This window comes from Macrotis lagotis, chromosome 1 (genome assembly GCF_037893015.1).
Source record: "Macrotis lagotis isolate mMagLag1 chromosome 1, bilby.v1.9.chrom.fasta, whole genome shotgun sequence".
Lineage (NCBI taxonomy): Eukaryota > Metazoa > Chordata > Mammalia > Peramelemorphia > Peramelidae > Macrotis > Macrotis lagotis.
This window is the reverse complement of record NC_133658.1, coordinates 314,187,968-314,332,146: the sequence shown is the minus strand read 5'-3', so window position 1 is coordinate 314,332,146 and position 144,179 is coordinate 314,187,968. Positions and strand designations below refer to the sequence as shown.

Here is a 144,179-nt window from a genome sequence, read left to right as displayed (position 1 = left end):
GTTTTTATTCTTAATTCGAAGTTTTAATGATGACTGTTTTCCCCCATGGAATCACTTCCCCAATGACTCTCTATTTATCTCTCTCCTACTTTATCTCTCTCCAAAACAGTTCCTTCCCTTTTTAACAAGAATTACTTAGCAATTTGGTCACGAGTTATAAAATATGCCTCACTCCGCACTTATAGCCTACCAACCCTTTGTTTCCCCAATAATCTGAAACTCTAACTGGTCACTGCAGGCAATAACCTCTTAATAGATGTTTCTAACTCCTTCCCCTCTTCTCCACCTTCAATTTTCTCTTTATACTGCTGCCAAAATAGTATTTTCTTCAGATAAATCACTCCCCAAATCCTGTCTATTGTCAGGTCCTTTCCAGCCTACCTTCACAACATTTATCATATATGCTCCCTCCTCTTCTTCACTGCCACCCCCCCCAGGACAGACCCTCATCACCTCACACCTACTGCAATAACTTACTGGTTAGTATTCCTGCCTAAAGTCCCTCCTTGCTTCAATCCATCTTGCACTTAGCTGTTAAAATGGTCTTCTTAAAATGTAAGTCTATAGTTATATCTTCACCTTACATAATAAACTCCAATGACTACCTGTTACTTTGGGAATCAAATATACAATCCTGTTTGGCTTTTAAAATTGTTCACAACAAGACCCTTTCCTACTTTTCCAGTTTTCTTTCCCCTTATTCTTCTTTAGTTACTCTATGATCCAGTGTCAACATATGCAACTTCTCTTGGTTAGTAAAGGCATTCCCCCTCAGATATCACATAATTTTCCTTTAAAAACATGTTTATTGGGGGGAGAGACTAGATGACAGCATGAAGACAAGAATTCCTGGAAACTCGTTCCCCAAAAAACTCCAAAAGCTGTCAAATTATGACTCTAGCCAAAATTTAGAGAGGCAGAAGCCATAGAAAGACTGAGTGATACAATTTCCCAGTCCAAGACAACTTAGAAGTTCCACGGGGATCAGAGGTTGGAAAAAGCCACAGTGCAGCCACAGCCACAGCCACAGCCACAGCACAGCACAGCTGGGCCAGGTGCCTGGGTCTGTGGCAGAGGGGGTGGTTTCCAGATCTCTTGGCCCAGGGATCATTGGGGACAGCCAGAGGTGGTGAGAGAACTCTGCCACACCAGAGGGAGTGTGCAGTAGAGCCCTAACCTCAGAGCAGCCCTGCAGTGGGAGTCGGCAGAGTCACCCAGCATGTCCAGAACTCTCAGAGCATAGATGGTAAGGGGGTCAGAGGAGACTGCAGAGGTCTCTCTGCTCTCCCTGGGGCAAGACTCAGCTGTTTGCCTACACTCAGATCCAGGTTGCAGTCTGGGCCCCCACAACACCACCACAGTCAAGCTAGGACCAACCTCACAGCTCCAGGGCAGAGGGGAGGACCTGTGGTCATTCATATACCAGAGCTTCTCATAAGACCTTGAAAGCCTTGGAAGTGTGGTAAATTAGTCACAGGCTGAGGAAATGAGCAAACAACAGAAAAAGAAGAATCAGACCATAGAAAATTAATTTGGTCCCAAGGAGGATCAAAATACATGCCCAGATGATGACAAAATTGAAGCTTCTGTATCCAAAACCTCCAAGAGAAATAGAAAATGGGTTCAGGCTATGGATGAGCTCAAAAAAGACTTTGAAAAGCAATTAAGGGAGGTGGAGGAAAAATTGGGAGGAGAAATGAGAGCGATGCAGATAAATCATGAAAACCAAATCAACAGCTCAGTGAAAGAAATACAAAAAAAATACTGAAAAGAACATATTAAAAACCAGTTTAGGAATGGGAAAAGCCACACAAAAGGCAAATGAGGAGAAGAATGCCTTAAAAGACAGAATTGGCCAGTTGGAAAAGGAGATAAAAAAGCTCTGAAGAAAATAATTCCTTCAAATGCAGAATGGAACTAAAGGAAGCTGATGACTTTGTGAGAACTCAGAAAGAAATAAATCTATACCAAAAAAAACCAAAAACAAATTAGAAGAAAATGTGAAATTGGAAAAATAACTGACCTTGAAAACAGATCCAGGAGAGATAATTTAAAAATTATTGGTCTATCTGAAAGTCATGACCAGGAAAAGAGCCTAGATGTCATTTTTCAAGAAATTACACTGCAAAATTACTCTAAGATCCTAAGCAGAGGATAAAATAGAAATTGAAGCAATTCACCGATCATCTCCTGAAAGAGATCCCAAAAGAAAAACTTCCAGGAATATTATAGTCAAACTCCAAAACTCCCAAGTCAAAGAGAAAATACTAAAAAGCTGCCCTAAACAAACAATTGAACTACCGTGGCTCTATAGTCAGAATTACACAGGATCTGGCAGCATCTACATTGAGGGCTCAAAGGGCTTGGAATATGATATTCTGGAAGGCAAAAAGATCTTGTTTTACAACAGACAATTAACTACCCAGCAAAATTGAATATCCCCTTTCAGGGGAAAAGATGGACTTTCAATGAAAAAGGGGACTTTCAAACTTTCTTATTTAAACAACCAGAGCTGAACAGAAAGTTTGATCTCCAAGTACAGGACTTGGGGGAACAATAGAGGGGGTGGATGAGGACTAACTATGAGGAATTTGATGATGTTGAACTGCTTAAGTCCTGCATGGGAAGAAGATACAGATAACTCATATGAACTTTCTTATTTATAAGAGAAGTTAGAAGGAGCTGAATATAATGGTATAATATAGTAAAAAAGTTGGAGTCAGTGGGTGATAAATGAAAGTACTTGGAGGAAGAGAGAGGAGAGGAAGAAAGGTTTAAGATATTTCACATAAGAGTCAAGAAGAAACTGTTCCAATGGAGTGGAATGGGGGAAGGCGAGGGGGAAATGAGTGAGCCTTCATTCTCATCAGAAATGGCTCAGAGAGGAAATAGCATTCCCACTTAATAGGGTATAGAACTCTATCTTACCCTACAGAAAAATGAGAGGAAAGGGATGGGATAAGGGGAAATGGGAGAGGGAAGGGGGGGAGTCGGTGATAGAAGAGGCAAGATTATGGGAGAGGGTAGTCAGATACAATACACTTCTGAACAGGGAAAGGATGAAAGGAGAGAGAGAATGGAATAGATGAGAGTGGGGAGGAATAGAATGGAAGAAAATGCTGCTAGTGATAGTAACTGTGATCAAAATATTGAAGCAACTTCTCTGGTGACTATGATGGGGAAGGCAACTCATCCCAGAGACAGAGCCATTGGAATCTGAACGTAGACTGAAGTACACTTTTTTCCTTTCCCACTATTCTTTTTTTTAATTGAAGATTTTATTTGAGTTTTACAATTCTCCCCATCTTACTTCCCTCCCCCCACCCCACAGAAAGATTTACATTGTCAGTCTTTACATTGTTTCCATGTTGTACATTGATCCAAATTGAGTGTGATGAGTCTCTCTCACTTCTCACAAGATTATTCTAATATTATAAAAGAAATAAACAAAAAATCCCCACAATTATCTATTATACACAAATTCATCTAAACTTTTTTTTTGGAATCCATTCTCACTTGAGGATCAGTGTGGCCTCTTCATTTCTATTCCCAAGTACTTAATGTCAACAAATGTCAGAGAGACTTAAATCAGTTGCCAATTTACGTCTGTCATGAAAAAGTTTTGCCACAAAGAATGGCCCTGTAAACCTCTATCCTGCTTGACAAAAAGAACTCTAGACAACACAGACAAGAATCCCATCTAGTTTTCAACAGAAAACAAAATACTTCGATGTATACAGTGTCCTTAAAGTACCCTCCTCTGATGCTTCACTATGATCTGGGAGAGACTTGGGTGTTCTGGGGGAAATTTTGGCAAAACTAACCAAACTGGACAGTCTCTGAGTTCAGAACTGGCTAGCCTTGCCATGTGAACAAAGGTTTATCTCTGGATGGTGGTAAACTTTCTGACATCACTCCTGAAGGCTACCTGTGAAGTTTAGAGAGGTAGAGAGAATGTTAACTCTCATACCAATGAAATAAAAAGGTCTTTAAATACAAGCAAACATGGCTTGAGATACATGTGGGCATTAATCTACCTAGATGAACAAAGTCCATTCTAAGGCTACAAGGGGATTTATCTGTAATATAAGGGAAAGTATTAAAGATGGTTGTTCCAAAGAGAGTTAAGATTTGTGTTGGGTCACTGTATTGTGCAAAGTGGCATGTTGACCACCAAGGAAAAATCCGACACCATTTTCCCAAATCCCTTATTTCTGTTTTTTTTTTTGGGGGGGGGGGCTTTTTGCAAGGTAATGTTATTAAGGGACTTGCCCAAGGTCAACAGCTAGATAATTATTAAGTGTTTGAGGTCACATTTGAACTCAGGTCCTCTTGACTCCAGGGCTGGTGCTCTATCCTCTGCGCCACCTAGCTGCTCCAGGCCCTTACCTCTTTTTTTTTAGGGGTTTTTTTTTTTGCAAGGCAATGGGGTTAAGTGGCTTGCCCAAGGTCACACAGCTATGTAATTATTAAGTGTCTGAGACCGGATTTGAACCCAGGTACTCCTGACTCCAGGGCCAGTGCTTTATCCACTGCGCCACCTAGCCACCCCTAGGCCCTTACTTCTTAAAAGCAGTCTTGGAAGTGGAAGGATTTCCTAGGCACATCTCCCTTCTCTTTTGAAAGAGAGTTTGAAAAAAAAAAAACACCTCACCACATGCTCTCAAGTCAGAATTCAACTAGTCATATCTACAAAAAACCATGGCATAATCTGATAACTTCAACTCCTTCTATTATCTGCTTCCTCAGAACTCCTACCACACACATACACACACACACACACAGAGCTTTTTAGATTGGGTGACCCTGGGCAAGTCACTTAACTGTTTTCCTTATCTGTAAAATGAGCTGGTACTCCAGTAACTCTGCCAAGAAAAAACTCCAACACTGAAGAATTGGATATGACTGTGGTTGAACAGCAACAAAAAATTTTTTTAAAAGCTAAGGATATGAAGTCAAAACAGAAATAAAGTTCTTTCTTTTTACTCTTTCTCTCCTTCTAATTCCCAATTACTAACCCAAGAACTTAGATTTTAAAAAGATATGGTAGATATAGCACAAAAACACATTTATGTGTAAACAATTTGACAATCAAAGAAAAGAAAGAGGATAGCTGTGGCAGCATCTATGACACTGTTATAGTTTATTTTCAATTCTTTTCATCTTTCTTCTTCTTTCCCTCTCAAAAATAGAAAAAGTGACACACTATTACTTCTAAAGACTAGCATATCACACAATAAACATTGTACCTGAACATCAAGTTCTTTGGATTCTTCTTGAGAGAAAGCTCGGTAAATCAAGCCTGGAAAACAAACCAAAAAGGATATCATCTTGGGGCCTCCATCTAAATACTGTCCCAATATTTAATAAAATATCTAATCAGTAAAATTGTAAAGATGGCTATTTAATATGGACAGAAGGGAGAAGGAGGGGTTCCAGGCAGTTTCTCATTTTGCTTCAAGATCATTTTCATCTCAGGGATTAAGAGGTAGGGAATGTCAGAGAACTTGGAGATATGAAAATTGCAGAAAGTAATCTTAATGAAGTTCTACATAATACAACTACAGTTCAATTTATATACATTCCACACTGAATTTTTCAAGGGTTCAGATTATTTTGTAATCTCTCTGGGATCAGAAATAACTCCACTTTAGTTAATGTGGCAGGACACTTAACTGGCCAATAAAAAACACAACCTGTTTTAATTCAGACCTAGTCACCTTTGTTGACTCTCTGCATGTGAGAGATGGTAGGAGTATTCAAAGTCAGAAGACCAGATTTTGAGTTCTGGCTCTTTCATTTATTAGCTAAGTGATCTTAGGTAAATCACTTAGTAACAATAATTTAAAGTTCATTGGACAGGACTTTCTTTTTTTTGTATCCCCAGTATTTAGTATAGTGAATATCACACTTAATATTTATTGATTGCTATCACTTATAAATTCAAGTTTCGGAATGCTTTATAAAGATCCTTAGAAGAACCCTAGGATATAGGTGCTATTATTATTCAAATTTTACTGATGAGATAACCAAGACTAAGCAAGATTTACTCGTCCAGTCACACCATCATTAAGAGGCATAATTTGAACTCAAATCTTGACTGGATCCAAGTCCAGCATTCTGTTCACTGAAACACCTAGATGATTCTAACTGAAGTCTGCCTTCTGATTTGTAAAATGAAGATAATTATTCTAATTAATAATATAATTATTCATGTACCTTCTAATCCCATGCGTTGTTGTGAGGAAAGTGCTTTATTAACTTGAAAGTACTACAGAAATATAGGTTATCACTAACACATAGCAGCTGGATGGTGAAGTTGAGAGGACCTGGATTCAAATTCAGCCTCAGATACTTACTAGTGGTGTGACCTTAGATAAGTCACTTAACCCTGATTGTCTTGCATCCAAGGCCATTCCAGTTGTCCTGATTCATATCTAGCCATTGGACCTAGATGGCTCTGGAGGAAAAAGTGAGGTTGGTGACTTAGCACAGCATCCCCTCACTCAAATACAATCCACGAGCTTGTCATGGCATCACCTCCCTGTCATAGTCTTCTTGAAGAACAAAGGACAAATATCATTATCATCATCAGAAACATAGTTTATCTGCAGAGACCATAAATGCCAGATTTCTTAAGACACTCTCAATTTTAATAATTTTTTGAAAAGTGAAACAGCATAATGAATACCCTTTAAGTAAGTCTGTGTTTGGAAAACATATACTACAATTATACTGTAGGGTCATGTGTCTGTTTATTCTTTACTAGAAAAAAGGAGGGTGAAGGGATAGGATAGGTTGGGATGGAAAACATCAGCCAAGGCCAGAGTCTACTGTTCAATAGACTAGTGTTGTAGGAGATAAGCCTGTGATGGTGCATGCTCCACTGAGATTACCCAGTCTTTGCCAAGTGTAGCTCTGCACTGCTCCTTTAAAAAGAGGATATAATTTCTAATTTGACCCAGTTCTCTACTACGACTTCCTTGTGTGAACTTTTACTACAAAGTGCTTTGCGGTTTACAGAACACTTTGCCCCTCACCCTATCCCCACCTCCAACAACTTCCCGAGGTAAGGAGTAAGAATATACTATTTCCATGTTATAGATGGAGGGAACTGAAGCTCAGAGTGGTTAAATGCCTTGTCTGCAGTTAAAAAGCTGGAGATTTGGGGACAAGAATTCAAAACCAGGTCTCTTGGATTCCTCAAGTTAATGTTCTTTCCCTTTTCTTTGTGACCCTTATTATCCCCTTCATATACAACTTGTGTTCTTAACTCCTAAGATGGAAGATTCTGAGCTGAAATGAATTTGGAGATCATCTAGTTTAATTCCCAGCGTTTACAGATCTGGAAATAGTGGTTTCCCACTACTTGTGTGCTCTACCTGAAACTAGCACGGTACAGTGAAAAATGAACTAAATTTGGAATTAGAAGACTTTGGTTCGACCCAGCTCTACCTCATCCTATCTACCTGACTTCCCATCTGTCTCTGCTCCTCTCTGAATTCGAATAAGTGAGGTGGAACTGGATGTTCTCTTAGGTCCCCTACCTGGATCTAACGTTTTACAATCTATGAACCTTGAACTGCAGAACAAGTTATCGGTCAACAAACAGGCTGCTTCCTCTCTTCATCTATACTCACAGGGCCTGGATCTCCTTCATGCTTGTTCCCTGGCATTTGCACACACAGGTACTGGAAGAGACATCCAGCAGGCTACAACAATGACAAGCCCTAGCTACAGGAGCTGATGAACGCCAGAGATACGTAAAACTTTTGGCAAAGGATCAAAAAGTCCTTCAACAACATTCCTAAAAAAGGGGCCGTCCAATTTCTACCTGGACACCTCCAGGAAGGTTGGGACCCGCCGCCTTCTGGACACTCCATTTCTGGACAGTTCCAATTGAAAGGGCACCTGCTTCCACTGTACCCACAGAGTCTCTGAACCCTCTCCCTTTCTGTCCTCGAGCTAAAAACAAGCTTAATTCCTCTTCCACGCGAGGCCTGGAGATGTCCCAGACTCGCGCCACATCCCTCTCTGCGTGTCCTCTCCCTCCCCCTGGCCGGCTTCTCTCCTGCCTCTGCCAGCTGCTCCTTTGTGGCTCAGGACAGCTGGGGTGGGGCGGAGAAAGGCGCTTGGCGAGGCCTCCCTCTGCAGAAGCTGGAGCCGAGGGCGGGGAGGCCGGCTGCCAACCTTCCCGTCCCCGGTGCCCACTCACGCTCCATTCCCGCGCCGCTTCCGGCTCTGTCTGATGACTCGGCCATGCCCGCGCCGCGCTCGCCACGCCGTCTCTCCGGCCTCTCCTGCCGCCTTTCTTCTCCCTTACAGCCAGCACCAGGCGGCGCCGCCTCGGCAGCCGCGGCGTGAGGTGCGGGATGAGGCCGCAAGCTGAAGACCAAGGAGAGAGAGAGAGAGGAAGGGAGGCAGCCGGGATCACTGACCACCATCCAGGGAGCAGGCGGGCGCCCGGAGATGACGCAAGTGGAACAACGTCATGCGAGTGCGCGGCGCGGCGCGAGAGCGCATGCGCCTCTCTGCGCTTCCGGGGCGCCACAGTTCAAACTATGGAAGGAGCCTCGTCGTCCTTTGCTCGGGTTCTGCCGGAGGGCGCCTCGGACCCGAGGGGCGGAGGGCGGGCTAGGGACCCAGACAAGGCCCGAGGGGGATGGAAATCGGTGACCGAAAACTGCCTGACCTCCTCAGCATCGCCTGCCGAGGGTGAACGAGGGGGCCGGGCCCGAGGCAGCAGCCAGCCCGCCGAGGGGCTCCTCCCAACTGGGCCCTCGCACGAGGTTTTGTTTCGGTTGGGTTTCCTTTGGGATCCTCTATTTTATTTTATGCATTTGGAAGCATTTCTCCCGAGTAAGGGCCCTTAGGCTTGATCAGGCTGCCAAAGGCAGAGCTTGTTACCTGTGACTATAGTCATGTAGTTCGGGATGGAGTCGGATCCAAGATCTTCTTGGTGTGGGGAGTCCCTCCTCCACCAGGGCATGTCATTGGCACAACTCCAGGTGTCAGGAGCCGTTTGTTTGTGGGGTTTTTTTTTTAACCTGAATTTCGTTGCTTTTGGTTGCAATGGTCTTTCGTTTTACAACTTGGGAGATTCATGGGGTGCTGAAAGATTGAGGGACTTGTCCTAAATCATAGAGCAATGGATAAGGGCAGGATTTGAATCCAGGACTCGTTGATCCCCTAGGATCAACCTAGGGGTTCTGAAAGTAAATATTTTCCAGTTATTGTTGTGAACAGAAAAAGAAGCTAGAAAAGTAATGTGAAATTCTTGGAAAGAGCAAAACCAGATTTTAAGGATTTTACCAAGCAAGAGTGTGCCTTGGGGTGGCTAGGTGGCGTAATGGATAAAGCACCGGCCTTGGAGTCAGGAGTACCTGGGTTCAAATCCGGTCTCAGACACTTAATAATTACCTAGCTGTGTGGCCTTGGGCAAGCCACTTAACCCCATTTGCCTTGCAAAAAACCTAAAAAAAAAGAGTGTGCCTTTTTTCTAAGAAGTACTGGAGAATCACTAAACTTCTTGAGCAGACAAAGAATATGGTCAGACTTATGCTTTAGAACTACCAGTTTGGTAGCTATGTGGAGTTTGGATTGGAGAGAGGAAGCATTGATGGTTCTGTTTGGTGTTGGTCCTTAATCCTTTTAAGATTAAAACAAACAAACAAACCTAGGAGGCTACCACTGCCATTCTCTAGCTTTTAGGCCTTACCCTCACTGCCATTGGTCTAATTCCTTTCCTGTTCAAATCAGTTCTTGATGATGCCCTATGCCACATAGAGTCCATGTGATAAAGCCCAATAAATGTCGAGGGAGAGGTCAATTAGCAAGCACCTTTGATGTACCAAACTCTACTTGGTGCTGGTGATATAAAGACAAGAATAAACAGGTACCTGCCAATGAGCTTGCATTCTATTTGGAGAAACAAATATATGCCTATAATTAGAAATAAAATACATAAACAGGCAACTGCGGCAATCAGAAAGGACGTCATCTAGGAGGTGAAACTTGAGCTGAATTTGAAAGAAGGTAGTGATTCTAAGGCAGAAGTAAGGAGAAAGAGCATTCTAGGCATGGGATACACTCCACAAAGTCACAGAGATGGGTAATGAATTGTGTCTAAGGATAGATGAACTTGGTTGTTACATACATGAGTAAAGAGAAGAAAGATTAAAAAGGTAGATAGATCAGTATAGGATTGTAAGGAACTTTAAATGCCAAGGAGAGGAGTTTGTGTTTTGTCCATAGAGGTAATAGGTATAGATTTGGGGAAAAACAGTTACCTCAGAGCCACACATACTTCTTAAGTGCCAGGATTTGCCAATATTTTCAAAATTTTGCTTATTGTAATCTGCTTCCATCTAGGATCAAAACCTATGTACTAGATTGTTTTTATTTTTTCCTCTATCGAAAAAGAACCCTTTAGTGCCAGCCTTTTGGTCCTGAGCTTCATTCATGTCCTGAGCTAAGTATATCCTCAATGGACAATCAATTAACAAGTGTTTCTTAAGTGTCTATTATGTACTGCTTTGGTGCTACTCACGCAATTAATTAGACAAAGGCCTCTGCTGGCCTCATACTGCTTTTTTTTTTTTTTTTTTCAGCTTGAGCCCCACTTACATAGGAGGGTTAGCCTCATAATTGGTCTCCCTGATTCCTGTCTCTTTAGTCTCCAATCCATCCTCAAGCTACCAAAATATTTTTTCCAAAGTACGAATCTGATCATATTACTTCCATGTTTGTGAACCATCAGTGGCTTCCTATAGTCCCTGATAAAACACAAACTACATGTTAACCATAAAGTTCTGTGTATCCTGACTCTTCTATATTTCTTATTGCTCCCCCTCACTTATGCTGTATTCCATCAAAGCTATCTTATTTGCTACTCTCAAATTATTTTAACTCTCTAAATGACTATACACAGCCTTTCCCATGCTTGGAATATACTACCATCATCTTCACATCTTAGAATCCCCAGCTTTTTTAAGGTTCATTTTAGGTCTTCTGGGTCCCTCTCTACATAGTATTTTTCCCTTCCTAGAATGACTTTATCCTCATGTATTACTGTTCCCTCTTTATACCAAGAGAAGTTAAACTTGGGAGCAAGACAATTCCATTTTTTTTTTTTTTTTTGCTTTTGTTTCTTCACCTTCTAAAACAGTGCCTTGCATGGTATGGAATTTAATAATGCTTGTTGAAATGATTTGAATATTCCTTTAGTCTGAGTGAATGTTCAAGCCTTCTAGGTGGATTTTACTTGTTGCTATGACTTTAGAGCTCAGATCTAAATTTCTGTAAATTCTGTTATATCAAACTCTACCTTATCCATTAGAAGATGAATACCACTGAAAAATGAAAGCATTGCTGACTACAAAAGCAATGTTTTTGATAAAAGTCAGTATTATTCTGGTGGTCTCTGAGAAGGAGAAATAGCAAAAATAAATTGAAAACTCAACTGTTTGGAATATTCAAGTGAAGTGACTTGCAGTACTATTTGTTCACATGGTTCATGAATCCGAATTTCTCCAAGATTTTAAACCTTGAAAGTCACTATTGAATTCTATCTTGGTACCCAATATATGCTCCACAACAGACTTAACTTTGTCTCCTAAAGGAGATTTTACTCACTGAGTTGTCTTCATTAAGAAAAGCTCAGTTCTTGTGAATGGAGCATTTGGATGAGCACTACAGCTCTTTAGGGCCACATGAGTGTTCCTTCATTGGATTTATGGGGTAATTCCTGAGGTACTTAAGGGATTCATAGTGAAATCACTGTTGGCTGTGCCAGTGCTGTAAATCCAACCATCTAGGTGGAATAGGTACCTGGGGAGTCAAGTCCACACTTTTCTTGCCTTGTCCTTCCTGTTCTCAACTTTGTTGTTAGTATGAAAAACAAGGGAATTTTTTGGGTAACTTTGTGTATAGCATTTCTTATTCTGATAGAGAATTTTTATAAGGGATAGGTGGGACAACCTATGCATTGATAGGAAACTTCAAAAATATCAGCATTGAAGAGGGATGGGAAAAGGCAGTCATGAGTACCAGAAGTTTAGCAGGGAGAGAAATTATGAAGATTCAAAAGATGAAAAGTTACATTTTTCTCAATTAACCTGAGTACAGAAATTGATGAATAGGTGAGGAAGGATTTCAAAAGATATGCTACAGAATTTTAATGACCTTTATATAGCACAATGCTTTAAAATCACTTTGTATCCATTAGCTCACTTGAATTTTACTGTGATCTGTGAAGTACTATAGACATTTTTTACAACTCACTTGCCTCAGGTCAAAACAGAAGTACTTTAAATGTCAGAACTATTATTTGAATTTGGGGTTAGCACAATTGTCTCAATAATGCATTGTCTCTCAATAATACCTCTCTTTACCAGCATAGTTTGGATACTATTTCTGAGTTTTTTCTCACTACTTCTCTCTCTGACCATCAGTAGCACTTTGTATCACTCATTTGGTGTGTATTTACTCTCTTGGTTTTTTTTAAAATTTTTTTCATATTTATGACTTGTGTTTTCATCTTCTCAGGACAATACCACTTTCTTTGTTGTCTAGTACAGTTCTCTTCCTATAGTATGCTTTTTTAGTTGAGAAAACATATCTTCACACTTTTATATTTTTCCTCCAATGCCTAGCATAGACCATTGCACATGGTAAAATCTATTTAATTGTAGGAGTTGGAAGGGATGTTAGAGATCATTATTATCAGCCTTGTATTTCAGATGAGAAAACTAAGTCACAGAGAGATTAACAATATTTATTAAATACTTGTTATGGTGATTAACCCACTAGATTCAATAACCCCAGACCAGCTTTAATGACAAACAGGACTTCCTTATCCTGTAACCAGCAAAACTATGATAGAGGTGCTAATTTGGTCTGAAACACACAGGTAACCTGAAAGGGAAAACAAATCTCCTGGATAATACTCATACCAAATGATTGGCCTACAGATAACAACAGTGACATCATTCAAAGTTAGAAATGGAGTAGGAAAAAAAATTGTTCAGGCACTAGGGAATTGTCCACTTTTAACTATAATGTTCTGTGTGTTTTGGTTAGGACCTTTTCACTTCTATACCACCCTCCTTCCTCTAGTCTCTTAGCAAACCTGGCTTTTAAAGCAATTGAGAACCAAAACCGATTGCTGGAGAGGAATTTGGTGTGATGTCTATTTAGTTCTTGAAAATTTTTTTCCAGCTTCCCAGAGGAAGCGTCAATCCATATTAACACTGTTTCATCCCTTTACAGTTAGTGGGAAATAAAAAGAGAAAGAACCATGCCTAATTCCATATTTGGTACAGATCAGCAGAGCAGTTCATGAACATGTGATGATGATGGAAAAGTCCTCTTTATGAACAGGACTTAGAAACTTCCCTCTGGGTATTGTCCTTTTTCTCAGCTCTGTAGTCTTGGCTAGGATCCCCAGATTTGAGAAGGAATTATGGATGTGCATCGAAGGGAGGTTAAGTCCTTCACTACCGTACCTGGAGTCCTATTATCCTGTCACTTCTAGCCCATTGATCACACCTTTCAGAGGAGGTTGACTGGTAGAAGAACACAGTGCAGCTCTGTCATTAATGCACTGTAGGCATTTTTCCCGGCAGAGAGCCCTTTGCATCCTGAAGCTGAGCTAGAGGATAGAACTGAAGTCCTTTCTAACACAGGGGCCAGCATATTACCTGCTTTAATTGGGAAGGTGTCAGCTGATGATTCCAAAGCAATTGACATTCAGCATGTGATGGAAAAACCAAATCTCTTTATACCCTTTCCTTGAATGTGTCCAGCACCAAACCCAGCTCTTGAAAAAAGTACAGAAAAAATTAAATATTCAAAGAAAAAGACTGGGATGGGGAAGATTTCCTGCTCCAAAACAAAATTTAAAAAAAATGTCCCAATGGGGGAGGGCTAGGTGGCACAGTGAATAGAGCACCGGCCTTGGAGTCAGGGATACCTGGGTTCAAATCCAACCTCAGACACTTAATAATAATTACCTAGCCGTGTGGCCTTGGGCAAGCCACTTAACCCCATTGCCTTGAAAAATCTAAAAAAAAAAATGTCCCAATGCCCATTTGTTTGATGATGTCTCATTGAATATTAAGTTTTTTTGTCCTATATGAAAGTCAAATCCTTTTGAGGGGAGGAACTTATTAAACTTACCTTGTTGGAGGATGTGGAGTGACCAAAAAACAATTGTTCTTTAGAACTAGTTTTGATTTAGGGGAAGGGAATTGAGAAAAGAGATAAATGAGGGTACTGGAGCCTCAAAGTGGTAGAGATGGCATGCCTATTTTAAAAGAGGTAAATCTTTTCCAAAACTTCTGCCTCACTGAGCTTAGTCCTGTTTGGCAAGGATCTTTGAACTCTAGAGAAGAACCATCTTTATCCCTATTGTGGAATTTTTTCCCTGTGAAAAATTATACCAAGATAAATTATATTTTCTTGCTTCCTATGAAGTTTTAGAACAAAAAATATGAATAGTGAATAGTAATGTTGGAGGGCAACTATCATCTCTGTCCAAATGTAGATGTTATGGATTCCACTAGAGGGCAGCCTAATACAAGAATTAAAATCAAAAGCCTGTAGCCACCTTGTTGCCTCTCTTCCAAGCCTGTCAGAGGTAACTCAACTCTCATTTCACAAAATCATAACCTCCTCTACTTGAAATCTCCAATAGCCATGAACCAGGGCAAATTCCTTTATAGTTGTAGTACAGTGCAGATTGATTTTGATAAGTCCCTTCCCACCAAGAACAGATGTCATGGAGTTTAAATAGTTTAGAATAAAATGAATGTTAAAAGAAGAGATGGAATTATGAGGCCCTAGAGAAGAGTCTTATTTTCCATTAACATTTAGAAATTTGTGATATGTCTAGGAGAGGAGCAAGCTCTTCCAGATGCTAGGGTTTGTATTTACTATTGTTGGTCCAAGTTTATTGTAAGATTAAAAGGTAGGTTTCCAGGACCAGCTTACACCTTCTAAGGTTGTGGAGCTACAATGTATTTATTCTATAATGATTTTCTCTATACTGACCTTGATGTGAAAACAGTTCCTTTTGCCTCCAAAGTCAATAATGTAAAACTTTACAATGATATATAGCAATGAGCTTATGAATCTCCCATGACAAGGTACTTATATAGATGTGGAAGAAACTGAGACAAAAAAGAATCAAAGTTATTTAACTACATAACTACCAGATTAGTATCATACATTAAACCATATGGCCATCTGGTGACATTTATTGGTCTTTTCTGAATTAAAAAGATATGATTCCAGCTTTTCTTTCTTTCTTAGTAAGATTTTGTAGAGAAGAGACAAAATGTTACAAATAGTGACAGGACAGAGAAGTCCTTTACTACTTATGTGAAAGGAATAGAGACAGGCACAACCTTAAATAATTTGATCTACTATGAGGTATGACATGGCTCATGTCAGAACTCTTCCATGAAGCCCTTTCCATGATTCCAGTTGGATGTGATTTCTTTGGGTTTCATTTTGCCTATCTGGAAAATAAGAGGTTTGGAGAGACCTCTAAGGTCTTTTCTAATTTCAGATCCTTTGATTTCTCTGACTCCTATGACCATTTTTACTGAAAAGAAAAACAAAGGTGGAGAAAGGTGTTACCAAGGATAACTTCAATAATTTTTCTTTTTTTGTTTAGACTTGGCCTTTAACATAGACTCTGATCTGGATTAGATAGTCTCAAGAGAAAGACTGGTTTTTCACTGTAGTAGCTGGGGGAAAAATTATTTGACAGTGTGTTATAATGAAAGAAACTGGGGAGTTAGGAATAGTAGCTTTATTTTAGACTAGCTCTGCCATTAACTAGCCATAGTTGACAAATTGCTTCCCTTCACTGGACTCCAGATTCCTTATCTATAAAATGGAGGCACTGAATTTAGATCATCCTCCTTTCTAGATTATCATGTATGTAATATACTTACTGTTTAATAAATGTTGCATTTAGATTGGAATAAGCATTCAAGGGGGCAGCTGGGTGGTACAGTGGATAGAGCACTGGCCCTGGAGTCTGGAGGACCTGGGTTCAAATATGACCTGAGACACTTAATAATTACCTAGCTGTGTGACCTTGGGCAAGTCACTGAACCCCATTGCCTTGCAAAACTCAAAATAAATAAACACTTGAGTATTCACTATGTATAGAGTATTGTGCCAGGAATTGGAGATATTAATACTTTGGTGATCTCTAAGACCCTTTCCAGCTTTAAATGGGCAAGTGGTGAGAAGACTCACAATCTGAGAAGGTATGAAATCTCCTTTTGCCTTTTTTACCTCCTACCAAGACTGATCAAAATCCCTCTGGTCTGCTTGATTGATCACATGGCTTATATGACATGATAGTCAGAAACTCCATCCCTTTAAATAAAATGGAGGAACACCAGGCCAGGAACACCATCTGCTAGGCATCTAGCCCTGAGGACCCCACTATCATCAAACTTACTGATAAAAAACTCTTGACTTTACCATCTGTCATTCTGCTCGACTCTTAAGCCTTCTAGATTTTTCTATTCATCCTTTAGCATAACTTTCATTAATATATTACTTTTCCTATTAGAATGTGAGCTCCTTGAGAGTAGACTGTCTGGTTTTTTCCTCTATGTACCAGCATTTATTCATTTATCCGTCCATGATTCTGTAATTTTTCTCTATCACCATTCTTCTACTTGAAGGTAGAAAAACTGCAATGTTAGATCCCATTTTGTATTTGAGTGGTGGTGAGGAAACTAATGATACCCTTGGATTTTGTAAAAATGTCAAATTTGCCATTGGTGGAATGGATATATGCTATGTCTTGTCCAGCCCCTACATCAGCTTTTGTTTGATGATATCACTGCCTCTGACTGGTAACTCACACAGACTTTTCTTGAGAGTACTAAAGAGCACATTTCTCATTTGGACCTGAAATGTTTCCTGTTATTAATATGGGATCACTGAGTGGAGACACAGTTACTGGGAGTATGAATGCTTCCCTGTAGTAACATAAATCTATCCTGTGGCACAGCAAGAGTGCTTACTTATTTTTTATTAGGTAATTGATTGGCAACATTGATTGGAAAAAAATAGGTCTTGTTGACCATTTTCTTTGATGTCGGTCAATGATATTAATTTACAGCACATCATTTCCTGTAGCTGGCACTAATTATTGCAGATAAAGTAATGTGTATATCATTGGGGGAGTATATGACAGCTGTACCTGGAAGGGGGGGGGATTTAACTCTACAAACTATTCTTCCTCCCCCAATAGATATTTTTGGGGGCAGAAACTTAAGCTTCTTAGCCTAATCTTCAAAATGCTATCTTCACAATCTGACTCAATCATCTAACCTTCTCTCCCACTCCTATACCAGATGGATCCCTCTAGTAAAACCAGTCCATCTTATTTAATACATTTGCATCTCCATGTCCTTAATTATGCTTTCCTATTTTTTAAAATTTTTATTATGAGGCCATCATAGTTAGGTGACTTGCCCAGAGTCACACAAGTGTCAAATGTCTTGTGCTGGATTTGAACTCAGATCCTCTTAAATTCCAGGACCAGTGCTCTAACCACTGTACCACCTTACTATCCATAATTTTTGAAATATCCTTCTTCAACACCTCTATTTTGTGCTTATCTTTATTCTAGTTATTTTTAAAGGCCTCAACACCTTAGACCTCTAGAAACCTCTTAAAGCCTACCCTACCCACTATAGTCTATAGCATTCTCTCCCTTCTTTGAATTCATATAGTACTTTCTGTCTTTATCACTCACTACTTATATATTGTCTTGTGGTTTTGGTTGACTTTAGTTTTGTCTGGGCTCCTCAACTAGATTGTATGCTCCTTGAGGGCAAAAGTTGTACTAACTCATCTTTTTATCACCCATGGTGACTTATAGGCAAAAGATAAATGTTAAAAAATTGTTAATCTTGCAAAGATTGCTCACTGAATAAAAAGACCCATTTACCTCTGGGATTAGATTACTCCAGCCAGGGAGATGTGTGTAAGGAATACACGCAGCCTGTCAGCTGTTCTTAGTACACTCAGGAACCTCTTGGAGTCCTAGTAGAAATGTGTGTGGAGTTCTGAATTCATTTATATTCTACTGACTAAGGAGCAATGCTATTCATTTTGCATAATGGAAAGCATTTTCTAGAAGGAGAGAAGACAATGTTATTAGCCAGATTTTGCTTCACTCACCTAATGGGAAGAAGAAACCTTTTGTTTAAAATAGATTCCTTCTCCCAACTCTCAATTCAATCCAAATGTCACCTTCTCCATGAAGTTTCCCTTGGTACCCTCAGGTGAAAATGATTTGCCCCTCTTCATATTTCTCCTCATGCTTTGCCTGGCTCTCTTTGACTCTATCATATATAATGATAGTAGTTAGCCTTTAAACAGTGCTTTAAGGTTTACAAAGTGTTTTATGTATATTATTTCATCTGATCCTCATAATAATCTTGTGAGGCAGGGTGAAATATTATCCTTTTTTTTTAACAGAAGAAATTGAATCTGAAAGCAAATAAAAGATTTGTTTTAGGGATACCTAGTAGTAGAGATCTGAGGCAAGATTCACACTTAGATCTTCCTGACTCTAGATTTAGCACTCTCACCACTTGGCAACATGATTTTCTTATACAGTAAATTCTGGAATCAGGGCACCTGAATTCAAATTCTACCTTTGAGGCTTGCTACTTATATGACTTTGGTCTCAGTTTTTTTTTCTTTGTAAATTGAGGGGATTTAATTAGATGACTTCTGAGGTCCCTTCCTACACTGAATTGATAATCTGTTTTTGTCTACCCCCATTAGACCAGAAGCACCTTGAAACAAGCGACTGCCATTTTTCATTGTTTTATCACTTGTGGTAGAGGCTTAATGAAGATTTGTTGAATTGAAAATAATCTATTACATTTTCTGTAAGGAAACTTGAACTCACAAACTTTAGGGTTTTAGTTGTCTAAATAGAAGGTGCTAGGTTCCAACTCCTTTTATCTGGTTTTCTTATTCTATGTATTCCTGTAAGCAGTGTGGCATGGCAAAAAAACAAAAACAAAAACCCTGTGTAGGGACTTGGGGATGGATCAATTAAACACTTACTGGGAATGCAGAGAAAAAAATCAGTCCATCCTTCTCTTGGTCCTAGTAGTTAACTTGCTCTGTAATCTTGGGAAGAAGACTTACACCTATATATACAGCTCATTTGATCCTTATTGCAACCCCATGAAGTAGGAGTTTTCATTACTCTCATCTTAAAAATAGGGAAACTGAGGTTCAGGGAAATTAAGAGGCTTGTCCATTGAGGTCACAAAGCTAGTAAATGATTTATTCTCATGTCTTACTGACTTCAAATCAGTGCTCTAGCCAGCAGCTACTAGATATCCCAGATTGGCCTAAATTCCTCCTAGGATCTTTCTGACTCTGACTTGTGATTCTTGCCATCTCTATCTGCCAAAGAGGGGATTCCAGTTCAGACATGATCTGGACTTGTTCTAGAAAGTTCCATCCAGCTCTGACATTCTGTGAAAGGGCATAAACTATATTGAGTGCTGAAAGGATCATTTAAAGTAATGATTTCTCTTTCCCAAAGTGTTATCATATTGCATGTGCAATGAAACCTTACTATTTTGTGATTCTGGAGGTCAATCTGTCTAAAGTCATATTGTTCACTGAAATTTCTGATTATAGCTTTATAACTGGAAGGGATCATAGACTCCAACCCTCTAACTTTATATATGAAGAAACTGAGGCCTAGAGAAGTGATATACCCAGGGTCATACTGCTAAAAGTATCTAAGGCAGGCTTCTTGATGCCAAATTCATGAAACTGCTAGACAAACATAGAAACAAGGAAGATAGCACCTAGTTAATGCTGTTGTTTTTACCACCACTAGAAGCAGAGTTGTCTTGGAATAAATCTAGGGGTTAGGGAAGAATTGGGTTTGGAATCAAGTATTGATTGAGTAGTTGGTTGAGGGTGGATGGATTTAGTCCATCTGCTCTGGTTTAGTCTTACAATGCTGAATATAGTTGCATTCTGAACTCAATAGAGAGCCCTGTGACTGAGCACAGATGAATGAGCATAATTTTATCAGAAAGCAGAAAGAACACTGAATCATCCAAGGAGGTCTATTTTATATTCACTTCTTAAGAAAAGGAATATCTTAAGATTCCTTAGGAAGAGGATGACAAATCCCCTCTTTCCACCTTCCCAGTTGCATATTAGGGAACTGTTGTTCACCTTCAAAGTTAAAATCCCCATGTGCCCTTCAATTTAATTGTGGGTCAGGGAGTGAACTCTTCCCTTTGAATTTCTAAACTAGATTTCCCATAGTGAAAGCAGGAATCATTTCCTTGTGGTGCACAAGGAAGCCAACCCCTAAATAAAGTTTATTTAATAAAGCAATTAGTTCCAGCTGAGTTCATGAAGGTGGAATTATGGGTCCATTTGAAGGAAAATGAAAGGGGTGTCAAGCTAGAAGGTCAAAAGAGGAGCTAATGAAATCTCACCAAGTGTACATGATGCAATGTCCAAAAACCACAAATGTTTCAAGAAGGACGTTCTCATTTCCAGAGCACACTCAAAACCAACTGCACCAGAGAGTAAATTAGCACGACACGAAAGGTTAGTTAGTATAGTAGAAAAAATGTTAGACTTGGAATCAGAAGGATCTGGGCTTAAAATATTTATTACTTATATATCCTTGGGCAAATCTTTGGACCTCAGTTGTCTCATTTGGAAAATAAGGATACCAGACTAAAACTCCCTCCATCTTATAAATCTGTTATGATCTTGTATGAAAATGTACATGATATAAATAATACTTTATCTGAAATGTTTAATATTTTGGTATAACTATCCTGAAGAGTAGAAGGGCAAAGAAAAGAATTCACTTTAATCCATGCTTTCTATTTGGCAAATAGAGCTAGAGGTACAGGTCTTAGAATCATTTGATATCATTACTGTCTCATATATACCTGAAACCTACTTATCCTCTCATTTCTGTCTCCTTTCTCCTCATTCCCATTCCATCTGGGCTGCCTTAACAACAAATCACCACACAGTAATCATAGAATTATAGAATTTATGAGTGAAAAAAAACCCTTGAGGATCATAAAGATCCTCTTTTTGAGCATCATAAAGTTCATAAAAGATCTCATTTTACATTTGAGGAAACTGAGACCCATGATTATCTCCACAATCTACCTCTCCCCAGCAACTTATCAAATAAAAGAGTAGTTCTTTGATATAGGATATTCCTAACTTAGCTATTCACTTCCCTTGGCACTGTAAGCAAACCATTTAACCTTTCTGTGACTCAGTTTCTTACTCTGTAAAGTAGAAATAAGAATACATAGTGTATAAATCTTCCAGAGCTACTGTCATGAAAGTAAAATGGATTTGAGTGTGACTTGAAAAGTATGAAATAGTGTATGTTTGTGGGATGATTATTTCATTAGTCCTCTTGTAGATGGGGAAAGCTGTATAAGTCTTCAGACAAAAAGGGCGACTTCTTGAGATAGAGAAAGGTAAATGGAAAATTTGATGCAGAGTCACAGAATGGAGAATTTGACAGAACCCTCAGCAGAATGCATATCAGGAATAGTTCCTGTAGCTTTATGAACTAATTTTGGGTCCTGTTTAGCTCCATTTTGGAGTCTCTCCATGGAAAGTTAAACTCCTCCTTAGATCACCTTTTCTCCCTCTCCTCTTCCCACACCCCAGTTCCATAGCATTGGAATTATTCACTTCATTGCCCAGTAATTAAGTAGTGATGTACAGTGAAATGGTTATCAATGGGGCTCATTCATGAAAATGAATCATTTTTATATTTAGCTTGATATACTGAGAGAGAAAAAACAAATATTTTTAAAGGACTTTCTAAGCAAAGAGGAATTGGTCTCTAAACAGTTGTAGATTTTATGACTCATCAAATCTGCTAGGATTCAATCACTATCTTTCATATACCTCTTTTCAGATGTGCTTAAAAAGTCTATATATCTATTATATTCTATTCATTTATTTTAATAACACAACTGAATTAATTCCATATGAAGAGTCCCTCCTCCCTCCTCTACTACCTTCAATAACCAGTGCCATACTTTATAGGGGTACCAAATGAAAAGCCTCCTGCTGCTTTTCCCTGACTTCCCTTCCCTAAATTTAATTAGCCTTTCAGTGATAGACAAGGGCCTGGGCTGCTATGTTTTCTCCAGCTCTATAAATGCTAGCAGTAATGTAGGCATGCTCTTAACAAAAGGAAACATTCCATAGACCACATGGTGTTTTCATGGCTGTGATCAACAGCTAGTGGTTTTTTTTTCTGGAAAACTTTCCCTAGGATGGAGAATGTTAGCACTGAAGAGGTAACAAGGTCAACTTTCTTGGGTTAGTCTCTTTGACTAGGCTTTGCAAACAAAGAAGAATCAAAAAAATCAAAAAGCCTTATATTTCCTCTTTATCCCCTTAATGGGGAGAAGAGCTACATTTAGAATTCTAGAGATGGGGCAAATAGATCTGTTGAGTTCATTATTGTAGACATTACAGAAGTCAGCCTCATTTTCTCTGTGTCTATCAGAACTTTGAAATCTAAAAATTAAAATCAATTTTTAAAAATCTCTGTGATGCTAAATGAACTATGTTTTTAATTTTTTTTATTAAATTAACATTTTAAAAAGATGTGATTTTTATACTGTGGGTCCAGAATGAGACTCATTTTTGGAACATGGCCAATAAGGAAATTTATTTTGCTTGAGTATGCATTTTTGTTACAAGGTCTTGTTTTTCTTTTTCAAATAGATTTTTATGCATTAAATAAAATTAACTAAATTTAAAAAACTGATCATATGATTTGATTCAAAACTTTTAGCAGGCTGTGCTTATAAATGCGCAACAGCCAACACTGGGGGAAAAAATACTATAGGCTCGACACACTTTAATGTTTAATCTGCATTATTAACATTTTCTCCATCTCTTAAGTCTAGACAATCAACAAAACAATAAATCAAGCTTTGGTTTGTTTTGTCTGATTTTGTTTGGGTTTGTTTATTTGGTTTGCTGATTTTGAGATATACTAAATGCTCATGATGAAAATTTAACAGTTGGCTCTTCTGGATCAGTTTGAGCTAACTCCAGCACAATCTGCCTGAGAAGGATTTCAGAGTTTATTGACAACCCCCTCATTTTATAGAAGAAACTGAGAATCAAAAAGCTAAATGATATACTCAAACTCACATAAGTTATAAGTGGAAGAACCAAGATTTGACCCTTACAGATCTTCTGTTTCCCAATCCAGGCTTTCCTACTATATTATGCTGACCTAATGAGTTGTGTTGGAATATTGCCTATATCTCATTATTAGAGTTGGAAGAAACCTCCAAAGTCAGCATAGTTGATAAAACTGGTTTTGGATTTGAAATCTTTCTTAAACATTCTTGAGTATATTACCTTGACAAGTCACTTCACTGTTCTCAGACTATTTTCTCATCTACAAAATGAGAATAATAATAGCATCTACCATAAAGGCTACCATGAGGATTTTATGAGATAATTTATGCAGAGTGCTTTGAATCTTAAAACACTATAAACATCTCAATTTTTATTATCACCTAATCCAGTCTCTACATGAACATTCTTTTTATAACATCCTTGACATAGAATTATCTAATCTCTGCTTGTAACTACAAGTTTAATGATAGGGAATCCACTAGCTGTGGAGACAGCCCATCCCAATTTTAGCTCTAATTGTAAAAATGTTTTTGTTTCTTACATCAAATATAAATTGACTTCTCTGTACCTTTCACCTATTTTTTCTAGTTCTACTGTCTGGGGCCAAGCAGAATAAAGTGAATCCCTATTTTAATATGGCAGCCTTTCAGGTAGTTGTAGATAGCTATCAGATCCTCCAAAATTTTCTTCTCTTTAAATAGCTTCAATTCCTTTAATCCATCTTTGTATACATATGTAGAATATTGTGAATTGCTAGCAAATGGCTGTAAATGGAATTGAGTTTCATAATAGTGTGCTTTCTAGTTTTCTCCCCATCTTGGGTAGAAATAGAATGATGCTGGAGGATAAAGTTTCATTCTTACACATATGTTTCAAGCATTTGCCTTGGTTTTTTTTTTTTTTAGTCTTTCAGTTTGTAAGACTAATAAATTTTATTAGTATTCAGGTACCATCCTTTAGTGAAATTGTCCCTCTCACTTCTACAGAAAGGGTGAACTATATTCATAAATCATAAAAATGGGTACTTAGGAGATTTAAAGTTACAAAAAACAAATTCTTAAATTTTTCTGTGATTTTTCTATACTTTCTATTTTGTGGAAATTATATCCTATATCATGCTAGAGGCCATGTAATTTCTTCAATTACATAGATTGCTGAAAATTTTTTTTACTAGAAAGATCCTTTTTTTGGTAAAAGTCCTTCCTTTATAAAATTTAGGGAGGAGGTGACAAATTGCTCATCAGTTGGTCTGATTTTTAGTTTGTTTTGCATGGACAATGAATGCATCTCCCAGACTTGGAATTGGTAACTTACTGACATATTCTTTATAATGCTAGTTTTTGCTGTCCTGGGTGCAAACCCTGAGTCTGTTAAGCAAATGCAATAACTAATGTTTCCTTAATTTTATTTGACCTAGAGTTTTTCCTTATTATATCTGATTTGTATTATGCTCAACTTGCACCACTCATCTGTCTCAAAGATGACAGGAGTTCTTTGATTCACATGATGCTGTAGAGCTTCTCCCAGGAATATCTTTCTCTGAATTTCCCTGAATGTGTTTATTCCCTTGGATGACTGAACCTTAGGCATCTGCTGCATGTCACAGTCCTTGTCCAAAGATTTATCAGCATTCTTGAGTAGGCTTTGAGACTCCCACATGACCTTTTTTTCCTTTTTTTGCTTAGATACCCCAAGATTTGCTTATCCCTTTTTCCCCATCTTTTCAAAACTCAGAAAAAGATGTAATAAGTTTATCATTTTCAGTGACAGCTGAATTCTGAGGTCTGTCCAAAATGGCAACAGTTCCTACAACAACCAGATTCTAGCTGGAGCCTAATAAGATGCTTTAAATATCAGGTCCAAACACGAAGCTTCCTTCTTTTGGGATTTATAATCCCAGAATCTAGCTTTTTCCCATGAAGTCCCTGAGAACAAACATGGAGGGTTTCCTTTCCAGTCCTATCCTCACTCACTTTAATAAACATGAGATCATAGATCCAGAGCTGAAAGGGCCCTCAGAGGCCATGTAGTTTAGCTTCTCCACATTTCCCTCTATATTTTATATATGATGGAACTAAGGGCTAGAGAGGTTAACTGTATTTCTCAAGGTTGTACAGGTAGTTACTATGAGTAGCAGAGCTGGAATTTTAATCTGGGTTTTCCAGCTTCAAATCTTAACCAACTTATCCAACTTTTAGACCCTCCTTTGGTTCTGGGTTTCTGTTGATTTCAGGAGTTTCACTTGCTAAGACTTTTCCAACTTAGAGTCTAGGGTCTAGAGTCCAAAAGACATAAGAAATCAGACTCTTGCTTGAACACAGTCAATATGCATCTGAAAAGTTGTGCTGCAGGCACTATTTTTGTAAATACAATCCTATTTTAAATGCACTAGGGGAGCTCTTTGTTTAAAGGAATTCTATAGTCAATCCTTTTTCAAAGTGAAGGATCCCTTTGTAAATGGAATAATTTATCTGTTTTGTAAATATGGATTTTCCTAGATTGGGCTTGTTTGCAGGAAGGGACACCTGTATTGACTTAGATACAGACTAGGAGCAAAAAGGCTCTCTAGTTTTGGGGGCTGGTGACCTTTGAAAGACACACACACACACACACAAACACACATACACAATCTGACAGGGAGACATTTTAATAGGAGGCTTTCCTAACTATTGGATTGGGTTTCAGTGCCTGGGAGACTGACATTAAAAGATTGGCAGGAAAACTGAGTGGAGTTTGAATTGAGTCCCTTGGGGTGACAGCGAGTCACCAACCATGCACACATTTATGGTGTCCCTAAGGACCACGTTCCACTGCAAAAGATTAACATCCCTGCTACACAAATTAAAAATGCTCCATGATTTGCAGCATGGAGCAGGCTCACCTAAGATCAGCATCTTTCCTTTGAACAACATAATTGAATGTCTCTCAGTCTGAAACACTCGCTGTATCGATTTGAATTAATTATTTGTACATTTGTAATCTTTGTGCTTTCTAAAGGCCTGGCGAGCCCCAAACCGCAATGCTGCTAATCCTTTTCCCATTGAGTAGAAAACCTTCCTTCCCACAGGCCTTTCCAAATCTTTCCCCACCCCTACCCCCAATTCCCCAGTCCTGAAGACAGCTTCTGAGGACAATCCATCAAGCCCAGTGGACCAGGTTTTGCTGATAAAGGAGAGATTTCCTTTAAAAATGAACTGATATTTCCATTTTTAATGAATTAGCAGTTTCAAAACATAAAGTTACTTTTGCTTATAATTAAAAGCATCAGTTCCTCCAATTTAAAACTTATGGGATTAAAGCCTATAAGATATAAGGAGAGACTGAATAACAAAAAGCTGAAATTTGAGGAAACATTATTTCATTTAAGTTTTCTAAATAAGCTGGGAAATGCATCTGTACAGTGAATATGGCAGTCTGGGAGTTACAGAAATGTGACACATTACCCTAAAGGAATGGAGAAATTCAGGATTTTTTAAATATAAAGTGAACCATAAAAAGACAGCCCTTTCAAAAGAAAGAATGAATAGAATTTAAGATGTCTGCCATCTAATATAATCTATTTGCAATACTTTATTAAGTAGGGTATATTGTAAAGATAAATTGATATTAACTGGAATGTCCAGGCAATGATTGTTTTGCTTAATTATAGATTCTAGCTAACTTCTAAACTCCATTTCTTGGATCCATTTTTGAGCATTTTCCCTAAAATGTTGATTTGCTAATCCCTTAAATCCAGTCCTAGAGTCTCATGGGAAAGCTTGCAGATTTAGGATCTGGTTGCAGAACTTTTTTGAGTGGTTCTTTTTATATCTTACATCTGGCCTTAAATGATTTTAACTGATTTTCGAAAACTGTCTAAAGCTATTGATGTTTGACCTTTTTTCTTTTTTTTTTTGGCTTTTTACAAGGCAAAGGAATTAAGTGACTTGCCTAAGGCTCATACAGCTAGGTAATTAGTGTCTGAGGTTGAATTTGAACTCAGGACCTCCTGCCTCCAGGACCAGTTCTCTATCCACTGTGCCACCTAGCTGTCCTGATGTTTGACCTTTGTTTTCGAAGAAGACCATGACATCAGAGAGGTGATGTGGTGATAGGCACATGACTGCTTCACTTTCTCATCAAGAACCATCTGAATCCTTTGGCCAGATACGAATCAAGACAACTAGATAAGCCCCTAGATGCAAAGCAATCAGGGTTAAATGACTTGCCTAAGATCACACAGCTAATAAATGTCAAATGTCTGAGGCTGGATTCAAACTCTTGTCCTCTTGATTCCAATGTGTCAACCTAGCTGCCCTGTTCTAAAACTGTAGAAAATAGTACAAAGGGAAGGCAGTTTCCATAGCTCATTTAGTTTCTCATGGGTCTGACAGTTGTTGGCAATTTGTCCTTTGTGAATTTGGATCAATCCCCTTAAGTTTTGTGCCATTCCCTTAGTTTCTTGCACTGTTGAAGAGAGACCATGAAGAGAACTGAATCAGGTCTTCATCTGTTTTGCATAAAGAAACAAAAAGAAGACAAACTTCATTTTTTTTCTGCAGGTTTGGCAATGACTTGGCAGGTCGCCAGATCTAACAGGTGTGATGGACATGATTCCATATGTTCCCAGAGTATTGTGGATAAACGATTTCAATACAAATCAGCAGTCTAGCCATTAGCATACGGTAGTTCCTTACATTAATCCATTTTTTTCATTCAGATTCTGAGCCTGCATCCCTGGAACAGAAGGCAGACTATGGAGTTCCTTAGCTTTAGGACCTGGTTCCTGAAAGTTGCTTTCACTTTCCATCTACAAAGGAGTTTGAGAAAGATAGTTGCTCTCCTGGGAGAAGGCTCAGATGGTTAATTTCTCCATCTTGTGCACAGTGCTGCCACTTGTGACCAATTACTGTACAAAGTTGGAAATCTACCTTGGCCCAAACTATAAGCATGAAAATGCTTCCAAACCAGACCACCACTGTCCCTTTGGCTTCTCTTTCCAGCTAACCGAACTCATACATCCTTGGTATTTGCATTTTGCCAGAATTTTTGGGGGAAAGAGGCCAAACTACTACTGTCGTAATGAAGAGCCTGGCATTGATCATAATGGAAAAATTGCATTACTGTTCTTGGGTTTTTCAACTTTCATGGTACATGGTATGTATCTATATTTAATTCAGCATCTGTACTCTTTCTTATTCTTTTCAAGTACAGTGGGCAGTTATTTAACATGTCAATGCCCCACCAAGATATCAAGTTATCTATCAAAAGATATCCTTCTGGACAGATTCACTTTATTTACAAGACAAGAGGATTAAATTTATAACAGACTGTTACTGATCAATATGGATGAAATGTGAAATAACTTAATCAACCAGAAATGGGGAGCCATGTTTACAGGTACCTTATTTCATCAATAGCTCTGGTTTACTTAAAATCTTTCTGACTCATTTTTGCATTCTCTTTTTCTTTCTAGTATTTGGATGTATTTCTGTTTAAATAATTGGAAGTATAAAAATCTCTAAACAAAGTCTAAATGTATCAGGAAATTTAAATTTTTAAAGGAATCCACAGTAGATCTTTTTGTAATGTGAATAAAAACAATTGACTTCACAATGTGTGATTGCCAAAATCCAGATTTTCCTAAAGGGAAGATCTCATACTCCTAAAACCTAGTCATTTCAAGGATTTGGGGAACTTTAAAAATGTTCATCTCCAGATCCATAGAGAATACAGGTATGGTGGAATCAGCCATACCATCTTTCGAATTGTTTCTCTGAGTCAAGAGGAAAGCAAGTAGAATATGTGAATTAAGCTTGACAAAGAATCTCTTAAGTGGGGCTAGAAATCAACTTGTTTCACTATAGTGGGAGAAGTTTGTTCTTTTAGCTTTCATCTCAGAAGTCCCATTTCTTCAGACCCAGGATTTGTGCTTATTTGCACTCCTTTTTTTGTAGGAGGACACTCTGCTAAGAGACCCAGTGTAGACAACCTCTAGAAGGCCCTTTTTATAGGCAAGTGGCAACTACTGGGTTTGCCTGGCTTCTGGTCTGAGCCCTGTGCTTCCAGCTTCCAGGAGAGTAGGCATCTACATGTGGAATCCAGGAGATATGGATATTCTGATCTGCAGAGTTGAAGAACTTTGAAAATGCATATAATGCGTACATTGCTGTATAAATGTTATTTCAAAGTCTTTTTTTATTCAACTGTTATTCAGCAATATACAATACAGTTTATAAACAAATGTCTTACCTTGTTTCCAATCTTTATTTAAAAATAAATATTATTGACAGTGAATATTAATTATGATAAGATGTGCCTTTTTTTAACCAAAATGACTCCAAAGAAATAATTTACTTGAATCCCAAAAGAAAAAATATCAACAGAAAGGGGAAATCCCCAAAAAAACCCCAAACCAAATCAAACCAAAACAAAATACAATCAACTATTAAAAATAGTCCCCTTCATTGGAAAGGATTGGACCCCACATTTTTACATATTGTCATAAAGATAACTGCTCAACGGTTCGTGCAAAATGAAGAATTGGAGGAAGAATTTAGAAAAGAAAATGACATTGAAGTTGAGAAATCATTGAAGCCGTGCATAGAGCAGGCTTTCACATCATCTTATTTGGAAACTAGATGTGTTTATTTTAGGTGTTCTACTTTGTGTAACTTCCCCAAAAAATATGATTTTTTTCCATGTAGAATTTTTCATGCTTCTCTCAGTCTTCCTCTGTCTGTGAGACACAAAAGTTCTTACCAAGGACGGAAATAGGTTCATTTGTGTTTGGCTGAGGAGTATTGGATACCGAGGTCCATCAGTGGTTTACTAACAAGTGTATAAGCTTATGCAGTGCTAACAGGAACATGTATAGGAATGGGTCTGTAGCATAAATAGGTCCTGTCCCTATAAAAGAAAGAAATAAGCAAAGTTAATGCTGGATTCCAGAATGAAGCAACTCACCCCATGCAGATATGGAAATAGAAGTGGGTTAAAGGGGGCTTATGCAATCAAGAACAAATCTCTCTTCCTTTATAGCAGCAATAATAAGGATTTAGTCTGAGCAAGGATACAGACCAGGTCACAAGCCTAATTTTATTTTGTTCTTCAATTTAAAAAATTATTGATATCAAAAATTTGTTTTTATATTTCAATTGGTCAATAAATGCTCATTAAGCACCTACTGTGCTAAGTGTTGAAGCACAAAAGGAGGCAAGTTCCTGTCCTCAAAGGAGCTCATCTATACCTCCTCTTTGCCTTCTTACTGAACCAGCCCTAATAAAAGTTAAAAAAGAAAATATGCAGCAAAATTATGCACTATATCAACCAACAAAGATACTATTTCATACTTGTTATCTACCACTTCTGCCAAGAAGGATGGAGACACAAGCTTGATCTAGTTGACTGGTATAATTCACAATTCCATAGTCCTTGAATGTTTACAAGACACATTCCTCCTGGCACCTCTAGGAAGTGGGTGGTAAAATGATTAGTATTCGTATTTTATAGGGAGGTGGAAAGAGACCTGGTTCTAGAATCTAAGGATGTAAGGATGGGATTCAAACTCCAGCTGTGCTCTTTGCTAAATGTATGACTTTGGGGAAGTCACTCTTGAGCTTTCTTATTAATAAAATGGAGATTGGACTGGATTCTCCAAGACCTCTCCAGTTTTCAATCTATGATCCTATGGCTTGAGGCTCTTGAAATCAGTCAAAAAGCATTTATTCAGCTTTATGGGTGGAGCACTGTGCTACCTACTTGGGGATAAAGCAAAAGGCAAAAACAACCAAAAAATAAGTTCTCTAAGTTCTAACACAATATATAAATATCTTTTATTGTTATTATTCAGTCATTTCAGTAATGTATGGCTTCATTTTAGGTTTTCTTGGCAGAGATACTGTGGTTTGCCATTTCCTTCTTCAGCTCTTTTATAGATAAGGAAACTAAAGCAAATGGGGTTAAATGATTTGCCCAGGGTCACACAGCTAGTAAGTATCTGATATCACATTTGAACTCAGATCTTCCTGACTCTGGACTGGTACTCTTTGCCACCCAGCTGCTTCAATGAACATAAATATCTAGGCATATACAATATATAGAGGGGGCAACTAGGTGGCACAGTAGATGGTTTGTCAGACCTGGAGTCAGAAAGATTCAAATCTGGTCTCAGACAATTGCTAGTTGTGTAATCCTGGGCAAGTTATATAATCCATTTGCCTCAATTTCCTCAAGTGTAAAACGAATTGGAGAAGGAAATGACAAACTATTCCTGTATTTTTGCTAAGAAATACCCCAAATGGGACGTCAGTCATACATGAAAACAAATGAACAACAATATATAGAGAGTATATAAAGGTAATCAGAAAGGAAAAACATTAGCCGTTTGGGGAAGAAAGATATGTCTCCTGCATACAAGAGATGAAATTTGATCTGAGTCTTGAAGGAAAACAAAGAACTAAGAGATGGGAGTTAAGGACACAGAACATTACAGGTCCATCATCTGACCATGATGTAAAGACCATGGAGATAAGAGGAATATTGTTTGAAGACAATGCAGATAAGCCAGTGTGGAGTTACTGATGGGGAGTAAAGATTAAAGTGGTTGGAAAGGTAGAAAAGGGTCAAGCTTTGAAGAACTTTTGATGCCAAGCAGAGGAATTTATTTTTGATGTTGGAGGTAATAGGGAGCCACAGTTTATTGGGGAATGGATATGCCATACTAGGCTTCAGAGGTACACTTTTTTTTTTTGATTTTGCAAGGCAGTGGGGTTAAGTGGCTTGCCCAAGGCCACACAGCTAGGTAATTATTAAGTGTCTAAGGCCGGATTTGAACTCAGGTACTCCTGACTCCAGGGCCAGTGCTCTATCCACTGTACCACCTAGCCACCCCAGAGGTACATTTCTGAATCCTGGTCCTTTTTTTTTGGATTTTTTCAAGGCAATGGGGTTAAGTGGCTTGCCCAAGACCACACAGCTAGGTAATTATTAAGTGTCTGAGGTCGGATTTGAACCCAGGTACTCCTGACTCCAAGGCCAGTGCTCTATCTACTGCGCCACCTAGCCGCCCCAATCCTGGTCCTTCTGACTACAAGTTCAGTACTTTTTCCCCACTATAGCACTTCCCTTCTCCTTCTCCTTTCTAAATACTAGCCATTCGACTAAAGTATAGTTCAAGTCCCATCTTCTCCATAAAGTCTTGCCTCCAAGAAACCTTTAATGATTCCCCCTTCTCTGAACTTTCACAGTGTCTACCTTGCTACCTAATTTACTATTATTGTTCTTTGTTGACTCATTTGTGTATATCTCCCTAGCAAAACTGAAATCTCCTTGAGGGCTGTGGCTATCTCTTATTCCAAGAGCCCAGTGGCTGTTCAGTAAATGTCTTTTTATTGATTGGTAATCTAGATACCATCCTGACCCCCAAATCACTTTTCCTTTTACCAATACCCCCCAAAATTAGGTCTACCATTTCCTGATAATCACCCATTTTCCAATACTGAGTACCACCCCCTTCTTCCACTCCATTTTTGGGTGGAAATGGAAGGAATGAAAAGTTGCTTCCTTCAAGGAGGTTGTAGGTTAAAGGGGAAGGTAAGATGAATAAGGACAGCTAGATGAAAGTGCTGGGTCTGGAATCAAATCTAACCTCAGACCTTGCTAGCTGTGTGACCCGGGGCAAATCCCTTAATCTCTAATCTTCAATTCCTCATCTATAAAATGAATTGGAGAAAGAAATGACAAACCATTTCTAATATCTTTGCCAAGAAAACTCAAATGAGGTCACAAAGAGTTGGGGCTGAAAAAATGACTCAAAAAGATAAATACATCTGAAAGATATTTAAATTTTTAGAAAACTATAATCTAAGAATAAATTAAAAACACTTATTAAGAATATACTATGTGGAAAATATTATGCTAAGCACTGAGGACATAATTAGGAAATTTGGCTATACCTTGTCCTCAAGGAGCTTACTACAATCTCTCAACACATATTTTTTTAAAGCATCATTTATGTATCAGACATTGTACCAGTACATAGAGATACAAAAACAAAAGTAAGAAGCAGTTATAAATAAAAGAAATATGCAATGGTTTTTTTTCCTTCTGTTCCCTTCATAGTCTGAAGATAAAGAAACCAAGAAATGATATATAAGTTATGGATACTTCCAGTAAACAATCTCTCACATTATGACTCTCTGACTTTGCAAAGCTCTTTTATATTTGTTATCTCATTTGATCCTCAAGTAGGCAGGTCAGGAATTATTAGGTTCATTTTATAAATTAGGAGATAAGTATTGGTTATAATGTCTTGTGCAATGTCATAGTGTTATTGGCAGATGCGGGGTGGGGGGCAGAATTTGGATTCCTTGGTTAGGGTTCTTCCTATGAGATTGCACTGTCTCAACTTAATGAGTGGTAGGAAAATAAAGTTTTAATTTGTCTTCTCCCATTCAAGGGAAGACAATTTGGAAGGGGATGGGAGAGCTAGTGGTAGGTTGAAGCTAATTAATAAAAATATAGTTAATACTGATAATATATATGTAAATAAAATCTCTCTTGATCCTTAAAACTCTGTGAAGTAGATGATGTTATTAATCTTCATTTTATAGAAAAGGAAGTTGAGGCAGACTGAGGTTAAATGACTTTCCCATGGTCACACAGCTAGTAAATGTATGAGGCAGGATTTGAATTCAGGTCTTTTTGATTGCAAGTCCAGAGCTACCTACAGTGGAGCTGCTGAAATTCTTCTATGCAGGCTTTTGGGGAAATGCTACAGTCATAACTTGGCTTCTCCATCAGGCATTCTAAGGCTGACTATTGTTTAGACCAGTGGCCTCCAGCTAAGCCAATAGAAATAGGTTTTTATTTTAGGGGGAAAAATCAATCCAAACTGGAAAGCTGATAAATTAAGGGAGTAGTTATTCATTTTACAAAAAATTCCTGACTTTACTGGAGCTCTTTCAAAGTTTCATGGTGTGACAAGTGGTAGTAGAAGGAGCACTGAGCCTACAAGCACCAGCTTTGCTTCTACCTTACCATATGATCTGTGCCTCAGTTTCCTCATTTGGGGACAAAACGTCCCGCCTCACACAACCCTCAAAGTTATTGGGGTTGAGGGGATGAAATAAGTGTGAAAAGGCTTCATAAAGCCAAAGAAACTGAACATTATTATTTATTTGTAGTTTCCCTGGTGCATTTGAAATTCAATTTGATTTATACCAATTCACTTTACATGCAAGTTCTCAGGAGCACACTTTTACTGAATAGTTCCATGCAGCTGTGTTGTTTGGGGGGATTCTTTCTCAGCCCACACTTAGCTGGAGGCCCAAAGGCACTAAGAAAGAGGGGCTCCCATCAACATCTCAGAACCAGATGGAAAAGATGGAAATGAGCTACAGTTACCTAGTGCATCCTGCTGTCAGTACAGGGTTGTTCTTTCCAGTGGAGCTCCTAATGCTTGGCTGAGTCTATTTTTAAATGCTTCAATCAATGTGGATTCACCACTTTCCTTAAAAGGCTGAGGCTGAAGCTGAAGCTGAGTCTGACATGAGCTGAAATTGCATTCAGTTCCAGTGGTGCAGTGGGGAAAATAAAATAAAACACCTTCTCCTGCCCCCCCTCCCTAAACCAAAAGAAGCCACTGGACTTAAAAGCTGAATGATATTTTATTATAATGATCAGCTTGATCTCAGAGAAGAGATGAGAAAATTTGCTTCTCCTCTTCTTTGCAAAGGGAGGATGACTTTGGATGTGAAACACTGAAGACTCTTGCATGGAGCACTGATTAGTTTTTTGGGAACTCTTCAAAATAGGGAACTCTTTATTTGTCACAAGGGTTGTCTCTCTGGGTGGGGAACAGGGAGGAGGAAATATTCAGAAATGAAGAGGAACAGAATATTGATTGGACCACTGATGTAATTGGTAAAGGGAACTATTTGGCCTGGACAAGTCACTAATCATCTCATCACACTAATTAGTAAAGTTTCTAAGACTACATTGCAGAGAAGGTACTGGCCTTTATTAACAGAGGCAGTTTTCAGACTGCCTTCTGTGGGGGGGGGGGTGGAGGAAGCAAGATTAGAGGAAAAATTGTTAAATTCAAAAGTAAAAAATAAATTTTAAAAATAGAGGTAGTTTTCTGTTAGAAGTTCTTTATAATAAAGAAAAAGAGCAATCTCTTTGGAGTCATATGACTTGGGTTTGTGGGATCCTAGGCAAATCATTTACTTCAGTATTCTTAGGTAGCTCTCTAAGACTAAAGGGCAGTTAGGTGGCTAAGTGGACAGAGCACTGGCCTTGGAGTCAGGAGGATGGGAGTTTGAATTCAGCCTCAGATACTTGACACTTTCTAGCTGTGTGACCTTGGGTAAGTCACTTAACCCTGATTGCCTAGCATCCATGGGGATCTCCAGTCATCCTGATTCCTATCTGGTCACTGGACCCAGATGACACTGGAGGAGAAAGTGAAGCTGGTGATTTAGCACAGCATGCCCTCACTCAAATCCAATTTATATGCTTGTCATGGTATCACCTCACCTGATGTCATGGTCTTTGAGAATGAAGGACAAAACATTAACTAAGACTAAATGATTCAGGGAAGGTGCTGACTAAAATATATGCACAATATTTTTTGCTAATCTTAAAGTGCTATATAAATATTAGTTATTTGTTAATAATAATTTAGTGGGAGGAATTTCCTCACTAGGATTTCCTTATACTAATGAAAACTAACTATATCTATATCCATTTATCCATTTAGGATTTGAATACTGAGTTTGTGTGACCCTGCACATATCATGTAACCTTTCTGCATCTCAGCTTGCTCCTTTATAAAAGGAGGATGTTTGATTCTGCAGTGGTTATGGTTCCCTTGAGCTCAAGTCTTATGCTCCTATGTGTCACACTGATTAATATATGAGTAGGTTTTGTTCTCTGCTTCTGCTATGATCTGAATAGGTTTCACGGTAACTGTAAAAAATTGCCTCCCTTTCCATGTAAATTTAGAATTTTATCTCTGATAGATATATCTCCCCTTATCTATAGCCTCTTTTTCACTGAGAATCAAGAGATACACTTTACTGTTTGTATGCTTCAAATGTCAATCACTTGTGGCCTGGTGGTAGGTAGGGTAAGTATGAAATTTGGCCTTTTTTACAGATACTTGCATGACTGGGATTTGGTATCATACCTGCAGTATGTGCTCAGCAAATGTTTGATGATTGATAAATAGAATTAACTTGGAGAAATCATCTTGTATAACCTTTTGCCTTCATGCAAGAACACTTGAGAACTTTAGGATTTATCTTCTTTGTAAAAGCTAGCATAGAAAGCAATTGCCTTTCCCACCTATTGCTATTGTTTAGTCATTTCAGGTATGTCTGACTCTTTGTGACCCCATTTGGGGTTTTCTTGATGAAGGCAATGAAGTAGTTTGCCATTTTGATCTCCAGTTCATTTTATGGATGGGGAAACTGAGACAGCTGGTTCAAGTGACTTGTTTAGGATCATTCAATTAATAAGAGTCTGAGGCCACATTTGAACTTATGAAGGTGAGTCTTTTTGACTCCAGGTCTGGCATTCTATCCACTGGGCCACCTTTTTTAGTAAAACCCCTAGGATTTGTTGAGAGAGAGATTGGGGTTGCCAAACTGAAGATTAAGAGGCCTTGAATAGTAAATTGATTCATGTACATCCCTGTGATTTAAAATCACTCAGGATTTAATATACAGGTATACAAAGTGTACAGCTTAAAATATTTTCTCATCCTGGAAAAGCTGTAAGCACTTTGAGGACAGGCTAGGTGAGGTGAGGTGTGTGTGTGTGTGTGTGTGTGTGTGTGTGTGTGTGTGAGAGAGAGAGAGAGAGACAGACAGAGAGAGACAGACAGAGACAGAGACAGACAGACAGAGAGAAAGAGAGATACACAGAGAGACAGACAGAAAGACAGAGAGAGAGAGAGAGAGAGAGAGAGAGAGAGAGAGAGAGAGAGAGAGAGAGAATAGGATAGATAGCTATAAGGGTTGGCTTAGTATGGCCATATGGCATAGGGCCCATGGTTCTCCAGCAAGCCTAGGCCAGGAGCATATGGCCTAAGAAAGAAAGATAAAGACATCATTGCAAGGCAAAGGTAGAGTCAAGAAGAAAAGGGGGGGGGGCGGCAGCACTTCTCTTCCAGATGTAAATGCACTTCTGTAGTGGGTTAAATGAGGGTAGCACTTGGGGGGGGGGGTCTAGCATCTGGTTCCAGGTATTTTCCAATAGACAAGCTATGTACTGGTCTTTCCTGTCCCAAGGTTCGTGACTCTTAAATTCAACATGCCATTTCCTGTTATGCCAGCGAAAGCATGACTCATCAGTGGCCAAGTTCAGATAGCTGAAAACCAGAAGCTGGTACAAAACAATATTTTTCCTTCAAAAAATTTTGTTTCCAATCACAATACCTGCTACGTCCATAACTACTTGCATCAGATTCTTCACATCTAGCCCAGGGTTAGCTCATTCAGAGAATCACAGAATTAGACAATCTCTGAAGTGAATGGTACCTTAGAGGTCAACTATTCCAAACCATATCTGAACAAGAATCCCCTCTACCATATCTTTAACAAGTGAAGTTTTGTTTTTTACTTAAAGAATTAGAATGACATGGAGCCTACTACATTGGAGGTAGCCCATTCTACTTTCAGAAAACTCCATTCTTTCCTTACATCAAATCTAGAAATGACTGTTTACACTTTCAGCTCACTGCTTGGGAATAGGGGCAAGCAAAAGGAGGTTTATCTTTTATACCCAACAGCTCTTTAACTACTTGAAAACAGCTATCTTATCTTAAACATTCCCTCAAAAGATACTCATATGGCATTAGCTCAGAGTCCTTTCACCACCTTAGCTGCTTTTGACCAGAGCTCTCCAGATCATCAATGCCCTTCCTAAAGTATGGCTCTAGTATGGTCCTGATCTGTTCCTTAGATTGAAAACTTTATCATAGTTTGCTTCAGAAACCACAATCTCCCACCTCCTGAGATTCTTAGTGAATTTGATGCATTGTAAAGTGTTAGAGAAATTCAACCCATTATTATTAAAAGGCATTTGAAATAACAATATTCTATAACTACATATTCTAGAAGCTGGTAGAAAACTATTAAGGACAGCCAAGTCAGAAGAAGGCTCAAAAATAATGATTGTCTAAAAATAATTTATATCTTAAGAGGAAAATTCTCATATTTGTGTTTGTCCTTGAATCTCCTTGGCAGGCTTTGGTGAATGGGCCTAGAAACATTCAAATGAGGACAAAACATATGGGCAAGTGAATTTTTTCCATTCTGATTGAAGTGCTTTGTCATTCTATAGGCATAAGCATTGCCTTAGAAAGGATGGGATCACACAGAACCATAGACTATTAGACAGGATGAGATTGTGGAGACTGTGGGATATAGAGTAAGAAGGCATCTTAGACACTATTCTGTGTTAATTTACAATGAAGGAGGGACCTCATTTTACATTGAGGAAGGGACAATAGGGACCAATGCTTTCATATAACAGTTAAGGAGGGGGGCAGCTAGATGGTGTAGTGGATAGCGCACCAGCCTTGGAGTCAGGAGTACCTGAGTTCAAATCCGACCTCAGACACTTAATAATTACCTAGCCATGTGGCCTTGGGCAAGTCACTTAACCCCATTGCCTTGAAAAATCTAAAAAAAAAAAACCCCAAAACATATAACCGTTAAGGAAAAAAGTAAAAGGCTTTATTTTAAAGATGGGAAATTAAGTCTCTTGGAAGTGAAGTGTTAACCTAGGTCATATAGCTAGTTTGTGACAGAGTTAGAATGCTTTGAAATAAGCCTTTTCTATAAGAAAGGCCAAGGTTCAACCTGTAGGGGAAATTGGAGTTGCAACTTAATTGTGCCATAAAGTTCAATAGAGGATAAGCTCCTTGAAGACATCTTTGATATTTTTGTATTCCCCTCCCTCATTTTACAAATTAGGAAACTGAGGCTAAGGGAATGATTTGTCTAGGGACACTCTGGTAATAAGCACCAGAGACTGAATTTGAATCAAGGCCCTCTGAATCCAGAACCTGTATTTTTTCCCTGGAGCATTTTATTTAATTTTCTGTTCTGTAGTGAGAATTGAAAGGTTCTGTGACCAACATTTAGAGGTAAATATTGTAGCATTCAGTACAACAGCATTACAGAGCAGTGCACAACATATTTTCATTTAAACTCCTGTGACAAATGAAAAATGGCCCGTATTGGTGAGAAGGCAATCTACTCCATGGCTGAAAGACCTGAAGGCCATATCTGCTGGGAGAACTTTCACTTGGGCCTTTAAGCACTGTTGTAGAATACTTATATCATATATTCAGCTTCAATAATCCCAGATATTTAAAAAATCCTCAGACTTCCAAAAGACCTGGTATAAATAGCTAACAAACAGTGATCTGCTCAGGTCAGGGAAGAAAGGCATTAAAAAGCTGTCACCTTATAGCAGATAAGAGGCATGTGGTCTCTCAGGAGATGAATACAAAGTAGAGAGCAAGTATTTTCTGCTTGGAATTTGGGACTAGCCAAGCTAAGAATGACAACACCTTAACTCTGATTAATTATCCATAGAACTAAACTTGTGACTATTTACATTTATATTAATTATTTTCAATTCTTATTAGATCAGAGAGAAATCAAAATGTCACTAAGCTTTTAGTTGCTCCATCTAAGTTCTTTTCAGAATTCATTGTCCATTCTTATTTGCAGCTGGGTGGCAGAGGAAGACAAAACCTGAGCTGAAATAATAAATAAACCCTTACTAACTAGTGACCTTGGGAAAGTCAGTTAATCCTCAGTTTCCTTATCTGTAAAATAGGGATAATAATAACATGTACCTCCAATGTAGGTATCAAATAAGATAATATATGGAAAGCACTTTGTGAATCTTAAAGCATTATACAAATATTAACTGTGATAATTATTATCATTTAAGTTTATGAGAATAGTTCATTGTTGTCTCTTCATAATTCCATTTAGGTTTTCTTGGCAAAAATATTGGAGTGGTTTGCCATTTTCTTCTTTAGCTCATTTAGCAGATTAGTAACCTGAGACAAACAAGGTTAAATGATTTGTCCAGGGTCACACAGCTAGTAAGTGTCTGAGATTAGATTTGAACTCAGGAAAATGAGCTCGTTCTTTACCTAGTAAAATATAGAGAGAATAGAATATTTAGTATTGGCCTGACAGTCAAGAGACTTTAAAAGTCAGGTTCTGTGTTCTAGACCAAACAATTATGTTACTTTTGGTAAATTAATGAATCTTTCTAGGTTTCTGTTTCCTTGTTTATAAAATAAAAATAATAATACCCCCTCCTTCAGGGCTATTGTTAGGATTAATTGAGCTAAGGTATATGAAAGAGCTTTGTCCTTTCCATAGTCAATGCTTAAGAAATGTTGAATTTGAGACATACAAAGTATGATACAGATATAATATATATAACACAATTTTACACACATGTGTTATGTATTGTGATTCATATATACATATGCGTTTCTTAGGATTATAGATTTAGAGCTAGAAGGGACCTTAGAGTCCAACTCCCTCTCCCTCTGAGGTGGGATTTGAACCAAGGCCTTACTGGTTCCAAGTCCTTTATCTCTATCTCTGTAATTATCTTTCCCATTTCCAAACCTGAATCTTCTTTACTCCTTTCAAGAAAAAATAATTTATTTTCCAGGGTGTTTGTCTCCCAAAAGAAATATTTTCCAAGTTAGCAGTATTAGAGAAAACAGGATACCTTCTTCCTTAAAAGCATTTCTCTACAAATAAACTCCTATAGATTTTAGGCAAATGAAAGAAAGCTACAGAAATGTCTTGCTGAGTCACCCATCCTGTATTTTACTGAGGAGTGTGTAGGTGCTGGATAGTTGCCCACTGATAACTTTCCTTTAGCTTTCCTAGATTCAAATAGCATTAGGTTATGGAGATTAACCACTCAGAGGAAATCTGAATTCTAACACTGCAGCAATTCAGAATTGCTAGAGGTCATAGCATTTTAGGATTATGGAGTTAGGCTCTTCCTGATTCTGTGTCCTACTCACTCCACTACATTGTCTCTCTGTCAATCAATAAACTAATCAATAAACAAGCACTTATTAAGTACCTCTTCTATACCAGATGATATACAAGAGCACTGGGGATAAATAATATTAAAAAAGTAACAATAATTCTTGCTCTCAAAGGGCTTATATTTTAATGGACCTGGAAGCTCTAGACCCTAAACTCCTAGTGAATCTAAGCCCCTTAGTATTTTATAGACCTCACTGGCAGAATATTTGCAATGTATTTTATGTCAAAATCAATATTTTCTTTTTTAGGTTTTTGCAAGGCGAACGGGGTTAAGTGACTTGCCCAAGGCCACACAGCTAGGTAATTATTAAGTATCTGAGACCGGATTTGAACTCAGGTACTTCTGACTCCAGGGCCGGTGCTCTACCCACTGCACCATCTAGCTGCCCAAAATCAATATTTCTTCATATCTGATATTTAAGGAAATGATCACAGGAGTTGTCTTAAGGTTGAGAATTCCCATTAAAAATACTTTCTAGGGCAGCTAGGTGGCGTAGTGGATAAAGCACTGGCCTTGGAGTCAGGAGTACCTGGGTTCAAATCTGGTCTCAGACAATGATTACCTAGCTGTGTGGCCTTGGGCAAGCCACTTAACCCCATTTCCCTTGCAAAAACATAAAAAACAAAAAACAAAAAACAACTTTCTAGTACTTTAGTTGCAAAGTCCCTCTGCCTCATTCCCTAAATCCTGGATTTCAAAGTAGCTGCCTTCTTCACCACCAGATGTTTCCCTTAAGATTGTTTTCATTCCCCATAAGAGAATAAAATATATTCTGTTCTCCTCAACATCACTTCCAGATCCTACCTCCACCATCATTAACAGTATGATCTCAGTAACCACTCTTCTTTTGAGGTTTGTTCTATCAGTATTTATCAACTTGTTTTAGATCCTTGATGCTGGAAGTCATCTACTCCCTCTGAGGAACATCAAGTTATCAAGTTATCCAAGTGTTCAGTACCTGTCTATATATCTCTATTTAAATCCTTGCTCTCGTACTTGGTACATACTTCAGTACACATATTGATAATCTCTAAAGCATTTTGGTCTCCCAGTTCAAATGTCCCCCTACTTTCCATGACCTATGGATAACTCTCCTCCATCAGCCATACATAACTCTTCTACCTTCATGATCTAGGCCTCTGACAGTCTTCTGACTATAATTTCTTATCCTTCTATCTCTTCCTATTTTCTGTTCAGTTACTCTATCATGCCTTCTTTTTTGTTTGTTGGTTTTTTTGCAAGGCAATGGGGTTAAGTGGTTTGCCCAAGGCCACACAGCTAGGTAATTATTAAGTGTCTGAGGCCGGATTTGAACTCAGGTACTCCTGACTCCAGGGCCAGTGCTCTATCCACTATGCCACCTAGCTGCCCCCATGCCTTCTTTTCTAGTTCATCAACACTATTCTGGCCTCCTTGTCTTCCCTTCAAAAGCATCATCTTACAGTTTGTCAGTTCAGATATATATTATCTTCTACCCTTGAATCCCTTACTTCTTTATCTTGTTACAATTTATGCCTTAGGCATAGATGTCTTTTTGATTCACACACCCTACTTTCTTTTCCTTGAGCTATGTGTGGCAGCTGGACAGTTCCTCACAAATATATTTTTTACTTTGGTTTATCCCCAACTTTGGTTTATTCCTCTCTGCTTCTACTCATGGGCTGCTGAATGATGCAGGAGGAAGTCAGTCAACTGTGCCAAATAGATCAGCTATGAGTTTATATTATCTAATCTCAACTGAGCTGTCACTTACAGGTACAACAATCTCTTTATTTTCCACTGATTTATTTGACTATACTATCAGCAACAGATATCCTCAGGTCTCCAAAACACAGAGGAGTGCTGGTAAAGGTTTAACAACCAGCTCTCAAAAAAAAAAAAAAGTAGGACACAGAATCAGGAAGACTCTAAAGTTCACACTTTTAAGTTCCATCTGCATTGTTAACAGTTTCCCTACTACTTTCTTAAACTAGACAATCAACAAAATAGTAAGTCAAGTCATCATCTGTAGTACCCACCAATTTATTTTTCTTTTCTTTTCTTTTTGCAAGGCAGTGGGGTTAAGTGACTTGCCCTTGCTCATACAGCTAAGTAATTTTAAGTGTTTGAGGTCCTTTTCAAACTTAGGTCTTCCTGACTCCAGACTCAGTGCTCTATTCACTGCTCCTTTCCCATCAATTTCTAAGGTGTAACTGCTCATAATGGATATTTAAAATCTCTCCCTGCCATCCCCTCAAGCTAGCATCCTGCTGTCTTTTCTTCCTTCTGCAGCCAAATTCCACATTTGTTGTCAATGTCCCTTCTCTTGCTCTTCTAAACCCCATCAGTCTGACTTCCCAGCCTATTTATGGATTGAAATGACTTTTCCCAAGATTATCAATGATCTTTGTATTGCTAAACACAATGACCATTTCTCAGACTTTACATTTCTTAATCTCTACACTACTTTGAAACTGTTGATTTTATGACCCTCTCATCCTGGATATTCTCTCCTCTTTTCCTTGTGAAACTGCTCTCTCTTGTTTGATAGTTCATTCTAGCTTTCCTTTGCTTGCTCACCCTCCAGGATTTGCCTTTTAAATTTCTTTTTTTGTCTTCTGGCTTTTGCAAGGCAATGGGGTTAGGTGACTTGCCTAATGTCACAGAGATAGGTAAGTATTAAGTGTCTGAGGCTAGATTTGAATTCAAGTCCTCACTCCAAGGTCCATGCGCTATTCACTGCACCAACTAGCTATCCCACCTTTTAACTTTCAGTGTTTCCTGAGGCTCCATCCTGAGCCTTATCCTCTCTTCTCTCTATACTTCTTAATAATCTTATCAGTTCTCTTTGGTTCAATGATAATTTCTGTGTAGATGATTCCCAAATCAATATTTTCAGCTCAAATCTCTCTGTGAGCTCTAGTCCTACTCCACTAACTGCCGATTATATATTTACCATTGGATTTGAGATCCCATAGGCATCTCAAACTCAACATTTATGTAACAAAATTCATCATCTTTCTTCCTAATCTCACCTGTCTTCTTAACTTCCCTATTTCTGTTGAAAATGAGACCATCCTTTCAGTCACCCATGTTCACAACCTTGGAGTAATCCTCTATTCTTCACTCCCTTTCACTGTCCCACATCTGATCAATTGTCAAGTCTTGTCCATTTTACTTCCATGATGTTACTCCAATCCATTCCCTTCCCTTCTTTCCAATCACAGGCCACTATTCTAGTTTCAGCATCATCATTTCTCTGGATGATTGCAATAACCATCTAACTGGATGTCTTCCTCCCTGAAATCTCCTTTACCAATCTATCTTCTACACAGCTGCTATAGTGATATATTAAAAGCATAGATTGAACCATGACATTCTCTAAATGTTTCTAGGATAAAATTGTGACTTTTTGTTATTTAAAACTCTTCACAATATGGTTCCAGTTTACCTTTTCAGATTCATGACATATTATTTCCCTTTATGTGGTCCAGCCAAATTGGCCTGCTTATATGACATCACTTCTCCCATCTTTTTCTGTGACTGGAGTTTATTCCCTCTTCAGACTTTTACCTCATAGAAATTCTAATTTCCTAGTTCTCAAATTACTTGATCATTATGTAGTGTATATTTTCTATTTACTTATATGCATTTATATTATTTCTCCCAATAGAATGTTAAGTTCCATGAGGACAGGGAACTTGTATCCATAATACCTATTACAATGCTAGATCCATAGCAGCATTTAATATTTACTTATTGATTTTCCTAAACCCATTTCCCCCCAAACTTTCCTATTTCTGTTATAATATTTGTCCTTCATTCTTGAAGAAGACCGTGACATCGGGGAGGTGATGCCATGACAAGAAAATGAACTGAATTTAAGTGGGTGCTGTGCTACATCACCAGCCTCACTTTCTCCTCCAGAGCCAACTGGGTCCAATGGCCAGATACAAATTAGGAACTGGAGATGGCCTTCGATGTGGGGCAATCAGGGTTAAGTAACCTGCTCAAGGTCACACAACTGGTAAGCTTCAAAAGCTGGATTTGAACTCCCATCCGTCTGAGTCCAAGACCAGTGTTCAATCCACTACACCATCTAACTGGTTTGCCACCTTATATTCACTCCTTTCTCTTTACTCTCCATTATCTCCCCAAATCTAATCCTTTGCTAAAACTATTACTATAATAGCATTCATATCTATCCCTTTTTCTCAACTTACCTCACCCCCCCCCCCCCCCCCCCCCGGTCTATTGCAATTGACTTTTAACTGGTCAGTGGGCTTCCAGGTTCTCATTCTGATTCTTCATCCAAACAGCTGGTCAAAATAATGTGCTTAAGCACAAGACTGACCTGTCTTCCTCAGCTACTGACACTCAAGATGCCATAATCATTAATATCACACTCATGTCATTTACTGAAGCTAAACAGTGTCAATCAAGGGTATCTTGAATTCCTTTAGGTCTCTGTCATCCATGATTTTTTAAGTAGGTGAACTTTTCTAGGTAGCTAGGTAGTATAAGTCGATAAGAGTGTTGGATTTGGGTGTCAGGAAGGTCTTAATTTGAATTGTGTCTCACCCACCTATTAGGGGTGCAACCTGGGCAAGTCACTTAAAACTCTCTCAGTTTTCTCATCTGTAAAATGAGAATAAGAGCACCTAACACTGAACTGTTGGGGTTCAGATGAAAATAATGTATGTAAATTGCTTTGAAAGCCTAAAATGTAATAAAAATGCTAATTATTATTATTAAGTGATTTTGCTTCTTAACAAACAAGCAGAAGGAGGAGGAGGAGGAATCAGGGAAGGAAGAGGGAGAAGTATATACATATATATATGGGGAGGGGAGCTGGCTGGAGTTGTTCACACTTGGCTTTTTCAGTTTCAGGATGAACAATGAATAATGAACATTTATTAGATATGGGCACACAGACACTGTTTGCTTTCTTGAATATCAGATATGACAGAATGACTGAGACAGGTGCTACTGTGTGAGCTTGTTCACTTAAAATGCTTTCGCTGGATTTTAATTTTTGCTTTAACTGTTTCATATTTTTGGTTTATTTGTTATTATTAATTGGAAAATTAGACTACGTGAATGATAAAGACCAGTCTTCTGAAGGTTCATTATCTGATTAGATTTATTGTATTAAACAAGTACCACCATTTGGTTAATGATTGTTAAAGAAATCAAAGCCTCCTCTGTTCAAATGATATTAATTTTTGTCACTTACTCTCCATAATGATAAAACACAGGCTGAAACAAAGTAGTGCTTGCAAGTCAAAATAGCCTCCCAAAGGGTGAAAAGTGGGGCAGTCACAGCCCTGACCTGGGGTCCACAAAATTGTAACACTTGAAACAACCTCTGCCTGGGAACTTCCCTTTGAAAGCTGACCAGCAACAGCTGAATTCAAACAGCTCTATCAGGAATCTTCTAAGAGTGATAATTTCTCTTGATGAACAGAAAATGGAGCTTATATTCCTGGTCAGCATTGACCCACAGCACTTTTGATTTACTTTTTTCATTCGTAGAGCTGGATTTGTATTGGGCCAGTCATCTGAGCTCTCTCACCCAGTATTCCAAGAAATCAAGGGCATGCATTTGAAATATTCCTGAGCTGTGGGCATAGTTTATAGCCAAGAAATAGAGTTAAATGATGGCTCAGACTCTTTATCATCATGCTCTAATTAACTGTTGCCTAGGTGGTCCCTTTTGTCAAGTAGATGCTTCCTTCTTACCTCTACTGCTTCAAAACCCTTACCATCTCTCAAAGCTCAGCTAAGGTGACATATTCAGCAGGAAATCTTTCTTCATCCCCACACATAGGAGGTCTCTCTGTCTCATCTTTGTATTTCTGTTTCCTCTTTCTATCTGTCTTCTTTTTCTCTGTTTCTGTCTCTTTGTCTCTATCTCTCTGACTCCTCTTTGTTTCTGCTTCCCTCCTCCCCCCCTCTCATTTTGTATGTATTTTATACTTATTATACATACATTGGGCAGTTAGGTAATGGATAGAGCATTGGACCTGGAGTCAGAAAGAACTGAGTTAAAATCTTGCTTCAGACACATTAACTGTGTGGCCCTGGCCAAGTCACTTAACTCTGCCTCAATTTTCTCATGTGTAAAATAAGCTAAAGATGGAAATGGCAAACCATGCCAATTATCTTTGCCAAGAAAATCCCAAATGGGTCATGGAGAGTTGGGAACAAGTAAACAATACCACTACACACCCATCATATCACATACACACAAACTCTGCATTTTCCTGGTGGAATGTGTGTTGGGGCCAGTTGTGGTGGTGGTGGTGGTGGTGGTGGTGGTGGTAGTAGTAGTAGTAGTAGTAGTAGTAGTAGTAGTAGTAGTAGTGGTGGTGGTGGTGGTGGTGGTGGTGGTGGTGGTGGTGGTGGTGTTGAGGGGACATCTAGGTAGCATTAACTAAACTCCTCGCCTTACCTCAAAAGCACCAAGAATGATGATTTTAACTGAAGTGTATCTAATTATGAATGAATATATTCCTGGAGGGGATCAGAGGCATGACTAACTCAAAATGACAAATAATCTGAGACTAATTATATCATCTTATATGAATTATTTTAGTTTTTAAATGTAAAGATTGCAATATATCTCCAAGAGCAACAAAAATCTGGAAGACCTGAGAATTTGCTATCCTTCTAACTTTTGTTCTATAGTTCATTTCATATTCAGAAATAGATATCACCTCTTAGATTGATATGAAGTTTCCAGGTGAGCAAAGCTAAAGTCTCAAACTTCCTCTAGAGCAGGGGACATTTGATATCTATTGGGACTCAAGAAGGGGTGGAGCAGCAGATGAGAGGAGGTGAAGACAAGATGGCTATCCTGAAGCATTTGGAGTGTGGTTGTTGCTATATGGAATAAGACCTAGACTCATCTTGCTGGGACCCAGAAAGCATAAAGTTGTGGAAAAACGGTAGATTCTTGACTTTGCATAAAGAAAAACTTCTTAATAATCAAGGCTATCCAAAACTGAAGTGTGCTGCTTCTAATGTAGAGAGCTGCCCCTCCCTAGAGACCAAAGGATGCTTAGTTGTCAGCAATGTTTCAGAGGTGACTCTGTATCGGGTACAGTTTGCACTACATGACCTCTGAGGTCAGGTCCTTTCCAAGGCTGACTTTGATCCAGTGACCTTACAGAAGATTTTAATACCATATTTCCTCCAGTGCTGGTCCTTAGACTAGCCTGCTGCACTCACTGTTGAAGGCAAAGGAAACCCTTGTTTTCTGAAGCGGAGAGTGACTAGGAAAGGAAAGGAGAGGATGTAGATGAGAAGAGGAATCAGTCTAGGGGCTTGGTTATCACCATCTGGCATGAATCTTTAAAGCAGTAGCAACTGGGGAATTTGGCAGTGGACAGAGAGACAGCAGTCTAGGTATTTCTGCTGAGCTGAAGGAATCTCTTTGCTGGGGCTGCTTTATTGTGGAGTTGCTAAATGACCCAGAGAGCAAAGGTGGAAAGCATATAGGAAGAAGGCCAAGTGATTAGAAGCTATTCTCTTTTCAGAGTGGACAAGCTTTTCAGAGGACAAGCTTAACAGCATCTCAGGCTGCTCTGAGGTGGGTCCAGTTGGACCTTGTGACTATCATGAAGTCCTCGAGCTAGTCCAATGATCGTCTCTGTTTTATTTTCTTCTCCCTCCCTCCCCCTTCTTATGCTGCCTTCTTTCATCTGGAAACTGCCAGGAAATGCAATACCAGTTAATTGTCCATTCTGCTTCTTTCATCAACTGCTCAACTATCAAAAGGGACTTTTGGGTATCAAATTTTGGATGTCAAAAGGGACTTTTGACAGTTGAGCAATTGATGAAAAAAGCAGAATGGAAATGAATCTTTCTTACTGAAGCACTGCAGACCCAGGCTTGAATCCCTGAATCTTGTGTCCCAAGCTCTGTCTACTTCCACTTTGGAGTCTTGTCCATTGAGAAGGGCTACTTTCTTGGTGGGCACTGAGCCAGTGCTCACCAAGTTTAGAAGATGAGGTCTTGCTAGGATTCTCTTTCTGTCAACCCTTGTTGTTAGTTTAATTAAGTTCTTTTCATGTGTATTTGGAAGTGGAATAGGGGAAGGAACAAATGAGCACTAACAGAATATGGGCAGAATTAATTTCCACCACAGAATTAACATATGCTGTTAACTGGGGCAAAAACTAGGAGCAATTAGTGCAATGAGTTTTTAAAGGAATTAGGGAAATATTTGGAAGAAAAGTAGAGCAGGGGAATAAAAGTGGAATTTCGTTGTGATGAGCTTTTCATCCACTCCACCATGTTTTCTTATGTCTGGATACAATCTTCCTATAAGCTGACCAATGCTACATTTTGAAGCTTCTTTTTTATCAATCACTGTTATTCCCCAGACTGGGTGGTGGCCAAGCATTCTTGACTGTCAGAACACACTGTCCTTTCCTAGCTCTGTGACATCACCTCTGTGATACTCTTGATGATGTGCTTGTGAGCATGACCTGCTTTCTGCTGTGCTATCCCCTCAGGTTTCTAATAGATGCTTAAAAATCAAATTCTAAGTGTCTGAACACTGGACAGGCTCATATTTATATTCCATGGGATAGAAGGGAAGGAAAAGTGACCTTTAGACATTCCACCCCTTCTCTCCATAATCATAGCCTTCATCTATTCTAAGCTCTTATTTAGGTCCTTCTATTTGGACTATAGCAATTATCTTCTAACAGAGCTCTCCCATTGTGATCAATCTCAAACAAGCGTTCAGATTAGTGTCCCTAACAAACTAAACAAATTATGTCATTTAAGATATTCCTTGCTTAAAAGTATTCCATGTGTCCCTACTACCCACAGAGACTGTCAAGCTGAGATTCAATCCAGATTTCTCTGCTTTGCATTTAAGGCCCTCCACAATCTGGCCCCAAGCTTCCTTTTGAAATTTATAACTGCTCTTTCCTCCCTTTTGCACTTCCCACCCTATGTTTAGAGGATCAGAGATCTAGATCTGGAAGAATTTTTAAAGGCTCTCTTGTTCAACCTCTTCATTTTACAGATGGAGAAGATGAAACCAAGAGGGTGAATAAGTGATTTTCCCAGAGTCCTATAGTTAATAAGATTCTGTGGCAGCATTTGAAAGCAGATTTTCCTAACTCCAAGTCCAGTACTCTATACATTGTCATACTTCCTCTCAAAGGAGAGGCCTACAGTGCCTGATAATCTTAGACAATCTTCCTTCCAAGAAGGGATCTACCTTGCATAAGCAGCTAGGTGGTACAGTAGATAGATTTGGAATCAGGAGGACTCATCTGGACCTCAGATACTTACTTGGTGTGTGACCCTGGGCAAATCACTTAACCCTATTTGCCTCACTTTCCTCATTTGTAAAAAAGAGCTGGAAAAGGAAATGACAACCACTCTAGTATCTTTGCCAAGAAACCCCAAACAGGGTCCCAAAGAGTTAGCCATGACTGAACAACAATTCTGCATAGCTTTGGAAATTGGAAGAGATGTTCAAAATCTGCTGGCCCAGTCAGTTTATTTATGGCTTTCTGAATATGCCAAGAACATTCTCCTTCAACCCTTTTGTTCTTGCTAGTCCTTCTACCAGAAATGCCCTTCCTACTCCTCTAAGCTTGTTTAAGTCCTCCCAATTCTTTAAGACCAATTTTTGGCCACAATTCCTCCAGAAAGCCTTTCCTGTTCACATTAGACTTCAGTGATCTTTTCCTCCTCTTGCCTCCTGTGTCACTTGTTTTCCCCTTAGCATTTGCCTTTCATTATCTCTTTATGTATAGTTTCTTTTTTGAGATGCACTGTGAGCTTTTTGAGGGCTAGAGCCATGTTTGCTGTTGTATCTCCCCACCCCCATTCCAAATGCAGAACAAATATTCTGCCCTTGGAAGGAGCTTAGAAAATAATTTTTAATGATAAAGTTGACTGCTGTAGGGCAAATGAATCAGAAATGATAAAAGAATTGGAATACTCTTGGGAAGAGTCATGCCTGGTTAGATCTTGAGGACTTTCCTCTCTCCCCACCCTCAGATTCCCTAGGTCATTTTAAGGGGAGGGATATAAAAAGACTAGTGAAATTTTTAGTATTTAACTTTCACAATGGCTTTTTAATGTGACAAACTTTGCCACTAATTCTTTTCCCAATCCCTATTTCTTTTTTAATGAGCTCTTGCCCCATAATGATCTCTTAATGGTGTTGCTTAATGAAAATGGTAAACAGGCTATTTTCTCAGCCCAAGCAAGTTGATTGTATCATCACCATCACCATCATCATTATCATCATCAGCGAATATTGATTTGCTCTCCCTGGGCATTGGGCCCTTAAAGGGAACTTTGGAAACGAGGGACCCAATGGCAGGTGTGAACATCCTATCAGCTGCATAAATTCATTATTAGTAAAGAGCATAAAATTTAAGAACTGGGAAGGACCTTAAAGATCACTAGACTCCACTGACTCACTTTGTAGAGGAAAAAACTGCATCCTAGAGATGAGAAGGGACTTAGACAAAGATGTTAAGGTCAAGACCAGGGATAGAACTCAGATTCTTGTCTTCCAGTTTGGGGCTCTTCAGTTCCACTATAAAGGCCTCTTTGATTTGCCCCAGACTCTGCTTCTCAGAGGATCTCATTATCAAGGAATTTGTATTTTGTTCTAAAGATAATAGGGAGCCACTGGAGTTTATTGAGTAGTGGAGTACCTGTGCTTTAAAGAAAACACTCTGCAGAGTCTAGATTAGAAAGGAGAGAAATTGGAGTTAGGGAAATCAATTAGGAGGTTATTGCAGTAGTTTAGGGAAGAGGTAATGTGGGTACCTAAATACCTTGTGTCAACTTTCTTTAAAATCTTCATGTTGTTTACTGAATAAAGTAAAAACTTCTGACCCTGGCATTCAGAGTCATCGTCTATCTGACTTTAGCATACTTTTTAATCCTTATCTCCTGACATGGTCTTCTTTGAGAATGAAGGACAAACCATCATCAACATATCATCATCATCCTCATCATCCATCATCATCATCATCATCATCATCATCATCATCATCATCCTACAACTCTCCTTTATGTCTCAGCCAAATTAATCTGCTCTCTATCTCCCCTATCCACTTTCTTTGTACCTTTGCTCACATCGGCCTCCAGGCCTAAAATGAGCTGCCCTCATCTATTCCTGAAATCTTTTCCTTCCAAGTCCACCTCAGCTATCATCACCTGAAACCTTCAGCCCCACCCTACCCCAACATGAAAATGATCTCTTCTTCCCCATGGTGTTCATAATAGGGGTTTCTCCCTAGCACTTGTCACATTCATTCATGGATCCTTTTTTTAATGTCTATGTTTAATTTCCTCCAGTTTCTTTCTGATTATAAAACTCCTTGAAGACAGGGTCTTGGTTGTATTTTTCTTAATGTTTATTGCCTCACACATGATTGGGTACTTAATAAATGTTTGCTGAATTAATAATAATAATAATAACTAACATTAACATAGTGTACTAAATACTTTTACAATTATTATCTCATTTGATCTCACAACACCCCTAAAAAGTAGGTACAATGGTTATTTTTATTTTACAGTGAAGCAACTGAGACAAACATAGCTTAAGTGACTTGGCCAGGATCACAGGGTTAGTGTCTGAGGGCAGATTTTAACTCATCTTCCAGACTAGAGATCCAGCACTCTACTGAGTGTGCCACCTAGCTGCTGAATTTAATTATTTATTTATATGTGTACCAAGTATGGGAAGAGATAGCCTTTTATCCTAACCCAATTTCTTTGATTGTTCTCTAGGGGAATTGGCCTTTTTTTTTTTTTTTTAGGTTTTTGCAAGGCAAATGTGGTTAAGTGGCTTGCCCAAGGCCACACAGGTAGGTAATTATTAAGTGTCTGAGACTGGATTTGAACCCAGGTACTCCTGACTCCAGGGCTGGTGCTTTATCCTCTGTGCCACCTAGCTGCCCCTGAATTGGCCTTTTTTTTGCTGCTGCCTTTTTTTTTTTTGGCAAAGCAGTGGAGTTAAGTGAATTGCCCAAAGTCACACAGCTAGGTTAATTATTCAGTGTCTGAGGCTGGATTTGAACTCAGGTCCTCCTGACTCCAGGGTCAGTACTCTGTGCCACCTAGTTGCCCCAGGGGAATTGGCTTAAGGGCTATGAAAAAGAATGACAGAGAATGGTAATGCATGGAGAGCAAAGAGAATGTAGTAGTGACCTAAAGAGAGTGCAAGATTTGTTTCTGTTGTGGCTAGATAACTTTTGTCATGTGTTCAAATTCCAAAAGGTTTATGAGGAGCTCAAGGAATGACCACCTACTCTTTGGGGGGGGAGGGGAGTCTTCCTTTAACAATGGTAGAAGGACTTCAATGCAAAGACAAAGAAGAAAAATCACATGAAAAGGGGGAGAAGAATCATGACGGAATAAGGGAGGTGGAGTTTGGAACCATGTGATGTAGAGGAAGAAGTGGGGGGAAAAATCACTGAAGCTTTGAAGCTAAGTAATATAGGTGAGGCTCTTTTCCAAGAGCTGTGCCCTTAGAGGAGAAAGCAGCTGAGTGTATTCAGAGGAATAATGGATCATCTTCTGTGCCACTAGGTGAAAGAGTTCATACATCCAGGTCAGAGGAAGAAAGGGCGAGCAGTGATGGAGACTGAGATGGTCGTTTGTTGACTTGACATTAACAATGATGAGCTTTGTTCTCTATCTTGGTCATAGGTCCCAGAGAGGAGGTAGAAATTAAGATCTTTCCAACATTGTAACTCCCAACCATTTCTGGTGATTCCCATGGATGCAAATGATAGTACCAGAAGAAATCTAGACATATTTCTAAGAATTATGAAGACTTGGGTAAAAGGCAGAAGAATTTTGGAATACAGGTGGGATTTTCATCACTACTACAGATGGAAGGCAAAGGTTTTGGGAGCAACCCCCCCCCCCCAAAAAAAAAACCAGATTTGGCAAGTGAACAGCTGCTTAAGAAGATTGTATGAGAATGAAATTTGACTTTGTTAACCACGCTTAAAATAGAGAGATGAGGAACTTTTGGCCAGGTGTGAGGTATACCAAATCAGGGATAGTAAAAATGTTTTTGCTTAGAGTCTTGCAAATTTATCAAAAGGAATTTAAATTGTAAAAGAAGAGTAAGGATACCCATGTTTTTCCACTATATTAACACATAAAGTACTTATGAAATAGTAATACAAATTCAGAAAAAGGACCCTCCAATAAAATTCATGACTTCAGATTCACAAATGTAAAAGCAAAGTGAAACAGAAACCATAATGCATAGAAGCAAATTTAAATTAATTGACTAGTAGCTGTATTTGAAAAGAATTGAACTCATCTTTCCCCCCAAAACCTTACCTTCTTAATAACTTGCCTATTATTGTCAGGGAATCACATTATTCCCAGTCACTAAGGCTCACCATGAGTTATCCTTAACTCCAAACTTTCACCTTCCATAGCCTACCAATAATCAAATCCTGTTGTTTCTGTCTTCTTAATAGCTTTGGTACATGCCAACTTCTCTCCTCTTACACCTCTCACCTCTGTCACCAACCTGGAAAAAGCCCTCATCATTTCATGCCTGTCTTATTGCAACAGCCTGCTGTTGGATCTCCCTGCCTCAAGTGTCTCCACACTCCACTATAGCCTTCACTCAAGAGTTCTCATTTCATTTACTTGAAGTGTGAATCTGACCATATCACCCTTTCATTCAATAAATTTCATATTATCTCCAGGATCAAATATAAAATCCTTTGTTTGGCATTCAAAGCCATTAAGAAACTGGTCCCTTTTTGTCTTTCCAGTCTCCTTAAACCCTATTCCTCCCACTGTGATTTGGTGACATTGGCCTCCTTGCTAGCTCTGACAAGAAGCTCTGTCTCTTAACTCAGAGCATTTTTCACTGGCTTTCCCTCATATGTGGAATGCTCTCTCTCTTCATCTCTGCTTTCTCCAAGTTTGAGCTCACTTTCTTCAAGAAGCCTTTCCCCAGGCTTAGTGTTTTCTTCTTAGATTATCACCAATTTATTATATAAATCATATTTAAATATATGTACACACATATATAAATATAAATACATGCATTTTTCTATTACCAGTACTGAGCACAGTATTAGCATAGAATTGGCCCTTAGTAAGTTCTAGTTGACTCACTGACTGCTGTATTAAAGTTAAATTTGTAGTTTTAATGCTATAACAATCAAACTATCAAAGGAATACTTTATATAACTCAATAAAATAATAATGTATTTGGAGGAATAAAAGTTCTAGAATATTGAAATAATGGGGGGAAAAGCTAGGAATGAAGGGGAATAGTACTTCTATATTTCAAAGTCTATTAAGAAATAACAATCTCCCAAACCTTTTGATATGTGTTAAAAATACAAAACTAGATCAATAGAACAAACTAGACTAGAGAGAATCAGAAATAATGGAACTCAATCCAGATTTTGATAAACCTGAAAGCATATATTCCTTAGGAAATAACTCTCTGATAGGATAAGAATTGTTAGAAAAAACTGAAAAGTCTAGCAGAAATTAGGCTTATATAACATCTTATACATTCTACTATAAATAAAGAATGGACATGCAACCTGAATATTAAAAGTCACATAATACATAAGAAAAGCATCAGTTCATATTCCTTTCATTGTTATGGGCAGGAGTGTTATTCTTAACAAAACAAGGGATAGAGAAAGTATAGAAGATAAAATAGATAATTTTGATTATATATGGAACTGAAAAGCTTCTGCACACACAAAATTAATACATTTGATGATGTTTGTTCTTCATTCTTGAAGAAGGCCAGGATATCAGGGAGGTGATACCATGACAAGCATGTGAACTGAATTGAATGAGGAGGGTTCTGTGATAAGTCATCAGTTTTATTCTCACCTCCAGAACCATCTGGGTCCAGTGGTCAGATATGAATCAGGGTAACTGGAAATGGCACTGGATGTGAGGTAATCAGGGTTAAATGATTTGCCCAAGGTCACACAGCTAGCAAGAGTCTGAAGCCAGATCTGACTTAAGGGCTAGGTTCTACCCTTTGAACCATCTAGGATAAGAAGGGAAGTAGTCCAAGGGGGAGACTATCTTTATGTCACATTTCTTGCATGAGTGTTTGATATCCAAAATAGACACCTAATGGAAATATATCAAAGACCAAAAGCCATTCTCCAAAATATAAATGATTGAAGAATGTGAAGAAAGAATTTTCAAAGGAATTAAAAACAATTAAAAATAATGAAAGAATGTTCTAATTTACTAATAAGAAAAATGCAAATCAAAATAATCCTGCAAATTGGTAAAGAAGACAAGGGAATAATCAATGTTAGAAGAGTTGTGCAAAGATATGCATGCTAATTCATTGTTGGTGGAACTATGAATTAGTACAACTATTCTAAAAAGCAATTTGGAATTATATAAAGAGAATGACTAAATATCCATATTCCTTGTGCCAGAGATTCCATTGCCAGATATAGAGTATTGATAAAAAGTTAGGCTCTATAGACACCAAAATATTTTAGTAGTATTTTCTGTGGTAGGTAGAGAACTAGAAACAAAGTTAGATGTCTGTTAGGAAATAGCTAAACAAATTATGGTATATGAATGCAATAAAATAATACTATATTAGGAGAAACAATGAATATTATGAATACAGAGAAACATGAGCAGATTTATATGAATTGATGCAAAGTGAAGCAGAGCCAAAGAAACAATATATTCAATGATTGCAACAATGTAAATGGAAAGAGATTCCCCTAATCAGTAGAAAATGAACCCTGCAAAATTATAAAGAACAAGTTTGACCTCAAGGATTAGCTATCTCTCCCTCTCTCCTTTGTACTGGTGGGGTGAGGGGTAGAGTTTCAGTAAAGTGGAGCATTGAACATTGTGTTCCACATGTATGGATCAATATTGCTGATTTTTAAAATCTTTTCCTCTTTAGTTTTTAATTCTTTGGTATAAAAGTTAATGGGGGAGATAGAGGGGAGATGTTATATAAAATAAAAAGATATTAATTACATTTAAAAAAGATATGCATAGAAGACAGAAGCAATTTTACATAATAGAGTATCATATAGTATTTATAAGAATAATAGCAGAAGCATTGGCCCAGGGCCAGGAAACTCTGGGTTCATGTAAATGAGATCTAATCTTGAAGATGACCCTCATGTTATATTTTTTTGATTTGAATTGGGTCTTTCTTTCCCTCTTTCCTTCCCTCCCATTTTCTACCCCTCCCCCACCACTTCCTCTATTCTCTTTCTCTCCTAGAATAAAGGAAAATAGGAAAAGAAAGACCATTAAGCTATTACAAAAGAGAATCTTGAAATACAATCAGTTCATTTGGGGGACAGTCTTTCATTAGTTAAACTTTCTCCAGATACCAAGGTACTAGTCCATATCCTTCATAGGAAGATGCATTCAAAAGCTATATGCAAAGAATTATCTCATCAAAGTTCATCAAATAGATTATAAAACTTTCTTGATCAACCCTCTACATCAGAATGAGATAAAATTGATGAGGAAAACTAAGAACAACAAAAGGAGTTTTTAAACCTATATCATGAAAAAGAAGAGGACCAAAAATAAGGAGAAAAGGATTCACAATGTGCAGAAATGGGATGATGTTAACTGACAATGGTCAATTCAAGTCTTGTTTTACTTCTTATTTCTTTGTCAAAGTGAACCCTATTTGTATTGGAAAGGACAGAATAAATATGACTAACAGGAAACTGATACTCATTAAGTAGGGTGATAGTAGAATAGCACTTTGCAACCTCTTATGAGTTCAATTCACCAAGCTCAGATGAACACATTCTGGAATAATTAACAAAATGGTGAATGCAATTGCTGAACACTAGCAATGATCTTTATAAAATGGTAAAACATAGAAGCAGTACAGGACTGGAGAAGGGCTAATGTCCTTTTTGAAAAAAAAAATGGAAGAGAAAAGAGTGCAAACTGTAGCACAGTGAATGGGACCTTCAGAATGCATTATTATAGAATAAGTGAATGTCTAGAAAAGGAAGCAGTAGTATGACTTAATAATCATGAAAATTGTGCCAGATGAACCCAATTTTCTTTATTTACACATTTTATATTTTTGTTCACATCACAGTAATTAATCCTCCCCCCCCTCATATCGAACCCTCTCTTGTAACAAAGAAAATCAATTAAGCAAAAGCATTATATTCAGGTACTATGTTTGATAACATAACATTCTGACCTAGTTTTCCCCATTTCTTTGCCTTTCCGAAGTAAGAGTATATCATTACCTTTTCTTTGGGATGCACATTACTTATTCTGATTGTTACTAGATTGATAGTTTATAGAGAATGATAGCGATATTGCATAGATTTGCTCTCCCCTTAATCTGGTGTGAAAGATGTAGAGATATAGGCTACAGTTAGGGGATGAAGAGCTGGTGAATGGTCAATCAAAATCTTATTCGTGAATGGTTTGATATCAAAGAAGTCACTAGTGAAATGAACTATGGACGTTATTAGTGCTTTTCTGTCGAATCTTTGTATCAAGGATTTGGAAAAGGGAATAGGTGAGAAGCTTATCAAATCTTCAGGAGGCACAAAGAATGGAGGGGTTGAATCTAATAAGATTAAATTTCAGTAGTGATAAATGTAAAGTTCTTAGAGTTGTTTTGTATTTTTGACAACTATAAAATGACCAGACAACAATCTGTATGAAAAAGATCCAGAATTTTTAATGGACTACAAGCTCAGTATTATGCAAACAATATGGTCTAGATCAAAGGATTTAAGGGAGTTGTACAGGGAGTTTAGATGACAGCAAAGACTAAGAAAGACATTTCTAGAATTAGAGAGAGGTGAGATGTTCACTATGTTCTGCTCTATAAGACCACATATATTCAGCTCTGGGCACCACATTTTAAGAATCACACTGATAATTTAGGGACCCTCCAGAAAAAAATGACCTAACTTCTAGGGTTGTGAGATGAGATAATAATTGCAAAGCACTTAGCAAAGAGCCTGGCACCTTGTAGGTACTATATAAATATTAACTAGGTCACTAACCTAGTTAATATTAGTCTTGCTGCTTTCAGGATAAAATAGAAAATCCTCTGTTTCTATTTCAAAACCTTATACAATTTTGTCCAAATCTGTTGTCCCAGCCTTATTGGACATTACTTCCTTTTCTGTAACCTGGGTTCCGGTCAAACCAGCCTTCTGTCTATTACTCAAAATGGCACCCACTCCCCCATCTCTCTTTTTTCACCATTTGTAAGTTAATTCCATATTCCTGGGATACAGTTCTTCTTCACCAACATCTCATAGAGTCTCTCTTTTATTTAAAACACAATTAAGTACCACTTCTCCATAAATCTTTTTTCTGATTCCTTTCATCAATAGTTGCTGCCCATTCTCCAAAACTACCTTGTATTTGTACTTTTTTATATTCATTCTGCATGCTGTATGTATCTATATTTACTTTATGTTTGATTGGAAGCTCCTTGCAAATAGGTAATATTTTATTCCTTGTGCTTGTATACCCAGCTTACTAAAGAAATACTTGATGATTGACTGATTGATGGTGAAGGGCCATAAAGTCATGCTGTAAAAGAGGACTGAAAGAAGTGGGACATGGAACTGGAGAAGAAAACTAAAAGGGAACATGATAGCTTCTTTCTAGTATTTGAAGGGTTATCCCATGGAAGAGAAAATATACTTGTTCTTTTTCTTCTCTAGGGGTCAGAATTGAAATCGCTGGATCCTAGAGTTAGAATCAGAAGAGACCATAGTGGTCATTTTTTAATCCAACCTTTTCATTTTACAGATTAGGAACTTGAGACCTAGAACAGTTAAATTAGCAATAGATAGGAGTTCCTGAGATGTAGATTTGAATGTAATTAAAAAAGAAAAAAAAGTTTTTTTTTTTAATAAATCAGAGCTACAGTAAAGGATTCTAAATGCTTAACAACTGACTTTTTTGGGGGGTTGGATGGAATGTATATACATTTAAAAATTTTAAACTTTTAAACTTAATTGGCATTTTTCACATTTTTTCATTGCTTCCTTAAGTCTATAAAATCAGCAAAACAATTAAGTCAAGCTCTGATTTGCATCATTTGTTGATTCCCAAATTATAAATGCTCACAATAAAAATTATGCAGTCAGCTTGCTATTCTGAGCTGGTTCCAGCATGCTACCTAGAACCATCTCTAAGGGCAATGAGTTGCCTCAGAAGGTATTGGTTCCTCCTTCTCTAGAGATTCTGAAGTAGAGGGAAAACTTTTAGGCAACTAGGTGTCACCATAGATAGACTGTTTGGCCTGAAGTTAGGAAGATTTGAGTTCAAATCCATTTTCAGACACTAGCTGTGTGACCCTGAGCAAGGCATTTAACTTGTTTCCTCACACCTATATTTCAGGGTTGTTGTAGAGATCAAATGTCATGATATTTTTAAAGCACTTAGCCCTAATAATTATTTCCTTCCTTCTCCCCCTGTGCATATTATAAATAGAATTTGTGTTCAAGTACAAGTTGGATTATAAAACAGATGATACGATCATGGACAAGTTGGGAGTTCTCCAACTTTGAAATTCTGAGATTCAGAATTTAGTTTCTTTACAGAATACCAAGCATTTCATTCCATTTTATGCCCCCTTAACTTTCTCTACAGTAACTAGAGATAGCATCAGTTTTTACAAATAGGGAAACAGAGCTTGCCAAGGTTCTCATGGTTGAAATAAAGCCTAATGTTATTATGAGAAGAGAAGTTGACATTTTTGGATTCCTAGTAAGCAAAAACCTAGTCCTCACTAAGACAACTGCACTAGTTGTGGGATATCTGGACTTTAGTCTTGCCCCTGATATTACTTTGCTATGTTGCTTAGAGTAAGTGGTTCTCTGATCCTTGGCTTCCTCTACTATAAATTGCTCAAGGTCACTTCCATTTTGGTGTAGATGATTAAACTCCCTTCCACCACCCAAATTTCAACTCAGTGAAGCCAACTAGAAAAGGGAGATTGTAGTATGACTGGGAAGGTCTGAGGAGGAATTGCTATATTAACCTGGGACCAGAGGGCCAGAAGTTGAGGCATGGAACAAAATATAATCTCTCTTCTTTTTACAACCTGGCTTTCTATTGTAACTTCTAGTCTGTACATGTCTTTCTGTTTTATACTGGAGTTTCCTTTAGAAACATTTGAACTGAAAAGGTTAACACATTTTAATTGCCCAGGGACATTGCTCTGAAAATTCTATAACATGTGCTCATTAAATAAAATTAGCACTGAGGAGCTGCCCAGGATATGTCATGCATTAAAATATGACTCTGTAGAATATAATGCATTATGAATTATTGCCTTGTGTACTTTTTTGTTACATTAGTCTCTAATGCAGATACAGTTATTCATCAACCCACCTGGGGAATTGATTTTTAAAATATTTGAAATATTATATCCACATTAACTTTTACGTGGCCATCAATAAACAAAGTCTAGCCCTGGATGCATCAACTGGAGGGTTTGTGGTGATCTTTTTCCTAGGCACAAAGAGGAGTAGGTTCAAATATTACAGCCCCAAATATTAGGCAAGGAGCTTTGTATTAACTAGAACTATTTATCTGTTTTGGGAGAAGAAGAATATGGAGCAGAGTATTGGAGGAGACAAAGGGAACAGAAGCCTGAAGGTACTATTGTTTTTCTTTTGCGAATAAATACATTTGTATTAAGATCCACTGTTTTTATATAGCTGAAATTTCCTCTTGCATCTCTCTACTTTCTCCTTCCCAGAGAGTCCTCTGGAATTATTGCTTTCTTTTCTCTCTTCCTCTCTTCAAATATCTCCAATCATGGCTACACTGATTTGGTGAAGAGGCAGAAATATGTTGGCACATTTGGTTCTCTGAGTCAAAGCTAGGTTAGCTTTCCCTAGACCCTGAAGTTAATACTTCACCCTTAGGGATAAATTGCCCTCTGAGTTCCCATCTGTAAGGGTCTCCTCTCCAGTTCCCGTATTTATACTATTCTTCCCCCTCAGAATTCTCCTTGCCTTCCCACCCATTCTCCCCTCTCCAGCCTTTGAGTTTCACTTCTTCCAGAAAGCATTTCCCAGGGTTCCACCCTAACCTTCATATTTCCCTCTCCTGAATTTCTGTAGCATTTCCAGTCAAGTCCATTCTCTTGAGTGAATATTGAATTATGATGTCATTTGTTGTTGTTATTGTTGTTGTTGAGTCATTTTCAGTCATGTCTGACTCTTCATGACCCTGTTTGGAGTTTTCTTGGCAAAGATGGAGTGATTTGCCATTTCCTTCTCCAGATCATTTTACAAATGAAAAAAACTGAGGCAAGCAGTATTAAGTGACTTGCCCAGGGTCACAGAGTAAATATCAGAGGCCAGATTGGAACTTAGAAGCACAAGTCATCTTGACTCCAAGTCTGGACCTCCATCCATGATGCCACCCAGCTGCCCCTGTTATGACACAGGATCATAGATTAGAGCTGGAGGGAGGTTTGGAGGCCATCTAATCCACCCCTTGCTCATTTTATAAATGAAGAAACTAAGAAACCCCAGAAAAGTAGGAGTGAATTGTCCGAGGTCATTTAGGAAAGGCCTTCTGTCCCCCAATTCATCACACTATGCATGAGATAGTCATGTTGCCTCAGCAAAGCACTAGCTCCTGGGGGACTGGGACCATACCTTACTCTACTACTTCACAGAAATTAGCACCAAGCTGGGCAGTTTAGTTTAATAAAAATTTATTGAGTTCCTACTGTATATATAGGGCACATAAGTAGGGGCTTATGCATGATAACACATCACTTTTATAAGCATTTTGAGGTTTGTAATGTACTGGCTTCACATCGAGCCACTGAGGTAGATAATGTATGTAATATTCTACCCATGCTATAAAACTGGCTGTAATAATATATGCTATGGGGTGGCTAGGTGGCGTAGTGGATAAAGCACGGACCCTGGAGTCAGGAGTACCTGGGTTCAAATCCGGTCTCAGACACTTAATAATTACCTAGCTGTGTGGCCTTGGGCAAGACACTTAACCCCATTTGCCTTGCAAAAATCCTAAAAAAAATAATATATGCTGATAATATATTCTGAGACTCTGGAGGATTTAAAGACTAGCCTATGATCACAGTCATAGTAGGGTTCAAATTCGAGTTTTTTGCTCAAGCAAGAGTTGAATCCAGTCTAGTTGAATTCCAATCAGCTTCTGAGCCAACACCACCCTACCTGTCATAATTTTGGTTGATTGTAAAAAGCCTCCTCCTTCTGCTCATAAAGACCTAGTGGCCCCTTGGGGTGGATCAAGGGTAGTTCCTATTTCCACTTGTAAAAGTTTGCCTCAAATTCTACTCATTTGGGATTTAGGACTATTTAGATTCTATGAGTGTGGTTCATCTTTTGCCAAAGAACTCCTCATTTCCTTTATTTCTGCACCTGCAGGAATCGTCACAATCAAGTTTTGTTTGGTTTTCTTTCAGATGTTGGTACTGTCCTTTCACTGGACCTTGCAAAACACCAGTCTGCCCAAAAATGACATTTTAGCTACTCAACTTTAACTCCATTTCACTTCTACAAATCCTTTTCCCCACAGTGACATGATCATCCTGTGTATTAGAAGCACACAGGCCTCTCCATAAAGCACAGGTCCCTTTCCTGCCAAATGGCTCTTCTTTCCAGCTAGGACAATTGCTTCCCTGCAGATAACAGCCCTGCAATGTACAAACACACACACACACACACACACACACACACACACACACACAAAGCTGGCCCAACAAAACAAAACAGAACCACTTGGTGGCTAACTGTTGTGACAAGTCAGGCAGCTTTTCTGGCAGCCCTGCTCTTCCCATCTGCACCCAATCTAGGCACCCAGAATAGAAGCCCGCAATTGTTGGAATTTAATGTTGGGGAAAAAACTCAAAACAATAAATAGCAGGATAGATCCTGCTGAAGCCATCAGAGTTGTGTCAAAGCACAATTAAAGCCTCTAATGAAGATGTTGTAGAAAACCAGCACGCTGAATATCCACCAGGGAGTAGGTACACCATCATCCCAAGTGATGTGATCAGTCTTTGAAAAGACAAAGATGAAATGAATCTCTCCCCCATCTTCTTGCCATTCACCTCTACACTAATGGGTATAGTACAAAGGAAAATACCTCTGCCTTGATCATGTCATCCTGGAAATAGCACTGGATATAGGGAGCTGACAGTAATACTGAGAATATGTCTGTGGAATTAATGCTGTCTGTCTCTCTGTCGTTGTCTGTCTATCTCTCTTCTCTCCTCTGTCTCTTTCTCTCTCTCTCTCTCTGTCAACTGAACTTTTGATTTCATTGGTATGTGGAACTGGTGAAGAAATTTCCTCTACTAGTTCAGCATGGCACATCTGTTCTTCAACTTAAAATTTTAGAGAGGCCACTGGAATTTAAATAAAGTTAAATGACTCAAATGAGTCACAAAGACAGTGTCAAAGGTAGAATTTGAATCCAGATTCTCTGTAATTTGATGCTGACTCTCTATCCACAATCCTTCATATCTCACATACTATATTTTCAAACAAATGCCTTGTCTTGCCTTGCCAATTAAAATGTAAGGACTCCTGCTTTATTCATCTATGTCTTCCCTCCAGCTCCATTTAACTGCTCATTTAACTTGTAATAAGGAGGCTAGAATGTGTGACATATGTTTTTATATTTATTTTTATTTCCTGGACATTTTCAGTGTACCCTTCCCTAAAAGTCTCGATAGTTTTAGGTACTTCTCAAATTCATATTGTATATTGGACTCTTGGAGTTCTTCCTTCCTCTCTAGTCTACCCCCTCCCAAGAATGTAAGCTTTTTTGTATCCTCAGTCTAGCACACAGTAGGCACTTGTTCATTAAAAGAAAGAATAAATGAATGAATGAATCTGACAAGGTATTCTTTTGAATTTGAAGGAGCAGCTCTTAAACTTGGAAAGATCACTTTTTAAACTTAAGAATGAGTTAGTGAAAATGATTGAAGGTATGCTGATAGGGAAAAATATTTTCTACAAGATACTTCTGTCTTCTTTTACCTCATCTTTGTTTTGTGCTATCTAAAGATATGTGCCAGCCCCTCTGAAGTCATGTATATCTGAAAGAGCATCAATTTTCCAGCTCTGGTAACAATTATGGTTGAAGTTATACTCACAGCATTCTCCAGAAACAATATTCATCTGTGATATCAGATTGTATTAAAAGACAATGCAACCAAAACTTCTTGGGTGTCATCTTGGGGAATTTAAGGATATGAAATCCATTCACTTTGGTCAGTAGTAGGTGTACATGGTAGCTTTCTCTCTTTCTGAAGCACCATCATGCCTGTTTTGTTTTGTGCAAACTTCTCGTGACTTGAGAGTATGTCCAACAGCAAAGAAGAAGACACACTTGGTAATTCATCTTGATATTTCTGGTACATCTGCTTTCCCTGGGGGACTCCATCATGACAGTGACAAGAACAAAGATTTCATCTGAAGCACCAGGGACCAGGAAGGCTTTATATGGACCCTAAGATCCAGGGCTAGGTAGACCCATTGCCCACAATTTCTTTTATATTGTCTTCATCCTTGGCTTCTCCAATCTGGATACAGTTTGTCAGTAACCATTACTGTGTTTTTGATGATGGCTAAAAAGGATAAAAAAGAAGACCAACCTATTCCGTGCCATGAAACTGTCATCCTCTAAGGACCAGAAAGCACAAGGTGAAGACTACAAGCCAAGTCCTTGCCACTGTCCACACATAGGCTGGACTAATCAATATCATATTACAAAAAACACTTGGCCTCATTTATCCCTACAGATGCCTGGAGAATCCTTAATATATTGAACTTGGAAAGTGCAGGTTATTCGTATTTGATGAGATATTCCTTTGGCCAGCTTGGTATTTAGAGACATTCAGGAGGAAGCTTAAAGCAAATCTTCATTTTTGTGGACTATGGGAACTAACTGCTTGTAGGAGTAAGAGGAACTAGATGAACTCCTCTTCCCAAAGCAGAACTGGTAGTTAGGAGAACTAAAGAGAGAAATAGATTCATAGGAAGGGCCAGATAAAAATCAATCAATCTGCTGATATTTAGCCTACTAAGTGTCTGGCTTAAGCACTGGAGATAGAAATACAAAAGAGATCCATAGTTCTTGCCCCAAAGGAGCTTACAGTCTACTACTGTATTTCCACTTGATATATACAAAAGTAATGCAGGTATTGGAGGGACTGCTAACAAATGAGGGAATCAGAAAGTTTTTTCAAGAAGACACTTGAGAAGAGCTCTGAAGAGAACCAGGAGTTTCAGGGGTCACAGGTGAGGAGGGAGAGAATACTAACCATGAGCAAAGGCATGGGTTCAGAGGAGGGAATTAGATGTAGATGTGGAATAGCAAAGAATCCAGTTTGCTTGAAGTATAGAGTATATGATGAGGTGTAAGAAGTAATCAGCCTGGAAAGATAGTTTAGAGTCAGATTGCTAAATATCAAAGAAAGGTAAAGCAAGTATATTCCTTGGATCATATTCTTTCATATAGCTAAGTTCTTTAATAAAACTCTTGATATTAAATAGATGATGATCAGATCAACTGCCCATTGATTTCAAGTGGAAGCTTTTTGATTAGAAATCCTAAATATAAACTTTTTAAAAAAGAAGGAATATAAAAGAAGATGCACATGAAGATCATCAGGAGTTCATTCAAGCAGGTCTCCTTGAGAGACAATGTGATGTTGTAGAGTATTTAGAGTATTACTCTTGGAATTAGGAAGACAGTGATTCCAATTCTGCTTCCAACAGTTTCTAACTGTAACCTTGAGCAAATCACAACTTCATGGAGTCTTGGTTTCTTTTTCTGTAAAATGAGGAGAATAATTCTGCAGTATCTCCTTCACAGGGTTGTTGTGAGGCTCAAATGGCACACTATATATATATATATATATATATATATATATATATATATAATATATATATTGCAAACTTTAATGGTCTACATAAATGCTTGTTATGATAAGCAATATTACCTCTATTACTACTACTGCTGCTGCTGCTACTGCTATTACAATGACTATAACCACTATCTCTACTACTTTTACTACTATACTATCACCACCACCACCACTACTACTATTATTATTACTACTATACTACCACTACTACTTCTCCTAACTACTACTACTACTACTACTACTACTACTACTACTACTCCTTCTCTTTCTCCTCTCCTCAAAATGAATTCTATTCACTCACCATTTATTCAGCTCAAATGTCAATTCTCCATGAGGACCTCCATGATTAGCCCAGTCAAACATGACTGCCACCACCCATAAAATACTCCTAGAGAATGTTATTCAGACTTCTTTAGTGGCATTTATCATATTCTGCCTTGATTTATGATTATTTATGTTCATGATTTACCTCACTTACTAGACTGGAAACTTCTTGAGGACTGAACCTATGTTTTATTCATCACTGTTGTGACAATGCCAACATGACATCTTGTAGGTGGCAGATCCATAATAAATTTGTGGTGAATGAATGAATGAATGAATATTCACATCAGAATGAATGCCTTATATCTCATCATACCACTGTCCAATGAGAATGAAATGGTTTTGGCTGAACTTGTTGGAGAGCTCTTTTCTGCATTCATCTTTGAATTTCCTCTGTGGAATTTTTCAGTATCTTGTTTCTAGGATATCTTGGTCAGCAGGCTTTTCTTTTCATAAAATGCAATCAAAATTTAATGCAAGTGTGGGTATTTTTTAAAGAAGTTGGTTTCTGGCTGGGTTTGTTTCTGTAATATCTCCTACTAGTCAGGCAGAGGCTGGAAGATCACTTTAGTTTAGGAGCAGAGAGGTCACTAAGTTGTCTAAGGGGGTGAACCAGCCCAGGTTGGAAATGGATCGAGCTGAAACTTCTATACTGATAGGTAATGGGATTGGACCCATGGGAAATCACTACACTTTCAGATTAGGTGAGATAAGGACACCCAGTTTCGGAAAAAAGATATTTGAATGCTAAAATGTTCAGTAAGTATCTCTAGGCTGTTTATGATATGAGTGTAAAGCAAGAGCAATTACAGAAACCTAAACTAACCAGGCACTAGGGGAAGATTTATGCTCATACAATAGCTGTCCAAACATCCTGGATATTTCTGACATTCTTTTTCCCATTCTGTCAGTAAGGCTGAAGTTGATCTCCACTGAAGTTTCCCTCACCTCATACCTTTAGTTCTCTGAATTGGGCTACCAGTGAAGGACAATGTCCTATAATGATTTTTGTTTGTTGCCTTGGCACTTTCCCTAGTAGCCATGGCATCATCACTGGGCATCTTGTTTTTTTGTTTTTGTAGGTTTTTGCAAGGCAAATGGGGTTAAGTGGTTTGCCCAAGGCCACACAGCTAGGCAATTTTTAAGTGTCTGAGACCGGATTTGAACCCAGGTACTCCTGACTCCAAGGCTGGTGCTTTATCCACTACGCCACCTAGCCGCCCCAATCACTGGGCATTTTGCCCATTGAAGTGAGCCTTCACCTTGCCCACCATCTTCTTTCCAAGCTGTTTACAGTTCCCATAGCAACCCACAGGCAACCTACCTTCATGGCAGGCAAACAGTAACTATCTCTCTAAATCTATCAGTCATGGTCTTTGCTGTCAATTTCCTATTATCAATGGAAATTATATAATTCTCCAGCTGAAATTGTAGTTTTGAAGCATTACATTAATAGCATGTGTTTCTTTAGCCCTCATGCTATTGATCTAAAGATGATCAGAAGCCCTAACACTATGGATTTGTTCCCATGGTACATATGAAGGGAAACCATTAGTCAATAAAAAGGGACCATTCAACAAAAAGGGTTACTGAACTACAAAATGTATTCTATGAACCCATACATCATATCAGTGCTTTTCACAGGTAGCTAAGTCTGCTGGAAAGGAGTTCCATGTATTTTCTTTAAAAAAAAAACGGATTGTAAACAACAGGTACATTTTGAGATAAATAGTTTGTAAGTTCTATTATTCATTAGAAATCACATTTAAAACAGTAGAGAGTAGACTCCACTGTAAAACCTTTACCAGTTTCCTAATACAACCCTTGGTTTGTATTTTTAGCTGCAGGTATTGCTATACCTTTTGGTAAATGAGACATGAAGGACATGAGTGTTTACACATAAACTTTTAGTGCAAATATGTATTTGGCTAAGCCAGGCCCAGATGAGGCACAGAAAATGCTTTCTTGCCTGGCTGATGCTGAATTTATGGGATGAAAATTCTGCCATTTCCTGTTTCTTTCTTCTGCCTGCTTTGCCAAAGCATCTTGCTTAAGCCACAGAGGCCTAAGGTGTCTGTGTGTGTGTGTGTGTGTGTGTGTGTGTGTGTGTGTGTGTCTGTTTTGTGTGTGTACACATTCAGGCCAAAGTACTGCCATAGTAAAAACTTTTCACTTCTTTCCCAAAGAATCAGAGTCTGATTATCTTTTGTTTGTTTGTTTTTAGTTTTTGTTAAGCAATGGGGTTAAGTGGCTTACCCAAGGCCACAGGGCTAGGTAATTATAAAGTGTCTGAGGCTGTATTTGAACTTAGATACTCCTGACTGCAGGGCTGGTGCTCTGTCCACTGTGCCACCTAGCCGCCCCATTCTGATTATCTTTCAACCTGAATCACTGGTTGTAGAAAGGGTGTTATTTTCTCGACTTTTGTAGACTTTGTGTTCCCCCATCCCTATTTAAGGAGATTGGAGTATTTATCACACTTCTCCTCACCTGCTTCCCTATTTAAGTAAGCTAGAACATTCCTTCTTATAGAAAGGAGAAAATTCACCCCCTGAATATTTAAAATGCAGTTACACTGGAAAAGGTTACTATTTATTAGTCACCAAATATGATTTTTTAATAATTGTTTTGAATAAACACTTTTCAAGTATGTATTTATGTATATATGTGAGGAAATCAGGAAATATATATGTTGTATATATGTAAGAATTTCTTAATGATGATGATATTTGTCCTTCATACTCAAAGAAGACCATGATGTCAGATGATGCCATGACATGCATATAAATTGGATTTGAGTGAGGGGGTGCTGTGCTACAAGTTCTCCTCTAGAGCCATCCAAGTCTAGTGATCAGATATGAATCAGGACAATTGGAGATGGCCCTGGATGTGAAGCAAAGTTAAATGACTTGCCCAAGGTCATACAGCTAGTGTCTCAGGCTGCATTTGAATTCAGGTCCTCCTGACTTCAGGGCCAGTATTCCACCCATATATATATATATATATATATATATTGCTTATTAACATAAGGGTGTGTGTGTGTGTGTGTGTTTGAGGGTGGTGTTCTCATCAGTCCCTGTGACCCTCAAAGAACAAACTATATCTCTAGCCACTGGGTTGTGAAGAACTCTGACCCTAGCTGGTTGCCCAGGGAAGGAGCTCTAAGCAAAAAAGTTGGTACTGATATTTGCATGCAACAATTCAATCTCCTGCCCCTCTCAGTTCTTCTTTGTTTATCTTGGCCTAGATCCACCCCCCCACCCCCCAGCAAGGGCTTGGAGTGGGGCAGTACAGATCTTCTGGAAGCTTGTTCTGTACAATCATTGTTTGAGATCTCAGTTTGAGCCATATCATCTGCCCCAGTCTAAAGGTCCTCCTTAACAATTTCTATTACATCAGAACCATTCTCAAAATGTTTATAGTAGGTCACACTTAAATCCAATTCACACACAGTCAAGATATCACACTCATGATATCATTGTTTCTCTTTGAGAAAGAAGAATGTGCAACAACAAAAACTGGCCAAATCTAGATATGATCTGGCACAGCCATTTGTGAAGACACAGACACAGAAATCAGAGTATTGCAAACATCTTACTATTGAAAGGTAACTTAAAGGTTATCTAGGACAACCTTCCATTTAATTAATCTTTTCTTTTGCTTCCCTGCTTGAATACTTCCGGTGAAGGTAAGCTTACTTCCTAACCCATTTGATCTTAAGTTCTTCCTCAAAATGAGCCCCTAAATCTTCTTCCTTATAATTTCTATTCATCTACTATTGGAAGTGAGAGGTTATAGGGTATGAGGCAACCCAAGAGAATACCAAGAACTATAATTCCATTCTCTTAGATTTTGTGCTCTGTAGCTTGTAGAAATGGGCAGTCATTAAGAGTGATAATGCTTGGCAAATCTCTTTCTTTCCGATTGAAATCTCAATCTGATTCTGCTGAGGACATTAAGAATAGGTTGTGAAGGTAAGATGTATACTGTGCTCATGCACAGAGGAACCTTAACTAATAGGCAACATATGACTGGAGCAGTAGCCTCAGCCCTTGTTTGTCTCCAGAGCTCCAGTCTTGTGCTAGCAATTGCCAGCTCCACCGGTAAGCCCCAAGGACAACTCAAAATCAACATGTGCAATAACAAGAACAAAAAAAAGCTCTCAACATCTTTCTCTCTAAACAAACCTTCTCTTCTAGACTTCCTTGCATTCTATAGGGAGAATCATCCCAGTCACCCAGAGTCATTCTATCTCTTCTCTCTCCTTGTCTTCAGAGAGAATCAGAAGCTAAGCTGAACTTTTGTAATACACCTTCAATTCACTATATTCACAAAAGCTGTTGCTGATGTTTGTCCATCATTTCTGTGTGTGTGTGGGGGGGATGTGAGACTGAAGAAGTACTGTAGGAAGACTAAGTGAAAAATGATCTGTAAGAATACTAACACAGGAAAATGGGGAAGAGATTACTAGATATAAAAAGAATATTTAGAAGTGTTTGTGTGTGGGGGTAATAATACAAGGAGAAGAGTTGCAGGGAGGGGGGGATAGAAACAGAAGAGACTAACTAGACAAGATGCTGCCCACAGACTAGGCAGTAGAGAGACTAGCTGGATATCAAGGGATTTATGACAAGCATATAAATTGGATTTGAGTGAGGGGGAGCTGTGCTAAGTCATCAGTCTCACTTTCTCTTTCAGAGTCATCTGGGTCCAGTGGCCAGATATGAATCAGGACATTTTGAAATGCCCTGGATGTGAAGCAATCAGGGTTAAGTGACTTGCCCAAGGTCACACAGCTAGTAAGGGATTGGGGTCATATTTGAATCTAGGGCTCCTAACTTCAGGGCCCTTGCTCTGCCCACTTCACTATCTAGCTGCCCCAGCTCACAAAAACTACTATCCCAGGACAGGTATCACCTCTAACTTAGACCTGGTGGACTTACTACTTTAATCTCTCCTTTCTCCAGTTCCATCCTACACATATCTGTGTGGCTAAAACCATTATTCTAAGGCCCAATCATGTCACTTCCCTCTAAAAAACCTTCTATCAGAACCTTGCTTCTATAGCCTCCCCATCACCTCCAGGACAAAATGTAAATTGCTCAGCATGACTTCAAAGGCCAATCACAATCTGGCTCTCACCTGCCTTTCATACCACATTCCCTTGACACATTCTCTATTCCAGCCAAAATGATTTCTGTTTTTATCATGAACTCAAAATTTAGAGTCTCTCAAGGCTATCCTCAGTGACTCTCCATCTCTCAGAATTCTTATCTTCAAAGCTCAGAGTAGGTGTCACTTCTTTTATGAAATATTCGCTAATTCCCTTTTACTCTCCCTTTCTATCTCAAATTACCTTAAATATACTTATCACTGTACGTGTAACTCCCAGTAGAATGATGATGATGTTTGTCCTCCAGTCTCTTAGAAGACCACAACATCAAGGAGGTGATGCCGTGATATGCCCCTGAAATGGAACTGAATGAGGAGGTGCTATGCTAACAGTCTCACTTTCTCCTCTAGAGCCATCTGGGTCCAGTGACCAGCTATAAATCAAAGTTGACAGGAGATGACCCTGGATGTGGGGCAATCAGGCTTAAGTGACTTGCCCAAGGTCACACAGCTAGTAAGAATCAAGTGTCTGAGGACAAATTTGAACTTCTGACTTCAGGAGTTCTATCTACTGTACCACTTAGCTGCCTATCCCTGTAGAATATAAGCTTCTTGAAGACAGGAATTGTTTTATTTTTGTCTTTGTAGTTCAAGTAACTAATAGATTGTATATAATAGATGCTTATTTACTGAAATGCACTGAATTTCACAAATTTATTCCTCTCTAGGCTACCATCCTGATTGATCTCCAAAGAATTTTCTCTACCATGATATAGAAACCTCTTCATCCTGGAAACTCACTCCTTGATCACTTAGATTGGAAGTACTGGTTTCTCCACCCCTATATTATCTGGTTCTTCCTTGACTCTCCATAAGCCAACAATATCTTCATTCCTCTACAGGATTCATTTCTTCAGAACTTCTTTCTACCACGCTATAGACTGTGGAAGTTCCCACAATCTCTGAACTACTTCTCACATTGTAAACCATCTCTGCCATTGCAGCCTTTCTGTCTCCTTGGCTAGTTCCTCTCAGAACCTGTATTTTAGGAGAATGCCCAGGTTAACTCTGTCTTTATTCCTCTTCAAACTGTTCCTGACTCTGGAATTTTCCTTTCCCCTGCCCCCAAGTCTGGTACTTCCATCTCCTTTCCGATTATCAGCTTCCTTCAGTGAGTTGAATTTTCCCATTAGAATATAAATTCCTTGAGGGCAGGGATTGCTTTTCTTTTGGCTTTTCTTGGTATTACCAGCTCTCAGCACAGCACAATACATAGTTAGTGTTTAATAAATTCTTGTTAACTTGACTTGAATTCATAGGCAGTCCATGGCAGGAGTAGATTGTGAAATAACAATTTTAAGTAGAATTTCTCACTTTAGAAAACAGGATTTCAGAGCTGGAGGAGACCTCTTAAGTCCTCTAGCCCAAGTCCTCATTTTACATATGAGGAAAGCCCAGAGAGAAATTTGTCCAGGACACACAAATAGTAAGTGGCAGAGATAAGCTTCAAACCAGTACTAAATGTGCATAAACCACTAAAGTTCTTCAGTAGACATGACCTGGCAGATTTGGTTTCTCTTCATAGTGGTCTGTACTAGCCTCCACAGAGTCAGAGAAGCCAGGAAGAGTACTGGCTGGGATCCTTTGTTAGTGACCACATGTTTGATGGTTGCCTTTGACATGAATTCTATAGACAACGATTCCAAGGTCAGCTTGGGGATAGCCCTGATATGCTTCTCTAATTATTGGTACTGAAGTACATTACAAGAGTCAGCCATTGCCCAGGCTCATCCTGAGGATCCTGTTCTCATTAGGGAATTTAAAAGCTCTCCTGGGAGAAGTCTCTTAGTTGTCAGGCCATTCAATATGGATGGTGCTATGCCCATTTATTTTTGATTTCACCGACAAACTTTTGGATAGTTCATAATAACCTGCTGCATTTCAAATATGAAGATGGCACTCCATCATCAGTGGGATGTGAACCCTGGTTGTGCCAATAAGGGGCATGGGTACATTAAGATATCCACATTGTCTTTCCCTATCCCTTTTATGTCCAGTGCCAGGGATAACTAGTTAGGGATAGGGAAAATGGGGATATTCTAATTAGTTTAGGAAAAAAAAAACCTCTATCAGGTAATGCTTTTCAACTTCTATGAAATTAATCTTCCTAAAACATCACTTTTATCATCTCACTCCCAAGTTAAATTCTTTAGCAGTGTCCCAGTGGTAACATCAAAAAAGCATAACATGACATACAAAGCCTTCCACAACCTGGACCATTCTACCTTATCTCTCAGTATTCCTCAACACAAATCTTCTGTTTCTCCAACCTAATCTCCACTTTTTCACCTGAACTCAAAGAGTATATACCTCACAGGTCAACAGATTGAGAGCTAGAAGGGACTTCAGAGTTTAGGTACCTTAAATCTCTCACTTTACAAATGAGAAAACTCCTGCCCTAAAAAGGGGAAGGAATGTACCTGAGTTACACAGGTACTAAAGCAGCAGAAATAGAATCTGAACCCTTATGATTCTAGATCCTTTACCCTACTATGCTTGGAAACCTTTCCCCCATCTCCTTATCAAGGGGAGTGCTAACCTTCTCTCCTTTCATACAATACTCCATCTTCTTCTTGATCTCCTCCTGGTAAAATCCAAATACTAATATCCAATTCAAGTCTCATCATTTCCATTTTTTTTTCTCCCTAAGTATCCTAGTCTCACCTGAACTCATGGCAGTATCATGAAGCAGTAACACTTATCTGCCACATCACATTAAGTCTGGTTACATCTTATCAGGTGGTCCGATCATTTCACCTGTCAAGTATGTATTTTGTCTCATCCTCTAGGTTGAGTTCCACAAATAAACCTCAGAACCATATCTGCTTTTCTGTTCTCAGAAAGTTCTAAAATCCAGGGCTGGATACATGAAGATGTTCTATATAAACTTATTGAACAGACAGACTTTTCTTTGTTCTATAGTACACATAAGTTGCTGAGAGACATCTAGATGGGGGGAGGTATTTGGTCTCTAGGTAGTCATCTACCAATCAAGTCATCCATTTAAGCACATTTATTATCACTTTCCCTCCATCAATCATATTACAGAACTATTCAGCCATTTTTGTTTTGGGTTTGTTTAAGTTTTTGTTAGACAATGGGGTTGTAAGTGACTTGCCCAAGGTCACACAGCTAAGTAAATACCAAATGTCTGAGGCTAGATTGGAACTCTGATCCTCCTGACTCCAGGGTCAGTGCTCTATCAACTTTGCCCCTTAGCTGTCCCTATCAGTCATTACTTTAAAAAAAAATTAGGATCTAGTTAATGTAACATGGGAAACTTAAGTAACCTGAGTAAACTCTGCAGGAGGCTATGAATGGACAAATCAAGTTCTCTTGTGTTTCCTGTCTGTAGTATTTTTATCATTCTGAAAGAACTTTCTGATTCAACAGGGTTAGGAGGCATAGTGAGTAGAACAATAAGCCTTGAGTCAGAAAGACCCTAGTTCAGATCTGACCTTAGAGACTTACTACCTGTGTGATCCAGAGGTAGTCACTTAACCTTTATCTACTTCATTTTCCTCAGTTATAAATTGGTGATAGTGGCAGCATCTAACCCCAGGGGTAATTGGGATGATCTAGCTAAATTGAGTGGCAGAGCTGGACTAGAACCCAGATCTCTTAATGAGATTTCATTTTTATGTTCTTCCCAACACGTTGCTAAGTAAACTCAGTGGAAAGTTTAAAAAGAAAAGTCCTTCAAATTAAATCTAAGTCCAAACACAAAGGAAGGTGGAAAAGAGGCTTGTGGAAATTTGACTGGCGTCTTACCTATCTTTTTCCTGACCCCAAGGAATTTCTGAGAAATACAGTCAGTTTGCTTGGCAAGAAAGTTGTGACAATGAAAGCCTGGAGCCACCCCAGGGCAACAGAGCCTAATACTAGGCATTATACACATTTTGCAGTTCAAAAGACAGAATTGTTTTGTTTTGCTTTGTTGTATATAGGAAAGTACAATTTGAAGTTTTGAAAGACACAGTTTGAATCTTAAATTTGTTCTAAATATGGTTTCTAAGAGCCAGAATATTCCAGCTTCAGACTAGCAGGCAGTCAGACTTAGAATCCTCTGTTAGCAACAGTGTCCTAGATCTACTTCTAGGTGCCTTGAAGTGCTTTCCCAAATAGACTCCCTTGCATTATCCCCCCGACCTGCTGCAGCCTTATTACACTAAGTACTTGAACTTTTAATTAGAGATGCTAGATCAGAATCAGCCGCACTGATTGCATCCTTTTTTGTTTGTTGTTAAAAATGCATCTGCACTTTCCTTTCTGTCTTGGGTCCCTCTCTAGCTCCTTCTTCCCGAGCACATACCCCCCTCTTCTTTGCTACCTGAAAATAAAGCAGCAGTAGCAACAACAACCCTCTGGGTCTCACCTTTTTGTAAATTTTTTTTTCTTCTTCAACCAAAACTTTGTAGCAGAGAGTGTGTGTGGGGGGGATTAATGAGCAATTATTTACTTTTCAAATTGATCTAAATCATAAGACTTCGAACTAGAAGGAAACTTATGGATCCTTTGGGCCAGGATAACTACGTTGTGCAGAAACAGTAGGAAAAGGGGCTTCCCCAGGGTCATAAAGGTTGTGAGCCATAGAGCTGGGGCTTTTTCGTCCTAAGGAAGTCTGAAAAAAGGCCTAGGCATCCTCTCTGCCCTGGTTGGGAGGTGATGGGTGAGGAACACTTAGAAGACTCTTGCATTTCCTATCTCGGCACAGGGACTCTGAGGCATGAATGCCAGGGAGTCTGAGCAGTGTTTCCGTTAAATCAACCAGAGATTTATAATTGGGGGCAGAAGGGAATTTTAAAACTCAGGCCCGGGCAGGGAAGGGCTAGTTGTCCCTCCCCAGTAGCACCACATTGCTTGTCTGCAGAGGCCGGCTTCTCCAGCCCCGTAGCCTCAAGCAGCACCCATGAGCCCACCCTGCCCCAGCTCAGGAAAGGGTAAGCCCACGGGGGAGGACCCATGAGCCCACCCTGCCCCAGCTCAGGAAAGGGTAAGCCCACGGGGGAGGAATGGCTGAGTGTCAAAACTCTAGGGCTGGCAGCCGGTAAAGGAAGCGGGATGGTTTTGGGGGTCAGTCATCTATCCAGTGGCCCCGACTTGAAAGGAACAAACTGACCCCTCTCCTGGGCACCTGCGGAGCACCCTGGTGTCTGCTATGGCTCTTAGGACCTTATCCCCCCGGGCCCCCCCGGGCCGCTCCGGCCCCCCGGGCCCCCCCGGGCCCCCCCGGGCCGCTCCGGGCAGAAGCAGACTAGAGTGCGGAGCGCGGCGCAAGCGGAGGAGGGAGAAGGGAGGCCTGGCGCCAGGGCAGCCGAGGAGCGCCGGGGAGCGCCGGGGTCCGAGTCCGGGGAGGCGGCCCTCGAGGCCTCGGGGGACGGAGTCGCGAGCAGGTGGCTCGGCTCCCAGCGCGGCGGCGCCGGCCCGGCCCTCCGCACGCGCCCCCCCCCCCCGGCCCTCCCCTCCCCCACCGCGCAGGCGCCGACGCACGCTGACGGACAGCCCGGCCGCCCGCCCCGCCCCGCCCCCCGCGAGGGGCGGCCCGACTCACCCGAGCCGTGCCGCTGGCGGAGGATGCGCGCCCCGCCGGGCGGAGGCGAGGCCGAGGAGGCGGCGGTGGCCGCGGCGGCCGCGGCGGTGGTGGCGGCGTCGGCCGCGGCGGCCTCGCTCTCGGCTCCCGCTGCTGCTCCCGCGGCGGCGGCCTCCTCCTCCTCCTCCGCGGCCGGGGCGGCGGCGGCCTGGGCGGCCCCGGCGCCCCCCGGGGGCCGCTTGTCGCGGCCGGGCTCGGAGGTGGCGCGGCCCGCGGCCCCGTGGCGGCGCGGGCCGCTGCTCTGGATGTGAGACACGGCCTCGGCGGCCTGCATGTCCGGCGGCGCGAAGCGCGACAGCACCCGCAGCAGCGCCTGGGCCTTGTGCTCCTGCGTCTCGTCGTCGCTGTAGTCCGACACCCGGCACTCGTACACGCCTTCGTCCTGCCGCCGCACGGCCGACAGCCGCAGCCGGTGCGAGATGTCATTGCCCTGGACCCGCACGGTCTGCAAGAGAGGCGGCACGGCGGCCGGGGTTAGGCCTCCTCCTCCGCCCTGCTGCCCCGGCCCCCGCGCACCGGCCTCCCGCTTGGCCTCGCAGCGCCCGCTGCTGTCAGCCCCAGGGTGCCCCTTCCCTTGGAGGAGGCCCAGCTCGTCCCCCACTGCCTGGGCCCTGGCCAGCATCTGGTCTAGGCAGTCCTTCCGTCTCTGTCCCCCTCCCTGCGCTCTTCCCTTTGTATTATTACCCCCCCAAACACTTCTGAACCTTCCTGTTGTACCTAATAATCTCTTCTCCATTCCCCTTAGCGTTCTTACAGATCCCTTTTCACTTGGTCTTCCTACAACACTTCTTGAGTCTCACATCACCCCTCCCCACCCATAGAACAAAATCAGTTCACTATTCATTAATTTGCCCGGGTCTACTTAGAGGCAGTTCCTCCACTCTTTCCATATTAGCCCCTCTTCCTCTTTTCACATAAGCCTTCCATTGCATCTCCAGAAAAGGCTGTTGTTTTCCTGATAGTTAGTTAAATTGTGCATCCATTTTTCTCTACCTTAGCAATAGTTAATGCTCTTACACAATATATTTTCAAGTTCAAGTCTTACATAGAATTCCCAGGAAATGGTCTCAACTCCCTCCTAAGGAGAACTGCAATTGTTTCTCTCAAGACCTCAAAGCTAATCTTCAAAACGAAATCAGATATTACAGCTAGTGTGGCCCCCAATATTATAACACTCACAAACCATCTAGTTTTCCAAGTTTCCATATTCCTCCAACAAAGCAAACCATTTCCACTAGTCTTCAGTAGGAAATGTTCTGTCCCTTCACTCAATGAATGATACTACCTCCAAACAATACAATTACACCTCTACAATCCCATCCCTAACTCCTACTCTACAATCCCACTCCTAACTCCCTTGCAACAATATATTCCAGATCCATAGTCCAATGACTTGCCTCAAAAATTAGCCAAATACAAAGCTATCAAATTGTATTGTTCTTTACAGACACTAAGGTGATGTGATGAAAGGCTGTTTTGCAGCTCAGGGGAGGACAGTTCTGAGAACCGATAAGGGATATTCTGGGAAAAGGAGACCAATGATCTGAGTATACAGGTGATTGCAAAAAAGTAGGGTTTAACATTTGCTTCGAGAAAATAAAGGCCAAGAAGTGGGCTAGCAACATGAATAGCATTTAGCACGTGCTCTAGGATGGAGTTTTTTTTTTTTTAACAGGTGAGAGCAAATCAGGAAGTGGAGACAAAATACTATGTTCTCTTGATTTACAAGAAATGAAAGTTGACTGGAACAAATAATAGCAGATGGAGCCTTGACACAAGGAAGCAACAGAAAAATGTGAAATCACAAGAGTTGCATGAAAGCAGTTTGCTCTATTAGGTGAAATAGGCTAAGGTGAAAGGATGTTAGTTGTGGGAAGAAAATCCACCAAGAGGGGTCCCCCACACACCGTAGCTGTTGCTCTACACTTACGCTGATTTTGGTTGCATCCTTATTTGTTACCTAAAATGCAAAGAAGGAGAGATATTAGGCTACAATCTTCTAGTTTATAGAATAGCATCTCTCAGATTAAAGGAGATCCTCATCCCAGCTGTTACACTCCCTTAAGAGCAATGGGGAGGGGGGGGGGGCTCAGGCAAGATCTAATTGTTCAGTAGGCTGATTATAGATAGGGACTTCTGCAAAGTAGTGCTTTATGGTATGTTCCCAAGGGCAGATGGGCCTATATCCCTACCCTTGCAAGCAGGAATCCACTGGGAAATTCTACACCAGCTAGTAGAGCTGTATTAATGCAGAGCAGCCTTAGGGCTTGGGAGGGGGGCAGTGAGGAAGAGGAAGGGGACTCATCTCAGGTCCCAAGTTTACACAAAACTGGACCAGGCTACTATCCCCAGCAGGCCTTAAGACTTGAATTGCTGCATCCCCACAGTAGGAATTGGAGGGGTTGGTGCCACTACAAAATGCCTCTGGGTCTACTCTCAATTGTAACTGCTGTGAACAATCAATTCTCCTGTATATTTTTCTTTGGTCTCTTCACCTCAACATTCTGGGGGAATCCCCTAAGAGTTTAAATGATTTTCAGAAGGATGGTGGTTCTTGTACCTGGGGAGAATTTTGAGCATTTCCACAATACTGGTGACAAGATTTTGAGTAAGGGGACTAGACTCCAATCAGTTCAGGAAGGTTGGAAAAAAGCCAAATTGGGGGAGGTGGCGTCTGTGTGTGTGTGTGTGTGTGTGTGTGTGTGTGTGTGTGTGTGTGTGTGTGTCAAGGTTAGCAGAAAGCCTTATCTTCCAGTGAGTCTCTTTTGGTAGGAGATGAAGAAGGGAAAAGGAAAAGGATGGGTCATTTTTGCAGGTGGATTGATTTCAGCCTTAAGGTTAGACCCTACCTCTAACTCTCAAAATTCTGTATTGGGGAGAGGTTTGATTTCAAACTGTCCAGTTTGATGATGTCCCTTTCTTTGGTTTGGATCAGCACTAGGCAGATTCTTTATTCTTTAATCAAATGTGATGATATATGTAACAAGTTTTGCACCTATTACAGCTTCCATATAAATCCTTATCCTTTTCATATTTGATCCTTGAAAACCCCAAATAGAGAGGCTTCAGGTTTATTTCTATATAACCATGCAGGGCAGGGCCTCTGCACTTAGTATTCGCTTGAGAAAAAGACTGAATACTGCTCTTGGGGAGCTGTTTTTTTAAGGGAGTGGGGGTGGGGGGTGGGAAGTGGAGTGGAGGATGAAGTAGCGGAAAGGAGTCTGGGAGGGTGGAGGAGATGGTTACGACTTCTCTAATATCAAATGACTCTCTCATCCCACAGTGGCCGAATGACAGTGGCCTTCCCTTCTCTATACACAACATACAGCTAGAAGTGGAGATTTTACTCTCTCCTTTGTTGGATCAGTAGCAGCCGGGTGAAGGGTGAATCTCTTCCCTCCCCTCTCTCCTTCCTCTTTCCCCACCCCCTTCCCCGCGGGGGGTTGTGGAAGGGGCTTCATGCTTTTACCTTGTTTCTGCTGCCAGGGGCGCTGAGCGCTAATTCGTGAGCCAGCTCCCGGGGCGGGTCTTTGAGATACCACCACTGGATCTCCAGCGAGTAGGAGGTAGATCCACTCGCCCGGAAAGCACAGGGCATCTCAATATCTTCTCCCTCCCTAACAGTCACATCTTTGGGGACTTCGGTGAATGTAGCTGAGAGGGAAAAGACAGAAGTGACAGATTGGGGCTGGCTGAGCTGAGAGCCGCCGGGAAATCTGGGTTCGAATTGCATAAAGGTCGAGATGAACCCAAATCAGCCCAATTCGGCAATGGTCAGAGCTAACCATTTCTTCAGAAGATATTCGGGGAGGTCGGGCACAGGTTCAGGTGGCTAGCTTTGGGAGAAGGGAAGGTAAAGAAATCGGGGCTCTAACAGTTTAGCCCTGGGCTCCTTATTACAGCCTCATTCTGGGAAAGGAATCCGGGAGCAAAGTTTAGTCATGCATCCCTAGAGGAAAGAGACTTTGCAGGGAAACGTGGACACAGTCATTATTCTCTTGTAGGATCTGGCAAGCCGTGCAGGGAACCAGGACTGGGCGGGGAGGCATCTTGGGTCTTTGGCATCCGTCGGAGGTTTGACTGGAGCCATGTCTAGCCCCCCTCCCCCAGTCTTTCCTCTGCAAAACAGCTCCGCTGCCCTTATCCGCAACTGCGTGCCCCCCCCCATTTCATCTCGCTCACCAGCCCCAGAACAGCAGCAGCAGATCCCAACAGACCCCCCACTCGCTGCGCCAGACCCCTCCCCAACTTCCCCAAGAACTGAAATCTCTTCCTCTCTGTTGGCACAGAGCTTGGCAGCCTACGCCAAGGCGCGGGGCACCCTCAGCTCCTTGCTCCTGCTTTCAGCACCAACGAGGGCTGAAGGCATGGAGCGGTTGTGGAGACAGACATTGGTCCTTGGAGCCCATCGCGCTGGCGCTGTTGTGTTCTATAGGGACGTAGGAGCTGTCTTAGGAAGTCCTCAGCCCCTTGGCGGTTTCGGGCTCCCATCTGCACCCCGTTTACTCTGGCCCTGAGGCGGGTGCGCCCCGGCACGGGGATGGGTGGGGAGGTCTCCACAACTGCCTCCGGACTCCCGGTCCCCTGTGCCCCCTCCCCCCGGCCAATTCAGGGAAAGTTGGGGACTCACCGTGGGCTACGAGGAGCAGCGGGGCATGCAGCAGCAGGTATCGGAGGGCGCTGACGGGTCCCCGCTGTTCCATCTCACGTGGGGAGAGTTCGGAGAGCGGGCCGAGGGGACGAGCGGAGGCGGGCGCCGGGCGCGGCTAGGACATCTCCAGACCCATGGCCCCGGAGCGGCTCGGACCCTGGTCCGGCTTGGGCGAGGGAGGCTCGTGCAGTCAGGCAGCAGCCGGCCCCTTCTGTGCGCGGCGTTTTCGGGCGAGCGGGCGAAGCTCGGGGGAGGGGCTGCTGCGCTAGGATGGGAGGAAGGAGGAATTCCACAGGGCGGGGGGCGGCGGCCGCCCGGGGGTGGGGGCGCCGGAGCGCGGCCGTCCGTCCGTCCGTCCGTCCGTCCGTCCGCCCGCCGGGCTCCCTGGCGCTGTCGGCTCCAAAGCCGCTCAGTCGGACGCGAAGGCGAATCCCTGTGGGCTCCGGAAGACCCGCGGCTCAGTATCCGCCCGCGAGGCAGGGGTCCCGGGCGCCGCGCCAGGACCCATCCCCCAGCGCCTGTCGCCTCGGGCCGGCCGGGAGGAGGCGGGGGCTGGGCGCGGGGCTCGGCGCGGCCGCCGCCGGGGGTCGGCCCTCGGCCCGCTCTCGCTCGCCTTCCCGGCCGCTTCCGTGGCCCCGCGGCCGGCGCCGCTCCGCCTCACAGCGCAGATCTGGCGGCCCAGCCGGACGCGGTTCGGAGACAGCCCGGCGCGGGAGCCCGGAGAGGGAGAGAAAGTGGTGACTGCGGGCTCCGGCCCCCGCCCGCGCCCCTCCCGCCCCCGGCCGTGCGGCGCCGCGGCTCCGGTGCGGGCTCCGGCCGCCCCCCGCGCCCGGGCCGGGGCTCCCCTGGGGGCCTCGCCCCGCCCGGCCCTCCCCCGCCCCGCTGGCACGGTGCGCCAAAAGCGCCCCGCAGCGCGGCGCCGCGCCCTCACCCGCCGGGCTGCGCAGCCCGCCTCCCTCCGGGCGCGCACTGGCTCCTCCGCCGCGCCTGGAGTGGCCCCTAGAATCCTCCCGGCGCCCTCGGGACATTCCCCGTGACGTCTGGGGGCGCGTCCCTCCTTCCGCAGCCCCTCCCCCCGGTGCCCAACTTCTCACCTCGGCTGCTTGGGCGGTCGGACCCGAGCGGCGGCCGAGCCCCGGCCCATGGCCCGGGGCCCGGAGACGGCCGGGGGCGGGGGCAGCGGGAGGGAGCCCCGGTCCCCCAAAGCGGAGCGGGCGCCAGAAGTCCGCAGTGGATCCCCGAGAAGTGAGCTCGGAGCAGGTGCCTCTGTTGGAGAGAGCGAGCTATGACCGAGGGAGGAGGAGGAGGAGTGGGGAGGGAGAAGGCAAAGCGAGGAGAGGAGGGGTCGTGAGAGGGAAGCAGGGTGGCGAGCGCAAGGCGGAGATAACCAGGCTGACTCAAGGTTGGGGAGATTTCCTGGAGGATCGGGAGTGGAGGCCGATTCCCCACCACCTCTTAAGCCCCCTCCCTCCTTTAGGCTCCCTGAGCCCACACTGCACTGGAGGGAGATGGGGGGGCGGGAGGAGAGTAGCCACCTCCCCCAGACCCATCCTTGACCTTGTTTGCAGCCTTCCCGCCAAGAACCCCACCCAAAGCTACTTCTTCCTGGAGATCCCACATTTGAACCCCCTAATCAGCTCTGGTCCAGTTGACACTGGATTTGGGGCCAGAAGTACACCTGTTCCCACTCCCTGCTAAGTAAAGAAAGGTCGTAGATTCTGAGGAATCCAGGGAGCAGGAACACACGGGGGGGGGGGCGCCCTTTGAGTCGCTCTCAGTAGCTCCGCCGGGGTAGGGTTTGTTTTCCCCTCCGTTAACATAGAATGCTCTCTCCTTACTCCATCATTCCTAGCTTCTGGCCATCCATTCTCCATACAGCACATGTTTCATGAGCGTTTGGATAAAGTCACATTAAGTCCAGTTACCTGGTAGCATAGCCATTCTTGGGCAGGAAGGCTAATTAATGAAGGCTTGTTGGATTGGATGGATTTGGGTTCCAGATACTGAATCACTATTAGCAAGTTCTTAGAAGGGAAGTCAACGTTTGGTAAGCTCTTGCCTAACACTTCAAAGGGTCAGAGTCCTTTGGCCTGGCTGGAAGGTATCTTCCCTTCAACTGAAGGCTATGTGGAGAGTCTAATAGATGGTTCCCCAGTAGTCAAAACACGAGTGGACCTTACATGTTCTTTACTCCCTGCTAACAAAAGGAGACCAAGACTTATTCTTTGATTAAAAAGTGCAAGGAATTGAGAATCAAGGTACCTGAGTTTTGAACTTTACTTCTAAATGTGTGGCCTGAATATTAGCTATGTGACCCCAAGTCACTCATTTTCTTCTTTGGACCTTAATTCACCCATCTATAAAATGACTTGATTATCTCTAAGATCTCTAGCTCAAGAATTTTGAAAGTCCAAACTTTCTGATTTCTCAATAATTTTTACCTTAGATTAGATATATGACCCATCTAGCCTGGAAGTCTGACTCTGACCTGACAGAGGAAATAGTGGATAGGCTGTTTTCTGTATCCACCTTCTCATTGATTAGGGATTTAGATATTTCTAACTTAATAGATCCTATGAATCTGTTCTTAAAGTGCAATGCAGTCAGTATCAAAAGAACTATATTTGGATCTTTGCAATGCCACTTAACTACCTGTATGGTTCAGGTTAAGTAATATTCTATCTCCAGACATTCATTTCCCTCATTTATAAAATGAGAGCTTCCCAAGATTTTTCAGCTTTCATCTCTCTCTCTCTCTCTCTCTCTCTCTCTCTCTCTCTCTCTCTCTCTCTCTCTCTCATTATGTGTGTGTGTGTGTGTGTGTGTGTGTGTGTAATGTGCATTCATATGTTCATGAAGTGGGAGGACAGCGTTAGTAATGAATTTTATAAATTTACACTTGCTGTGGCAAATAGTTTTCCCTTTTATTTGTCCTAAAATTAACTCCTGTAAGTTTCAAGAGTATTAATTGGGAGTTTGTGAACAAACAGATCCAGAGTTATCCAGCCTTGCCTAGTCCCCTTTATGAGTTTATAGCCTTGGGTCTTATGTCTTCTCAGTCTTCATTTTCCAGACTGGAGTCCCTTAATCAATTTTGTCTGTCCTCATATGGAGTCTGCTTTATCCTCTTGTCAATTAAGACATGAACTTCTTGGGTTTTTATGTTGACCACTGATGCATCTTGGGAGCTTCTTGGGCTGACCTTTCCTCTCCCTTAGAGACAGATGTCTCATACAACTCTCAAAGAGGGGTGATTTATGTCAGAAGCAACACATAAGTGGTCACTTATTTATGGACTTCATTTTGTATGTATATTCATGACATTTTACATGTCACTGTTACTCTTTGTCTAGTCTTAGAACTTCCAAACCTGTTTTGGCAATGATCTAATTTAATTCTGATCATAGTGCTTGTGACATTCTTAACCAAATTTGAGAGCAACTTTGATTTTTATTCTTTTGGATTTATAAAGTAAATGCAGTAATAACTGACGACAAGTCTGTAAAGTACACAGCTTAGTCTTTGTTATTACCATTTTACATACGAGGAAACTAAACTGAGGTCCTAAGAGATAAATTGACATGCTCAAGGTAACATGATCAGTGAGCTGTCAGAACAAGGACCAGAACCTATTCTTGAATTCCCAATCCAGGGTTCTTTTCCCTACTGCAAAGTATAGAATTTAACAGTGACTTTCTAGTCTCCATGTTGATTCTCCTTCCCTCTATCCTCCACTTCTCCTCTTAGATCAGAGACCCACTCAAGAGCAGGGACTAGCTCTTCCAAGATGCTTACTTTACCTTTTAATTGTTACTTTGTTATATAAAATGAGCAATTTGATTCAGTTAGACAAATTTTTAAAACTTCCATGGATGCTCATCCCCATCTTGTACTCAGCCTTTCCCTGCTCTGAAATATATCATCCCTTTAGTAAGTGAAGCATCAAGTCCATTCTTAATTTTTTGTTGGAAGGAAGGCTGGGAGGGAATGTTTAATATATGTCCCCTGCCTTCAAAGAGAGATGCATTTCAATGTATCTACATATCGCCAATCTCCAAAAGACCTTTACTCATTCCTGGTGGATCTTGCTCTAGACAACAGTCATATTTTTCTCAAAAACTTACATAGATTTTTTGTGAATTATTCTGGAAGAGCAGGGAATTCACTAGATGATCTTTCAACTCTTATCTCTCTTATCTGGTGTAGTGGAAAGAACACTAGAGTTGGACTTAGAGATTTGAGTTCAGATTCTACTTCTGTCACTTCTTACTACCTGTATAACCTTAAGTCATTTTATCTCTTGATCCTCAGTTTCCTTATCTACAAAATAAAGGAATTGGACCAAATGGTTTCTAAGGCCCCTCCCAGTTTTAAATCTTCCATTTGAATTTCTGAAATTTATCTCTTTTGTTTAAGTATTTCTATATTCCTATAGGCTAACCCAGTACATTGTCTATAAGAACTGTGCAGTAGGTATTCAGTGAATTGAACTAAACTGAAATTTGAAAGGCAAGCTGCTCAATAGAGCTCTGGATTTTAGTTCTTGCCCTTCCATTTTCTTTTAGTACAATTTTTTTTAAAGTTTTTGCAAGGCAAATGGGGTTAAGTGGCTTGTCCAAGGCCACACAGTTAGGTAATTGTTAAGAGTCTGAGACCGGATTTCAACCCAGGTACTCCTGACTCCAGGGCCGGTGCTTTAGCCACTGCGCCACCTAGCTGCCCCATTTTAGTACAATCAAAGGAGATCACTTATGTTGTCCTGGCCTCCATTTCTTTATCTGTTAAATGGGGATAAAACTACCTGCACTACTTAATTCACAGCAGTTTGAAGATACAAAGAAACTTGTGCATAAAGCACTTTATAAGCATAAAAACATTATATATATTCCCCAGTTGTTTGCTAATTGTGATTTGTGGATTTAGATTTTCTAATGATTTTTCTTAAAGTAGAGCCCACCTATATTTTATGTCTTCTTGCTGGAAGGTTGCTTATGCAGTTGATGTCAATATTTCTGTATGGATGGATGCACTGGACTCTCAGCGGTATTTCAGAGTGTGCTATTTTAAAATACTTTTAGCCTTTTAAGAAAGTAATCTTAAATTACAGATTAGAGTGAATATTTTTCCTGGAACTCACTTTTGAAAGTTATTTATTTTAATGTTAAGGCCCAATTGGAGGTTTGTTGTTGATTTTTCTTTCTTGTCTGACCTTTTCCATCATATCTGTACCATATACAACAGCATTGATTTTGGTTAATGTATTTTAATTTTAAGATGCAAACCCATCAATAAACTTTTATATCAATAAGCCCAATGTACTTTCTGTCCTCAGCAGATTAAAGGAACAGTTCAGATTTATCATGGCTCTTATTTTAGACCCAATTTACCTGCTCTCTTTCCATTACTGCCAATGGGGAAGAGGAAATAATCCCCTAGGGAGCGATTTCCCCAAAAGACAACAGTGGTTCTGCTCAAGCCACTTACTCTTAGCACATCACCCTTCCTTCTCAGCAGATGATTTGGCCTTATGCCTCACTGAAAAAATGAAGGTTGTCTACTTGAAATTTCCTCTTCTCCTCAATGCAGTTCAAAGAGGGCTTTTTTTCATTCTCGACATTGTTAGTGCCTCCTTCTTTACAATACTCTGTATTTTGTTTGTAACCTGTATTTAATTACATAATTCTCAGCATGTTGTAATAGACACAGTCATGATGTGGTACAGAGGTTTCAAACCTGAGGCCGAATAGTGGATCCCAGAACCAGATTGAAATGTAATTGTGAAATGTTTAACAAAATTAAAAAAAAACTACAATACAATATGGATAATGCTATTTTGTAGTTTTCTAAGTCTATATGTAACCTAGTCTCTATTCAGTTTGATACCACTGATAGAGAGGATAAGGAGCTGGTTTTAAAGTCAGGAAGTCTTGCTTCAAATCTTACCTCTCAAACATCTTGACTGTGATCTTGGGCAAGTCACATTATCTTTCAGTGCTTGAGACAACTCTCTAACTCTCTAAGTTGCAGAGAAGGTGCCAGTCTTCATTTGAAAAGGACATTTCCTCACCTGGGAGTTTTCTGTGTCAATGAAATCACAATTTTAGTGCCAATTCCTATGAAAATATTAGCTCCAGTAAAAATGTAAATTCCATGATGGCAGGGACCATTTGTATCTGTATTCCCAGCTCCTAGTGGAAATATCTGGCCCATAGCAGGTGCTTAATAAATGCTTGTTGATTGATTGATGAACAACATTTTCTTTCTTTTTTTCCTAGGTTTTTGCAAGGCAAATGAGGTTAAGTGACTTGCCCAAGGCCACACAGCTAGGTAATTATTAAGTGTCTGAGACCGGATTTGAACCCAGGTGCTCCTGACTCCAGGGCCAGTGCTTTATCCACTGCACCGCCTAGCAGCCCTAAGCAATATTTTCTTAAGAGAAAAGGGCTCAGAATCAGGAAGACCTCTGAGCTCAAATCCATTCTCAGATATTTACTAGTTTTGTGACCCTGGGTGAATCACTTATAACCTCTGTCTGCTTTAGTTTTCTCATCAGCTAAATTAGGATAGTACTAATACCTACCTACCTCTTAGAGTTGTTGTGGGGATTGAATGAGAATATTTGTAAAGTGATTTGTAATCCATAAAACTCTACATAAAAACTAGCTAGAAGTCGAAAGAAGCAAGCTATCTGTCTCAACATTTTGTCTCCATATCATACTTCACCCTGATCCTTCTCTTCTTAGATAAAGAAAGTCAAAGGAAGCCTTGTCCTTAATTGACAAATAGGGTCTATATCTCCCAAACAACTGGTTGATAAAAAAGTGAAAAATAAGTCAATCTGCCAATTATTTTATTTATCTAGTGTAAAAGATAAACAAACCCAACCCTAGCAGATATAAAAAGTGATTTATTTGTATAAAATCTCTTTATAGTAGATGGCTGGATGGGAAACTCGCTCCAGCTCTTGACCTTGGATAATTCACTTAGTCTTTTGGGGCCTCATATGCATCTACAATAATCTATAGTAATAATAATAATAATAATAATAATAACAACAACAATTTATATACAGCTTGCAATGTACTAGGTACTATGTTAAGTGCTTTACAATTCTTATTTGATCCTCACAACATTGGTGCTGCTATTAATCCCAGTCTACAGATGGGGAAACTGAGGCAGAGGTTAAATAAGTTGCCCAGGATGTGTCTGAGACCAGATTTGATCTTAAGTCTTCTTGGCTTCAAGGTTGGATTAGATGAACCCTGAGGTCCCTTCTAGTTCTAAATCTATGATCCCATGATCTCATTTCTATTGAACAATTATAATGTGCAAGACTTTGAGCTAGCTACTAAGAGTGATAAAAATGGTGATGGATGATAATGATGATGATAATGATGATGATAGCTAATATTCATATAGGGCTTATTACAGGTCAGACAGAAATGAGATAGCCCCTCACCCTCAAGGAACTTACATTCTACTGATTCATTTAAATCATGTGAAAGACCTGTGGGGTAGGAAAGACAGAAATTTTTTTACTAACTGAGCAGAAACTGAGACACAGAGAGCTGAAATGGCTCATTTGAGGCTGTCCTGCTTATGGATGACATAGCTGTTTCCTGACTTTTAGCCTGGCATCTAAGAATCTGATTGATTTATTGGTAGGTCAACCCAAGAAAGAAAAAAAAAATCTACTGATCAGTCATTTCAGCCAAGTTGATAGCTCTCTAAGCCTTTAATATATATTGTCATTATTGCGTGATTGGGTGAAATTTTTTTTCAAGATGAAGACATAGGTTGATTTCAGTAAGACAGAGTAAATTGAATTCATAGGGAGTGGAAGGCATGGAGGATTATTCCAAGAAAGTTATCATTGTGTTTGTGTGTGTGTGTGTGTGTGTGTGTGTGTGTGTGTGTATGCCTATATGTGCCTATGTGTGCCTCAGTACCATTGGCTAGTGATGATGGAGATTTGACCAATGGCACAGAAGAGCTGTGCAATCCATCTTGTTGTGGTCTCTGAGTGTATGTTTGTATTTATATAATCATTTGCCAAAGTTAATCTTAATACCTATAGAGTTATTTTTTTTTAATATTCTCAAGGCTCTTGGGGTTTCATTTCCCACCAGATCTATTAATTTAATTTAGTAGAGGACAGAGTATGTACTTAACCAAAAATTGCTTTGACATTATAGAGAATTAAGAGGCTGAAGCCAGGCAGATCTGAGCTTATTGATCTGTATGAGATAAAACTGTTATTTTCTGATTTGCTTTAGTCACCTTAATGGTGAGTGTGGTGATTAGTAAACAGAGTCAGCTAATGATTATCAAGTGTCAAATTGTAATGGACCCCAATAACAAATGCCTTCTCTCAGCCCTGGAGGAGGTCCTTGCCTGAAGACCTGTTCTCAGGTTTCAGGCCTGGCTTTCAGACTCCCATTTTGGGGCAAAACTAGCAGGATCAGAGAATTCAGGGCTGAAAGGGGTGGCAGAAAACATGAAGTCCCTTCTAACTCTCTATGATCTTATGACTTCAGATAGCTAAATAAAGCATTTATTAAGCTATTACTTTATGCTAGGTACAATATACAAATATAAGCCAAAAATACCATCATAAGCCACAAGGAGATGACATTCAAAGGGAAAAAAGATAAAATAAAGATTTGGAAAGGGAAGGGGTGAGGGTAGTCACACAGGGGCAAAGTCCAGAGGTGGGAGAGAAGTGAACATGGATGACTTCAAACTTTCTGAAATATGTTGTGGATAGGAACTCCCAATCAGAGGAGGGGGCAGCAGGGGTAGAGCTATCTCCAGGGAGTGAAGATTGCTAGCAATGAAGGCCAGGACTCTTTCAACTGCCATAACATGTGTTGGTATTGTTTATATTCATGTCTACATACTTATAAAAAATTCATACTAAAATTAGACCATGGAGTATTTTTGAAGTAATGAACATTTATTTTCTTACTCTCATGCTGCTCCCTACTTACTCCCACCTACTACCCCACACTGAAGAAAAAAAAAAAGGAATTATCAATTATTCATAGTCAAGCAAAACAAATTCTCACAATAACTATCTAAAATAATGTTTCTCTTCTACCTTGAATTCATTGTCTTTCCCTCAAAAAGTAAGTAGCATACTTTATCTTTGTTCTTCTGGCCATTGGGCTTTAAAAGTCATTGGAAATCTGTTTCAGGACCAGAGACTAAATGCAAGTTGGTGTCAGAGAATAGTGGTCTGTCTTCTTCCCCTAACTCATTCTAGGTCAAGAGAAAAGAGAAGAGCCATCTGGACTTCTTTGGTCAGCTTTATTGACTGGAAACAAAATTAAATTTAGAATTTGTGATCTGGCAAGTAGTCATTTTTTCTTTATAAGTAGGGAAGAAAGGCAAAGTAGCTTAGGGGGAAAGAGTAGTGGCCTGGAAGTTGAGCGAAAAATACGTTAGAATCCTAGCTGTCATTTGAGGGGTCCTGGGGAGCAACAAAGAGATACAGTGGGAAGAATATTGAATTTGAATTAGAAGGACTGGGTTCAAATCTCAGCTCAGCTACTTACTATGTATTTGAGTTTAGACAATATTTCCCCTCATGGGAATTCATTTTCTTTAACAGTAATATGAGGGCATAGCTTTGGATGACTTCAAGAGTCCTTTTTTTCTGTCCTGAATCTGTGATTAGAAACTGACACCCCCTGTGGTTAAATGATTGAACCAATAGGGCCACACAGCTAATGAACAGCAGTGCTGGGACTTGAACCCAGACCTTCTGATTCTCAAATTGAGTGTTCTTTTACCCTCAAGGAAGGTGTCTTCATTTTAGCAACATTCCCATGCAATTCTCTAGTTACACCAAACTCTAGTTCTTTCTCCTTCCTTTCAGCTCCCATAGAGCTCACTAACTGTACCATTCATTTGACACTCAATAATAATAGTTGACATTTATATAATAGTACTTTGCAGGTCTAAAAAGGTCCTTGACAGTCATTATCTTAGTTAATCTTCATAGCAAATATTTGAAGAAGAAAGCATAGTAATGATCATCTCCATTTCACAGATGAAGAAATTGATACTCTGAGGGGTTAAATAAACCATCAAGGTTAGGAAGCTGACAAGTAGTAGAACCAAGACTCCATCACAGGTCCTTTAATTTCTAACCTGATGCTCTTTCCATCACACCGCACACCCTCCCTTATCCCATACCCTCAACTGTCAATCAGCTTTGTTCCTCACCTGAACTCCTTGAGGTCATGGATGGCATCTTCTCTTTTAGTAGACCTGCAGAACTGTGTACCCAGGCACTCACTAAAATAGCTAGCCAAATTGCTTTTTTTTAACCTGAAACAGGAGATATGTTAATGGATCAAGAAAGATGAGTGACTGACTGTAGGAACTTCTGGACAGCTTCTAAAATGTACAATTGTTCCATCTAATACACCTTCTCCAGGGAGTAGATTAAAGTGAGGAGAGTGTGAGAATAAGGTCCATTCCCTCTGCATCAGAGGCACAGAGAGATTGGGGCATGTGACCATGACAGACTGCCCAGGGCATCTGCTTGGGAATAGGCACTACCCTCTTGCCAGGCAGGACACTCTGTGCACATTGCCCTGTGGCTTCCAGCTGGAACTTTCTGGATCTGCCAGTGGCAGAAGAGGAGACAGAAGTTACTGCTGAAGGACATCTATCTCTTAGAAATACTTTAAAAATGATTTCTTTAGCAAATTCCCTTGGTCCTCAATGTATCACTTTATCCTGTCTGGGATTTGTCTTATGTATTAATTGTTCCTTGAGCATGTGTTGTTCCCCCCAGGAGGTAATACACTTCACAGTAGGAACCATATCCTTGATTTTCCTGGGACTATACATGCCACTCCTACTTTGTACCTCTCCTTCTGCTCTTCTTAAAGCCTCTTTCTCTCCCCTTTTTAAAAGTTCTTCCCATTCTTGAAGGCCCAAGAAAATCTGTTACTTCTCCAAAGCCTTCCTTGTCTACCTCAATCCATAGAGACCCCCACCTCCACTCTATGACTTCCTGTTGTACTTAGTTGCTATTCTTTGTCATGGATTCTTCACACTCAAATCTTATGAACAATATGATGGTGATTTAGGATGATGACTACAAGTGGAGGGTGAGTCATGATTCCAAAAGATAACTAGAATTCTTGTGCTTGGATCAAGTTAAAGGGTTTATTGATTTACAGTAGTCCAGGGGACTTGACAGAAATCATGAAGTGAATGTCAGAGTAGTGGTGCATAGTTGGGGCTAAGAGGGCAGTGAGGAGATAGAATGGAAGAGGGTCATTGGAACAAAGGATCATAATAAACCCAGGAGAGACCTCGGAAGCCATCTAGGCTAGGGATGTTGAAGTGACTAGCCCAGCACCACACCTAAAGAGTGATGCAACAAGGAGAACACTAAGTATTGGGCAAGAATTATTTTTCTAATGCAAAGTCTTTGGTTAAGATAGTATCCTTATATGTCAATAGTGTGCTATAAGTCTTAGTTTTTTCTTGTACATCTGTATCTGCATTTGCTGTGGCTAAGGATATTTTCATCTAGGAAAGAGGTGAGCATATTATTGAGGTTCAATAAATACAATTTATTGAGCCGCATGTTTTTCAAGATTCCTTTTTAGTAGAGACCACCGTGATTAAGAGATTATAATATTTTGAGGTTCAGATTCCAGTTCTGCTACAGTCTAGCAGAAGACATGTGAGACTTGGGGCTTGAGACCTGGCTTTGAATTTTGAATTTCTAGCTCATTGTGTCACTTTACATCTCTGAGTCTCAGTTTCCTCACCTGCAAAATGAGAATAATAAAGCATGCATGTAATCCACAGGGTTTTTATGAGTAAAGTGCTTTCCTATGTGAGTTCTTATTATTACCCTTGATTCTCAGGCTAATGAAAAAATATTTGGCCTGGGAACTTATTGTCTATTGTTTTTCAGACCCTAAAAGACCAAAAGGACAACTCAGTCAGTCAATAAACATTTATTAAACAATTACCATATACCAAACATTGTGCTAAACACTGGGGCTACAAATATGAAAAAGACAGCCCCTGCCTTCAAGGAGTTTGCAGTCTAATTGGGAGAGTGAGAAAGACAATACTCAAAGGGAAGATGTGAAACTGGGGGGGGTAGGCGATTTGTTGAGGGCATGATGGAAAAGTCCAATTGAGTGCAGTTGGGTGGAAAATGAAGAGATGACTGATCTAGATGCTTTCCTTGAATGGAAATATTGGGAGGCTTTCCCCAGATTGGTGGCAAGTCCTCTCACTCTGAGAGGTCCCAATATAGAAGGCACTAATAAGGTATGAGTATCAAGACTTGAAGGATCTTGCAGGATTGCTATGGGCATTATGAAGAAATAAAAAGGAGGGCAACCAGATAGGAAATGAAACTCAGAGAGTTTTATTCTATATGCTCAACTTCCCAAAGCTCTATTGACTAAGCTGTAGTTTTATTTTCCCATTTCTGAAGGATAAGAGACAGAGTCAAATTTCTGAGACATGAAGAAGACAGCCAGAACACTCTGTTGCCCCCCAAATGAGCCAGTCATGGCCTGTCTGGGGTGGTTTCAAGATCTAATACTCTGCAGTGATTAGTCATGTTGCCTGGCAACCGACCTCAGCCAGTGGGGAGTTGGGTGCTAGCTCTGATCACAGTGAACAATTATTAAAAAAGTGACTCCCAGACCTTGTACAATACTGGGTAAGTCCCAAGCACAACCTAAAATGCCAAACAAAAAACAAAAACAAACATTTATTGATACTGCTTGTCTTCACCTGACATTCATTCTACACCACAACCCCTTTGAACCCTTAATTGAGACAAAACCAATTAAGTAAAAGACATATGCCAAAGTATATGGTATTTTTATCAACCAATGAATCAGTAAACATTTATTACATGAAGACAGTACCTGTCTTCAAGGAGTTAACATTTTGGGGAGAAGAGTCAAATTACATGTGAATAACATATTCATGTCCTATTAGTCTTCTTCCCTGTTTTGAGGCAAGAGGTATGTTGGATTAACTCTCTCTAGGATCTTCATTATTTCAAATCAATCAATAAACATTTATGTGCTAGGCACACTAGGGGATACAAAAAAGAGGTAAAAAGATAGCTCTTGGGGCGGCTAGGTGGTGTAGTGGATAAAGCACTGGCCTTGGAGTCAGGAGTACCTGGGTTCAAATCCGGTCTCAGACACTTAATAATTACCTAGCTGTGTGGCCTTGGGCAAGCCACTTAACCCCATTTGCCTTGCAAAAAAAACCCCCTAAAAAGATAGCTCTTGTCCTCAAGGAATTTACAATCTAATGGAAGAGACAAATATATACAAAGCAAACTACATACAGATTAAACAGGAAATAATCAAAAGAGAGAAAACACTGGAATAAAGAGGGGTTAGGGAAGGTTTCCTATAGATAGTAGAATTTTAGTTGGGACTTAAAGTAAGCCAAGGAAGTCTGTAATCAGAGAGAAGGGAAAGCATTTCAGGCATTTGAGGGTAGGGAAGTCTTCAGTCAGAGAGAATGCAGAGGGACCTCAAGTGATAAGAGTTGTGGAACTGTCAGAAGGTCAAGGTCCAAAAGTAGGGGTTGGGTAGTAAAGTGCAATAAAATTGTAAAAGTAGAAGGGGCTAGATTTATGAAGGCAAGCTTCTTTTGTACTTACAATAGGAAGCCACTGCAGTTTACTGAGTAGGGAAGTGAAGGAATCAGATCTGCATTTTAGAAAATTAATTACTGAATGGAGGTTGGACTGAAGTGGGGAAAGACTTGAGGTAGACAAAGTCACCAGTAGATTAATGCAATAATCCAGATGTGAGGTGATGAAGGTTTTCACTGGGTTCTGGCAGTTGTCAGGAGAGAAGGGGGCATGTTTGAGAGATGTTTCAAAGGTGATATTGACTGGTCCTAGTGAAAGCTTGGATGGGGAGGGGTGGGATGGGGAGCATTACTAGGTTGTAAGCCTGATGGGATGGGGGATGGTTCTGTCCTCTACAATAATAGAGAAGGGGGGGTAGGGAGGGTCTGAGGGAAAGGTGATAAGTTTAATTTCATATATATATATACATACATAGATATAATATATGTATATCTAGAATATATATATTCAGATATCTACTGGACATCCTGCTAGACATTTGAAAGGCAATTGAAGAACTCAGTTTTCTTTTAGTGATCTTTTCATTCACATTATTGTAGCAATTAGGTATTTTGTACTCTTGGTTTTAATTATTTTACTCAGTTTAAATTTACACAAATTTTCCCACATTTTCTAAATTTATTTTTTCATTATTTCTTACTACACATGATACTTTACAATAATCTTCCTATAATATTAGTATTGCAACTGCACTATTACTTTTGGTACAACCTGTATTAATATGTTACTTTTTTTTCAGCTATTCTCCAGTTGATAAGCAACCTTTGTGTTTTCTGGGCTCTGCAACCTCCAAAATTGCAGATTTTAATCAAAATATTTTGCTATACATAGTACTTTTGTTTTTGCTTTTGAGGTCCTTGGGCTACAAACACAGTCCCAAGCACAACTTTAACCTTCCCCTAATTACTCTTTTGATGACTGTGCTCTTTTATATGCCACATCTGCTCTGGGCAGACCAGACACCTCACTGTTCTTTCACATATCTCCCTCATGTCTGCCTCTCCACCTGAGCTTCTGCTATTCCTGCAATGCCTACCCCTTCTTTCCCAAATCAAATAATATTAATCAGTTCAGGTCCATACAGTTTACCCTGATTATCCTTACCTAACTGATATAAATGCTCTTAAAATAAAATAAATTACAAGCAGGTAGGGGGCGGAGCCAAGATGGCAACAAGAAGGGATCTAGTCTTAGGAGCTCTCTGATAAAATTCATCAGCTAAGGACTCTAACTAAACTTTCGAGAGACAGAACCCACAAAGGGTCCCAGTGAGGCAGTTCTCCCACTCAAGGTAATCTGGAAAAGAGCAGAAAGGCTCTGCTCCCCGGGATTGGAGAGGCGGCCCGCCAGAGGGGTGGCCCACCAGAGCCAAAGAACCTCAGCCTCCCGGAGGCAGCCCCAGGGTGCTGGGAGTCTCAGCTCACAGCAGCGGGGGAGTCTACAGAGCTGCATCCCAAGGAGCACCGGGCACAAAGTGGGGGAACAGGTGGGGACCTATGCCAGAGCGAGCACATGGAGCCCAGCCCTCAGGGCACACAGCTAGCAGCATGGTCTTTCCCCAGCCCTGATCCAGGAAACAGAAGCAGGTGGAGCTGGTAAGCAGGAGCCCCCAGGGCATGAGCCCATTGAGCTGAGGGAGGGGAGTGAAGAGAGACTGCAGAGCTCTGTTCTCTGCCCCTGGAACAGGACTCTGGGGCTTTGACCACATTCAGATCCTGATCTCAGTCTAGGCCCCCCATAGAACAGCAGGGCCTCCCCGCCACCTCAGCCCCGTGGCAGAGGGGGGTGCTTATGGTCATTCACAGACCAGGAGGGAGGACAGAGCCTCACAGACTGAGACCCTTGTGGGAGTGTCCCAAAAGCTCAAGAAACACCCCAAATCAGGCCCAGGCTGGGAAAATGAGCAAGCAGAGAAACAAAAAGAAGACTATTGAGAAATATTTTGCAAATGAGCCCAAGAAGGACCAAAATACTCAGTCTGAAGATGAGGAAGCACAAGCTCCTGCATCTAAAGACTCCAAGAAAAACAGAAATTGGGGTCAGGCTATGACAGAGCTCAAAAAAGACTTTGAAAATTAAATGAGGGAGTTGGAAGACAAACTGGGAAAAGAAAGGAGAGAGATGCAGGAAAAACATGAAAATGAAGTCAGCAGCTTAGTCAAGGAAATCCAAAAAAATGCTGAAGAAAATAGCATGCTAAAAACCAGCTTAGGTCAAATGGATAAAACAGTTCAAAAAGTTATTGAGGAGAAGAATCCTTTAAAAAGCAAAACTGGCCAGATGGAAAAAGAGATAAGAAAACTCTCTGAGGAGAACAAATCCTTCAGACAAAGAATGGAATTCAGGGAGATTGATGAATTTACCAGAAATCAGGACACAATACTTCAAAACCAAAAAAATGAAAAATTAGAAGAAAATGTGAAATATCTCATTGAAAAAACAACTGATATGGAAAACAGACTTAGAAAAGATAATTTAAAAATTCTTGGAATACCTGAAAGTCATGATCAGGAAAAGAGCCTTGACATCATTTTCAAAGAATTACTACAGGAAAATTGCCCTGATATTCTAGAAGCAGAGGGCAAAATAGAAATGGAGAGAATCCACCGATCCCCCCGAGAAAGAGATCCCAAAAAACCAACCCCTAGGAATATTATAGCCAAGTTCCAGAACTCCCAAGTCAAAGAGAAAATATTACAAGCAGCCAGAAGGACACAGTTCAAATATCGTGGAGCTGCAGTCAGGATCACACAGGACTTAGCAGCAGCTACATTGGAAGCTCGTAGGGCTTGGAATACAATATACCGGAAGGCAAAAGAGCTTAGAATGCTTCCAAGAATGAACTACCCAGCAAGGCTGAATGTCCTCTTCCAGGGAAAAAGATGGACTTTCAATGAACCAGGGGAATTTCAAATGTTCCTTTTGGAATGGCCAGAGCTGAACAGAAGGTTTGATTTTCAGATACAGGACTCAGGTGAAGCATGGAGATTGGAGGAGGGGGGGGTTAGGGTTAGGGTTAGAGGGACTTAATAAGGATGAACTGCATGTATTCCTGCATAGAAAAATGACACTGATAATACTCATATGAACCTTCTCAGTTAATAGAGCAGGTAGAGAGAGCTTTTATAGTTGAAGCACAGGAGAAAGCTGAATTCGAAGATAAAATATGGTGTAAAAATGGAGTCAATAGAAAAAAAGGGAAATGGAATGGGAGAAAGAATAGTCCAAGATATTTCACTTAAGATTTTTTTTATTACAATGAGCTATTGCAATGATATGGAAGGGGGGAGGCAAGGGGGAATGAGGGAAACTGCTGTCATCAGAGATGGCTAGGAGAGGAAACAGCAGATATACTCAATGGAGTATAGACATCTGCAGCAAGAAGGAGGGGGGAGCAGGGGGAAGGGGTGGGGATGTGAATAAAGGAGGAGAGGATGGACCATGGGGGGGAGAGCAGTCAGATATAACACATTTTCTTTCTTACTTCTTGCAAGGGGCTGGGAATAGAAGGCCTGCCCAGGACCACAGGGCTGGGTGGATTCTGGGCCTAAGGGGTGGTATGGGGGCTCAGGGCTTCTTGGCCCCAGGACCAGGGATCTGTCTGCTGTGCCACTCAGCGACCCTACAGCAGAGTCAGAGTGAAAGGAGAGAGAAAATAGAGTACATGGTAGTGGAGAAATAAGAAAGGAGGGAGTTGCGATCAGCAATGGCAATGGTGGATGAGATCCACCCATGACAGAGTTGTTGGTGTTGGAACAAAGACTCAAGCACATTTTTTGTTATGATTATTTGGGGGAGGGTGCAGGGCAAGTGGGGCTGGATGGCCTGCCTGGGGCCACATAGCGGGGTGATCTTTGGGTGTCTGGGGCCGGATTTGGACCCAGGTGCTCCTGGCTCAAGGGCCAATGCTCTGTCTGCTACCCAGCCACCCCTACTATTACTATTTTATTTTATTTTGGGTCTTTCTTTTCTTTCTTCTTTTTTTTTTTTTTTTTTTTTTTTTTGCAGGGCAGTGAGGAACAGGTGGCTTGCATGTCACACGGCAGGGTGATTGTTGGGTTTACGAGGCTGGATATGGACTCTGGTGCTCGTGGCTCCAGGGCTGGTGCTTCGTCTATTGCGCCACCTGGCCATACCTACAATTATTACTATTGTTATTTTTTTATTTTAAGTTTTTTCTCTCCCCTTTACTTTTTTTGCCCAAACAAGTCTATCTATATTCATGGGGGAGGAGGGGTATTTTGTTTACTTGTAAACAAGAATATTTTATTAATGTAAAAAAACATTTGTACAAAATGAGAATAAAAATAAATAAATTAAAAAAAATTACAAGCAGGTATCAATTTTGTTTTGAAATCAATTTTAAGCCTAATTTATTTTCTTTGCCTTATGAGTAAAAAAAATACAGATTCAATTGTTGCAGCTTGATTCTTTGAGGAATTCTTAAATTCCCATCCTTCTGATTAACAAACGCATTTCTCTATGGATCTATTTCAGAATGTTGGGTATGCCCCTATGGAGTTGTTGGCTCCCTTTTCTGCATTTCTTTGTATCATATGAATAGTACTATAACATAGTGAAAAGAAATCTGGCTCTGTTGCTGACTACCTCAATGAGCCTGGGTAAAACCTTCCCCAACTCTGTGTTTTGGTTTCCTCTTCTGTAAAGTGAGAAAGATGGACTAGATGATTTGTAAGGTTCTTTCTCCTCTAAATCCTATGATCCCATTTATTTTTAAAAACACTTGTCTTTGTTATTTGCGATTGATTATCTGGAATGAGATACATTATCAGTCTTGGAGTATGTCCAGAAGAGTGGGACTAGAATGGGCAAGGAACTAGAAACCTTGGCATGCCTGAATGCTTTAAAGGAGCTGGGAATAAGTTTTCTAGAGAGGAGGATTTGGTAAGCAACATGATTGTCACTGTTGAAATCTGAAGATCTATCTTAGGGAGGGAGAAAGATTATACACAATTCTGGGGTGTGGGGGAGGCAAAGCTAGGACCACTGGTTAGAAATTGTAGTAGGGAATCCTTAATCTGGTGAATTTATTTTTGTTGTAATTTTTATGATGTATTTTTTCCAATTACATGCTAAGATAGTTTTCTACATTCATCTCATTTTTCTACCACCCTCCCTTCCTCTCTTTCCATGACAGTGGGTAATCTTATGTAGATTGACTTTATTACTTTTAAAAATTATTTATTTTAAACTTTTTTAAAATTTTGAATTCCAAATTCTCTCTTTCTCCCATCTCCTCCCACATATACTGAGAAGGCAAGGAATATCAATTATACATGTGAAATCATGCAAAACTATTTCCATGTTAGTCATATTTCAAAATAATTGTAAGAAAAATGAAGAAAGTGAAAAAATTATTCTCCTCAGTTCTCTTTCTGGAGTTGGATAGCATTTTTTCATCACGAGCCCTTTGAAATTGTCCTGGATCATTGTATTGATAGGAGAAATCAAATCTTTCATATTTGATCATTGCTACAACATTGCTGTTACTGTGCACAATGATCTCTAGGTTCTTCTCACTTCACTTTGCATGAGTTCATTTTGATCTTGCTATTTTTTCTGAAACTACCCCTTTCATCATTTTCTACAGCATTATAGTACTCCATCACAACCATATGTCACAATTTGTTCAGCTATTCCTCAAATGATAAACATCCCTTTGATTTCTAATTCTCTGCCACCAAAAAAGAGCTGCTAGTAATATTTTTTGTATATATAAGTTCTTTCCCTTTTTCTTTGATTGCTAGCAGAGGTAATGTTGGGTCACTTGTTATGAATCTATAGCCCTTTGGCTTAATTCCAAATTGTTCTCCAGAATGGTGGGACTAGTTCAAATTACTCTACCAACAGTTCCATAATCTATTTATTTTTCTCTCATCCTTTTTTTTTTTGGTTAGGTTTTTGCAAGGCAAATGGGGTTAAGTGGCTTGCCCAAGGCCACACAGCTAGTTAATTATTAAGTGCCTGAGGCCGGATTTGAACTCAGGTGCTCCTGACTCCAGGGCTGGTGCTCTATCCACTGCACCACCTAGCCACCCCTCCTTCATCCTTTTTTTGCATTTGTCATTTCTGATAGGTGTGAGATGTACTCAGAATTGTGATTTAGAGCATTTTTCATATGATATCTATAGATAACTTTGATATATTTTCTAAAAACTGACTGTATCCTTTGACCCTTTATTAAATGGGGAATGGCTCTTATTTTTATGTTTGATTCAGTTCTTAACTCAGTATATATTGAGAAAGGTCTTTATCAGTAAAGTTTGCTATAAATGTTTTTGATTTTACCTCATTGTTTATGATACCTTTTAGCAAAATGTAGTTTCCCTGATTACAGGCCTATTTATGCTTTTTCTGAGATCATAATTGCTGCCCTTCCCTTTTTTTTTTTCAGTTTGGCTGAAGCATATTCAATTTTACTTCAGCCCTTTTATTTTAACACTGCTTGTCTTTCTGTTTTAAGTGTGCTCTTATAAACAACATATTGTTGAATTGTGGTTTCTAATCCATTCTGTCATCTGCTTCCATTTTAAGGGTAAGGTTATCCCATTCATATTCACAGTTATTATTACCAGGTTTCCCTCCATCCCATTTTCTTCTGTTTCTTCTTCTTTCTCTTGGCTTCTAACCACTGTTTCCCTTAATCTGTCCTCCCTTTTATCTTTCTTCCCTACCGGGTTTCTCTTATCCTCTTCCCTACCAGATTTCTCTTATCCTCTTCCCCTTCTACTTCATCATTGAAAAAGTTGCATTTTTACATACAAGTGAGTGTGTATGTATATTCTTTCCTCTTTGAACTAAGTCTGATGAGAGTGAGGTTCAATCATTACCTGACACATTCTTCTTTCCCCTTCCACTATGAATCTTCCTTTCTTGCTTCTGGCATGAGAACATTTTCTTCATTCTACTTTTCCTTTTTCCCCCTATGCATTACTTTTTCTCAACCCTTCATTTTTTTTTGAGATCATTCAAAAAATAATCAATTCACCTCCATACCTGCAGTCAATATAAACTCTTTTTAATTGCCCTAATAATGAAAAAGTTCTTAGGAGTTACATGTATCATCTTTCCATTTAAGAATAATTTAATTTTATTGGGACCCCAATGATTACTCTTTCATTTTTTTTTTTTTATGCTTCTTGTGTTTGAGTCTTATGTTTGAATGTCAGATTTCCTATTCAGCTCTGGTCTTTTCATCAGAAATGCATGAAAGTCTTCTGTTTCATTAAATATTCATTGCCCCCCCCTGAAAAATTATAAAAATTATACTCTGTCCTAGTTTGTCTGTCTTCCAGATTATCCTGTTCTAAAACTGCTAGTCCTCTAATATGGAAGCTGCTAAATGTTGTGCTTCTTTCTGAGGGCTTGACTTGGAAGCCCTGAAATTTGATTATAATATTCCTGGGAGTTTTCATTTGGGTATCTCTTTCAGGAGTTGATTGGTTGATCTTTTCCCAGTTTTTTATTTTACCCTCTGAATGTAAGATATTTAGACGTTTTTCTTGATAATTTCTTGGAATATTATTTCTATGCTTTTTTTTTTACCATTTTTTTCAGGTGGTTTAATACTTTTAAAATTGTCTCTCCTTGATTTATTTTCCAGGCCAATTGTTTTTCCCATGAGATACTTCACATTTTTTCTAACTGTTCATCTTTTTATTTTGTTTTATTATTTCTTTATGTCTCACAAAACCATGAGCTTCCACTTACACATCACTAATTTTTAAGGAATTCTTTTCTTCAGTGTAATTTTGCACTTCTTTTTTTTCCCATTTGGCTTCTGCTTTTAAAGGTGTTCTTTTATTTAGTGGATTTTTGTGCCTCTTTAGCATTAGAGCAATTCTTTTTTAAGGTGTCGATCAAGTATGTTTATCTAAGGTGTTATTTTCTTTTATGTTTACCAAGCTATTAATTTTCTTTTTTATAATTTTCTTGTATCATTCTTATTTCTTTCCCCTATTTTCCTTTACCACTCATATTTTTCTTTAGACCGATTTTTTTTAAGATGTTGATCAATCTAGTTTTTTTAAGGTATAATTTCTTTTTGTGTTTACCAAGATATTAATTTTCTCTTTATAATTTTCTTATATATTATTCTTATTTCTTTCCCCTTTTATTTTTTCTTCGACTCTTCCAGGAATTCTTGTTGAACTTGAATTCAAATAGCATTTTTCCTTAAGTCTTTTGTTTGCAACTTTTTTCTCATTTTGTCTTCTTAATTTATATGTTGGTCTTTCTTGTCATCATAATAGTTTTTATGGTCAAATTCTTCTTTTTTTTTTTGTTATATGCTCATTTCCCTACCATATTTCTTCATTTAGAGCTTTATGGTAAAGTTGAGTTCTGTTTAGCTAGCAATGGGGAGGTTCTGTCCCAAGCTTCAGACTTTTTATTGTTGCTGTTTTCAAAGCAATTCTAGGGGTCTGCAATTTTTTGGTGCTTCCAAGGTGGTGTGATTCTGGAAGAGGCATGGTAATTGTTCTCCTGGTTTATATTGTGGTCTTAATGCTGGAAGAGCCCTTAGTCTCCTGACACCACAAATGCTAGGATTTTCTTTGCCTTGAAACAGCAACAAGGACCCTGCTTTCTTGTGACCAATCCCCCATTGCACTTTTCTACCCTGTAAATTCAACTCAGAACTATGTGTGGGCAATATAGTTACCCACTGGTGCCAGTTGTATCCAGTGCCTGCAAAGGATGCCCTCCTATTTCTTTTGTTCTGCTGCCCATCCCCTTACTGTCTGGACTGAGAAAGTTTCTGTGCATGGTTTTGGCAGGGGCTCTGGACAGGCCTTTACCCTGTCCTCACAAACTTCACCCGCTGATCTCCTAACTTTTCTTAAGTCAAATTTTCTTAATCTTTTGTTGGTTCTGCCATTTTAAAATTTGATTTGAGGCTTTATTTTAAGGTTGCCTGGAGGGGAATGTTGAGAGAGTTAAGGTGGGTGGTATCTAATTTGTTATCTTGGTCAGTGACTAATTTTTAAATTAATAATAATAACCGAGTACAGGTGTGTGCTGGAACCAGTGTGAGTTACTGGAGAGAGTCAATCATTTGATTTTCAGTGTAAGATATTACATCTTGGAAATTGTCAGGTGCTAAAAAGCAGGACTTCATTTATTGTTTTATTGATTGTCTAGTCTTAATAAAGTATTAAAGCAATTTAAACTTAAAAGTTTTTCCTGTCATACATTTCCCCCCAAGGGATGATTGTTAAACATTTACCAGCACACCATTGACTGTATTTCAATATGATTGGTTTCCTTTGAAATTCTACATAATTTATTTTATGTATTTAAAAACATTATTCTAAGAAGGGGTTGATAGAATTCATTAGACTGTCAAAGGAATCTATGGTACAAAGAAGGTTAAGAACCCCTAAATTATAAGGAGGCAGATTATGGCTCAATATTAGAAAGCACTTTTTGGTCCCACAAATTATGGGGAGTTAATGTGATACAGTGTAAAGAACATTGACTCTAGACCTGGATTCAAATACCACCTCTGCTGCCAATTACCTTGGACAAGTCACTTAGATTCTTGGTGCCCCATTTTCCTCATCTGTAAAACTAGGGAATTGGATTAAAATTCCTTCTAACCTATATCAGGTATGACCCAATTGGTGGGAACAAGGATCACTATTTAAATTTGTACTACCTGAAGTTTTAATTATATGTAATACATGGTAATTGGTTCTAATCTATTTGAAATGAACAATGAAACTTTAAATCTTTAAATGATGTGACAACTTCCCTGGGATTATTATTCACACTAATGAAGGTCTAGGTGTAATTCTATGTTTTTATGTAAAAAGGACAATATAATAGCCAACTCCTTTTAGAATTAGCAAAGTAGGAATTTGGAAGGAACAAAGTGGACATTGAAATGTAAAGGAGAAATTCTTTCCACATAGAAGAAATATTATCTACTTAGATCTGATATATGAATAGCCCAATTGCATATGAAGAGGCCAGTTAGCTAAGCAACTTGTCTTAGAAGCAAAGATTGAATTAATAATTTTGTTCCTTGTCATTAGTGTGAATGAGACCTCAACATGAGCCTGAAAGAGTAAATGGTTGAATCTCAGACTAATCATTGGAAACAAAAGGATAAGTGCTTTCTAAGAGCTCACTTTGAACCAGAAAGGAATGTCTAACAGAAGTTAGATCTGTCTTACCTCTTGCCTAAGAATGATGAAACTCAGAACAAAATCACCAAGGCAGCAAAAGAGATTTTTCTGTTTTTTTTTGTTTTTGTGTCAATTCTAAGCTAAGAGTTGGTACCCTAGCTGAAAGAACACAGTAGCTCTCCAGCTGAAGAGAACATAGTAACACTCCACCTGACGAGAGCACAGTACCACTTAGCTGTACCAGGAACTAAAGGTGGTGAAAGGACTGAAATCCTCTATTTGATAGGGAACCCAGGGAGTCCAGCAGATCAACCCATTCAGTAGAGACCAGAGAAAAGTCCAGTTGCTTAGCAACCTGCCTGGGCCAGACTAGAAACTAGTGCCTAGTAATAGAGCAGTTGGTTTGGCTCTATCCAAAAGCAACCCAGTAGCTAAGGACTCTGTCAAACCTTGACAAGCAACAGTAGTGCCTGGGGACTAAGCAACCTGCCTAGTCAACTCCAGTACCAGATTGACCCATCCCATTAAGAAACTACTCCTTACAAGGAGCCAGCCTATCTGAATATCAGGGTGATTCATCCCTCTCCAGTGCCATGTCCTGTAGCTTTGAGAACACTTCCAGACAGGAAAAAAAAACTTTGATGTTCTGGCATTATGAAATGCCTTGGCCATATGTGTTTCTAACATATATGCCTCATTATTATTGTACTTCAATTTCATGTCTATTCCTTCATGGACTTAGTGTGTATTTGTGAGAGAATGCACTTCAGATTTTGAGAAAATCTTTGTCAACAACTTTTCTTGTTATGCCATATGAGCAGATGTCTTTGCTAAAGACTGAGACTACTGATTGTTTGTAGGGAAGGTATAATTGTGATAATTTGTGAGCTATGGGATTAGAATAATAATCACCTGGAAAGTAATCCCTGGAAGTAGTAGTGGTCATTCCTCTATTGACCCAATCATCCAGTGTGTGTGAGTGAGTGGGGGGAGGGTAAATTGAGAGGGCAGAACTATACTTAATAAATATTTATTGAACAAAATAACTTCCTTAGAATTAGATTGGAATGAAAATATTTATAGTAATTTTGTTGTTATTATTATGGAAAAGAATGGAAATTGAGAGGTCCCACCAAGTGGGAAATGGTTGAGCAAATTATGGTATGTAAATTTGATGGGGTACTATTGTGCAATAAGAAATGATGAAGAGGACAGTTTCAAAGAAACCTAGGAAGACTAATATAAACTGATGCAGAGTGAAATGAGCAGAACCAAAGAGAAAAATTTATACAATGGCAACAATATTGTAAAAGCAAAAAATTTTAAAACCTTTTAGAACTCTAATCAATGAATTTATTGACCAACTACAATTTCAATGATGAAACATGCTACTCATTAGGTTTTAATAGAGTCAGAGTTCTTTTCATTGAAACATGCTAATTGTTTCCCCAAAGAGAAAGATGAACCCATGGTCAATGTGGAAATTTGTTTGGTTTAACTAATCTATCTATCTTCATATACATATATTTGTCACAAGAGCTATGTTTTTCTTCAGTTTTTAATTGGGGGAATAGAAAGATAAGGCAAATTTTAGTTAATTAAAACAATTTAATTAAAATTATCCATAAGACTTATACAGCAATAGAACGGACTTCATTGTGAAGAGTTTCCTTATTCTTGAAGATATTTGAACAGAAGCTAGAAAAGTCCTGTCAAAGAGGCTTTCGAGGGAACTCTTGTTTTGATAGTTTGAGCAGGTTATTCTCTGAGACCTCCTTCAGTTTGGAAGCTTTATGATTTTTATGGTACTGGAATCAATAATGAGGTCTTAATTAGAGCTGGCTGGCTCACAGGTCTAACTCGTGGATTAGAGGAACCATGGACTTGGGTCCCGAATACTTTCTTCTTCCCAAGGAAAGGGTAAATAAATATTATCCACTTTTGGTCAATGTTAAGGAGCTATCTTTCATTGTCTTTTCCAGGCATGTCTCAGGGGCCCTGTGTTCCATTTCTTACTCTGAGTGACCATAATATGAACAAATATTAACAAAAACAACCCTCTCCCAAGCACAAATGTGCCTCTTTCCTAGACCAGTTAGGAAACTAGGTTCCTCTTAGCACTAATAATGAATCAATGAATGAATAAAAGAGTATTTTTAATGATTCACTTTATGATTCACTATCAGGCACTGTACTAAGTTCTGAGAATGCAATACATAAAAAAAGGAAAAGATAGTCCCTGCTCTCAAGATAGAAGAAAACAATTTTTATCGGGAAGTTGTGTCAGAGAAAGGTGAAGTTACAGATTTGGTGAGAGGAGGTGTGGGACAATTGATTTTCATCACTTCCTCTTTAGAAGCAATGATAGTATTGATTTCATTACTATTCACAGAAGACATGGTGGAAAGGAAGGAGGTATTCCCTATGGTAGCACTACAGGAAGATGGTGACCTCAGATATTTGATACTAACTAGTTGTGTGACCTTGGGCAAGTTGCTTACCTGAGATTTCCTTGCAATCAGGGCCATCTGGAGTCATCCTGATATAAATGGCTCCAGAGGAGGAAGTGAGGCTAGTGATTTAGCACAGCAGTCCCTCATTAAAATCCAATTCACTTGTTTGTCATGGCATCAACTCCCTGATGTTATCACCATCATCATTATTATCATCATCACCATCATCACATGATTATCTACATAGAAACTACCAAGTGGTAGAAGAATGCCTCTTGCCAGTATTATGACATGTCACAGAGCTGATCCATAAGTATTCATATCTGGGGCAGTCTATACAGATGGATTGAATCAATTCTAGAATTCAAAACAAAAAGAGTGGGTTGGATTGTCTTTGGGAGAATGCAATCACTCATAACACCCTAAGTTTCTCACATAAAGAAATATCTTTTTAATATCAATGTTGTATCAGTATTTCTGAATGGCATCAAGACATGGAATAGAGCAACCTCCAAAGTATTAAAATGAATGGCACACAAAGGGTAATGGAGAGGCACAAATTAGCCATGGAAAGGTTGTAAAATATAACTGGTAAGGAACTTCAAAGTAGAACAGTAATAAAAGATGTCATGAAGAAAATGTAGGATAAGAAGAGAAGATGGACTGATCATGTGGTGAGGTCAAGAGATCACAAGTAGATAGCTTAAATGTTTCACTGTTACCCCTTGATTCCAGGAAAAATTGAAGAAGGTCTTTAACATTTACAAAGTACTTGTTTCTAAACAATTATGTAAAATGATGTATTATTTTTCCAGGATCCATATAAAACCATAGCTCATGATTTTCTACTGATATGCTACTTTTACCAGTAAATCAGAGGACACATTATTTCAAAACAAAAGACATATAAATCAGCAAATTAAGTGACAAGAAAACAACCCCCTTTCCTATTCAAACATGGGGTATATTCCATGTATGACATAAATGATTATGTGGGCATATACATATAGAGAATGCACAGGACTTTGACATATGAATGGAGGGCATACATAAAGGGAAATTATGTGGGCAGAGGACATAATGTGAAGGGACATGCATAAGGAACTTGTGTAGTTAGGGCACATGTATAGATGGCACAATTCATCCTTCCACCAGTTTAGAACCACCAATGTCCTTTGCTTCTACTTGTTCCTCTTTGCAAGGCACAATTAACTCTATTGGGTTCATTGTTTCTGTTGAGCAGAACATTGTCTCTGAGCTGTGTATTGCATCTCCTCTTTCTGATGCATGCCAATGTCTCTTCTGATCATTTTTGCTAAAATTCATTTTCCTACTAAATTTTAGTATATTCAGTTATATTCTCCTACTATATTCAACTCTTTCAGGGCATCTGATGGACATTTTGTTCCTATCTGTTATAAAGTGACTAGAAAGGCTCTTCATGTTATGGATAGACTGACAGATTTTTTTTTTTTAGTGAATAGTTTAGGTTATAAAACACTATACCTAGAAAAGGGCAGATAACAAATGTCAGTCAAGGTGTCCATAAACTAAGGTCATTTCTTCTTTTGACTATGTTTATATTTGTGATGAGAATCCTATATCCCTCAAACCCATATCAGGAACTATATATACACACTCTTCTTTCCCCTTATCTAGAGGCTGGGGCTACTGAAACCCAACTTAATTTCCTAAATCCTCACCAATTGATATATGAATGGAGTTGAGATAAAACAATACTAAGCAGGCAATGTATTCAATTCTAGGAACCAATACCTTACCTATCCCATTTAATGAAACCTCAGAAAGGCAACCTCACATTTCATTTCAGACCCATAAAATGCTAGAGATGGACAGGATCATAATGATTATCTTTAAAAAAAATATTAAAACATTTTTGTTTAAAGTTTTGAGTTCCTAATTTTATTCTTCCCTACCCATTTCTTAGGTTGTAAGTAATCAGATATAGATTATACATGTACAATTATGTAAAACATTTTCATATTAGTCATTTTCTGCAAGAAGACTCAAATAAAAAGAAAAAAATCAAAAAATGAAAAATAGCTTGTTTCAAACTGTATTCAATCAATATCAGTTCTTTCTCTGTAGGTGGATAGTATGTTTCATTATTAGTCCTTTGGAATTGTCTTGGATCATTGTTTTGCTGAGAATAGCTAAGTCCTTCACAGTTCTTCATTGAACACAAGTACTGTTACTGTGTACAATGATCCCCTGGTTTTGTTCACTTTTCATAGCGATCATTTAGACTGTATAGACTATGGTCATTGTTTTCTTTCCTCCTAATCCATATGTCTGTCGCTGTTAGGCAAATATAGCAACAAAGACCCCACTGGACTTTGTGCTGTGTTGTGAGGAGTATAAAACTTGCTATCTTTCTGCATGGCTGGGACCAAGGTCCAAAAAAGCAGTTAACTATTTGGGCAGGGGAGGATTCAAACCCAGACCTGTACTTCCAAGGCCAGGGCTTGCTTTAACCATTTCACTTCCCCCCAACTTTGCAGGCAAGCCAATAATAGTCATGGCAAAGGCTGAAAATGTGCTTCCCCTTTGCTCCTAACACTGCGACCTTCGCAATGGAGTTTCTGCTTGAGTGTAGTTCCTGACAATAGACTGGCAACTGCCAGCCTGCTCAGCTTTTAAAATGTCAGTGGTTTAATATCAATTCAGAAGATTTTATTGCCTTTCACTCTTCCTTACCACTTCCCATGGGATTTTGATTCCAATCAAGCCCAATCCAAAATGACAGAATATTTGTATTCCCATAAGAAGTTTGCAAAAGGTCAGGAATGCGGTGAGTTCATGGGGTCTACTCTGCTTTCCTAGAGAATGATTACTTTCCCCTTCCCCTGGGGTGAGAATTGGGCAGGATTGGCCTACAGTGGTCCTAGGATTGCAGATGCAGATGCTAATGTTGTTTCCGGAGGCCACTGATTGACTGATTTTTGGTATTGGGTTAAAACTCAGGGAATCATCTAACATAAACTATCCTAGATTTATTTGCAAAATGTCTTCCATGCTTCAGACCTGAATTAATCTTTCATGAAAACGTTAGCAAAATGTCATTCTTTTCTTTCTGGCAGAGTCATTGCATGTTATTCCTACCAGCTGACTTTCTCCCATTTGGCATAGGTTGAAGTGTGGCCTAATGGAGATAGCAGGGGACCTGTGTCTACTCCAGACTGCCAGTGTAATAATGGGTGGACTTGTGAGTATCTAGCATTTCTCTGGGTTTTTATTTCCTGATTTGGAGAATGAGGAGAATAATCTATTCCCCAGCCTTCTGATTCTCTGTGGGGGAGATGGGTGTGTGTGTGTGTATGGGGGTAGAGATGAGGATTACTTAGATAATCTCTATAAAACACTCTGAACTTCTCTAAAAAGTTCTTTACAAGTACAGTGTGTGTTTTACCTTCATTCCTACCTACTGTTTTTTATTTTTAGGTTTTGGCAAGGCAAATGGGGTTAAGTGGCTTGCCCAAGGTCACACAGCTAGGTAATTATATTAAGTGTCTGAGGCTGGATTTGAACTCAGGTACTCCTGGCTCCAGGGCAGGTGCTCTATCCACTGTGCCACCTAGCCGCCCCCTACCTACTGTTTCTTAAAAAAAATACTTGTCTTTGTTATTCTTTGCTCAGGATTTCATTGGCTTTCTCAGCTTAATTTTTTGCCTGGGGAGGCAGTTTGAGGATAGGAGTGTCAATAAAGTTGAAAATAAGAACAATAGTATTTTTAATTCCTTGAATTCTAAGGAACCGACATTTTATCAATGTTATTTAATGAAGTTTCAGGAATATAATCTTGTATCTCACAGCAGCCCCATAAAATGTTAGATGTATCTATAATGCCACCTAACTATTATCCGGGAAGAAAAGGCCTTGAGAAAGAAAGGGCCTTACTTCCAGGTCACCTTGAGAATTAGGATATGGGACCATTAAATGCAAGCAGGAGAAGCAGCAGAGAGTGGAAAATGCCCTGGATTTGATGTCAGATTTCCTGAGGTTGGATTCTATTTGTTTGCCCTTGGGCAAATAATTTAATCTTTTTTGGCTCCTATTTCATTTTCTATAGAAATGAGAGTGTTATACTTGATAATCTCTATGGTGCCTCCCAGATTTATGCCCTGTGACTTATGATTTCCTTGCCATTCATTCATTCAACAAACACTGAATTCACTTTCTCCTCTCCCCTTCTCACTTCTCTGCTTTTCCTGTGGTGATGAGTGTAGCTGTTCACCCAGAGGAAGTTCAACTTCCAACCCAGCCCCCACTGCTATACCTCCTCCCATACCTCATTCTTTGCTACTACCCTTGTATTTACAAATAGGAATTGAGCACCTAGTTGCATTTTATTACAACTAGCTATTACAGTATGCTATCACAATTATTATAGCCAGAAAGGTTGAAAGACAAAACAGGAGATTCCATTCTTCATCAAATAAGCCATTTTGAGGCCTCCTATTCTTATTTGCATGTTTGCCTTTATGTAATACTTTCTTTTGAGGTTGAATATCAGATTTTTTTTTTTGCTCCTATCACAAGAGTTTAATGATCTTCAGAATTGCTTAATTTCTTTTTTTTAAGAATTTTTTGCAAGGCAAATGGGGTTAAGTGGCTTGCCCAAGGCCACACAGCTAGGTAATTATTAAGTGTCTGAGACAGGATTTGAATCCAGGTACTCCTGACTCCAGGGTCAGTGTTTTATTCACTGTGCCACCTAGCTGCCCCCAGAATTGCTTAATTTCAAAGAGCCAGAGCATGCCTACAATAGAAAAGGAAATTGGAAATTTCAACTCTTCTACTTTACTAATGGATTTCTTCCATTTCCATTTTCAGAGTCATCTGAGGTAGAGATTGATGGGTGGTTCTAAGCCAATCAATCCATAGACACTTTTCCTGCTCTACTTTCTCATAGGGAGCAACTCTGTAGTATGGAATTTGATGGTAACCAGCAGGTCACCCTGTTTCCCAAATTCCCTATTCCCCCCCCTCCCACTACCACCACACCTTGTCTTCTGTAGTGGTACCTGAAATTAGTCCATTCAGAATTAATTCCATCATAACATCTGAGAATTCACTTTCAAAATAAATTGTCCCTAAAAGGGCAACTTTGTAAACTGTCATGTTTCATTCCCTTTTGGTATGAGTTATCTCCCAAAGAATCATCAACTCTTGTGGTTGGAAGAGTACTGAATATCATAGGACCCTAGACCTAGAAAGGCCCTCCAATGCCATCTAGTACAAATCTTTCATTTCATAAATGAGGCATTGGAGATCTGAAGAAATTAAATACTTGGTAACAAAGTCACAGGCAGTAAGTATCTTAGATGAGACTTGAACCTAAATCCTCTGGTTTCAAAGATCATATTCTTTAAAATGTACTATATTGCTTCATTTCATTCAACATTTTCATTTTACGAAGGAAGAAACTGAAGCAGAGAAGGAAGGAAGAAAGGAGTTGAACTTTTATTAAATGTCTGTATGCCAAATCACTGTACTAAGTGTTTTACAAATATTATCTCATTTGGTCCTCACAACATCTGGAAAGTAGGTGTATTATTCCCATTTTGGAACTGAGAAAACTGAGGCATACAGAAATTAAGTGACTGGTTCAAGGTTATGCAGATAGTATCTGAGGTCATATCTGAAGTTGGATCTTTTTGACTTCAGGTCAAGAATTCTGTATACTGTACCACAAAACTGCCATGAAAATGTTTCATGGACACTTTCATGCCAATAAGCTTCTTAAGGTGAAAGATGGCATCTTATTTAACTTTGTATCTCTTCCAGTGCTTATCCCAACAGCCTGAATAGAGCAGTGTGCTATTTAATATTTAATAAATCAAGCTGACCTGAACAGAATTAAATTGAAGAGGTTTGCCTAAAGATAAACAGTAGCAGAAGTGAAACTAAAAATTGGGGTTCTTTCTACATCATCACTAGTCCCATCTTTATTTACTGCAATGCTTTATTATGTATTTTCCTCTCTGATAGGTGGAGCAGGACCAAGAGAGAATGGGAAATTCTATTGGGGGAAATGGGAGAGAAGGTAGGAAAATAGGATCATGGAGACTAATCTTGCTGATTTCAGAGTTTTGTGAATGACACACCATTATTTTCCCGAATCATTCTCATCTGCACTCTCTTGCAAGACACCTTGTGATAAATATAGTAATGGTTAGCTAGGGTTATGGATACAGTCAGCAGTGAGAGAATAGAGTTCTTTGTGAAGTTCAGTAACTAGCAAGCCAGATAGGAATAGAAATTTGTTGTTCAGTCATGTCTGACTCTTCTTCATGATCCCATGGACCATAACCTTCCAGTCTCTTCTATCCTCCATTAGCTAATAAAGTCTGAACAAGTTCATGTTTGTTGTTTTCATGACACTATCCATCCATCTCATCTTCTGCCATTCCCTTTTCCTTTTGCCTTCAATCTTTTCCAACATCAGGGTCTTCTTTTATGAGCCACATCCTCTCATTATATGATCAAGCTTTAACTTCAGACCCTTCAATGAATATTCTGAATTAATTTCTTTCAGTTTTGACTGATTTGATTTCCTTGATGTCCAAGATTTTAAAATGCCTTCTCCAGCATCACATTTTTAAAGGGTCAATTCTGCAGTGCTTAGAGTTTGTCCAACTCTTAACAACTATGCAGCTACAGGAAAAAAACCCCATAGTTTTGACTGTACTGACCTTTGTCAAGAAGGTGATCTCTCTACTTTTTAGCATACTATCCAGATTTGTCATAGCTTTTTTTCCAAGGTGCAAGTGTCTTTTGTGATATTACTTTTCTTCACACACTCTATGTCTAGCTAAACTGGTCCACTAGCTATTCTCCAAATATGGTATTCCATCTTTCTTCTCTATGCCTTCTCACAGGTTGTTTCTTATGATTCATCATTACCTCTTAAATTATTTATCTTCCTTCAAGATTCAGCTCAGGTGTTACTTGTTAGGTAAAACATTTCCTTAATCCTCCAGGGTGCTCTTTCCCTTTGCAGATTATTATATCTCCTTATATATGTACATACTGTATTATTTCAGGAGACTGTAAGCTTCTTGAGGACAGGGACTATTTCATTTTTTCCCTTTGTATTTCCAGCACCAATTATAGTGCTTTGTATATAGTAGATTCAATAAAAATGGAATGGCCTGTCTCAGGAGGTAGTGAATTCTTCATCACTGAGGTCTCCAAAGCAGAACTTGGGAATGTTGGAGTTGAGAATTTCTTGGGTTGGACTAGATGATCACTAAGTTTCATTTTGACTTTGAAATTCTGTAATTCTGTTACTTTGATCTCAAAACATACTATTGTAAATATTCAATTGAATTCATCCTAATCTAATTTTATGCATTATATTTCAATGAATCAATCCAACAACCATTTATTAAGCATCTGCCTTGTTTGTGCAAGTCATTGCATTTGATGCTAGAGATAAAAAATATCTCAAAATAACAGTCTCTGCTTTAAAAGAACTTGAATTTTACTCAAGAGATAGAGAATGTGTGAGAGTTGTATGAACTGCATGTGATATTTTGCATGTATACTATCAAATTTGGGGCATTATGCATGAACTTTATAGTGTAAATGATACAAATCTCTCTGATGCTTTCTTAAGGTCACAGAAAGGCACATATGCCACCAGATTGATTATCTAGCAATAGAATGAGTTTTCCTTCAATTGGCACTCTACTTAACTCATTAGTGAAGATTATGTTTGTTACATGTGCAAAGTCCCATCATACAGAGAAGTTCTGAACCTGAGCTGTTTAAAGCTCATGTTAACCAGGTTTCAGATTTAAAGTTTTAGTCAAAAATATTTTGAAATCGGAAATTTATGTCACTTCCACCTTACTTTTGAAATCTCTCCTTTCCACCTCTCTTAAAATTTTTCCCAATTACTCTCTTCATTCTTTAAGGGGCAACTAGGGGACTTTTAAACAGTAATGGTTCACATAAGTTGGAGAGGGAATAAGAGGGGGAGAGATGTAGAATCTCTCTTGTTTCTGTTTTAACTTTCTCATCTGTAAAATAGATATAGTAATGATAACTATCTCATAGGTTTATTATGAGGATCAAATGAAACAATATTTGTAAAGCATATTTTAAAACATAAATTTTACTTTTCCCTATCCCTTGTTCCCCCTCCTCTCTTTCTTCTCCTCCTCTTCTTCCTTTTTATCCTCCTCCTCCTCTTCTTCTAGAAATCTATTACCTTACTCTCCTTAGAAACAGAAAGGAATTCCTTCCTTCATTCCTTCCTCTTGTATTTATCTCTACTTTCCACTGCCTCTCCAAATAACTAATTTTAAAAATTAAATTCCCAAAACAAATATGCATAATCTAGCAAAGCAAATTTCTCTTTTGGCTATGTCAAAAATGCATGTTTCTTAACTCCATCATCATTCTGGTAGGAGGTGATTGGTCTGTTTTGGCATCAGTTATGATTTTCAGGTGCCACTAGTTCCAACAGTTCCAAACTCATCTCTTCTATACTAGAGTCCCACCCATTGTGACTCTGAACCCTGTAGATTTGGAAATCTTTGGTCAATACCCTCCTCTTTCTCTGGATCCAACAAAAAGAAGACAGTGTTTCAGGTCTCCATAGTTTATAGCATTCAGTGGTCACTACCACAGTATATCTTTTTAGAAATCTCAATTAATTGTAGTTCCTCTCCACTCTCCATTCCAGGTGCCTGACATGCCCAACAGGGGCTTTTCCCCAGAAGCCTCCATATTGGTTTTTTGACAAGAAGTTCCCATTCATACATATCTTCCTGCATGGCTCTTTGTTCACATACTGCAATAGTTCATGCCCTCCCATTCTTCTAGAAAGATGAAAAATTGGTGATCAATACATTCTCATGAGAGGGACAAAGGTGATAAACCACATAACTCATTATAACCACCAGACTTGGCCCAGGGGTTACTACTACTACTACTACTACTACGACTACTACTACTACTACTACTACTACTACTACTACTACTAATAATAATAATAATAATTCAAGAGTTAAAAGAACATGGCCTGGTTGGGGTAACAGATTGGTATTGGATTACTCATGGAAACCAAGAAGGATATATCCATGATACCTTGAGAAGAAAGGAGGGAACACTAACAACCAGAGAGCTCCCAATGGGAGGTGTCATATGTTCTGAGCTATAAAGGAGATGGAAACATTAGAGACAGAAATGAAAAGGGGATGATTTTTTGCAAAAATAGCTTTTGCAAAGGTAAAGAGATAGGAAATAGAATGTTGTGGGAGAATAAGAACAAGTAGATTAGAGCATAGACCACTTGCTAGAATCTTAGAATATTGGTTATATGAAAGGATGATAAACCTGTAAAGGTCAGCCCAAGTCAGATTGTCAAGGGCTTAACAAGCTAGGCAAAGAAGTTTGTATTTTATCTTGAAGGCAATAGAATTACAGAAGAGTTTTGAGGATGGAAATGACACAGTCAGAGTTGTGTTTTGGAAAAATGATTAACTGAACAGTATAAACTCAAACAATCACTAACATAGAACCAGTATCAGCCATCCTTTTTACTCAGTCATTAGAAAAGATGCTGGCTGTGAGACACTGGCATGTGATTATCTGTAAAGTAGCCCTAAATAAATTTTTTAGAAGACACATCAAATCAATCATAAAAATTCTTTGACCTTTAGCCTTTTCTCTTCTGCCACTACCAGACCTAAATAACCTCTTGAGTGCAATTATACTTCTAACCATGAACACTGGAAAGATTATTTATGGAGGGCTATTTTTCAAATGCTTTGAAAGAAAGATTTGTTTTTTTTTTTTTTTTTGCAAGGCAAATGGGGTTAAGTGGCTTGCCCAAGGCCACACAGCTAGGTAATTATTAAGTGTCTGAGGCTGGATTTGAACTCAGGTACTCCTGACTCCAGGACCAGTGCTCTATCCACTGTGCCACCTAGCCACCCCTGAAAGAAAGATTTGAAAGAGAACAAACAAAAATATTAATGAGGAATAGAAGGAACCAGTTCTTGAAATTGACAAGAGATACTGTTTTGAAGCTTTTCACCCCAGGAACCAATTACACAGCTTAGCAATAATGTTGGTGACAGATAAATGCCCTTTTGTCTAGAATGTTCATCTTGGATCCTCATCACTGCATCATTGAAGCATCCTCAACTCCATATTTTAGGGGCTCAATGACTTAAAACCAATAGGTAATGCTTATAGGAGAAAGGATTGGTTGGCCCAAGCTAGAATACAAGTATTTCTACTTTTGGTTTGTCTAGAATGAATGAATTAATGAACACATTAATCAATGAAGGTATATTATTGATAATTTATCTCTTTTACTCTCATTCTCCTTTTACTGGATTTTTCCAGGACCCTATAGCTTACTCCATTATGTGGTCAGTTGAAATTTACTCCAGTCTGATTTTTATTGGAATTGGAAGTTGAAAGGTGGATTCAGAAGAATATTTAAACATTTAGAAAGGCATTATAGTGAAGTTAAAGTGGCTGGTACACAGGATTGGGGATACTGGGAATCACATTCTCCTTCCTTACAATAAGTTATTCTTTGACTCTTCTCTTCACTCCTACATACTGAAAAACCTGAAGGAAACCAGCGAGGAAAATGTGATTCTTGAGTAACCAGTGGAAGATTGACATAGGACAAGCATTTGAATAGTGAGATACATGATCAATCAATCAGTAAACATTTATTAAATGCCTACTATGTACTAAGCACTCTGCTAAATGCTGGAATAAAGATATTGGATTTGGATTTAGAAACCTGGTTGCAGCCCTATCTCTGCCATTCATTTACATGTATGATCCTTCTTGAATTTCTTCATTTTTAAAATGAGGAGTGGACTACAGGGTCCCTGTGGGTCCCTATAGACTCATCAGTATGCAAGTAAATGTTTAACATCAGCTCTCTGGAAAAAATATCACGTGATATTCTTTTATGTATAATATATATATATATATATATATATATATATATATATATATATATATATATATATTAGGTTTTTGCAAGGCAAAATGGGGTTAAGTGGCTTGCCCAAGGCCACACAGCTAGGTAATTATTAAGTGTCTGTGACCGGATTTGAACCCAGGTACTCCTAGGCCAGTGCTTTTTCCACTGTGCCACCTAGCCGCCCCTATTTTCTTCATCATTAGCCTAGACAATCAACAAAATGGTAAATCAAGCTCTGATTTGTAGCATCTGCCAATATCTGAGTTGTAAATATTCCTCCTGAAAATTTAACACCCAGCTCTTAGGAGCTGGTAGGAACTACTTCCAGCAAACTCCTTTTTATGTTCTGAAATCTAGGATTCCAAGTGTTTGATTATTAATTTAGAAAGCATCCATTGAAGTCTTTAAAACCTTAGGGTCAGACTCAACCTCTATTTTGTAACTGGATCTATTTTGTAACTAGGATGGTGACCAGGAGACAATTCTATAGAAACAATTAACTTGATATTTTTCTTTTCAAAAAGAATGGCCATCCTTCTTTTAGATTCCTATTTTGAGGATGTGACCAGACTGTGAATCCTACTTTGGAATTTGGTATCATCAGAAGTCTGTATCCAAATCCCTTTCCTCTCCCTTCTTCTCCTTCCCTCCCTCCTCAGATAGTCTCTATATACATTAGACAACCAGCAAGGCCAATGGAATCACTTTTGATTGTCCCGAAGGTGGTCATTTGGAGTCATTCCCTTCACATCTTAGAGCAAGTATATTCAGGTGACTGACAGGAAGATGACTCCACTTCTGTGGGTATGTTTGGAGTTCCCAGAAATAGTAGCTATTTGGACTCCGGCTCACACCCACGAATAGCAATTGAACTGTCCTTTCTACTATTATGGGTCACTGGGAACCACAAAGAACTGATGTGTATCAAAGCTGAAGAAGGGAAAGTGACCCACTGGCCTAATCAGGGACTAATCTGTAATGTTAAGGGAACAGATGGGACCTTTTTGCAGAGGAAGAAATGCCACAAAAGCTTATCTCACTTGCCAAGGTTTGGGTTCATTCAATAAATATTTATTAAGCATCCTTCTATATACCTAGCCCTATGCTTATATGAAATATGAAAGCAAAGGAAGCTGTGAATAGAAGAAAGAGCCATATATTTGGTTTGATAGAACCTGAGTTCAAATGCTTTCTCAGTTATTTACTGTCTGTGTGACCTTAGGCAAGTCACTTAATCTCATTAGATCACAGTTTCTTTGTAAATTGAAAAGATTTTACTCCAGAGTCTGATGTACCTTCTGGCTCTAAAACTACAATCTCATAAACTTGTTTTTCTAATTCTACTGTGAAGTTCTTGTGAGCAGGCATATACACACATACATTGTTTTTTTTTTTTTAATTTTTGCAAGGCAATGGGGTTAAGTGACTTGCCTAAGGCCACACAGTTAGGTAATTATTAAATTTCTGAGGTTGGATTTGAACTCAAGTACTCCTGACTCCAGGGCCAGTGCTCTATCCACTGGCCACCTAGCTGCCCACACACATACATTTTTAATAGTAATAGGGACATATTAGAAGTCTTGAATGCAGGAGTGTTGCAGATAGTTTTTAGTATAGAAGGTCAGGAGAAGTTGAGATATTATTCAGAGAAGGCTTCATGGAAGAGATAAAATTTAAACTGCCCCTGAGGATGAGCAGCAGCATTGTATAAGCAAAGGGGAGGGAGGATAGAAGTTCAAGTAGGCAGAACAATATGAGGCAAAGGGGCAAAGGTGGGCATTTCCAGGGCATAATGGGAAGGATAGCTCTCCTGAAGCAGAGGATTCATATTGGGAGAACTGATAGAATGGCTGGATGGAGCCTTAATAACCTTTTTTTTTTAATAACCTTAATAATCTTTTTTTCTTTCCCCACTGAGTTGACTGGTTGGATATAGCATAGACATAGACATTGAGTTGTCACTCACCCACTCACAAACAAAGTGCCATGTGTGGTGAGTGGTTACCTAATCATTTGGGTGATATTGACTTAAAAGAGAGAAAGCTTTTCTCTGTACTACTTGTAGGCAGAAAACTGCCTTCAGTATTAGCATTTCATCAACTGCATAATATGACTTGATGTAAATGCATAATTAGAAATAATAGCCTGAGAAAATTCACTCTTATTTATAAAATTAGACTCGTTAAATTAAAATGGGAGCTAATGACTCCTATTTCATTCCTAAAACATGGCCAAATCTCTACATTTCTGGGTACTTCATTGGTTATGTGTTCTTATCACAGGCAGAGCACCAAAAATGAGCTAGATTGCTATGGTAAATGATGGTTAGGGTCATGGGAGGATGTTGCAGAAGTTCTTTATTAGGAAGTTAGAATGCCATCTGTCCTACAGTCATTGTGCCAATGAAGTGATTATGCTTCATTTCTGTACATTTCCAGTCATTCAATTCTATGAACACTTATTAAGTACCTATCTTAATAGGCACTCGGTAAGTAAGAGTCACTGTAGAGTAGAGGAAAGAGCTCTGGACTAGAAATTAGATCTTCCTTCATTTCTTCTTAATTTATCTTCCTTCCTTCCTTCCTTCCTTCCTTCCTTCCTTCCTTCCTTCCTTCCTTCCTTCCTTCCTTCCTTCCTTCCTTCCTTCCTTCCTTCCTTCCTTCCTTCCATTCTTTCTCCCTCCCTTTACTACTAACTTTATATGGGACTTGTCTTTCTGATGCCCCAGGTTCCTCTCCAGAGACAGTCCATTGTTAATGGTGGGTTTGGAATTATGAAGATTTGGGTTCAAATTCTATCTTGGAAACTTACTGATTGTAAATTCTGGCTAAGTCACTTAACCTGTTTGAGCCTCAGGCTCCTTACTTTTGAAATAGAGATAATAGCTGCATGTTCTCAGATTAAATGAGAGAATGTAAGCAAGTGCTTTGCAAACGAGCAAGAGATACAGAATTGTATCTAACTCAAAATCACAGAATATGAGCCTTGGAAATTTCCCCAGAATGCATCTAGCTCAATGTATGTTTGGAGAGGAATTTCTTCCTATGAAATCTATCTTGATAACTGGGCAATTCAACATCATCTTGTTGGGGGACATACTACTACCAGAGGCAGAATATTCCACTGCTAATATCCAACATAAATTGCCCCAATCCCAATCACTGATCTGAGCTCTGTCTTCAGGGATCAAACAGAACAGTCCAATCCCTCTCCCACATGGCACCTCTTCAGAAATACTGGAAGACAGCTAATTAACTTTTTTCTTTAAATAACCTCAACCCCAATTCTTTCTTTCTTTCTCTCTCTCTCTCTCTTTATATTCTTTCTTTCTTTCTTTCTTTCTTTCTTTCTTTCTTTCTTTCTTTCTTTCTTTCTTTCTTTCTTTCTTTCTTTCTTTCTTTCTTTCTTTCTTTCTTCTTCCTTCCTTCCTTCCTTCCTTCCTTCCTTCCTTCCTTCCTTCCTTCCTTCCTTCCTTCCTTCCTTCTTTCTTTCTTTCTTTCTTTCTTTCTTTCTTTCTTTCTCAAACTAGTTTTTATTAATATGTTCTTTTTTCTTTAATTACCATAGTTATCCTAAGTTTTCCTTCCCTTTCCCCTCTTAGAGAGGCATTTCATATGACAACTAATAATTTTTAGAAAAGGAAAAAATCAGTATAATTGAACAATACATTGAAAACGTCTGAAAGTATGTGCAAATGTTTCACAAAGGTGTCATTTGGGTTTCTCTTCTTATATCTGAATGAAGATTCAAGTCCCACTTGATTTTTATAATTGTGTTATATTTCCTTTCAATGGTATGTTGTTTTATCCAATTATATGATTGTAGTTATCATGCATATTGTTTTTCTGGGTCTGCTTACTTCACTCTGTATCAGTTGGAAAATATATATCTTTCTATTTTTCTCTGTTTTCATCACATATTATTTTTTGCAGCATAGTAGTGTTCCATTGTATTCATGTACCGCAATTTGTTTAACCATTCACCAATTGATAAATATCTATTTTGTTTCCAATTCTCAGCTTTACAAAAAGTGCTGCTATAAATATTTTGGAGTTTATGGGGACTTTCTTCTCACCTATGGCTTCCTTGTGAAATAAGCCCAATAACGGTGTCTCTGGTTCAACATTTTAGTCACTTTATTTGCCTAATTCCAGATTGCTTTCCAAAGTGGCTGTATCATTTCACAACTTCTTTGAAAGCTTTGTCTACAATTAATAATGAGGGTATCTCATCATCCTAGTTGACTTCCTCTGAACTCATTCCAGTCACTTAAAATTGTTAATGAAATGAGCCCCACAGATCTACAAACGTTGCTCTATGTCTTGTCTGACCATGGAAGAGGACTGTGGGTTACCATTTTCCTCATTCTGGATATCATATGCTTGTATTAATATTGCTCAAGATTGCTTTAGCTTTTTTGGGAACCATGCCATGCCTTGACCTATACTGCAGTTGCACTCAGTAAAACTCTCAGGTCTTTTTTTTTTCACATGAATTGTTTTCTAGCCATGCCTTTTCTATCCTGTTCTGCTGTTGAATTTTTGAACCCAAGTGTGAGTTTACATTTATCTTAATTAAATTTCAACACGATAAATTTGACCCATTATTCAAGGTTTTCAACATTTTTTTGGTCCTGATGTTTTCTTCAGTGTAAAAAGAAAAAGGACCAGGATGCATCTGCTAAAGTTATTGAGGAGACCCTAGATAAGAAATGGAGGAGTAGTTCCAGGATTAGCCTTAAACTAAATAGCTTTTCCTTTATTAATCCAAAAGTTTCTTTATTTGTACCTTTACTTTTCTTTGGCGTTATCCTCATAGAGGAATCACGTAAGACTTTCAATATACTCCAATTCAACTTTCTCTTTTATAGAATAGGTGCAGAGGATTGAAATGACTTGCCTAAGATTACATAAAGGATTTGTGGCAGTAAGATGAGAATCCAGTTCTCCTGATTCCAATCCAGGGCTCTTTGCAACAGGTCACACTTCTGAAATATTTCTTAAGGCCAGAGGGAGCCAAGTAGTCTCTCCCATTCTGTGTGGAGTATCTGAATGACCACCTGCCTGGGCCCACCTAGTCCAGGCCTGAGGCTGTCATTGGGGTGTCAGGAGGTGGGTTGTTTACAGTCACAGGGCTGAGCTTTCCCTGCAGCCCCCCTCCCCTTTCTTAGGGGACACAGGTTCCCTTTTCATCAGCGAAGAAAGCCGATTGCTTGTCTCCAACAACAGCTGGGCGCTTCTCCCCTCAGCTGTGGCTCTAGCTCTGGGCCGCCGGCCGGGGGGGCAGACAATCCAGGCAGTGTCCTCAGGGCCAGGAAGGTTTACGGAAGTTCATTGGCAAAGGCCTCACTGGCAAAAGCTGGCGGAGCCTCCTGGGCCAAACAGAGTAGGATGGGGTGCCCAGAGGCCTGAGACAGGCACCCTCAAGGAAAGTGGGGCCTCTGTGCGGCAAAGAGGGGGCATTGCTGTGCCTTCCTCAAGTGGTTGAGAGTCTCTGAGAGGCCAGACACTTCTCTGCAGGAATGGTCTTGTTTCTTTCAAAGCAGGACCAATCAGACTCAGGTTTCAGACTGGGGATGGGAGGGGTAGCATCACCATGCACAGTGAAGATCTTGGGGTTTGCTTCCTTTCAAATAAAAATGACAGTTTGAAGAGGTTGACTTTTATTTCTTAATTCACAACAACACTGCTGAAATTGCATATTTTTGCCTTCTTAGATTTAAGATGGTACTTCTCTCTAGGTTTCTGTAACTCCCCTACCCCCAGCCCTTTGTCAAAGGGTGAACAGGGTGACATTTTTCCTTTGTACTTTGAAGGGAGGAAGAAAAATATAATAGGTGGCATTAAATATCAACAACTAAAAAAATTCTTATTATTCTATCTTTTGTTCAGTTTTGACTTTATTTCCCTGGGTGGTCATTGGTACATGTGTGTTTGTGTGTGTGTGTGTGTGTGTTGTGTGTGTGTGTGTGTTGTGTGTATGTGGTATATGTGTGTGTGTGTGTGTGTGTGTGTGTGTGTGTATGTGTGTGTATGTGTGTGTGTGTGTGCCTTGTGGGGAGAAACAATCTGCAATCTCATCTATTTCAAATAGTGATGAATAGAATTGAGGTTTAGGAAAGACAATAGTTTTACAATCAGAAGACCTGGGTTTAATGGGTAGAGCCCTGGACTTGGAGTCAGGAAACTCTTGGTGAAAGTGCCATCCTGACATCCTCTAGTTGTGTGATCCTAGACAAGCTACTTAACCTATCTGCCTCAGCTTTTTCATTTGTAAAATGTGAATAGAAGGAGCATTTACTTCAAAGGGCTTTTATATCAAGTAAGATGATCTATGTAAAGTACTTTGCAAATATTAAAATATTACATAAATGTTATTATTTGTATGTTCATAGGTAACTTACTTCCTCCCTTTTTGAGCTTCTATTTCCTAATTTATAAAATGATTTGGATATGATTTCTCTGATCTTTTTAGTTCTAAATTCTAGGAACCTATGAATTATAAACAGTTATATAGATATTTTATTGCACAAGTCAATACTTAACATCTATTAGTAATTTAAGCAGCTTTGTGCCATATTCAACAGTTATATAACTTGGATTATTTAGAATTCCCTCAGAAAATCCCAAAAGAACCATTACACAATTTCTGTGGTGATTTAAAAACACCTAGATGAATAATAGCTCATTCCAAATGTCTGTGAACATGGTTTGTTCTTGGATGGGACCCTAGTGCTCCATATTGTCTCTTTTCCCTTTCTTAGGTGCAGCTGAGCTCTGACTTTGAAGATAGGCTCTCTCCTAAAAATGAGCTATAGCTCTGGATTGTGAAATGATGTCTGGGAAACATATTCTGTTCATATCCAGCCAAAGGAAAATATGGCCAAGGCTACTCAGTACAGCTGGCTGGTGGTGTAGGCAGGATGGTTTGGTGACAGCTGAGGAGGTGGGGTGGGGAGGAATGAGTAACATATTTAGGCAGACAGACAGCTCTCTTATCTGTGCAATCAAAAAAGAGCCCCGGTCATAATAATTGAAAACCATAGGAAATCAGAAATCATTCCAATTTGCATTGGCTGATAATAAAGGATTTGCTTCAAAGTAGGCCACCTCCCTTACTCTCTTTGATTTGGGCTGATGATTGTAGGGATCTGGATGGGGGAAGCAACTGAGAAGTAAACTGGGAGATAAGGCAAAGGCAGTTGGAAAATTCACAAAGTAGAGAACCTTAGTCATTGGCAGCTGTCTGCTGACCCAGAGCTCTTTTTCCATTGGGACTTAAGGTAGGAGAAATCACACCTGGCCTGTGGCTTTTTGTGTCTTGTTGCCATGAAACTCTTGCTGTGTCTAACAGAAATAGGAGCCATGAAATCGTGGAAGTTGTGAAGAGGTGAATTTTGACTTGAGATCAAGAAGTGAGATGGGCTGATTTAGAGGCAGTGGGCTCCCACTCATGGGGGTCTTCAAGCCCAGCGAAATGACCACTTGTGGCAGAACTGTAGAAAAGATTCTTGGTCAAACACAGATTGGACTAGACACCCTCTGAGGTCTTTTCAACTCTGATTTTGCGACTGTTTTATTTACTAATTGATCTAAACTTGGAAAGGAATAAGAGGGGACTTTCAAAAATTTTACTTTTTTAAATTTATGGCATAAAATAAATACTTCCATACCATAATATAATAAAAAGATGTTTGCACATGAAAATACAAATCTATTGTGTACACCTTGCTGTTCCTTTTAAATAGTTAATAAAGTTATCATGTAATTTTCTTTTTTTCTCTTTTTCCCTTCAACCTAGAGATGACTACCATGAAACACAAATATGTCTATACATATATAACTATACAAGTATGTATATATTTGTGCATACATGGACACATATAGATATATTATGGCTATGTGAATATATACATTAAGTATATATATGTCACATATATTTAGATGTATGTGCATATGTAAATGTAAGATCATACATTTCATATGTTTATTTATCAGTTCTTTCTCTGGGATTTCTAACCTGATCAGTACAAATCAGGATAGGTGCTTTTGAGACATTCATAGTTTAATGGGGGATCACTGATCATGGGGTAAGACTGAAAAAGATTATAGACCTTGTTTAATCAATCATCTCATTTAAAGGTAAGGTCATCAAGGTCACATAAGTTGTAAGTGAATGAGTAGGATTTGAATACAGCATCTTTCAAAGGAGAGTCTGCAGTCTTTCCACTATACTATAAATGAGATTTATTTTTTTAAAAAGAATCCATGGTACTCATCAGGACACTGTTTTTTATTTTCTTCATGTCATTTATTTTGAATAAGTCATGAAATCTCTTCAGATTTCAGATTCCTCATCAAGAGAATGAAGATATAGGCCTGGATTGCTTCTAAACTTCCTTCTGCTTCCAAATCTAGGATCCTCTTTTTTTCAGGCTTTGGGGTCCTGGCATAAGGCTTTTTTGTTCAGAATGACAGAGTCTCTTTTCTTCCATACTCTAGACATGAGAGTTGGATGTGTTGACATTTTAGATTTTTGTTTCAATTTAGGACATGGTCTTCAATCTTTTAGCTCTTTTGGGTCTCATTACCCAACAAAAACTTGTCAAGTTTCACATATAGAATTTAATATTTATTTATGATTTCAGGGTAACCCATGTTACCAATGAATATAATAATAAAATATAATAATGCCACTTGCATGGGCTTTGAGGGCTGTATGCTGCCCATGGGTTGGATATACCTGCTTTAGGAGATCAAGGTAGGAGGGTGTGACTTATAGTTCCCCTGAGGGTAATCAATGAGTCCAGGGAGGTGGTAACTCATGAACTGATTTTGATTACCTTTCATGGGAAAGTATGGTGAACCAAGAATAAGTTTCATTGTTTCCCAAAATCTTATTTTAATATTTTTATTTAAAACTACATCTGAGGTTGAATGTCTTTTCCCTTCCCCCCTCCTTCCATTTCTTCAGGCAAATGACTATAAATATATTAAAAGCTATTAGTAGTATTATTCATGATAGATATTGGTTGAAATTAAAATTGTCCAATTCTGTACTCTCTTTCTCTCTCTCTCTCTCTCTCTCTCTCTCTCTCTCTCTCTCTCAACATTGCAATTTTAAGAAATCAAAACCACTTAGCTCATTTAAAAAAAAATGCAGTGAGAAAGATGCCTTTAAAAAATCCTATTTTCCCTTAATGTGGTTCCCTCAAGAAATTTAATTATTATACAGACAAGAGAACTATTTGACTTAATATAATATGTTAGATTAAGTCTGTGAGGGGTGAGAAGCCCCCATTAAGCAGTCATCATATTCAAAGAATGAGTACAGAACTTAAAAAAAAAGAGTTCTATTTTGGTACAAATGTCACTTTTGTGGCTTCAACTCTGGCACACAGTTAAGTTTCCCTATGCCTGAGGAAGGAAGGCAGAAATTTGTGGGGGTTGGTTCAGTCTGAGAATCTTCCAGTCATTTCTGGATTTCTTACTTTCCAATTTTAAACATAGGCTGGGTCTCAAAGATCAAACCCCCTCTACTTTTTAGGCTTATTTGTAAGGCTTGGTTTTTATGTCCCCCAAAACACTGGATTACTTATTTCAGTACCTGTGCCCTTCCTTTCTTTTGATGCTGCTACTAGATATGACTACACAGTCCAATTAGGTATCCGAGATGGCAACTGAAGATTTTTTAAAAAAGAAATATGAAACATACAGAAATGCTTCAAAAATGATTTTGTTTAAAGAGGAAGATTTCTCTCGAGGGCCAAAAATAGGACAATTTTTTTCACTTCCTTTCTCACTATCTCAATGGTGGCTATCACTCTTGCATCAATTGCTTGAGGTACGTTAGATGTCTAGAATCTTGAGTAGTTTCTTGGAGACAGATGGTATTGATTTTAACGTTTGTTCCGCCATGTCAGTCTCTCCTCAAATATTGCCATCAGGTTTTGATATAGCACTCTTGAAATCATTAGAATCATTTTAATTTGTAGCTTAAGAAATAAAAAAAATTTGATATTGTATTAGAAAAATGACAAATTTTGGAAGTTTAAATGAAGTTTAGAAAAATAATGTTTTTTCACAATTGGATAGCACAGTGGCAAATGTATTACACTGTTACCAGCTCTGGTGAGAAGCATAGTAGTATGAGGAGGAATGGGTCATAATATAATATTCTCCTATAATACAAGATATAGTGGAGGGGGAATTCCTGACTAAGAGATGGGAGATGGGAGTCATGTTGTGACTCAGCTGTTAATATTTGCTGTGTGATTGTGAACAAATCACTTAACTGCTCTGGGCCTTTTTCCTACTTGCCTTAAATGGTTATGATGAGTTTCAAGAGTATTTTAAAAAGTAAAATTTATTATACTATGTATTATTAATGACAAAATGAATTTATACATTAAAATAAGGAGTTTAGGCAAGATAAGATGGTCTCTAAGGTTCTTTCTAGCTCTAACAATCTAATATGTTGCCTAATTGTTTCATAAATGTGGGTCTCTTTTCCCAATTAAACTATAAATTCCTCAGAGTCAGGGACAGTATCTTCTTTATTCTCTTCAGCAGCAAGCAGTTACTAAGCCCTTGGTCAATGCTTTTTATTGATTGATTGATTTTCCTTCTTCTATACCTGAACCCCCATATAAGTGCTTCTCTCTCTGATAACTGCCTTTTCTCTGTTCTTGACATTTTCCTAAAGTTGAGACCAGACTAGCCTAAAGGAGGCAGAGGAAGGCACTGTATTTGGGTCTATGCCAGAGAGGCAAACTAGCCAAACCTCTCTTGGTCTCCAAAGAGAGGACTGGGGACCCATCCAGGTAACAACAAGCCTGGCAGTTAGGCAAGCAAACTGGGGTCCCCCGATCCTAGGCTGCCAGCCAGGCTGGCATGAGCCCTTTTTGGCAAAATCAACTGGCTTGGGTAGTTTGGAAAGCCCATGTGTGGGCCAGGCCAGGCAGGGACCATGTTTCAGTATGAAAACTTGTGATCAATGAGCTTAATATTCCATTGAAACATTCCATGTTTCTAAGTTATGCTTGAAGGAATTGGGAAAAACAAATTTCAGAAATGGATTATGACTACCCAGATTCTGTTCAATTAAGGAAAAAAAAAGATAGAATTTTAATCACCTTCCCCAAGTCTCAGAAGAATCCAAGAGACAAAAGGATAGATTTTTACCTGAGTTCTCTGTAGAAAACCTTGTAGACCCTGGAAGAAAGCCTAGGAACCTCCCCGATTCTTCTCTAGGTGTTCAGCCTTTAACTAGAGAATCATTATAACCCCCTTCAATTAGTTTCCTTGACTCAGGGAAATCTGAAAATACAGAGTCTCCTAAAGACACTTGAAGAAATTGCCTTCGACAGGTGAGGTTTAGAGCTAGTTAAAAGGTCAAGCAATTTATACTGAAGAGGGATTGCCAAAGACAGGCTGAGCAGGCTGGCACTTTCTCCCATTGCATTCTGTTTCCCTGTGAGAATAGCCCCCTGTTTGCTGAGAGCTGGTTCAGGCAGATTGTTGAGAAAGCCATAGGAAAGTGACTTAATATTTGCCTGTACAGAGCCTTTTAACAGCCCTTCCCTGTCTTTTAGCAGCCTGGTTTTTAAATTTTTATTTTTTAGGAACTCTGAAGATCACAACCAGTGGCAGTGCCATTGGTCAGCCAAGGTCATATTTTTGTCTCTGGAGAAACACAGAAATGGTTTTCAATAATTAAAGGTCTAGAAAGTTCCCCAAATGAATCTTAACTTCCTTTAATTATCCAGATTGGGGTCTTTTCATTCATAGATTCAGAATTGAATGTACTTACACATACTTTTCTATTTTCCTCCCTCTTACTCTTTACTTCTGTTGTCTCAAAACAAAAGGAGGGAGGGCAGAGCCAAGATGGTGGCAGAAGCGCCTCTCTTAGGTGCTCTCCAAAATATTTCAAAAATCTTAAGATTATGACTCCAACTAAATTTTTGAGAGATAGAATCCACAGAAAGATCCAGTGAGGCAATTCTCCAGACCAAGGTAACCTGGAAAATAGTGAAAAAACTCTGTTCCATGGGGTTAGAGGGGCAGCCAACCAGAGTGAAGAAACTTCAGCCTCCTGGGAACAGCCCTAGAGTGCCTGTGAGCCGTGGCTTTTGGCAGCAGAAGCAGTTTCCTGACCTGCACCCCAGGGAGCACTGGGCATAACTTGGGGGATCAGCCAGGAGACCTCTGTCAGAGTGAGCCAGAAGCCCAGACCCTCAGGGCAGTTGCAGCAGTAAGTGCATCCAGATCCAAGAAATGGAAGCAGGAGCCAGCAAGCAGGAGCCTCTAGGCAACTACTCCCTGAGTGCTCAGCCCACTGAAGGTAGAGGAGTAGAGAGAGAGACTTCTGAGGTCTGTCCTCTGTCCCTGGATCAGTACTCTGGGGCCATGACCACATTCAGATCCTGGTGGCAGTCTAGGCACCCCCCCCATAGAACAGGGATCTCTCCCCCAGCCCCGTGGCAGAGAGGTGTGCTTGTGGTCATTCATAGACCAGGAGAGCAGTCAAAGCCTCAAACACTGAGGTCCTTATGGGGGGGGTGTCCCAATAATACTCAAAAACTCAGGAAGCACCCTAAAACCAGGTACAGACTGGGGAAGTAAGTAAACAGACAAAAAAGAGGAACCAGACCATTGACAAATATTTTATCTATGATCCCAAGGAGGATCAAAATACTCAATCTGAAGATGGGGAAGTACAAGCTTCTACATCTTGAGTCCAAGAAAAATGGAAGTTGGGCTCAGGCTATGCTAGAGCTCAAAAAAGATTTTGAAAATCAAGTAAGGGAGATGGAAGAAAAGTTGGGAAAAGAAATGAAAGAGATGCAGGACAAACATGAAAACCAAGTCAGCAGCTTAGTCAAGGAGATCCAAAAAAATGCTGAAGAAAATAACATGTTAAAAACCAGCTTAGATCAAATGGATAAAACATTTCAAAAAATTATTGAGGAGAAGAATGCTTTAAAAAGAAGAATTGGCCAGATGGAAAAGGAGGTAAGAAAACTCTTTGAGGAAAACAAATACTTTAGATATAGAATGGAGCTAAAGGAAGCTGATGACTTTGTGAGAAATCAAGATACAGTACTTCAACACCAAAAGAATGGAAAAATTAGAAGAAAATGTAAAATATCTCCTTGAAAAAAACAGCTGATCTGGAAAACAGATTCAGGAAAGATAATTTAAAAATTATTGGGATACCTGAAAGCCATGATCAGGAAAAGAGCCCTTACCTCATTTTCAAAGAATTCCTCCAGGAAAATTGCCATGATATCCTAGAAGCAGAGGACAAAATAGAAATTGAGAGAATCCACTGATCTCCCCTGGAAAGAGATCCAAAAAAAACCCCAACCCCCAGGAATATTATAGTCAAGTTCCAGGACAAGTCAAAGAGAAAATATTACTAGCAGCCAGGAGACAATTCAAATATCATGGAGTTGCAGTCAGGATCACACAGGATTTAGTAGCAACTACATTAAGGGCTCATAGGGCTTGGAATATAATATTTCAGAAGGCAAAAGAGCTTGGAAAGCAACTGAGAATCAACTACCCAGAAAAAGTGAACATCCTTTTCCAGGGGAAAAGATGGACTTTCAATGAAACAGGGGACTTTCAAATGTTCTGGTTGAAATGACCAGAGCTGAACAGAAAGTTTGACCTTCAAATATAGGACTCAGGTGGAGCATAGAGTGGAGGAGAAGTGTAACTTATGAGTGACTTAATGATGATGAACCGTATGTATCCTGCATAGAAAAATGATGCTGATAATGCTCATATGAGCCTTCTCATTTGGTAGAACAGGTAGAAGGAGCTTTTATAGATGAAACACAGGAGAGAGCTGAATCTGAAGATATAATATATTGTAAAAATGGAGTCAGTGGCTAAAAGGGAAATGTACTGGGAGTAAGAGAAAGGAGAGGTGGAATAAGCTAAGATACTTCATATAAAAGACATTTTTTTGCAATGAGCTTTTGCAATGATATGGAAGGGGGGGAAGGCAAGGGGGAATGAGGGAACCTTCACTCTTATCAGAAATGACTCAGAGGGGCAGTTAGATAGGGGCAGCACAGTGGATAGAGCACTGACCCTGGAGTCAGGAGGACCTGAGTTCAAATCTGACCTTAGACACGTAGTAATTCTGTAGCTGTGTGACCTTGGGCAAGTCACTTAACCCCACTGCCTTGCAAAAACCAAAAAAAAAAAAGACTGAGAGAATAAACAGTATACACACTCTGGAGTAAGGAGGAGAGAAGGGGGACAGGGAGAAGAGGGGGGGGATGTGGGTGATGGAGGAGAGGGTAGATCATGGGAGGGAATAGTCAGATATAACGCACTATCTTTTTTACTTTTTGCAAGGTGCTGGGATGGGATGGTCTTTCCAGGACTATGGAGCCAGGTGCTTGCTGGGGCTTTGGAGTGGTATGTGGGCTTGGGGCCTCTTGGCCCCAGGTCTGATGCTCTGTCCTCTGCACCACTTGGCTGTCCTATAGCACATTTTGGAAGAGGGACAGGGTAAAAGGGGAGAGAGAATATGGTATATGGTAGTGGGGAGGAATGGATGGAGGGAGTTATAGTCAGCATTGGTAACTGTGGAAAAATATGCAGGTGGCTTCTGTGATGGACTTATGATGAAGAAAGCAATCTACCCAAGACAGCGCTAATGGTATCAGAACACAGACTGAAACACATTTGTTGTTCTCTTTCTTTTACTTTATTTCTCATGAGGTTCTATATTTTTTGTGGGGGAGGGTGTATTATGTTTACTCTTAAACAAGAATATTTTAGCAATATATAAAGAACTGTGGAGTTTGAACAGAGACCAAAGACTATATTGCCTTTAGGATATGATTTCTCTCTCATAACATTCAGCGTGGATCAATGTATACCATAGAAACAATGTAAAGACTAGGACTGCCTTCTGTGTGTGGGGGGAACAAAATTGGGGGAAAGGTTGTGGAATTTTAAATAAACAAATAAATAAATAAATGAATGAATGAATAACAAATAAAAAGGAAAAACAAAGGAGGAAAGATATATGAGAACTTGGACTCTGAAGCTAAATCTGTTCTCACAGGAATCTCATGTAATATGTTATTAGTAAAAGACAGCATGCTTCCATTTTCATATTTACACAATGACTTAATGTTTATAAAACATGTTACATGCAACAATTCACTGTATTAAGTAGTGCAGATATTTTTCCTATTTTACAGATGAGGAAGCTGAGGCTCAGAGAGGTTATATGATTTACACATATTCATATAAATACTAAATATTGGATATGGAACTTTGAATCCAGGTTTACTGATTCCAACCAAATTTATGTGATCACAGATTGCATGTCTGAAGGGAACTTGAAATCCCACATCTTTCTTTCATATATTTTTTAAAATTTTAAATTGTGAACTTGGCAAATAGCAACAAACATGTCTCAGTATACAAAGAAAAAGAAGATATATGAGCCTGAATTGAGTCAATTATACATTACTTAATTTTTAAGAAGGTATTAAATTTAACCTAATCTTGTGTTTGTGTGTCTCCTTGACTTCCTTTTTTCCTGTGTATTTTTAAATGTTTTTCTGACACTCTTTTTAAATTTAATTTATTTTTTTTTTTTAGGTAATGGGGTTTAGGCAAATGGGGTTAAGTGGCTTACCCAAGGCCACACAGCTAGGTAATTATTAAATGTCTGAGGTCGAATTTGAACTCAGGTCCTCCTGACTCCAGGGCTGGTGCTCTATCCGCTGTGCCACCTAGCTGCCCCATTGACACTTTTTTCATTCTTTTCTGTTTTCATTGTCACTACCCCCAATCTTTCCCTTCCCTAAATATCTGTCCTCCTTTGTAACAAATAAAGCATAATCAAGTGGAACAAATTCACTCCTTGGCCCTGTCTGAAAACATCTCCAGCATCTCGAGTCTATCACCTCTTAATCCAGAGGTGCAATTTATAATTTTACAGATGTGGAATCTGAGACCCAGAAAGGTTAAGGGACTTACCTAAAGCATAAGTAGACAGTAAATAGAAGAGCCTAGTTTTTTGTCCAGGTTCTCTGACTCCCAAACTGACACTTTCTATTGTGTCCTTCCTTTAGTTAACCCCAGCAAGTGATAAACCTGGTAAAGGTGGCTAAGCCTACTCCACAGGGACCCAGATACAATGCTCCTTCTTAGCAGTATTCAAGGTTAAAGGCTTAGCTCAAAGATGTTTTCCTATTGATCTTTCTATTACAATCTGTCTTAAATTCCTAAATCTTATAATTTATGCTAGAAAGCTAAGGTTAACAGGTTTGACCAAAGCAGAGTGTCTTACTTTTAAAAAAAAATGACATTTGGAAATGGAATAAACACAGTCCTATTTCATAAAGATGACAAAAAATTTGATCCTTATTTGTGACACATCTATAGTGTCATATATGTATACAGGATGCATACACACACACACATATATACAGAATCAAGGCATAATAGGAAGAGGATATGTCTTTTATAGAGTCACAGAGCTGGGGGGGAGGGCTCTAACCCAATTGTTTTATGGATAATGAGGAAATCTGGGGGCTCTAACTCAATTGATTTTGTAGATAATGAGGAGATGGGGGCTCTAACTCAGTTGTTTTGTAGATAATGAGGAGATGGGGGCTATAGCCTATTGTTTTGTAGATAATGAAGAGATGAGGGGTAACTAACTCAATTGTTTCGTAGAAAATGAGCTGAGGTCCAGAAAAGGGCAATTGAATTCTGGGTGATCATAGAGTTCGGAGTGAAATCCATGTCCCTGACTCCTGGGTCAGTATACTTTCTACTATATCATCATATGCTAAACAACAATTGGGAGGCATCCTGATGCAGCACAAAGACTGCAGAATGGGCAGCTAGGTGGCACAGTGAATAGATCATTGGTCCTGGAGTCAGGAAGGATCTGATTTCAAATTCAGCCTCAGACACCTAATAATTGCTTAGCTGTGTGCCCTTGGGCAAGTCACTTAATCCCATTGGTTTAAATAAATAAAATTAAAAAAAAAGAACTGAGGAGTGGTGGGACTTGAGTTTGAATCCTGATTCTACCACTCACTATACATGCTGCCTTTCTGACCTTGAGAAACAGCTCTCTGGGTCTTAGTTTCCCTATTGATAAAATGAGGGGGTGGAATGAAATGTCTTTTAAGGTCCCTTCCAATTCTAGGATTTTCTGTGGTTTTAGATAAGGTGGAAGGGAAGGAAAAAGGCAGACAGGAATGGGGAGAAGACCCATGCTTTCTTTGAGATGGAATGACTCGACATGGTACAGTGACCCAGCTTGCATCTGTACCACTGAGAAGAAAGCCAGTGCAGTACCAAAGTCCTGGCCAGTGGGGGCTAGCACCAGGGTAATGTGCATTGTTGCTGCCTCCTTTATTTTATGTGACTCTGAGAGAATGCTTGTCCATGAATATGGTGACATTTGAAATAAAGACCACTGCAGGCCACAGTCTGCTCTCGTGCCTTAAATGTCACCAAAATAAATAGCCCTTTAACCTGAACTCTCCCCTCTAAGGAGAGCTAAACTCTAACAACCAGCTCAGTTGGGCTAAGCCAACTGCTGGAAAGACTCCCCAGAGGACCCAGCCTTGTCTCCACCCAGTGAGGAACAGCTCTGGCCCCTGTGGAGTCCTCTCTTCCTCTAGCTGCCGGTGCCCACCAGCTGGTCAGTCCTCAGGAAGCTCAGGGCAGCTTCTTTGCTAGAAGACATCATTCTGCTGAGCCCCAGGGGCTAGGGGACAGGAAGTTCCAAGGGGTAGATTTCCACATAGCAAGAGAGAAAATTCTAGAATTTAAAACTGTCCCAAAGAAGGATATTTCCCTCAAGAGGCAGGGAGTTCATCTCTGGCAGCCTCAGGGCAGAGATGGAGGGAAATTTCTCTTGGAGTGATGATTTAAGTGAGACACTATGAAGCTGGGACCGGTGTTTTGGCTCTGATGTGACCTATCTTTGCTGAATGAACTCGTGGGCCTTGAATAAAAGCAACAACAAAAGCACCTACTTTTTCCTAGTGCTTTAAAATTTACAAGGGTGATCTAGGTGGCACCATGGATAGAATGCCAGGTCTGGAATCAAGAAAACCTTAGTTCAAATCCAATCTTAAGAGAAAGAAACGAGAAATCCCTCCTGTATCTTTGCCAAGAAAACTCCATTGGGCTCACGAAGAACCAGACATGACTGAAACAGTTGAGCAATATCAAGATTTAAAAGGAATTGTATTACTACTTATACATATGATAGCATATATCACTTAACATTAATATGTACAGTAACATATTATTATTGTTGTTATTATTATTGTAAATTTTTTCTGATGGGATGTGTGATTTCATCAAGCCTAGGGAAAGCTCAGCAAACAGTGGAATTCTACCAGTGCAGATTAGTATCTTCTATGCAGCTTAAAGACTTTGTAGTCTGGGCTCACAGACACATGGGGCTTGGAGAAGAGACAGTTTACTCAGAGGCGAACAGCCAGAATGTTTCAGAGGTGGAATCTGAACTTTAAGTCAGATCACAAATTCATTATTTTATTCTGCCTTACTGTATTATTAATGTTAATAATTATAGAGAATGTAAAATTCTTGTTAGGCCTTATTTCATTTTTATCTTTATAACCCTAGGTTCAAACATAAGACCTTGCCTATAGCAAATGTTTAATAACTGTTAAATTCATTGTTTTAGTTTTTTCCATTCTAAAATGAGTAAAAATGAACAAATGTTTAAATAAGCAAATTTTAAAAATTATCATACATAAAAATATGAAGTCCAAATTATTTATAATTTGTGAATGTGTTAACTTAGAACAAAATTTGTTTAAATATTGCTTTTATTGACATCCTTTGTTTCTCCTTTACTTCCATTTTTGAATATATCCTTCCCCCTTCTCCTATCTAGCAAACCACCCCTTGTAATAAAGATTTAAAAAAATAAAGAGAGAAAAAAACCAGGAAAATAATAGACAGATCAGTTGTGTCTGATAGTATATGTAGCACTACACTACTTGTCCATCTTTGTGGAGATGAAAAGGAGGTTCATTTTCCCAGAGGCAGCTAAATGGTGTAGAGGATAAAGTATTGGGTCTGTGATCAGAAAGACAAGTTCATTTATTAGTTATGCGATATTGGGCAAATCAATTAACTAGCCTGTCTACTTCAGTTTCCTCAACTGTAAAATGATGATAACAATAGCACCTACTTCTAAGGATTGCTTTCCAGAATGGTTGGATTTGTTCACAACTCCACCAACAGGAACATTAGTGTCCCAGTTTTCCCACATTCCCTCCAACATTGGCCATTTCCCTTTTCTGTAACATTAGTCAATTTGATAGGTGTGATGTGGTACCTCAGAATTGTTTTAATTTGCCTTTCTCTAATAGTAATTTAGAGCACTTTTCATATGATTATAGATTGGTTTTCTTTTCTTTACTCAACATTAGTTCAGGTAAGTTTCCAAAGGCTTCTGTGAATTTTTATATTCATTGTTTCTTATTGTGTGGCAATATTCCATTATATTAATGTACTATGACTTTTTTTTTTTAGCTATTCATGGATCCTCGATACCACAAAAAGTGCTACCATGAATATCTTGGTGCACATAGGGCCATTCAGTTGTTAACTTTATCAGAGTATATGCCCAGATTTGGATTTTCTGGGTCAAAGGTATGGAAATTTTAGTCTTTTAAAAAAAAATGGACACATCTAATTTTAGTTGCTTTCCCTAATAGTTGGAGTGATTCACTATTATATCAGCAAATTAGTTTGCATGTCTTCACTATTCAACACTATTTCCTCCTTTCATCATCTTCCTCCAATACTATTTCCTTATTTTGTCATCTTTACTACTTTGAGTGTTGAAATGTCTGAGTTGTTTTAATTTGTATTTCTCTTATCAGTGTTTTAGAGCATATTTCATATTTCATATAGTTCTTGCTAGTCAATAGTTTGCGGTTCTGATAATTACTAAAATGCTTTGGCAACTTATTTGTATTGGGAAATGACTCATCATCCTACATCTTGGCTAGAAGATTCCCTTTGGCTTTGGATCCTAGGTTCTTATGTCAGAAACCTAATGTGAAGATGGGTCCCCCCACCCCCCATTGATGTTTTCGCTTCTTATTCTAACTGCACTGATTTTGTTTGGGAGAAAACTTTTCTATTTTAGTCAGTCAACCAGTAAACATTAAAAAAAAAACCCTTTCATGTGCTATGCTAGCCATTGTGCTAAGGGTAGAAGATAGAAAGGTAAAAGATAGCCCCTGCTCTCAAGGAGCTCATAGGAAACAATACATTAAAAACCATGAACACTCAAGCTACATCCTGGATAAATTAGAAGGAACCCACAGGGAAGGAACCTAGAATTAAGAGGGGAATGACTGCCTGAAGGAGCTGGAATTTTAGCTTGGACTGGATCGAAGCCAGGATACTAAGATGAGGAGGAGGCGCAGTGGAGCATAGGAAACAACTTTGGGAAATATGAGGGAGTATAATGTTTAGAAGACTAGAAAGGTGGGGAGGGTCCAGGTCATGAAGGACTTTAAACACCAAAGGATTTTTTAAAAAAACAGTTTTTATTGATTTTGTTTCTCAGACACCAAAGTATTCCATATATTCCTCTCCTTTCCCCTCTCTGAGAACTATCTCATGATAAGCAATGATTTTTTTTGAGAGGAAATAAAGCCAGCACAATTGATTGACACATTAAGAAACATGTGTAATTGATACATTAAAACTGATACATTAAAAACATGTGTAATGAATATGTAACACCAGTGAACCTCCCACTTCTACAAAAAGGTGGGCTGAAAGACAGAGAATTTTATAATTCATTCAAAAAGTGAAATGGAGCTACTGGAATTTATTAAATAGGAGGGTGACATGGTCAGATCTATACTTTAGGAAGGTCACTTTGCCATTGAGTGGAAAATAGACTGAAGTTCATCCAGGGAGAGGTTTGATTCAAGGAGATCAATCAGATTATTATTATTATTATTATAATGTTCCAGGGGTGAGGGGATGAAGATCTGTCCCAAGGTAGCAGCTGTGTCAGAAGAAAAATAGGGGCATAGTTCAGAAATACTGTAAAGGAAAATTTGACAGGCCTTCCAAATAGATTGTATAATGGAGAGTTAGCATGAGGAGCTGAAGTAGTTGTTAACCTGGAGAGTGATGGTGCCTCTATACTGCTGTCTTCCATGCAGAATTATAATTGGTAAAAATTTCACCTAGGCAAGTGAGTGACAGGTCAGGATGCAGACATTCATCTGGGGTAGGAGGAAGAAGTGTACCTGGGGATACCCCCAAGTAACTGAAAACATTCCTGCTACTGAGGGGGTGAAGCATGCTGCATATTCTGGGGTAAGGTTTGGGCAGGGGAGAAAAGACTCCAGGCAATAAGGTTGGTGGCAGCCCCTGCTGCTGCCACCAGGGATGGGACAGAAGGAGAAGAAGCATTCCCAGGATAGAATGGACAGTTTCTTCTAAAATTTTCACCTTGGGATGAAGCTCTACCTTAACTGTCCTCTTTAGTACTCTACTTCTATGCCCTCTTTAGTACATTTTCACTTGAATTTTGGAGCTGTCATTATTTACACTTTCACTGATTGCATATTCTTGGGCTCATTTCTCTTTACTACAAATATTCTCAATAAGAATACTACTTTGCTTCTTAGTTTAAGTACCACTTCAGGACATTGTGAGAAAAAGCTTCTGGAAGCCTCAAAGGGCTATGTAAATATTAGCTGTCATCATTATCATCTTCCTCATTGATAATCCATTCCACAAAGCCTTATACTGAAGGTTTCTCATCATTCAGAAGTGACCCTGAGTTTTCCAAGTTTATCCCAGTAGAGTGTAACTGGTGGGGGGCATCTATAAAGCTGGAAAAGTTTACAGTATGATCTAGCTACAGAATATGGTTGATATTCAAGATCCACTATGGCTAAAAACAGAAACTCATCAACACTAAGTTGGTCATGAAGCAATGTATTATTTGGCTATGGTAAGCCATGAAACTCAGGAAAACTGCACAATGGCTCTCAGTCCTATGTCTATAATAGACAGTACTATGTCTATAATGAAGGCAGCAGTGTATCAGGAAAGAAAAGCATATAATATGGAGAACAATTTAGTTCTTTGCTGTTTTATAAACTTTAAATTGTTGGTTATCTCAAGTGTGAGATCTTTATTGAACAATCAGGGACTTGATGTACTACTTGAAGAATTGAACCACATTAATGTTGACATTATCATTATAAATACAATGATATAATTATGTGTTTGTAAATTGCACAATTATATGCATGTAATTACATAAATTTGTGAACATAACTATATAAATGTAATTCTATAATTAAAATATGTTATCTAAATATATAATTTATATAATTATATAAATGAAACCAGAAGATTTAAGTAAGGTGCTGTTAAATGGAAGATTTGCTCACAACCTCCAAGGGATAAATCAAATAAAAAAGATTTGAAATGTTTGTTTCATTCTATGCCCAAAGACAAGAAATCTAACTTCAAAGGACATGGCTATCTCATTAACAAAAAGACCACCATGGAAAAAGTGCCCCAGAGATAATAATATGAAGTAGAGAAATTCTATAAGTATTTGACAAGATCCTCTAAGCCAAGTCAACAGAGAGAGAGAGAGAGAGAGAGAGAGAGAGAGAGAGAGAGAGAGAGAGAGAGAGAGAGAGTAGAGCCAGGTCCAGAATTAGAGAGAGAGAGAGTGGGTTGGAAAATTGTTCAGTACTTTAAAAAATGTACAAGCAGTTTCTTGACATATTCAAAATTTTAGCTGACCTCAGGGGCAATAGAAAGACACATCATGGGAGTAAGTGGGCTGAGGCACATTACCAATTACCTCTGGGTCACAAGAGGTGGCATAAAAGATGGCCAGAAAATAGAGTATCGAAAAGGAGGTGAACTGGTTTTGTAAGAATAACAAATGTGCAGCATATAACAGTGATAACCACGTAGTGGTTTAAAAAATATTTTATAGTTTTTTTATTTCTTTCACTTTTTTTACCATATTCATTTCTGAATATATTCCTTTACTCTCTACTACTCTAAGAGTCATCCCATATTACAAGAAAAAAAGAATAAAATATTTAAAAAAGAAAAAACAGCTCAGCAAAACTTAGCACATTAGTCAAGTCAGACAGTATTTTCTATAGTTTCTTAGCTCTGAAAAGGAGAGGTACCTGTTTTTTCTGTTGCAGGGATAAGCTTGGTCATGATTATGTAGTAGTTTTAATGTCCATTGTTTTTTATATTTATATTGTTGTTATAGTGTATATATATATATATATATATATATATATATATTATTTTCTGGTTCTGCTTACATCACTTTACATTAATTCATGTCTTTCTATGCCTCTCTGTATTCTTCATAATCTTTGTTCCTTACGGCACAGTAATACTCCATTAAATTAATGTTAATTATAGTGGAACAAAGACTACTTCTCAAGTGGAGATCATATTTACTCAAAGTTTTGTTAGACAAAATGACCATTTTGGGGAAAAAGGCTCTATAGGATACATCTACAATCATTTCAATGTATGAGTTATCTATTTATACATCATTCAGACCCAAAGAAAGGACAAGGTGTGTGCAAGTGAGTAGGATATCTGTTAAGTGTTAACTTTTTCTAAGTATAAAATTGGGACATTTTATAGGTGTGAAACAAGACAGTTCCTGGGGCAAGAATAGGCACTTGAATCACCTAAGAGTCCCTTGAGCTGACTTTGATAATTATTTAACCTCTCCCTGAGCATAGAAAAGTGGAACTTCTTATTGTTATTAAAGAAAGGTAGGAGAAATTGTATTTATGAAAGCACTGGAGAGAAACTGGG

General features: G+C 39.3%; 2 protein-coding genes and 1 non-coding gene across 7 annotated transcripts in view; all 3 read right to left on the bottom strand.

The window, feature by feature from the left end:
• POP4 (POP4 homolog, ribonuclease P/MRP subunit) overlaps nt 1-8,473 on the bottom strand; it is a 15,848-nt gene extending 7,375 nt beyond the window's left edge. For 2 of the 5 annotated variants that reach the window (XM_074211439.1, XM_074211442.1), the window contains exons 1-3: nt 8,216-8,473; nt 5,250-5,302; nt 4,825-4,905 (exon numbers count right to left, since the gene is read on the bottom strand). In XM_074211439.1, the coding sequence (XP_074067540.1) occupies nt 4,825-4,905; nt 5,250-5,302; nt 8,216-8,444 (363 nt within the window). In that variant the 5' untranslated portion in view covers nt 8,445-8,473. The other 3 variants (XM_074211441.1, XM_074211440.1, XM_074211443.1) reach the window with 3 other exon arrangements.
• A 20,066-nt stretch (nt 8,474-28,539) lies between these two features.
• On the bottom strand, nt 28,540-83,719 carry VSTM2B (V-set and transmembrane domain containing 2B). Its single transcript, XM_074211438.1, has 5 exons — nt 82,996-83,719; nt 81,835-82,019; nt 80,296-80,325; nt 78,327-78,810; nt 28,540-30,135 (listed from the first exon to the last, which is right to left on the bottom strand). Exons 1-5 carry the CDS (start codon nt 83,066-83,068, stop codon nt 30,047-30,049), a joined length of 861 nt encoding a protein of 286 aa, XP_074067539.1. The 5' UTR covers nt 83,069-83,719; the 3' UTR covers nt 28,540-30,046.
• LOC141510766 (U6atac minor spliceosomal RNA) lies at nt 75,212-75,336 on the bottom strand. The gene has a single exon (XR_012475175.1). It is a non-coding gene; the product is annotated as a U6atac minor spliceosomal RNA (small nuclear RNA).
• Nucleotides 83,720-144,179: the final 60,460 nt, after the last annotated feature.

What these genes read in the sequence shown, in the direction of transcription:
- VSTM2B (XM_074211438.1), bottom strand. Translation starts at nt 83,068, where the DNA reads ATGGAACAGCGGGGACCCGTCAGCGCCCTCCGATACCTGCTGCTGCAT. An exon ending in CCCCTGGCAGCAGAAACAAG is followed by an intron (nt 80,326 to 81,834) that starts GTAAAAGCATGA and finishes TTTGCATTTTAG; the next exon opens with GTAACAAATAAGGATGCAAC. An exon ending in AGGATGCAACCAAAATCAGC is followed by an intron (nt 78,811 to 80,295) that starts GTAAGTGTAGAG and finishes CCTCTCTTGCAG; the next exon opens with ACCGTGCGGGTCCAGGGCAA.